At 42.2% G+C, this 144179-nt stretch overlaps 1 long non-coding RNA gene across 4 annotated transcripts; it reads right to left on the bottom strand.

The window, feature by feature from the left end:
• Window positions 1-42511: 42511 nt before the first annotated feature.
• Window positions 42512-142647, bottom strand: LOC139080792 (uncharacterized). Of its 4 annotated transcripts, XR_011535571.1 has the most exons (6): window positions 142418-142616; window positions 135958-136178; window positions 117217-117471; window positions 115514-115652; window positions 45714-45822; window positions 42512-44289 (listed from the first exon to the last, which is right to left on the bottom strand). It is a non-coding gene; the product is annotated as an uncharacterized lncRNA (long non-coding RNA). The 4 variants fall into 4 exon arrangements; XR_011535575.1 differs by lacking the exon at window positions 115514-115652; XR_011535574.1 differs by lacking the exons at window positions 42512-44289; window positions 45714-45822 and adding an exon at window positions 134469-134546 and having other exon boundaries at window positions 113890-115652; window positions 134648-136178.
• Window positions 142648-144179: the final 1532 nt, after the last annotated feature.

Below are 144179 nucleotides of genomic sequence, written 5' to 3'. Positions count from 1 at the left end.
GGAAGGAAGGACAGACCAGTGGAAGCACACATCATCAATATAATAAAGACTGTGTATCTCACACCACCAGTTAACATTTAATTGCAAAACACTAGAAGAACACAGACAAGAATGTCTGCTGCTATCATCATACCTACTTAACATTCTGCTGCAAATTCTAATTAATCAATAAGAAATGAAACAAAAAAATTCATAATATAATAGATAATATTTTTTATAATGTCATACATAATGTGTTATAGATTATGTTTTTATATTACATATATGAATGGATTAAATAAACTACAGTGACTTGCAAATAATATGATTACACATCTAAAAATACCAAGAGATGTTTTCGTAAAGTCTGACATTTAATAACAGCCTTCAAGAGGTGTTAATATAAGACAAGTATACAAAATCAATAGCTTGTGCGAATACCAGCAATAAACAGAGCTTCTAAAGAAAAGGGGAAATCATTCACAGAAAAATCTTGGAAATAACCTTAACAATAAATGTGTAGTACTTGTGTGAAGGAAATTCAAAACTTTGCTGATAGACACAAAAGAAGAATTGAATGGGTTGAGTGATAGAGCATGTCACTATAACAGAAAGAGAGAGACAAGAAAAGGAAGGAGGAGGATGGAAGAAAAACTAAGGGAAAAGGAGGGAAGAAAAGAGAAAATATAAGTTATAAATGTAGGTAAACTCAAGACAGGGACGCACTTTCCAAGCATACAGCAAAGGAAGAAACTTTTTTATTTTTGAGGAAGATTAGCCCAGAGCTAACATCTGCTGCCAATCCTCCTGTTTTTGCTGAGTAAGACTGGCCCTGAGCTAACATCTGTGCCCAATGAAGAAACATTTTTATGAACAGACAAATAGATCTGACCATGATAAAATTTTCACAAAATATTTTCAACATATTTTTTTAAATGGAAAAAATTGTCAACCAACAAACTAGGAAAGTATTGGCCCCTATTTTGTCTAATAGATAAAAGTCACCAACATCTTATAAATCAATAGGAAAAGTACTAATAACTCACTTTTTAAAATTCAAAGTAAATGAACAACAATTCATAGAACGAAAATTCAAGTTTCAGTAAGGTTGCAGGATATAAAATCAATATACAAAAATCTGTTGTGTTCCCATACACCAATAATGAACTATCAGAAAGAGAAATTAAGAAAACAATCCCATGTACAATTGCATCAAAAAGAATAAAATACCTAGGAATAAATTTAACCCAGGAGGTGAAGGACCTGTACACTGAAAACTATGAGACATTTATGAAAGAAATTAAAGACGATGCAAATAAATGGAAAGATATTCCATGTTCATGGATTGGAAGATTTAATATTGCTAAAATGTCTACACTAGCCAAAGCAATCTATAGATTCAATGTAAACTCTATCAAAATTCCAATGGCATTTTTCACAGAAATAGAACAAACAATCCTAAAGTTTGTACGGAACCACAAAAGATCCCAAATAGCAAAAGCAATCTTGAGAAAGAAGAACAAAGCTGGAGGCATCATACTTCCTGATTTCAAACTATATTACAAAGTTATAGCAATCAAAACTGTATGGTACTGGCATAAAAACAGACACATAGATCAATGGAACACAATAGAGAGCCCAGAAATAAATCCAAAGAAGCCAAGAATATACAAGGGGGAAAGAGTCTCTTCAGTAAATGGTGATGGGAAAACTGGACAGCCACAGGCAAAAGAATGTAATTCAACTACCATCTTACACCAGACACAAGCATTAACTCAAAATGGATTAAAGACTTGAACATAAGACCTGAAACCATAAAACTCCTGGAAGAAAACATAGGCAGTAAGCTCCTTGCCATTGGTCTTGGCAATGATTTTTTTAATCTGACACTGAAAGCAGAAGCAACAAAGCAAAAATAGAGCCAGCCCTGATGGCCTAGTGGTTAAGGTTTGGCATTTTCACCACTTCATCGACCCGGGTTCATTTCCCAGTTGAGGGACCACACCACCCGTCTGTCAGTTGCCACACTGTGGCAGTGGCTCACACAGAAGAATTAGAAGGGCTTACAACCAGAATACTCAACCATGCACTGGGGCATTGGGGAGAAGAAAAAAAAAAAAGGGAGTTTGGCAACAGATGTTAGCTCAGGGCAGATCGTTCCCAGCAAAGAAAGTAGTTATTTTAAAAAGTAGCAAAAATAAACAAGTGGGGCTGCATTAAACTAAAAAGCTTCTGTACAGAAAAGGATCAACAAAATGAAAAGGCAACATACTGAATGGTAGAAAATACTTGCAAATTATGCATATGATAAGGGGTTAATTAATATCCAAAATATATAAAAAACTCATACAAGTCAAAGCAAAAAAACAAACAATCTGATTTAAAAAGGGGCAGAAGATCTGGATAGATGTTTTTCCAAAGAAGACATGCAGATGGCCAACAGGTACCAAAAAAAGATGCTCAACATCATTAATCATCAGGGAAATTTGAATCAAAACCACAATGAGATACCTATCACCTCACACATATTACAATGGCTATTATCAAAAAGGCAAGAAATAGCACATGGTGGAGGGGATATGGAGAAAAGGGAAGCCTGGTGCAATGTTGGTGGGAGTATAAACTGGTAGAGCCATTATGGAAAACAGTATGGAAGCTCCTCAAAAAATTAAAAAGAGAACTACAATATGATCCAGCAATTCCACTTTTGGGTATTCATCTGAAGAAAAAGAAAACCCTAGCTTGAAAAGATATGCGCACCCCCATGTTCACTGCAGCATTATTATTTTTTTTAAGTGGCCTAGTGGTTAAGTTTGTGCGCTCCACTTTGGTGGCCTGGGGTTCACAGGTTCAGATCCATCACGGACCTACACACCACTCATCAAGCCATGCTGTGGTGGCATCCCACATACAAAATAGAGGAAGATTGGCACAGATGTTAGCTCAGGGACAATATTCCTCAGCAAAAAGAGGAAGACTGGCAGTGGATGTTAGCTCAGGGCCAATCTTCCTCAACAAAAATAAATAAATAAAAATTAAAAAATAAATTTTAAAAAATAGAGGAAATTTAGCAGATACCACATTCACCAAGTGATCAGAGTTAATGTTACCACTAATGGGACAAATAGAAACCATGTGAAAAAAAAAAATAGTAATTTGTAAAAACTATACTCGTTAGCAATCAATGAGTATGTGAAAATTTTTTTAATTGGGTGTCACTTCACTCTATCAGACTGGCAAAAATTAATTAATTTTAAAATAAAACAGTAATTTTAAATGCTGGCAAATGTGCAAGCCATAAAATGGACATTCTTATACAGTGTTGAGAAGAACGTAATGGATATAAACTTTCCAAAAAGCAACTCAGAAATATCCACAAAGAGCTTTTGCCCGATAATTATACCTTTGCAAATTTATCCTAAGAAAATAATCACAGATATGGACAGAGATTTATGTACAGGAGTGTTAATTATGCATTATTTATAATGGTGAAAAATTGGACCCAGTCTAAAAGGAGAAAGGTTAAATTTATTATGGCATATATTGACTATATAATGGAATATAAGTAACAGAGCCATCAAAAATCATGTTTTATAAGACTATATAACAGATTGCTGAGAATATGTTACACAATGTATAGGGCACACAATTTCATATAAGATCAAACACACAGACAAACCAACACAGAAATTGGAATGAAATACACCAAAAGGTAAGCAATGGCTATTTCTGAGTGGTTAGGTCATGGTTGACTTTCATTTCTTCCCAATAGTTTTCCACATTTTCTAAATTTTCTAAAATAAATATACGTTACATTTAAAACACCGTCATGAGTTAACAACTAGTCAGTGCTTGCTCTGTGCCAAACCCCGTTCAGAGTATCTAGTATGTATTATCTCATTTAATTCCCTCAACAGTTTTGTGAGTTAGATAAGGAATGTTATTATTCTTGTTTTACCAATTAAAAAACTAGGGCCCAGGAAGGGTTAGTAACTTCCTCAAGGTCACACAGTAGTAAGTGGTGCAGACGGTAAGTTGTAAGTGATAAAGTGGGTAGACTCAGGCCCTATGATTGCAAAGCCTACACACTTAACCATCAGTCTACATCAGCGATTGTCAAACATTCTGGCCTCCGACCCCTGTACACTTTAAAAAATTATTAGGCCCCCAAAGTGATTTTGTTTAAGTTATCTCTGTTGATACATGTATTAATATTTACCATATTCAAAATGTTTAAAACTAACAAAATGTTTGATTCACTGAAAAATAGCAATGACAAACCCATTAGATGTTAACACAACTAATATATTGTAATAAAAATAAGTCTATTTCCAAAACAAAAAAAATTGTAGTGAGAATAATGGTATTATTTTATCTTTTTGCAAATCTCTTAATATCTGGCTTAACAGAAGAGAACTAAATATCCGTATCTGCTTCTGCCCTTAATTTATTACAATATTACATGTCATGCCATCTCCAGAATACTCCACTGTAAATTTATGAGAGAATGAGGTTGAAGATGGCAAATCACATCGTAGTTTTATTCCGATAATTGTTTGGACCTTGTGGATCCCTTGAAAAGTTCTTAGAAATCTCCAGGGATCCTGGAACCACACTTTGAGAATCACGAGTCTACACTGAGGTTTTCTGTTATTTTTTTAAAAAGGAATAAATTGACTAACAAGTGTTCAAAGCATTAAACGCTCATCAGCTCTTCAGATTCTCAAATGGCACCAGCACAACAGTAGATGGAGGAGGGAAGAGGGGCTTTGCTCTGACCTGATTCATTTGCTCTGACCAGAGCAAAATTGTCTTCTAAGATGCCAGTCATCTCCAGTCCACTGGTTGAGCTGCAACCAAAATTTGGATGAGACTAGAGTTCTGGAACTCTGTCAGCCTTGGATATATGAGATCAAAAGAGGCAGAGACGGGAGATTGGGCATGCCCTGCAGAGAGAACTAGCTCCAAGGAGCCCGCTCTGCTGTAGACAATGAGAAGAAATCCGTGTAAGAAGCCAGATGACCCCATCACAAGTAAGTTCTAACAGGTCATCGGTTCATTCATTCTCTCATTCATTCAACCAACATTTATTGACCAACCACTAGTTGGGGCATCGTGATAGATGCTGAGGCTACGAAGAGGAGAGGAAAATAACCTCTTCCTCATCACTTGTGTCCTAGTGTCAAACACAGTACCTCCCGCATGATAGGTGCTCAAGAAAAGTTGATGAGAGATGGATGGGTGGACATATAGCTGGATGGGCAGAGAAATGGCTCAGTAACTACCCTCAAGTAGCTCAGTCTACTGAAGGAGAAAGACACAGAAACAAAAAAATCACACTGCCTTGCAGCCAGTGCTTGAACTGAGGTGTGCAAACAGGTATTCAACAAAATGGGATTTTCAGGAATTGCCTGTGAACACCATCACCTTGAAGACTCTAAGAGAAGGTGAGTAGAAAAAGTCAAGGTGGGCTCACTTCCAGGGGAAGAAGGAGGGCTGGTACTATCAAGATATACAGGTACCTGGGTCATGGCAAGGGTCCGGTCCCAAGAACAGGGCCTGGCATCATGGCTTGGTTACAGGACTAGGGCAGAGACCTAGTTATGAGAACTAGGGTAGAAGATTGGAGAATAGTGAGTAGTAAATTTGACCTTATCTGATGGTGAGTTATCTGAATGCCTGAACAAGGGCTCCTAACAGCCCCTCGGGATGGTTTCCCAGCTGGAGACAGAGATCAGCTTACAGGGCAAGGCCACACAGCCATGACGGAAGGGGGAAGAAGGCTGGAGGAGCAGAGACCAGACTGAGGTTCTCTCCTCCCACTCAGCCTCCTGCCTCCCTCCAGGCAGTTCTCAATAGTTAACCACTGTTAGCATTAATGTCCAACCATGGTTAATATTCAGTAATATTAAAGTAAATGAAACAACAGTTGCACACACAGCCCAGAGCCCGGCACATAACTGGCACTCTACCACATTTTAATCTCATCATTCATTTCTTTGATAGCACTTTCCAGACACTTTAGACATGCACTAAAAAATCTGCTGTACTTCAAATTCCAAAAGCAACCAAGGCTGTAAATGTTCTTAGAGTTGAGGTATAAATAGGATGAGAAAATTTTCGGTGCTGTGTGGGAAGAAGCCACATAACATTCTTAGCCTAAAAATAGTTGCATTTGTTGTGGCCATGTTTTTGTTTTGTTACAAGGAGTAAAATCATTTCTCTTGTATTTCTAGGTATGCGAAAGGATTTGCCAATTGTAAATAAAATCGAATGAGCTCAAACGCTCACCTGTGTAGCACGTTCCACACCAACCCTCCCAAGGTACCTCACCCAGAAACTAGAGCAACTCAAGGATTCATGAACATGACACATTAAATAAACTTATCTTGAGCCACAACCGAAAGCAGAAACTCCCCAGCCCACAGAGGTGAAGGAGGAAAAAGAATTTAGAACCATCTGAACTCCATAAATAACCTATGAAGTTTTGCTCCCAGGTGTATCTATCAACGGTGGCATCGTGCTGCTACATTCCAGAACCTTCTGTGGCCTGCCCTGCCAGAAGAAGCGCACAAAATATTTAGGTAATGGATTCACGATCCAGGTTATAGGAGTTGTGTTGTGTTTTCAGTGCCTTGTAAGACGGAAGATCAATCAAAACTATGACAAATAAATAAAAGAGTGTTCATGATTAGCTGGGGCAAGGAAAAACAATTGCCCTGGCGGCTCTAGCTTCCAGATTTGAAAGCTTTATTAAACTCTGTCAGGACACCCACCAAACACAGAATACAGGATGTTAATTTTTTTTAAAGTGAGAGATGGGTGGAAGCCCCATTGATGGAGAGCAAGGCAATGGAGATCAAAATATACCCCCAAGTGATACAGTCATGGGCAAAGCACTTGAACTTCATACGCAAACTCTGTTTTTGTTATAAAAAAGGCCAGTTCCCAGGCTATGTCTCAGGGAGAATGGCCACAAACTAGAAGGCCCTTCTGCTTCCACCGCACCCTTCAGGCGTGACCAAAGGCCCCAGATCTCCTCCTTTAAGAGTTTAAGAGGGAAATTGGGGTCTCTGATGACAGGAAGGGAAGGAAGAAGAAAGAGAAGGAAAGGAGGAATTCTTTTCTATGCAAAATTTGAAAATCAAAGAGATTTTTTCCCCTTTTGGGTGACCTTTGTCAGTTCTCTTTCCCAAGGTAAATTTCATCTCTGCTAATCTCATAGGCTAATATTAAAATTAAATATGGCATACTGCTTCATATAACATTTCTCTCTATGTGGCAATTCTCAAGACTGTATGTTTACCCAAGGAACTCCCATCAGACTTTCACATTGGACCCCATCTAACAGCCCAAGGAAAGGGGATTACTGCTATTTACATAGGACTTAATCATACTTACAGACTGGGTGTCCTTTAAGAATAACTCGCTATAGGCAGATGGGCGTAGAATAAGCCATCAACTCCAGGATCTAAGCAAGATGCTTTCAATTAACTAAAGCTGCAACACAGTAAATCATACCTCACGAACCTCAAAGAGAAAATGCATCTTGCGAAGGGCCCCATTTATGGGAAGTGGGAGCATAATTTAGCACTAGAAACACTTGGCTTGAAATAATTAAAGGAGAAAATGGGCTTGCAAAATGGCTCTGCTTCAGATATGCCTCCCAACTTTGACGTGCTTTATTAGACCTAATTGAACTTGTGGGTAGAAACTCGAGGAAAAATTTTCCTGAAAGACACAGGAAACCACATTAGATTAGAAAGGATTTAAGTATTTTCCTTTATCTAGAAGTCTCTGGCTTCTACACAAAACTTGTAATAGTGAAATCAATGCTGGGGGCACTGAATTTTGGAATGCAGGTGGGGACGTAAGACAAATCAGGCTATCCAATTAGCAAGAATAAGCTAGCAAAAATCAAAAAATAGAATTAAGCAAGGGAGGAAGGAAGCAACTTCAGAGACAGTGAAAAGATCAGTGGTTGCCAGGAATTTCAAGGAACGAAGGGAGAGATAAACAGGCGGAGCCGGGGGGAAACTGTTCTAGGTGATCTGTCATGGAGGATGCATGACATTATACTTTTGTCGAAACCCATAGAACCGCACAACACAAAGATGGAACCCTAATTAAACTATATGGACTTCAGTTAATAAAACATAACAATATTGGCTCATCAATTGTACCAAAGGCACTACACCAGTGCAAGATGTTAATGATAGGGAAAACTGGGGTGGAGAGGTATTTGGGAACTCAATACTTTGTACTCAATTTTTTTGTAAGCCCAAAACTGCTCTAAAAAATAAACTCTATTAATTTTTCTTAAAAGGAGTGGATGGGAGGAAGGGAAGATGGAAGTCAACTTAAGTTAGGAAACCAATACAGAACCCAGATAGGAAAGAAAAAACACCGCACTCTGTTGTTGTTGAGTATTCAATGTCAAGGCGAGGCATACAGAGCAGTTTGGCGCCCTCTGCTTTATAGTTAACTTTCTCCAGGCCTATGCACTGCCTCGGGGACACACATGCTCAGAATCAGGAGCAGGGCTTTTTTGCTGTATTCCTTTAATAGGGCAATAATAATTATCAATGAGTACACCTCAGAATAAAGAAAAAAGTCTACGCCTCCCTAGCAGATTTGGAAGAGATGCAAACTTATTATCTACCTTCCTTTGCCTTAAATTTTGATACTTACGTTACAAAACAAAAACAAAATAAAGAAAATGCCTGCTTGCTGGTTAAGTGGAAGACCTAATTTTGACACGTGCCGTGAATCTAAAGACCAGCAATTTAGATAGCTGGCACTTTCTTACCGAAAATTTTCTTAAATTCTTTTAGGGTCCTCATTGTCATTGATACAGACTTGGGCCTAAATTACCTAATTTTGTTAGGTGTTTTTAGAAATCTAGATTAAATATATAGCTCAAGCCAATGTTTCCTTTATTTTGACCTAATTTTTCTCAACTTCAGAGTGAAATTTATTGTAGGCAGTTTCTTCTATTTATTAACAATAACATTTATTAACAATTATAGTTAACATTGCTCTAAACAAGAGAAACAGGTAGCCAGAAAATGTTTTAAATGAGTAATTTTTATTTTATTCTCATTGCAGGAGGAATGTCGAAAGAATGAGAGGTATTGTTTTTCCTATCTCTTCTGTTCCGCCTGACACGGGGTTGGGGGGGGTACAGTAGAGGGAGTTTAACATCCCTCCTATTTGAGGGACAAAGAAGTCCTCCAGGCACCTGGAAATGAGCCCTCCACCCTCAAGGCTTTCATTTGCAAACCTAGGCCTGAAAGGAGAGATTTCTCCAGGTTGATGCTGCTGGAGGCAGGTGGTTCTACCCAAGGGAGGGAGGGAAGCTCCAGATAAGGGGAAAATGGAGGTGATTGAGAAGGGTGGGGCTCCATAAGGGGCCAGGGTCTGTGCACAACTCTGATAAGGCTGGATGTAGGCCCAGGAGAGACAGGACACCAAGAACTGAGGCCTGAAGAGCTAGGGTGAGATCTCTACACAACTCTGACCGTAAAGAGAACAGAACCACCAACCTGGACCAGGACATCTCATTGGCACTATCGGGTGGAAGACATTCAGGGCTCCTCTTCTGCTCTCTGGCAACTCGTATAGATGGAACTCAAGATCCTACCATGGGGGAAGGCAACTGGGGCTCTGCTGTGGCTGGCCTTAGGGCTCACAACGGTCAACCGTTAAATTTTCAGGAATTTTGTGAGCCAGTTGTTAAACACAGTCATTATTAAAAATTAAATCATATAAACTTAGAATTAGATTATATTAAGTACAAGAAGCAATAAATACTCAAAACTCATCACTTCCTAAGTCTTCGACTGCATTTTACTGTAATCTATGCTCTTGGTATCCTTTACCTTCGCTACACCTGAGTGGTGGGAATTCCGCCATTATCTTGCCCACTCTGAGTGCAGTGATGTCACATTGGTAGCTTGGTATCAGCCTTAGTGGGAGCATTTACACCACAGAAATCAGCAAACCTACAGATCAGGGCTTGTATGGATTTATTGTTCTAGACCAGAGGTCAACAAACTATGGTCCACGGGCCAGATGTAGCCCCCTACCTGTTTTTGTAAATAAAGTTTTATTTGAACACAACCATGTCCATTCATTTATACCTTCTCTACGGCTGCTTGTGCTGCTTTTACTGCTTTCTCTCTACAACAGTGGAGGTGAGTAGTTGAAACAGGGACTGCGTGGCCCGCAAAACCTAAAATATTTGCTATCGAGTCCTTTACAGAAAGATTTTGCTGACCCCTGGTCTACACTTAAGAGAGTGATGGAGAATTGTGGTGATCATTTTGCAATGTATCCAAATATCGAATCATTATGTTGTATACCTGAAACTAATATGTTATATGTCAATTATATCTCAATTAAAAAAAGTGATGGGGAAAATGTTAATAATGCAGATTCCGGGGGCTGGCCCCGTGGCCGAGTGGTTAAGTTCGCGCGCTCCGCTGCAGGCAGACCAGTGTTTCGTTGGTTCGAATCCTGGGCGCAGACATGGCACTGCTCATCAAACCACGCTGAGGCAGCGTCCCACATGCCACAACTAGAAGGACCCACAAAGAAGAATATACAACTATGTACCGGGGGGCTTTGGGGAGAAAAAGGAAAAAAAAAAATCTTTAAAAAAAAAAATAATGCAGATTCCGCTTAAAAATGCGTTGTGTCTGTGACCTATAATTGTGTTTGAATAGCACAAAAAATTAAAGAAATATTCTTCCAGCATTCAAAACTATTATCCAACTCACTATAGAAGATGCACTTAATGACGGTGCAAACTAGTGAAGTCCCAAAACATGCCTTCATTATTTCACTTTCATATAACGCACTAATAGAAATCCACCAACATTGCTGTCAGAACCATAGTTGGAGACGAGTTGTTAAACATTTAGTAAAAGCACATCACTGAATCTCGCCATTGAACGGCACACCATTTTGGTGAGCGGCATGCCTCTCTGCAAATCTGGTTTTGACAAAAAGAAAGGAACCTCACCCATTCCTTGCATTCAAGTGCTGTGGAGCATATTTACAGACCGCAATGCATAATAGGTCATTTAAATTTCACAAGAGGATGATTCTGGTATTACAAACTCCCTTCAATAGGTGAAGTAATAGAGATGAAAGGTACTTTCTCAGGTGTTTCCTGCCCCACTTTTGGTAATTATTAACGAGCTTTTTCAGAATCTTAAAGGAATATAAGCTGGTGAAGCCAGGATTCGAACCCAGATTTATTGAAAATCCAAGTACATGCACTTGAAAATAATAATTTTAGTAGGCGTTGTTTGAGAAAATATACCATAATTTTTTTTTTAAAAAAAAGCAGTTTTGGGGGCTGGCTTGGTGGCATACTGGTTAAGTTCACACGCCCCACTTCAGTGGCCCAGAGTTCGTGGGTTCAGATCCCAGGCAGGGACCTACACACCACTGGTCAAGTCATGCTGTGGCGGTGTCCCACATACAAAATGGAGGACGACTGGCATGGATGTTAGCTCGGTGACAATCTTCCTCAAGCAAAAAGAGGAAAACTGGCAACAGAAGTTAGCTCAGGGCCAATCTTCCTCACTAAAAAAACAAAAAACAAAAAAAAGCAGCTGTGGACTCAGTTATACTTTAAATTTATATTTTATTAATTACAATATCAATATACAGGGAAAAGTTATGTGTGGAACATCCCCTCCTTCTATAGGCAGTGTTTGGTATAGATTCACAAACCCTTTGTAATAATTCAACAGTGGCCTCCCAGTTCTTCAGGCAAAGGCTGGAAACTTTGGAAACGATTCTTGTAGTTTATCTCTAAGATCCCTCTTACAGAAAGACCGGTCCGCAACATACACTTCATCCTTCGCTCCCCTCCCCGTGAACTATGTTCCTGGTGTTTCTGAACCACCAGTCGGCTTCATCAGATTTCCTACCCAGCCTGGATCACATGGTCCAGCTCCCATGTGCTGTCTTTGCACTACGCTGGTCTTCCATGCTCTGGGGACCTTCCAGGGTGGCAATGGGGGTGAGTGGTTGCTTGCAAAGCTTCAGTGATGAGACAGAGCAGACAGATAGACAGACTCAGGGAGTGGAAAGCAAGTGAGAGTGAGTAGAGTGAAGGATTTCAGAGGGGAGAAGTAAGAGGTCCCTGGGAACAATTTCAAGCTGGTAAGTCATCCAGTCTGACCCATGTTACCTTTTGGTTTTTTTAAATGATGTCACATCTGTAAAACGTTAGGATGCCACATCCTAACCTTCACCTTCCGCCCAGAATAAAGGAGGCAGGTCCCAGCCCAGAAAGGGGGTTTCTCTGTGCTATGACCAGGCGTGGAGAGCTCTGAGGGAGGCCAACACCAGAGCGTGGGAGAGCAGAGTGACCAGAAGCTTCCACTCAAGAAGTCAAGGAGGAATCTGAGTGGTCACAGGCCACGAGAGGCCCCAGCAAATGTGCAGCTGTGCTAAGGGAGGTGCGGTGGGGGACAGTTCACGCTGGTGCGCCACCCAGAGCCTGGCTGGAGGAGCTGAGTATGTAGAAATAATCTAGACGGCCAGGAAAGTTACGTTATACAGGAAACCGAATTTTTAGTTTTTCTCTTTCGCTTTCTTGGGTCATTAATAGTTGTGGTTTTGATAACAATGGACTAAAAGAATCCATAATGAACTCAGTAATGCTTTAAAATTCATCAATTATTTCATTCAAAAAGGTGAATAATCTGGACAAAACAGCGTGGAGAGGGGAAATTCTTTATATCTGGACCGTGTGAAATGCCGAGCCCTCATTGGCATGTAGCCCGACACACAGCCCCGATTTCTCCACGCAATAGTGAAGTTCAGGTGTGAGCTTGTTGCTGCAGACAGATTCGGAGGGAAGGAGAGGGTACTCCCCACCCACCCACCAACACTGTCCAGAGAATACAGACGGACTAGAGGGGAAAGTCTGTGTGATGCTGGGCTGCCATCTTTGATGAGAAGAATCTTCCGGTATTTTTGCCCTTGAAATGCACGAGCATCCTGTCAGAAATAAATCTGGGGGAGGCGCTATACCCTTCTCAACCACATTTTGCTTACCAAGTCCCTCCTTAGCCATTTATGGTCTCACATACACTCTTATCGTTATACCAAAAACAATTTCAAAAGAGTTGCCAATGATCACCTTATTGCCAAATCCATTGGCTCCTCTTAAGTTCTTATTGTCCTTAGTTTCCACAACACTAGACCGCCTAGTCAGTAACCGGGCCTCTCTCAAAAGAAAAAACCAAGATGATTTGACGTCTACAATATGCAGATCGAAGGAGAGGCAGGGGGCCAAGACAACATCAGTATTTCAAGACTGTGTGTCTGAAATGCGTTGCCAAAACAGAAACTGGGACATTGGGAGAAAAACATGGTTTGGGGAGCGTTCTAGATATGTTCAGCTGGCTCCCGGAGACTCAGAAGTCCAAATCAGGGTACAGGGCCGTCTATATAAAGAGAGTTGCTCATGTCCTAAAAAACAACGCAGCCACGTAGAGAAAAAAGACAGGCCACTCTGGATTCCCCTTCCCACCCCGCAGCCCAGTCCTCGCCACCGACACACTTTTCTAAGACGCTGCTTATTTTCTCCAGGTCAAAACTGGATCCTTGTTGAGTCAATTCGAAAGCCCCTGATTAATCAGCTTTACCCAGGCTGCCTGCCGTTCACAAACTCCTCCTTCTCCAGCTCACGTTCATTCGCTGCCTCTTCTCAGGGACCATCGGGAACGCACAACCGATTCCTTAAAGATCATCTTCTATTTTCTCCTCCCTTCATCTGACTGCACCCTTTTCCCAACTAAATTGGCAAAAGGGCTGTAATTCACCACTTTTAGGATTCTCTGGAACATCCTAGGACAGAGTAAGAATGGAGTACATTCTCAGTTGATTGACTATCTTCTATGTGAATGCATGCCTCAGTAAAACTAAAGATCTGATTATTTGCAGTATCAAAGGAGTTTCTGTTTGCAGAAATAGAATTTTTTTATCACGTATTTTTTTTTTATTGTGGCAAAATACACATAACATAAAATTTACCTTTTCAAGCATTTTTAAGTGTACAGTTAATGACATTAAGTACATTCACGTTGTTGTGCGACTGTTACCACCAGCTATCTCCAGAACTTTCTTCATCTTCCCAAATTGAAACTCTGTACCCACTGAACACAGTCTCTATTCCCCTCCCCCACACCACTGGCAGCTGCCCTTCTGCTTTCTGTCTCTGAATTTGACTACACTCGGGACCTCATATAAGCGGAATCATACAGTGTTTGTCCTTTTGTGACTGGTCTATTTCACTCAGCATAATGTTTTCAAGGTGATTACACAGTCTTTTAACTACTTCCCAGCTAGACTTAAATTCATTCATTTTTAAATGTCTGACAACTGGTAGGGCAAGAACATCCATCACAGGGAAAGAAATTAGAACCAATCAGAACAGGTGCCAGCCGCAAATGACCCGTATCCCAGCCGTGCCTTCCCCAAACTGGAGCTCTTCCACAGCTCCTCAAAAACACGCCTGCTTTGGAATGTAAAGAACACTGCACCTAAAATAATGTGGTGGGAGAAACAGCCCTGCACCCAGCATGGTGTAAATTCTCTGTCATCTCATTTAATCCTCACCACCACTCAGCGAGTTAGATCTGAATTAGCTCCAATTTACAGATGAAACCAAAGCTTAAAACAGCTGAGTAATTTGCCCCAAATCGCAGCCAGGAAATACTGGAGCTGAAACTCGCTCAAGTTGATATCTATTTCACATGAGATGCCACGCCCTTAAATACTCATCGCCCACCCCGCCACCCGAGGCCCTCCCATGCAGAGTAGGAGAAAGCAAGGAAATCAACTAGGTACTCCAAAAGTAGGACCTGAGAAAAATCGTTTGTAGGATTTCAGTTCAGAAAAACATGCTGAGAAGGTGACTTTAAAAACAGCCTGGGTATATGAATTGTGATCAGACTATTAAAGTCTCCTTTAAAGAGAGAAGAACAAACGGACTTCAAGGGGAACGGGAGGAATCTCATTATTAGATGGGTTATCAGAAAGATTGAGAGTTCTCTTCCTCTGGAGACTGCAGGAGGAGGAAAGTCTCGAACCTGCGGAGATCAGGCCAGCCTGGAGGCAAAGAGGTGACCCAGGCGGCCTTGGGGGGCTTCCTTCGACATCAGAAATCCCTGAGGTAATACTTGTGAAGCTTTTGAGTTCCTGGAAGAAAAGCTCTCTGGAAACATTGGGTAAGTGTCATAAATATGCATGTGTATTTTATCCTCTGTCATCAGTATAGTCCTATGGGGTGGGGTGCATGTCTGACACTCTCAAAATTTGAGGGGCAATGTCCCCTTTGATTACAGGGCATTCTGAAGTGAAATAACTTTCAAACTCCAACTTGCTTTCAAACGGCATCTTTTAAATTCAGGCTGAGCTGTGAGTTTGCCTTGAAGTGAATATTTCACTGAGAGGGAAGATGCTGGCTTTTCATTTTAATGTCCTTACAGCTGGTTCTATACGCATTGCCTCAGAGGCTGAATTTGTCGAGATATGTAAACAGCAATATCCAATGTGCTTTTCTCGGGATGACCCGGTTTACTGAGGCAGATTAAGTCTGGTGGAAGGTGACTCCCAAGATATCTTACGTTCCGAATTTCTTTAAGAGGAAAAATGAAGCCAAGATGCCCATTCTGGGTGACAAGAGGCATCTAAACATTGAAGATATTCTTAGGGATAAATCTATAGTCGGAGCTAAGATTTTTCTAGAGCAGACGCATCATTTTGTCTTATACTCATTCTACCAAATTCTTTAAGCCTCTATAGGCCATGTTCAATTTCCACTCTTCTTGTCATTGTAAAGGAACTCCAAGCCAGGTCCGTGTCCTTCTAGCAAGCGTGTAGTTTGTGAAGGGCGCTTGTCGGCCACCACCACCACATCTGCCTTCTCCTCCAGCTTCTCTACCTCCCCATCTGTCATTGTGAAATCCTCAGTGCAAATGGTGTTTCAAAGCTGCATGCCATGGCTTCTGAGATAATTTCATGTTTGGGATTATGCAGATTTTCCTTGTCTAAAAATGTTATTTCCTATGTGGTAATTATATACATGTCTGCATGGATTCAGACTGTATTTGCTAATCTTTGTGCAAAATGGAGTTGGCTGCAAAGCATTGGTGTGTGGTGGTGTCGGGGGAGATGAAAAATAGTGGAGTAATTCTGTGAATGTTGAAAGGTAGAAATTCTGTCTTCTATAAATGTGGTTATAACTAGTTCCCAAGATTAATGCCTTCCTAGCATTTACAGAGCAACTGATGTCAATGATGATCTCTCGTTCTAGAATATATTCTTTTGTAGTAAACATTCAGTGTATTAACAAAAGCTATAGAGGCTTTAGATCTATTGATTTTTTTTTTTTTTAGGAAGATTAGCCCTGAGCTAACTACTGCCAATCCTCCTCTTTTTGCTGAGGAAGCCTGCCCCTGAGCTAACATCGTGCCCATCTTCCTCAGCTTTATATGTGGGACACCTACCGCAGCATGGCTTGCCAAGCGGTGCCATGTCCACACCCGGGATCCGAACCCGCGAACCCCGGGCTGCCGAGAAGCGGAACGTGTGAACGTAACCGCTGCGCCACCGGGTCGGCCCCTATTGATATTTTTTATTAAGAGGAGTCAGAACGTATGTATCTACAACCACCAAAATCAACCTTGGCACAGTCAATCCAGTTATTTCAGCTACGTTTTCAATCGCTGAGGTACAAGATAGCACCATGAGAAAGCCCTGATGATGCAGCAATACACAGTGACCATTAAGATGGATGAAGGATCAGGCTGGCCAACCGTGACCCAGTCATTTCTGCTCCAGAGACACGTCCTGTGTCTTCCCCCAAGAGGACATTGATGCATTTACGTTCTTGTACCAACAACCCATTCAATGGCTGTCATTAAAGTAGCTGAGTTAAACAAGTGAAGATAATCTCCCAGAAATTCACCCCCAAAGCCAAACTTAAAATCCACAGTTATTATTCGAGTGGGTAAAGCATTGGTCTCTTGCTGCTGGTGGACTTCTGGACTTCCCAACTTCATGTTGCCTACTCTATAACTGTACCATTGGTGAGTTGTGCCCCTTACTGTGAGGGAGCGGGTAATGGGGACGAGGCCACGAATTTGGAGACAGCGTTGCCTCTTGCAGTTGAATTATAACATTAATCTCTACAGACCAAAGAGAGATGTGAAGCCTCCAAAAATCAGAGAAAGAAAGACCCACAGGCTTGTAAGATGGGACAGACACCTGGAGCATCAGGTTAAATATCTAAAGAAAGAAGATAGCAGTCAGGAGAGATGGTCAATCATGGAAGCTGGGAAAGAAGAGCTCCAGGCTTGACTGCAAGGGGAGGGCTGCCTGGCCCAGCGATACAACAGCCAGTCCCAGGGGCAGGTGCTCTTCTCTGAGAAAGATAACTGGAGCCAGTTCTCAGAACCTGATGGTGGTAAGCATCTAAATGCTTTCCCCAGCCCTCTTGTTAGAAGTCCATGCTCACCTGCAATCTCCCAATCATAATGCACCTTCACAGGTCACAGGCACATTTCAAAACAATGAATCAGCATTCGGGTCTACACATCAGCTTTTTTGAGTTTGGTTAATATTGGTCTATCCCCATGAAACAGATCCAATGAAGACTGTCTTCCTCCATTTTGTCTTGCCCCCATTTTTCAAAATAATGAATATGTACTATTTTCAAAAGTGGATATACACATAATATATTGTCAATTATTATATATAAATTACTGTGAAAGCACCACAAGGACAACAATAAGAATAAAATTATTCCATCTGAGGGAGAAATGTTAATTAAGTAAATTTCCCATTTTGTTGACTTATAGGAGTTTGAGGTCAGAGGCTGGTTTTTATGTTTAATGTATTTATATATTTTATGTTTATTTTGCCCTGCACAATGCCTGGCCCAGTTCTCCATATGTGAGTCCGCAAATAGGTGTTCATTTATCAAGACAGTCAACAGTAGCAGCTGAATGATACATTGTAGCCAACAGCAAGCGTATGACTCAAACTAGCCAAAGACCTCTGACGTTGGAAGCCCAAGGGCACCAGCAGCTTCAGAGGGGTGGTCCTGACTTCTAAACAGAACCCAGGCCATCCCTGTCCCCAGAGGGCAGACAACCAGGTCACCTGCTGGATTTCTTTCAGGAGCATTCTCTTCGGCCCCCAGTGGAACATGTGAAGGAGGAGGGAATCCTTGGGATGCAAGGGTCTGACCATGAGCTTTCCACGTGCTCATCCTTCTGAGGTCACCGCTGGTGTGTGGCCATCCCTGTTTTTGGATGTGATGGCAAGCAGCCGCAGTGAGAAAGCATTGTCAGTTCTCTCTCCCTGCTCACCGGGTGAGAAAAGATTTTTCATTTCATACATCATTTACAACTTGGTGCTGTGATTCTAAAAAACCAGTGGGCTTTGTCGAGTTAATGAGCAAGAAAAACATATTTGGTGAGCGTGTTAATTTTTTGAATGTTCTGCAGAGCCCAGGACATTAGGCAACATGCACGGGGCAGCTGGGCACACCGGGGAGCCCTCCTCCCCCCCAAATTCATTCCACCCAGCTACGGGGCACCTGGCTATTTACTAATAAGTCAGCAAATGCATCTTAATAGAAATCGAACAGTAAATACATCATTCACTTTGCATTCTTGGCATTGTCTCTCTACTTGGGAACATGTGGGACCTTGGGCAAAAGTCACCATTGGCCTGATTGAGTTTTTCTTCCGCATCCTGGTCTCCACAGCAAGAGAGGAACAAGTAGGAGCAGCTATAAGGACAAATCAGGTCAAAGTGGGGAAGAAGGCATCCTGAATCTCAGCGTTGGGGATTCTCAAGATGATATAAGACAATCTCTCTAAAGAATAATGTAGTATTGAAGGCAAAAGCCTGGACACTTGGATGAAATGACTCTGTCAGAGGATCAAAGTAAGATCCTGAAATAAGTCTTAATTTATTAAAGGATCCTTTTAGAGCTCTTATTCCTATCTATCAAAAACCAAGGTGGTTAAATACATCTCAGAATTAATCTGCCCATGAAACCATTGAACAGGGAGCATCACATTACATGTCACAGTTCCTGACTTTGAGTTTCGTCTTAAGCTACACATTTGAGATTGATCCCCAAGTTCAAGGTGCTGGCAGCACTCACACCCAGAAGGGAGAGAGCATATATGTATTTTTCTCGACTCTTTTCCACACACGGGAAGTGTTTAGATTTGTGTCTTATTAAAGATGGGGAATTGTTTGAGAATTATGAAGTTGAAACACGAAATGATAGTTACGACTTCAGGGCTTAGAATATCCCCCATTCTACACAAAATCGACAATGGCTCAATGGGACAAAATTGACGATGGGACAACATTTTAAGGCATGATGCAAGTCATTAAAAAAGGGCCAATTTGGGGCTGGCCCCATGGCCGAGTGGTTGGGTTCCCACGCTCCGCTGCAGGCGGCCCAGTGTTTCGTTGGTTCGAATCCTGGGCATGGACATGTCACTGCTCGCCGGGCCACGCTGAGGCGGCATCCCACATGCCACAACTAGAAGGACCCACAACGAAGAATGTATAGCTATGTACTGGGGGGCTTTGGGAAGAAAAAGGAAAAAAATAAAATCTTTTTAAAAAAAGGGCCAATTTCTGGATCCCCACCTATCACAAACATTACCACCTATACACACATACATGCACACACATACTACACATGCACACACTCACACAACTCAAAACTCCCAGAGAGCCTAAATACAGTAGATCGTTCACATTAGACAAACAGCCCAGGAGACAGAAACTGGTTGTTTTCTAGATAAGACAGAATGCAACACAGTCTGCTTCAGAAAATAAGTATCACTATTTTGGGGAGGAACATAATTGTGTTTTGTTGGGGAATATAAATCCAGGAAACACATTAGTATTCTGATATTTAATGGTATTTGGAATTCTTTCTTGCTCTGTTTGTGATAAACCTCAGCTTAACAAAGACCAGTTTTCAGTAACTGAGACGGAAGCTGAGCTGTTATCTCAGGAAGGCTGGGGCTCGTTCACACCCTGAGAGGGGATAGATCTCTGGTGCCTGGCAAATAGTTAGGAATGTCAGTAAGAATATCTTAACTCGCAAATGATTTTTGGAGAAATGCAACCAAAGAAAATGAGGTCAAGGAGAGTGAACGGTCGGCACCGTTCTCCTGTGTGCCTGCCTCAGGTGTCCCCCATGTAGGAAGGACCACACGGCTAAATAACTCCCTGCCTACATCTTAGGCTCACTCTTCTCAGCCCGAAGTAATAGATTCTGCAGGTGGACACTGTAAAAGTAAGATCTGGTGACACCACTTCATGGATGGGAAACCTCAAAATTCCCAGTGGAACCCACACACAGGTGGGTAGAAATAATACTCAATGAGAGATGGAGAGCCAGGCAAGAGAAAGCTGCCTGGGCTGACCTGGGGTGGGGAAAGAATATTCTGGAGAGGCTGGAAGAAAGCCTCCCTCCCTCCCTCCCTCCCTGTGGCATTGGTCTTAAAGGCCACCTGGCCCAACAACTGTGAGGCCACTAGTGACTGCCTCCCACCCAGCTTCCAGCCAACAGTCTGTGGTGGACACACCCTATGTGACCCCTGTGAGTCGCACACTTGTGTAACTTCCTCCCCCTGAGGGCAAGCGGGACCTGTGACTTGCTTCCAGCCCATGGAAAATGGCAGAGGTGATTGGATAGTCTTTCCTGGGATTACATCACATCGTATCTCCATTCTAGGAGACTGGAAAGAGATGCTTTTGCCCACCATAGTAGGCAAAATAATGCCCCTCCCCACCCCCAGCAAAGATGGCCACATCCTAATTCCAGGAACCTGTTACATGACCAAAGAGCCTCTGCAGATGTGATGAAGGTTACAGACCTCCAATCAGGGAGATTAGCCTGGCTTATCCAGCTGGGCCAAATCTAATCACATAAACCCTTAAAAACAGAGAGCCCTCTCTAGCTGGAGTCAGAGAGAGGTGGCAGAAGAGAAGCAGGTGAGATGCAGCCAAGGGGAAGTCGGAGAAATTCCCAGCATGAAGGATTCAATGCACTGTTGCTGGTTCTGAAATGTAGGGGCCAAGTGCAAGGAGCAGGGAAAGGCCCCTAGGAGCCAAGGGCAGCCCCCAGCTGACAGCCAGCATGGGAACAGGGACTTCAGTCCTACAACCATGAGGAACTGAATCCTGCTAACAACCAGAGTGAGCCTGGAAGCATCTACTCCCCTAGAACCTCCAGGAAGGGTCACGGCCCTGCCAACATCTGTGGGACCCAGAGCCAAGAAACCAGTTGAGCTATGTTGTGTGGGCCCAGACTTCTGAAGAATGAAAAGTATAAAATAACACATTGGTGTTGTTTTAAGCCATGAAATTTGCTGTAATTTCTGACAGCAGCAATAAGAACCTACGCTGACCTTGAAGAAGTTGGCTGCCATGTTGTCAGAGCTCCCGTGAAAAGCCACTTGGTAAGGAGCCAAGAGCACCCCCAAATGACAGCTACTTCGAAAATGGGACTTCAGTCCCACAACCAGCAGCAGCTGAATTCTGATAACTACCATATGAGCTTGAAGGAGGACCCCAAGCTCCAGGTAGGAGCTCAGCCAGGCCTGTACCATGATTGTAGCCTTGTAAGACCCTGAGCAGACCCAGTTAAGCTGAGTCCACCTTCTGGACCCATGGAAACTGTAAGATGGTGATGTTTGTTTGCTTGTTTTGGTCCTGAGCTAACATCTGTTGCCAATCTTTATTTTTTTCTTCTTCCCCCCCATAGCCCCCACTACATAGTTGTATATTCTAGTTGTAGGTCCCTCTGATTGTGCTATGTGGGATGCCACCTCAGCATGGCTTGATGAGTGGTGCCGTGTCCCAGCCCAGGATCCAAACCAGCGAAACCCTGAGCCGCCAAAGCAGAGCGTGCAAACTTTAACCACTCTGCCACAGGGCAGCCCCTGCATGTTGTTTTAAGCCACCAAGGTTCTGGCTACTTGTTACACAGCAATTGGTAACTAACACACGTCCCTCTAGACCTGTGGTTCACGCTTCTTCCAGACCACATCATCTCAACACCTAAACCAACACTTACAAGTTTGGGATTGGGAGTATAGAGGCTGGTGTGTCACATATTGGAACTTAGGATAAAGACCTAACATGAGTGGGCACCTACTCCGTGCAAATATAGATTCTCAGATTTCCACCAGCATTGAAAATCAGATCTCCCTGAGTCTGACAAGCATGCTCTGTCCTTTCCTGTAACCCACAGCACCGCCCTTCCTTACACTGCTGCCACAGGTTCTCTTATGAGGGCACAAACAATAGTTAACTCCGTTTTTAAAAAGTCATGCAGGAAAGTCAACCTATTGCTTTATTTCAAATATTGTTTCCTAAAGTATTTTATCCAGCTTGATGACAATGTCAGGCAGAACACTTTCATGTTTAAGTGACAAAAACCATAATCCAAACAAGCTTGAACCAAAAAAAGAAAAGAAAAAGGATTGGAAAGTCAAGCGCAGGCAGGGCTGGCAGCCTTGGTCTTGGTCCAGCTCTTGGTTCCTCTCTCCTCTATGTTCGCTTTATTCTCCAACTGGCTCTTGTGTGGCAAGATGGAGGCCAGCCATCCACCCCCAGAAGTTACAGCGTAAGTCCTGGGCCTGACTTTCACCTGCTCAGTCAGGGCATGTCTCTCCTGAACAGTCATTATGGAGAAGAGGAGAGAATTTGCTGATTCTCTAAAGCTGGGGGCATATGCCCATCTCTAGAGCATAAGGTACATGGGCCCATCCCATCCTGATGGACTGAGAATCTGGGAGGGGTCCTTGCTCTAAAGAAAATTAGGGAGAAGCATCAAAAGAAAGAAAACAAAATTTAGATGGGCAAAACCAACAGCTCACTGCTTGTGTAAGCCACCTTATTTATCAACTTTGACTCTAACTGGCCTTGGGCAATTTTCAAACACCAAATCAGTTTTCCAAGAAAAAAGCTATCATACCATGAAGACATCCATATATTGTGTCCAGGCTAGCTTGTGACCTGGAAGCTCCCTTCCATCTTTAGAGTCTATGATTCTGAATCTATTTGGAGCTAATTGGAAGACATATCTTAGTCTTCCAACATGAATTGACTCAGGAATTATTTTTGAAAGGAAGACCATTCACCTGACTGTTCGAAAAACCAGCCACACTCAGACACGGGACCTCTGGACGTCCCTATAAAGGTGACAGAGAGAGATGCTCAACGGTGCTTGGCAGGGCGCTGAGCGAGCACTTTCTCAACTCCCCAAACTTTGTTTTTCAAAAGCAAATTTCTTCAAACAAAGCAGTTACAAGTCCTTAGTCAGTTGAAGTTTAAAAACAAAGATACTTTTGAGTTTTCTAAACACATACTAAAAGAAAAGGTTATTTTTTAACTTTCAAAAAAGACAGATGAATTCTTTTGGTGTTCAAATAGCGCCAAGCAGAATTTAGCTACAACTTTTCCCAGGAGTACTATTTTGCGACTGAGGCCAGCCAACACATTTTTTTTTTTATCTGAAAGGATCTTTTACTTTCAAAAAAGAAAAAGACTTAGTTGGAAGAAAATGAATAAAGGAGCTAAAGAGGAAAGCCTGCCAACCATATAAGTACCTGATATTAAGATATCGTCGAATGAATTGTTCATACCTTCTTGTCGGATGTCATTTTTGGATCCAGATAATAATTTTAGCAGAAATCACTCAAACTTCCTTGAGATAGAACAGTCACTAAATCTTTAGCCCATTTCAGAGATATATGGGACTCTTCTCCTATTTTTAGTGCATCTTCTTTAGCATCATCTGAGGGGGAAAGGATTAATCTCACTGCGTGTGCCCCATACGTGTTATTTTCTATACCTACGTATAATGATGGGTGTTATTTTAATAATCAATTTCAGCGGAACGGCAGGATTTGCTTCAGTTGCATTTAAATCCTAATAAAGCTCAATAAAAAGGAAATGAGAAAGAAAGAGAAAATATTGTGCAGAGGATTAGCAAAACACTCTAACAAAAGGAACCTTTTTAATTTTCATGACGTGATAAAGTGATAGCCTTTTGAATAGACAATTAGGCTCATAAACCTGATACACCAAGGGCTTAATTCACAAACACACATCACCACTAATACTTTTGCGGACGAGCGGTATGCTTAACAGGATTAGAATACAGCAAATCATTCATTATTAATGGGAATCTACATTGCCTGGGTCTTCATCCCCAGATAGACCAGTATTTAAATCAAATAATTTAGCACAATTTCGGGAGCTTAATTCTGTACGTAGATTGCTCACGGGTAAGTCTGTATTTCCTTGCATAGAACTGGGAGTCCTTCCTAGGGGTATTGTTAACCTGCCCCAGCTCCCGTTACCCAGAGGATTTAGATTCTAGAAGCTCTGTGCCTTGCCCTGTTCACCCATGAATTGAGAAGTAACCACCTGGCTAGCCCACCTGATAAGGTCATTTGCTTCCCCCAAAAGCCATAAGCTGCAGCGGGTTCCACGTACATTGTTGCTCTTCAGCTCTGATCAGTGATTTTGCAAATGCGGGGTGCACGTCACAAGGGTGTTCAGATAAAACCTGGTCTAGATCAGAGGTGGAATTTACAGAGTTGCCATTTCAACAGTGTTTTGCAGGCACTGTCATCCCGCAGAAAGACACAGAAAACTTCCCTGGCTTTGCTTCATGGAGAAGCTGGCTTCACGGGTAGGTGTGCCAATGTGATGTGATTTGAGAGAAGGTGACAAGGGAAGTTATTCACCTTTTTCTTGAACATCTAATTTGTGCCAAGCATAGAATGACCACCTGTCCCAGTAGGGCTGCCACTGAAGGGTTTTCCCAAGGCAAGAGATTTTAGGTTTAAACTAGAAAATTCCCAGGCATGCTGGACGAGTTGCTCATCCTAGCAAGGCAATATGCTCTCCATTATTCCGCAATGGAAGTTCATTTTTCGTAATGGTTGAGGTTATCCTCAACCTTAGGAGAGAGAGATCCCCATTTTTAGATATGGAAAATGAGCCCCAAAGATGTTAAATAATTTGCACAAGGTTGCGGCCAATAGAGCTGGAATTCAACCGCAGATGTCTCTGACTTCTCTGCCCATTACTCCTCCAGTTCTGCTCAGGCAACCAAACCTCCAGCTAAACTGAAGCCCCTTGCTACTCACCCAGGGTCACACGCTGCCCTGACATGGGAAATAGAAGCTTTCTAGGTCTTAAAGCTTCAGAAGATCGAAGAACTCACCAGATCCTTCAGCAAGGCCAGAGTAGGGCCAATTCAATTAGCATGTCACCTCCAGCACGAGGGACCAGCAGAGACCACCCTCATTTGGAAGAAGAGTGTATGTCAAAATCACCCAAATAAAAATCTCTCCCACTGCCAGCAGGGAGAGTGACTCAGCAGGTTTAGCGGTGTGCCTGGCATGTGTTTTCAGATAAAGATCGCAAAGTCCCCCAGATAATTCACAAGGTCTTAACAGTCACCGCATTCTGCTACCCTGTGCTAAGAACTGCATTATTCTATAGCCCAGTTAGCCACTATACCTCATAAATGTGACTGGGGTGGGCCCTGGCAAGCTTCCTTCAGTGGTCAGATAGACCATATGGAAGGCATACTTTGGAGAAGAAAAAAGAAAACCCAAGCTCTACTGTGCGACCTTGGATAATGACTTAATCTCATATGTTTCCATGTTCTGGTTCGCAGCGTGGGGATAATACCAACACCTCTCCCAGGAGAACATGCGTGGAGTTCTGAACACATTGACTCACATGTTGGTTCCATACCCCTTCCTCCTTGGCATCCCACTCAACCTCAACCAAGATCCCAACAATCACTTCATTTCATTTCAAAGGAGGTTCCACCCAGGGGGCAGACATCATGGAAATTTGCCCCTTAGTTCTGGTCTGTGTACAACTGTCCATTTTCATTTCACTGTGCTTCTTGATTATCTACTGCTTTGGAATAATAGTCTCCTTCATTTCCTTCCAGGAGCCAGTCCAGTGAGAGAGGCTTCCGTGAGCACAACTGATAGATGGAATTCTAAACTTAAAAAATAATGCATGAAGTGGTTGGCTCCTCTGATTAGAAAGAGTGTCTACTTTACAAAAGGTCAAAGTTTTTTAAATACAAGAGCCTGAATTGCATTAATCATTAATTATGAGTAACAGTAAGTTGTAACATATATAGGCATCCTCTAAAATCCTGAGGTATTTAGACCTGGCATGGTGCAGGCAGGAAACTTTTTTGTAGAAGAAGACACGGTTCAATGTACGTAATTCCCTTTTCAGTCTCCTTTGCAGGTTCTTGAACTCTCCAGGCCCTCAGTTCTGGGTTCAGGGCCTTCTCCCTTCTCACTCAACATTCTCTCCCTAAAGGATTTCATCCATTTTCATTTTTTATCTAAACCCAGGGATCATTTCTGAACTTCAATTGCCAATCTTGACTTAGAGATCTACAAGTATGTCAAAGGCAGCATGCCTGTCATGGGTCAAATTGTGTCCCTCAAAAAAGACATGTTGAAGTCCCAACCCCTAGGACGTCCAAGGTGGCCGGATTTGGAAATAGGGTCATTGCAGACGTAATTAGTTAAGATGTCATACTGGAGTAGGGTGGGCTCCTGATCAACATGACTGGTGTCCATGTAAGAATATGGTCATGTGAAGACACAGAGACTCAGGAAGACTGTCATGTGAAGACAGAGGCAGAGATAGGAGAGATGCTGCCACCAGTCACAGAATGTCTAGGGCCACTGGAAGCTGGAAGAGGCAGAGAAGCTCCTCTCCCAGAGACTTCGAGGAGAGCACAGCCCAGCCAACACCTTGATTCCAGACTTCCAGGCTCCGGAAGATAAACTCGATAAATAGCTGTCTGTTGTTTCAGCCACCTGGCTCGTGGCACTTTGCTACAGCAGCCGTAGGAAACTAACGCAATGCCTGACCCTGACCTCATAGCCCTCAGTAAGTGGGACCTTCTGCATCCAGCTGCACCTACCAGAAACCTGAATGACGTCCCCACCTCACTGCCTCCCTCTCCCTCACCCTGTGCATCGAGCCCAGCCCGGGTCTTTCTTATCCCATCTCTCCTCTCATAGCCACCCCACCACCTCCACCTGGGGACAACAGTGGCCTCCTAACTGGTTCCCTTGTCCACTTTGTCCACTCTTGTCTAAACTCCACGCAGCGTCCAGATGGACCCTTCTAAACATCAGTCACGTCACCACCCAGCTTAAGAATCCTCTGTGGTTTCCACTGCAGGTCAGATGAATTCACACCTTTGACGTGGCCTGTGGAGTCCTGCACAATGTGGCTTTTGCTGTCCTTTCCAGCTCCATCATCAGCCGCTCTCCCCCTTGATGGTCAACTGGGCCACACCAACCTTCAGGCCCTCCTTCATGGGCCGGAAGTCTCCCCCTGCGGATTCCCATTCACCCACAGGTCTCAGCCAAGAAGCAGCTTGCTCAGAGAGGCCTCCCCTCCTGTTAGAATCTCTCTTCACACCCTTCATTTCTCCCTCACGGCACTTGTCACAGTTCTTAGTCACATATTTATCAGTGTGGGGGTTATTTGCTGTTGCTGTTGGGTTTTTTATGTCTTTCTCTCCCTCACTACAGGCCCCACATGAGAAGGGATAACGTCTATTTGTTCTCCTGGTGTCCGCAGAAAATAGAGCAATGCCTGGCTCCTAGGAGGGGCTCTGTAAAGATCATGGAATTGTCCAACCTAAATGCCTCTCTTTGTGGCATGATGCAGTATAAGGATGTATGGACTCTCAAATAAACACAATTAGCACTGGCACTCATTTTACTCACACCTGGAGGGCTGTGAGAACCCAGAGCTGCTAGGAAGCACGACGTCACCGACTGCCACCTATGGAGACATGGCTGGTCATCTGATTTCTTGAGTTTCCACAGCTTACAGCCTGCCCCAAGCCACAGATTCCTAACTTAGGATACTGCCTAATTGGTTCCTGATGCTTTGTAAAGCTCTTCTTCTAGAGTGATCCTAGGGAGACTGACAACAGGGCAGCATGGGAGGTCGTGTGGGTATCACCATTTCATTTCACAGATAAGGACAGAGGGCGTAATTCACACGACTGATAATGCTGGGTCTGGTCTCCCCCCTGCTAGCGGACGGCCCCTTCATACAGCAGAAAATAGCACGGCTTTCAAAGAACGACTTCTGGATAAAGCAACACATGACTCAAACCGGGAATTGATGCTATTATAAGGGATTATCACCCAAGTTCTATCAGAGCCACTTCTGGGGTCACATGATGATTTTTAAACAATGGCATCAGTAGTAACCGGCGGTTGTACGTAACTCTTGGCACAAGAAGAGAAGTATCAGCCTGAGTGTTTCCTATCAGCCAGTAAGGCAATTTCAGTGATCCACTGAGAATTAGACAAAACAATGGATTCTTTTTTTACCATCGAATTTATAACAATAAAAGGAATTTTAATTCTACCAATCTAGTGAACGAGAGTATTCTAACAGAGTCAGGATCCCCATCCGCAAATTGAAGTCACTGCTCTGCTATCAACAATACTCGACTTGTCTCTCCTCTGCTTTTCCAGGCAGAAGATCCAAAGTAAAGTAAATGCAAAAATAGGTTGATTTGCTAGACTTCTTTACCCGTGAAGTACCTTGAAATGACAGAAGGATTTAAGCTGCATCCAAGAACTACTCAAAGACTGTGATAGAGGTCGCCCCAGTGATGGCCTCAGCCGGGTGGTGGATTGCGCCACTGCTGTTTAGAGACCAAAGTGGGCCACCACACAATGCTTCCCTGTGGACTCCAGGCCTTGGAAACTGTGGAAAAAGTCTCCCTACTAACGAAAACTAACTTCACCAACAGTCATTTCACTCACCCAACAGCTCTCAAATCCAGCCCCTCCCCACCTCGAATATCACTGCCTCAGCTCTGGCCACCATCATCTCTTGCCTGGGTTGCCACCAAGGGGCCCAGCTGGGTCCACACCCTCCTCACACCCCTCCAAGTCAGACGGTCTTTTCAAGGATAAAGCTTACGGCTGGGATTTCCAGACCAAACTGTGGCTGAGGCGCTGCCTTGAGGTCACACAGCTGTCACAGATTTCAAATTTTTGAAGGAAAAAGGCAGAACTCAACATCTGTCAGGTAGCTCGGTAACCAGCTCAACGTAGTTCCCACTTTCATAATTAGATCATGTTATATTCCTTTCAATGACATCATGTTTTGTGAGGCTAGGTTTCCCAGATTTCTGTGATAAAAGGAAGCACCTTGTTATATACACAAAAGAAACGAAAGCAAGGACTCAGCAGATGCTTCTGCACAAGTTTCATAGCCGCACTATTGACAGTAGCCAACAGGTGGCAACAACCCAAATGTCCATCAACAGAGGAACGGATACACAAAATGTGGTCTATCCATACAATGGAACATTATTTAGCCTTAAAAAGGAAGGAATTGCTAATCCATGCTACAATATAGATGAACCTTGAAAGCATCTCATTAAGTAAAAAGAAGCCAAACACAAAAGGACGAATATTGCATGATTCCACTTTTATTAGGTACCTGGAGTAATCAGTTTCCTAGAGTCAGAAAATGGAATGGTGGTTGCCAGGGGCTGTGGGGGGGGGGGGGGGGGCGGGGCAGAATGGGGAGCTACTGTTCAATGGGTATGGAGATTCAGTTTGAGACGATGAAAAATTCTAGAAATGAATGATGGTGGTATCTGCATAATATTGTGAATGTCCTTAATGCCACTAAATTGTACACTTAAAAATGGTTACAATGGTAAATTTTATGTTATGTATCTTCTACCTCAAAAAACTAAAACCCGGCAAAAACCAATATGAAAGAGGAAATGAGGGTGGCGATGTCCAATATGATTCCAAGGTGTGGGATGCTATTCTGTGCCCAACAAGTAAAGATTGTGGTTAAGAAGGCACTGAAAATATCTTTTCATTTAGTTTATGCATATTAGTTTTCCAAACTTATTAAGCAGTTTAGATATGATTACTTAATCAACTGAACCGTTAAGTATTTCTCAGCCAAGGGGCACTATGGAAAATATTACTGAGATACTCGAATGCCAGAAACCAAGACACCACAATGAGGTTCACTCACCCAAGAACCAAGCCTGAATTTCATCCACCCTGCAATTTTCAGGAGTTACAGGGGACAGAGGAACATGCTAAACGACACCATCAGGAAGCAATCAGTATATCTAAGCTGTGGGGATCACTATAAGACCAAAAAAAAACCTATTCTACAACAAATATACTGCAGAGAAATATAATGAGAGAAAGAGATATGGAGGGGATACAGATTATAAGAGACTTAAGAGATACCAACCAATTGTGCTACGTGGACCTTATTGGATCCTGATTCATATATGTATGTAAATGCATATATACTATATATGTATGCTATACTATATACACATACTATTACATACTATAGTATGTACCATATATGTATATTTTTTAAAGTTTGTTCATATATATACGAAAATCAGTTTGTTTATAAATGTATATAAACATATACATATAAGTAAAGCATATAAATGTAGATACATACATATGAAAACCATGGGAAATTTAAGAACTGACTAGACGTTTGGTGTTATTTAGGAATTGTTAATTTTTGGTAGGATAAAGATATTGTGGTTATGTTTTGCGTGTGTGTGAGGAAGATTGTCGCTGAGCTGACATCTGTGCCCATCTTCCTCTATTTTACGTGGGATGCTGCCACAGTGTGGCTTGACGAGTGGTGCTAGGTCCGTGCCTGGGATCCGAACTGACAAACCCCGGGCCATCAAAGCTTAACCACTGTGCCACGGGGTGGCCCCTGTGGTTGTGTTTTTTTAAGGAGTTCTTATGTTTCAGAGAAACATATTAAAATGATTACAGAAGAAATGATAAGCGGTCAGGGACTTGCTTCAGAATAATCCAAGTAGGGGAAGGGAGAGCAAGGGGGAGGAGAGGAAAGGACACGGGCCACCAACGCTCAGTATGGAAGATGGCAGATGGATGCACATAGGTTCAGCCCATTATTCTCTCTGCTTCTGCATTTGCTTGCAGTTTCCTGTCTCCAGGGTTAAACGCATATCCTCTTGTAAAACCTTGTTTGTGCAGCTCCCCACTCTAACTCCTCCTGTAGCTCCCTGTGCTCCTGGATGAACTCCCTGCTTGTGGGTGCAAGACCTTCCCTCTGCTCACCCCTCCATCCACATTTCCCACCAGCACATTCCCTGGTCCGGTGACCCTGACCTGCGGCACATCCCCGGCTTTGTGCTCCCTGTCATCTCCCAGCCTCCCGCGGCACCATTGCCTGTGCTGGCAAACTCGCCCTCCTCCTCGTGCGGAAATCTCCCCCACGTTATGCAGCATACTCCCCACTTCTCCTGGGGCACCTTAACAGACGTCCCACCCCAACACTCTTCCTCCTTGCTTCCAGAGAGGCAAATTTTCCCTAGAGTAGAACTTTCTAAACGGCAGCACTTCAATTTCCCATTAACTCATTGAACTGAATCTCTGGTACACAGTAGCTACTCAATAAATGTTGAGTCAACAAATGAATGGCTAAATATACAAACCAATGAATATTATTATCACCAATAGCGCCCTCCTGTGACAGTTTGCCGTCTACATAGGCCTCGTTAATAAAGCTTTTGTTACAGGAAGCAATGGCTCTACCCTCCTCCCTGGGAGGAAGGACCTGACAAGGCACCTGTAAAATGAAGGGGCTAGGACGTGTGAGGCCACTTCCCTGTGTGGAAAGGTGGAGACGTGGGGAATGGAGCCAACATTGCCATGCCAGAAAAGCGAGCCTGTAATCAAGAGGTGACAGAGTTAGAAAAGGGCCCAGTCTGATTACAGGACTCACGACTCCAGAGAAATATAATCCTCGCCCAGCAGACACTTGACTCCATGAGTCACTTCTGGGGCCTCAGTTTCCTTACTTGTCTCTTGAAAGCCTCTTCCAGGCCTAACATCTCACGATTCTATCTGGTTTCGGACCAACATCCACCATCCTTCATTGGATCCTTATATAATAACCAGTTATGGATCACTGGCGGTGACCAAGCCTCACCAGACTGTGTGTAGGCAGGGGGACAAAGTCCAACGTGAGCCTGGGTCTCAAAATCTTACGGAGAAAGGTAAGCCAGGCAGAGAAATAATTACAGCACAAAACAAAATGGGTTGAGTAGCAGAAGACGGGAACAGGGCAGAGGTCCGAGAGACCTTGGCTGAGCGAGAGTTCTTGCCATCAGGGAAGCCTCGATACAGGAGGCAGGATTTGCACGGCAGTCTTGAAAGGTGGGTGGGATTTAGATAGGCGGCGTGTTGGTTAGGATGCCTTTGGCTGCTAGTAACAGGCGCTTGAGTTGGGTTTCTAAGCCAGCCAGGGAATGTCTTCTCACAGGGCTGAACCTGGAGGCAGCAGCCTCAGTGCTGTCATGCTTATGGGGATGCGTTCTTCCTTCTTGACTCCCTTCCCTGCCCAGGTGGGTTCATCATGGAGCAAGAAAGTACAGCGTGTCCAGCCATCCCTCCAGGCACAATGGGGCTCTGAGGAAGACAAGTGAGTGTTCGTCTGCTGTCTCTTCCTATAGCTCACTCTTAGAGGAAGATGGAATCTCTCCAGAAGACCCACAGCCAACCTCTGGTCAAGCTGAAATTGGATGGCAGGCCCATTCCTGAGCCAATCCTGGGCCTGCCTCGTCGCCTAGATTTGGGGGCGTACACAGTGGCAGGTCCACACGGGATTTGCTCGCTGGACCACTGGCCATTTCGGTCTTCTAGACATTGTCAGGTGGGTGTGGTCCACATTCTCTCCATCACCGAAGCAGGCTGTGAACTAGAGAAACAGCCAGTCAGGGGGAAACAAGCAGAGGTCTGAAGGCAAGGCAAGACAAGACAGACCCAAATTTAGTGCCCACCACGCCTTCTGCCCCAGTGGTTCTGAATCCCAGCTGTACAGTAGAATTACACAGGCCCCACCCCAGACCAGTTAAATTTAAGTCTCCTGGGCTTGGGATCCAGGTACCTGTGTTTTTGTTTTTTGAGCTTCCCAGAGGATTCCGATGCCCGGGGAGGGTTGAGAACCAGCCCTCTCGTTCAGTGGTTCTCAAACGTTAGCAGCAACAGAATCACCAGAGGACTCATTAAAACACAGATTGCCTCGCTCCATAACCAACTTTGGGATTCAGAGGGTCTGGGGTGTGGCCAAGAATTGGCATTTCTAACAGGCTCCCAGGTGACGCTGGTGCTGCTGGTGGAGAACAAGCTTTGATCAAGTCATTTTCCCTCTCAGAGTGGCAGTCTCCTTTCTCACCTATAAAACAGATAATAATAGCTGCCACACCACTAGTATTGAGAGGATTAAAGATGACGTCCACAAGGCACCCAGCACAGAGCATGGAGAGCAGGTGCTCATAGATCGAAGGTGCCATCATTAGTTATATTGTTGTGGGCGTGTCAGTGGGCTGTCTAGGGGTGACCCTGTGCTGGATCAGCTGTCCCTCCCAGCTAGTATTTCCTTGCCTTCTAAAAATGTTTTAGCACCAAAAAAAAAAAAAATGCATCATGCTTTCTGCACTGTTTCTAACTCTCTGGTGTTTTCTTATAGAATGATGCTTATCAGAGGAAAAACATGTGTTCCACTTTCTTTAATCTCTAATTTATCTAATCTTCCTTTGTAACAAGGTATATTGCTAATGAGAGAATTTCTGCCAAGGGAAAAAAATGCTTGTTTCAATTACTTATCTTCTCATTGACTTTACCCTCTGTGATATAATATCACACAACAAAAATATAATGAATGGGCCACTTTTTTCTGGCGTCTTCATCACTGGCCACCGATACAGAGCCTTCCAGAATAGGAAGATGTCCTTCTCCATGTCTCCACCCAAAGCACCAGACACATTTTGTTGGAGAAAATTTTGTCCCCAGACGAGTGTCCTTACCCACCGCCAGGCACAACAGAAAGGGAGAACGGGCGGTGACCATGACGGAGAGCGGCCGCCAGAGGGCGCCGCAGAGCAGCGCAGCCTGCCCCCTCCAGGGCCAGCGACTCCGGCCGCCTGGCCTGGGGTGTGAATTTCTTCGTTGGAAAGAGCGTTTTTCAGAATTTTTAGATGTCTAGGTGGTGTTGTTTCTCATTCTTTTTTTCATTTTTAAAAATTTAATTTAGTAAGCAAATAATATGATTTGCTCCCATGTGTTTATAAAAGTAACGGAAGATGCAATGGTTTAAAAGAATGAAATTGGATCAAAAGAAAGTGAATGAGATTTTAGAATTGTGCTATAGGGGCCCGGGTGGGGGCGTTGAAGGCCATCTGGAATGAACCCCCATTTTACAGATGAGGATAATTGAGGATCAGAGCGTTCACATCGTCACAACTAACAAACGGGAGGCCAGACCAGCCCCCAAGCCCATACTTTTGACTGAGTCTGTTTCTCAGTCACAAACCCCTATCAGAGCCAGAAGGTGCAAAGGGCCACCAGAGATATGGTCAGCCCCATTTCGTCTCTTAGTCTGTCCTCTAGTCTCTCTCACCATGCAAAAAGAAAAGACAACTGATATTTCTTATTACAACCTGAGTTTGTACCATATCTTGCAATGTTTACAATACTTTTTTTGGCAATTTTTTGGATTGTGGTAAAATACGCATAACATAAAATTTACCATTTTAAACATTTTTAAGGGTGCATTTCAGTGGCATTAAATACATTCACAATATCGTGCAACCATCACCACCATCCATCTCTAGAAATTTTTCATCTTCCCAAACTCAAACTCTGTCTCTATTGGACACTAACTCATCATTTCCCCCTGCCCCAGACCCTAGCAACCACCATCCTGTTTTCTGTGTCTATGAATTTGCCTACTCTAGCTCCAGCATATAGGGGAAATCATACAGTATTTGTCCTTCTGTGTCTGGCTTATTTCACTTAGCATGATGTCCCCAAGCCTCAGTCATGCTGTAGCGTGTGTCGGAATTTCCTTCCTTTTCATGGCTGAATAATGTTCTGGCACTTTCATTCATGGAGTTGATACCCAGAAGAATACTGACAGGCAAGACGGAGGGCAGACCCAACCCTCATCTTTCAGAGGAGGAATCTGAGCCTCTGGTTAATTTGCTGGCGTCCGCACCCCTGTGCAGATCCTGGACTCACACCAGGCCTCACTCACATCCGGTGCGCTCGCTTCCCTCTGCTTGGCCTGTGTTTCTCCCAAGTGCAGGAAGCAAGGTTTCACCACCACTCCTCTGACTTGGGGAGATGCTCCCTTCCGCGGAGAGGCATGCCAATACCTGAGGAACGCAGGGAGGTAGAGAAACACTGAACCAAACCAGGAAGAAACTCCACACACTAACATTTGCACAGATTACACAACCCTTCACAAGCTCTTCTCCAGACCTGGCTACAAAGGACTGAAAACTTTGGGCGGGGGAGGGGAGGAGTCGGAATAGTCCAGCTCACGCCAACTGAGGCTAACACAACAAGCCGCCAAATATGTGAAGACCCATTAGGCTTTGAAACCCTGCTTCAGCCAGAGGTCTGACTGAGCAACAGGACTCGTGACAGAGCACCCAAGGCGCACAGTCGCTGGATGTCCTTCTCCAGGTACAGTGTCCTGATACGAAAATTCACAAAGTCCGCTGCTAGTAAAAAGCTACATCCTGAGGCAACTGAGGATTTGTTTTACAGGCAAACTGTTCTTCACATCTACCTATGTTTATAAAGAAAACCCACTAAGGGTTTTATTATGTCCCCATTTTTGAGATTACTATTATTTGTTATCTATGCACTTTTGCATATTGCATCACTTAACTTCCATACATACTCTATGAAGAAATTAAGGTGTAAAGATTACATAAATCGCTCAGGATTACACAGCTGGTGACCATAGTCAGGGTTCCAGGTGGGTTTTATGACATCAGAGCTCAGTCTTGCCTCCACCGAGCTCAGTGAGCTCAGGTTGAACTCTTCTCCCCCACCCACTAGGTGGAAGCTGTCCTGGGTCGGGTAGAAACTCTCTCCCCAAACCAAAGCTTACGCCACTCAGTCAATTCGACCAGCTCTATTTGGGCACCTTCTCTCGTGCCAGTCCCTTTGACAGGTGCTTTTAGAAACACCAAGACGTGGGTGGTCCCAGCTCTCCTGGAACTCACATCTTCTAGACAGATACTTCTTGAGTCCTGTTGGCGACTCGTTGGGCTTACATTCAGGGGTAATATGGAATGTCAAGCGTAGTCATTTTCTGGTGTGTGTTAAAAGAAATTGAGGAATAGTTTATGGATGGCATTTGGGTGGGAAGAAAGGATACCTCAATTTTTACCAAAACACTCTGCGTAAGCCTTTCCAAACTTTAGTTAAGGTTGCAGAGACGTCTGACATCCCACAAGATTTGTCGTCTTGGTCCAATAACTTCAATCATGTATTGAAGGCTGTTAGCTGGAGAATAAGGAGTATGGCCAAAATTCCAGCCAAAGTGTGTCTTAAAAATCAACTGGCATGTTTTCTGACACCATATTTACTCTAGGAACACTGAGAGGAACAAAAAAGAAAGCTCCCATCATCCTGTTTTGTATGATAAATACTGGATTTTCTTGAACTCTAGTAATTTGCATAAGATGAAGCCACACTCAGAAAAGGTTGGCGGATCCTAAAAGGATTCAAATCTGTCTCAATGGTCCAAGAGCCCTTTGTAATTTCAGCTGCTCGTCGTTCTTAACGAGATTTGCCAGTTTTCTGGTGTGAAAATGTTGGAGGGATTCAGCACCGTGCCTCAGTTTGGGAGGTCTGTGGACGCAGCGGTGGAAAAGGATGCTGTCTGATTTTTGCACGTTGATTCCCTCGGCTCCCACCCCTACGCGTTACCAAGGAAAAGGAAGCGTATTCTCTAGTTCAGGGTGAAGCAGGAGCACTTATACCAGCAAGTGAGAAACATAAAGGGAGATTGCTTTTCCTTCCACTAAATAACCTGAGACAAAATAGGAAAAATTCATTAGCCACGAACAGGGCTTTCTTTTATTATCTATGGACTCGAAGAGTGAATAACAATGCTAACACAAAGGTTATTTCTGCTAAGAAACTTATTCTCAGGCTAACTTTTAGGTAATATTCCAAAGGAAATTGGAAAAGACTTTCATTACAAATAATAGAGGAATGTTGTACTCAGTACTAACTTGATATGATATAATTGCATGGATGCTTCCAAGGTGTCTCAAGCTGAATATCTTCAAAACCAAACTCGTGGTCTTTTCCTCTAAAACTTGGTCGTTTCCAGTGTTCAGTTCACCAGCAATCCACATTTGCCCAGTTGCGTAAGGCAGAAATCGAGGGATTGTCATTAAAACTCAGTCTCCCTCATCCCCCACGTTGGTCACCAAGGTTATTAATTTTACCTTTGCAATTTCCCTTTGTCTTTCTCCACTCACCTCTTCAGTCCAGGCTAATATCATCTCCCCGCTGGAGGTTTACGAGAGCCATGTACTTCTACGCTTATTCACCCTTGTGTCTGCTTCCATCCAGTCACCACACTTTTCAAAACAGATCTGATGAGGTTACCACCAGCCCCATCCACACGCAAAACTCTTCAAGGGCCAATAGAAAGGGGCCCTAATCCTAATTATTGCCGCCGCTCTCACAATGCACATGATAGATGCGTGTGACTTGCTTTGACCAGTGGAAGGTGATCAGAGGTGACATGTGCCAGGGCTAAAGAGAAGCCCCAGGGGCATTCCAAGGAGTTGTCCTCCTGCATGAGAAAGGCATGACCCAAATTCAAGTTGCTTCTTCAACCTGGGTCCCCCAGTCAAGAGGACCCCAGAGCAGAGCCACAGCCGGCCCAGAGTCAAGATGCAACATGAGTGAGAAATAAACCTTTGTTCCTGGAAGTTACTGAGACATTCAAATCTGTTTGTTACGCAGCATCGTCTAGTGAATGCTAACTAATCCATGGGGCTTCTCATTACACTTAGATTAAAACACAAAATCTGTAACTTGGCTTCAAAGCCCTGCTTTCATTCCCTTAGATTAGCCTTGATTCCCCACACCAGGCCTGTGTTCAGTGTTGTTAATGGCCACTTCAGACTTCAGCTTAAAAGTCACTTCTTTAAGGAAAGGGTCCCTGATCCCTCAGTCCACCCACACACACCTCTCCTGCGTGGAACGTCTCAGATTTGTAATTTTATATTTATTTGATTGTTATCCCTACTTCTCCTGAAAGCATTAATTACGATTGTAATTTCTTTGATTACTTATTTAATGCCTACCCCTCCTCCGACCACCACACACTCAAACACACACTCTTGAAGCCTCAGAACAATACTTTCTGGTTTTGCTAACCATTGAACCTTGGCACCTGGGAAGTTTTCAACAAATTTTTATGAATGAATGGACTGACTCACAGATGACCAAATACCACAGCTTGAAAGTCTATTATACAATGTAAATGTAACAATTATTGAAAGCATTTGCTGAATTGAGCAGCATGATGAAATGTTGGTCCTTCATCTTAGAGCAGTAACCACATGATAGTAGTCATCTGGAGGTCTCTCTGCTCCCGTATCAACACCATCCCTGCCTCTGAAGAGCAGATAATCAATAACACCTTAGTCGTGTAACATGTGGCCTCACAGCAGTGGTTCTCAAACCCTCACCTGCATCAGAATCACCTGAAGGGCTTGTTAAAAGCCCAGACTACAGGGTCCCACCCCATAATTGCCGGTTCAGTGGTGTGAGGTGGGACTCAAGAACCTGCAGCCCCGCATGTCCTGAGCAGAGTGATGCTGCTGGCCCGGGGGCCACGCCGAGAGCCACCGCCTTAGAATTCACAAAGCTCTTTCACTTAGGGAGTTAGGAAGAGAACATAACTTCTGTGCCCCAGGGCCTTCGTACTGGTTATGTCGTGGACTCCTGAAGCCACCATGGCCCCAACTCGGACGCTCTCACTCCACACCCACCCCTGCTCCACACCCCAACACACCAGCTGCTTCTACTCAAGCAGCCAAACCTCTACCCCAAAATGTCCATTCTTAAACCTGCCGCATCATTGTGAATGAGGCACAGACACGCAGAACTCAGTGTTCCCATTTATTTCTTTACGTTATAAAATGTATGGTTTGCTCAGTAGAATTGGGAGAATGGAATGGGACCCAACTTCCAATTGAGTAGAAAGTTAAATTCATCTGTGCTTCAAGAATGAGCTGTGAGCGTGAAGAAAGCCAGTGGGGTAGCTGCCCCCCCCCCCCAGCACCTCCACCTCGCCCGGCCCGTTTCTCCCTGAGTGGGGCCCTCTTTCCTTCCCTTCAGTATCCGAGGGCTGTTCAGTTTTCTTCCACTCGCACTGCCCCCACACCCCCACCTCTGTCAAACCAGCTTTCAGATCCATGCTCACACCAGAAACCACTGTAACCAAGTAAAGGGGGGAGAGATTTTTTTACAGGGGTCTAAACCTTGAGCTAAGAGGATTAAAATTTGAACTGGAATTTCAGGGTAACTAAGACCACTTTTCTGGGAGTCCGAAGTAGAAGAGAGTTGAAGTACAAGGGGTCAGGGTTGGCAACGAGACAAAGGTGAAAAAGCAAGAGGTCAGAGGACTTGTGAAGATGCAACATGAGAGGTCAGGGGTCCCAGGCAGGGGAAGGCATGGAGGAGAAGTGGTGTAGGCCGATCTGCATGGTGGCCCCAGCATCACAAGGTTATGCCATCCACTGATAATAGGAACTGTCTTCTCTGTTCTCCCAAAGTCCCGCTAGGGCTGTCCAAATGTCACGTTCGCTGGCAGTTGGCCATTTTTCTTTGGCTGGTGTTATGGGCTGAGTTGTGTCCCCCTAATATTCATATGTTGAGTCCTAGTCCCCAGAACCTCAGAACGTGACTGTACTTGGAGATGGGTCTTCAAGGGAAAGCCTAAGTTAAAATGAGGTCACATGGGTGGCCCCAACCCAGGATAACTGGTGTCCTCATAAGAAGAGATTAGGACACAGACACGCACAGAAGGAAGACCATGTGAAGACACAGTGAGAAGGCAGCTGTCTGCAAGCTAAGGAGAGAGGCCTCAGAAGAAACCAACCCTGCTGACATCTTGATCTCGGACTTCTAGACTCCAGAACTGTGAGAAATTAAATTTCTGTTGTCGAGGCCCCCCAGTGTGTGGCCCTTTGTTACGGCAGCCCTCACAGACGAATCCAGTCAGTATTGAAGTTTTGCAGATCCATATAAAGGAGAGTCATTAGACGGGAGAGGGGAGCCGGGGCCAGGCTGGGGTGGTGGGGAGCTACAGCGGAGAAAGCCCTGTCCCCTCTTGTAGCTGAAGGAAGGGGGCTTCTGCAGAGCTTGCAACCCAACGGGTAAACGAGAACCACGTTTTCTGCAAAACTCTATGGATAAAGGAAGAGTGATGACATTGGCACCCAAGCTCTGCTGACCTCACTCTCATGGGTGATGCCCAGCCTGTCACTGAGCACTGATGACAGATGACCAGGAAGGGGAATCTTGATGCTACCAGGGCAATCAGTCACACATCAGGCATGGATGGACATCCATAGAGTTAGTGGGATTTATGTGTCAGGCACATACAACATAAAGGAAACCTCTTATACAGAGATCTTGATTGAAAAGAATGATTTTTTCATGAAGGGATCCTACCAGTATTTGTTATAGAATGATAACAGCAAAAACAAAAGATCTCAATAGTCCCTTAGTTAAATACACAAACACTTCAAGAAGGGAAGAACTGAAAATAAGCAGCTCCCTTCCAGCCTAGGCAGAACCCTGCGCATCCTCTTGCAAGTTGGGCCTCACCTTTCACCGGCGTTGGGCTCCCTAGCCAACCATGTCGTGTGTCCTCCCCTCCTCACGACATCAGGCCTCCCACCCCACCTCTGGCTCGCCTGTGCATCCAGAGCCCCGCCTTTCTCTGAAACTTCCACAGCCCAGCTCACAGCCAGGAAATGGAAGGACTAAGGGGATGGTGGGAAAGTTCTTCCCGGTCCTGCTCAGGATTCTGTTTTGCATGAGGACCACCCCAGCGTGGTGAAGCACAGATGAAATACACCCCCATTTGTATAAAACGAACAGCCGACCCCAGAATAAAAGCAAGGAGTGTGGGTACGGCAGAGTTCTTCACACCACTGCTTGCAAAGACCACATAAGACAGCTGCAGAGCTGGCTGCTCCGTAAACGCAAGCATCTAAGGAAAACTGCCGGGCTGTATAATTCTTAGTCACTTTAAAAATGTTCGAGTTAGGGGGCTGGCCCCGTGGCCGAGTGGTTAAGTTCGCGCGCTCCGCTGCAGGCGGCCCAGTGTTTCGTCGGTTCGAATCCTGGGCGCGGACATGGCACTGCTCGTCAGACCACGCTGAGGCAGCGTCCCACATGCCACAACTAGAGGAACCCACAACGAAGAATACACAACTACGTACCGGGGGGCTTTGGGGAGAAAAAGGAAAAAAATAAAATCTTTAAAAAAAAAAAAAAATGTCGAGTTAGTCTCATAGATACTACATTTCTCCATCTGTCGCTATTCCTGGCCCCACTCTCCTTTTTCTGTTAATTTTTTATGCGTAATCAGAAAGGTATCTTTTCTTGACCCCAAACCCTGCTTTATTTTGCTGAGTCTGGAGTGCTTGTGTGGCTAGTAGCACTCTGTCCACCTGCTCCCTGCCCCCACCAGCCCACAGCATCACCTCTTGCTGTTTGATGCATCCATGGATGCTCAGCAGGTGGGACAGAATGTCCAGACCCCCCAAGAAAAGGTGGGACAGAGCAGATCAGTGGTAGGATTTCACTCCCATCAGAACCCATTTCCATCGCTGAAATGTGCGTTTCTCACTGAATCCCAAGTCTTCACACTTGTTTTAGGATAGGATTTAACATGAAATGTGAAATATTTGCTTAGTGACACTCGAGTTCGGTCTGTACACTGATTCCACGGTGCTAATCCCCTTGGAGGGGAGCAGCTTAAGACTGGAGCTGGCAAGAAGCGCCTCCCCTCGGAGATCTGCTCCCCATCTCAGTGAAACCTACTGGAGGGAGAGAGCAAGGGGAGAGCAGGGAAGCAGCTGTATGTAAACTGGCCCCCAGCCCCGGGCTCCCCCACCCCACAGCCCCAGCCATAGCACTGAGGACCACATAGGAGGCCAATTTTATCACTTGTCCTCTCTAAGAGGTGAAAAGTTATAGCACTGTGCACTCCTTTCCAATTTTCTCTCTTTCTCTAAGAGCCAACAGTGGTTCAGAATGCAGTTTTAGAGTCCTAGATTAGGTTCAAATTCTGACTCTGCCATTTCCTGTGACACCTTGGACAAATCATTTTAAATTTTTAGTAGATTTCATTTCCTCCTCTGAAAATCAGCATGGTAGTAGCATCTACCCCATAAGGGTTTTATAAAAATCAAACGGGGTAATTTGTGTAAAACACCCAAGATAATGGTGGCAGATAAGAAGGGATCAATCGACAGTAGTTGTTGAAATCATTTTATTGTTATTAGCATATAGGCTTCTTACAAAGATTACATAACATAATGAGTCCTGTTGTGGTTTTTATAAAAGAAAAGTCAACTGACATTGTACTCATTTTACAGGTAAAAAAACAAAATAGCAAAAGCTTAAGTCACTGGCACATGGCACAACAATGTGGAAAGTGACACCCTAGCTTCATAATTCACTGTGTACTAATCCCAGCTGTGGGCCTGTTATTGATGCTTTGGGGGAGCCCCCAGAGAGAACCCCATGGTGGTGGCAGCAGCAGTAGCTCTTCTCATTAGCTCTGTTGATGGCGTGCCTGGGAACACTGAGGCTAATACACAGCTCCGGTGAAATATCTACTTTGTGGCCCTTGCTTTGGTCTGTACCCCAATTCCATGGTGCTGCAAAACCAAGGCAGACCTAGAAAACATGTTACTGTTGGGATCGGGGATACAGAGTCAACACCACTGCCTCGCCAGGGGACTCCATTCACATGTTGTGGAATATACAATATACTGTGAATGATGTTCCCTGTAGTCATGCAAACTGTGGGTTGCAGGAAAAAACAGAAGAAGAATGACTGCATTCCTACTCTTTCCCAACCATCCATGTGAGAGTCTGGAGCCTGAAGAGAAGAGAAACAAGTTAATGATCCATGGAAGCAGGAATAGTCAAGGGAGTTTATGAACAAGAAGAGCTAATATTCCCTTAATTTGTTTGCAATACTCAAGTGTGTGATGAAACTCCACTACGGTGGCACCAAACCTACATCCATCTTTGAGTTGATAGTACTTTGCTGTATGGAAGGATTAAGACATGAGTGTTCTGGTAAATGTTTAACAATTGCTCTCTTGAGAATAAAAGTCTAGACAGATAGTGTTTCCCAATTCCCATGGTGTAAATACGTCCATTACAGTCATTTCCAAGCTACCAACATGACCCCACTGAAGCAGAGCTGGGAAGGGATTCACATAATTAGGGCCAGGGCTCACAAGAGCATGGAGACAATGAGGGAAAGACAACAAATACAGCAGCTAACTAGACAAGGATTCAGCACAATTAAAATCCCGAGGCAGGGTGACTAGGGAAAATGGAAGTCACTCAGAAGAATCTCTACACATATTTGAAAGGATGTTAATTTTCCTGCTGTGTATAGGTTTACAAAAGATGAACCAAGCAAGCTAAAGATGTGGAGATATCCAAGAGTCACCTAAACAATGTAAAGAGATGGAAGCCAACGGCCAAAACATCAGCAAAATCTCAGCCAAAATCATGCAAGGAGATAGGTCTAAGACGTTTCTCTGATTTACAAATATAAGCAAAAACACTATGAGAAAGTCAAATGGTGTAAGATTTTTCTCAGCTTAAGATTAGAGCATATAAAGCCAAACTCTATTCATGTCTTCAGTTGGCTCGTGAACCTGAGTAACTTGCTCCTCAGGCTTCCAATTGCTCTTGCCTCAGTTTCCCCCTCTATGAAATGAGTGTGTTGAACGTGAATTTCCCATGCCGTAGCACTGTGCAACTACCTGTTAAAATAAAGAAGACAACAGAAACTTCACCGAGGGCATTTTTCCACTTGCACCTAAGATTGCTACAGCTCAGAATTCAGAAATAGCTTTCCTTTCAGAAGGACCAATTCCTAAATCCCTAAAAGTAAATATCAACAACAACAACAAAGAAACCAATTTTAAAGGATACCACTTGAAGGTAAGATCTTCTTCTTACAATGAATGAATAGTTTTTTTCAGACGACATCTTCCACCAATACCTGGAAAATATGGAGAAAATTTGAGAAACATCTGTTCAAAGTTATCAGAGGACCACCAAGGCAGTAAGGACTTGAAAGACCAAGATCTTCAAGAGAAAGGAAGTCACTTTTTCCCTGCATGTCTGTTACTCAAAAGTAACGCACAGGCTGAGAGGCAGAGCAAAGATTTCAGGAATCTCACAGAGCTGGGGAGACAAAGCTTGGAATACAGGAACCACCAAGGAGGAGGGTTCTTCTAAACACCTGAGGCTTTCAGTTGGTACTCCTAAACGGTTATTCCCTGGAGAGTAGATGCCTTTCCATGTAGGAGTATGTGGAAATATATAAGCCCTTACAAAGACTGAAACTGAGCTTGAATCAGCTCAATCTCTGATTAGACTGAAATGATCAGTTCCTACACTTACTGCCTGCAAAAAGGAAAAGTGAATTCTTTTGGGAGGAAGATAAAAATCATTCAAGTCTCAAATAATCTCCAAAATTTTTATACACAGTGTTTATAATTCAACCAAAAATAATGAGGCAAATTCAAACAGTAAAAAGACAATGATGGACAAAACCCAAAAGAAACAAAAAGAAAATAGAAACAAGCCCACAAAAGATTGAAATATTAGAATTATATGACATAAATGTGAAAATAACTATGACTAACATGTTCAAGAAAGTAAATAAGAACAGAGACAATTTCAGCTGAGAACTAGAAATTATAAAAAAGGAAAGGAAATGGAAATTTTAAACAGGAAAATAATCAAAATTAAGAACTCAATAGATGGGTTTCACAGCAGTTTCAAAATGGTAGTAGACAGATTTAGTCAAATAAAAGATAGTTAATAAGGAAATATCCAGGGGCTGGCCCCGTGGCCGAGTGGTTAAGTCCGCGCGCTCCACTGCAGGCGGCCCAGTGTTTCGTTGGTTCGAATCCTGGGTGCGGACATGGCACTGCTCATCAAACCACGCTGAGGCAGCGTCCCACATGGCACAACTAGAAGGACCCACAACGAAGAATGTATAACTATGTACTGGGGGGCTTTGGGGAGAAAAAGGAAAAAAAATAAAATCTTTAATAAGGAAATATCCAGACTGAAGGACAGAGATCCAAAAAAAGTAGAAAGCACAAAACACAGCATAACAGATATGGGACAACAAGAAAGTATCTTATTTTTGCAATGGAAGTCTCAGAAAGAGAAGAATGATATAATCGGGAGTGAGATGCATTTGTATCATGCCAACTTAGCCAAGCTACAAGTACTTCTGCTAGAATTTTCTTCCCTACATAATATGGATTATGGCCAGTTACAAGAGACATTTTGTGCAAGATTCAGAAGACAAAAGTAAATTATCAGTTCTATTACTTTGACATTCAGAAATTCATAAGGGCACAGGTGCTGTTGCAGCTTGCATACATTGTCATTTACCTGCTGACTTACTTTGTAGGCTTGAGGCATCAGCCAGCTCCTGTCAGATTTCCTTCTTCAGTCTCTTCAACTCCTGGGCCAGGCACATTTTTACCTCCATGTCAGAGAATGACAGCTTCTTCTGCAGGACACCCCATCATCAAAGTGGGAGACTTAGAGTTAGTGCGAGACTGATATGGGTTCCAGTCCATTCTTATTGGTTCCCCATCTTCTCTTCCTGTTTATCTATCCTACTGACTTCAGGTTACAGTGCCAGAAACAAGAGAACCATCTTCCTCTAGGCCATTGAACCATCTTGGGAATTTCATAAGGTCAAATCCCCATAATAAATCTGTGTGTGTGTGTACATATATCTCCTAGCAGTTCTGTTTCTCTGATTGAAACTTAATGCAGGATAGAAGCAATATTTGAAGATATCATGGCTGATACTTTTCCAAAACTGATGAACTACATCAAAACATAGATTCAAGAAGCATGATAGAGTCAATTGCTGAGCATGATAATTATAAAGATGTATTCATTATAGGAAAAACTGCTGGAAACCAAAAGCAAATAGTAAATCTTAAAAAGTAGCAGACCACCACCAGATGCTGGGAAGGGTGTGAAGCAAGAGGAACCCTCATTCATTTCCAGTGGGAACACAAAATTTATGCCAGTTTTTCAGTTTCTTACAAAACTAAACATACTCCTACCATACAATCTAGCAATCATGCTCCTTGGTATTTACCTACATGAAGTGAAGCCTTATGTCTATACAAAAACCTGCACATAGATGTTTATGGCAGCTTTATTCATAATTGGCAAAACTTGGAAGTAACCAAGATGTCCTTCAGTAGGTGAACAGATAAACAAACCGTGGTAATCCAGAAAATGGAATCACTCACTACTAAAAGGAAATGAATTATCAAGCCGTGAAAAGACGTGGAGGAAACCTAAATGCATATTACTAAGTGACTAAGTGATATTAGAAGCCAATCTGAAAAGGCTACACACTATATGATTGATTCCAGTCAATCACATGACATCAGAAAATGTATACAACATTCTGCAAAATGTAAAACTATGGAGAAAGTTAAAAAGAAAAAAAAATAGGGGTTGCCAGGGGCTGAGGAAAGGGAGAGATGAATAGGAGGAGTACAGAGGATTTGTAGGGCAGTGACACAATTCTGTATGGTATTACAATGGCAGATACACATTATTATACATTTGTCAAAACCCACACAACCCATAGAATGAACACCAAGAGTGGACCCTAATGTAAACTATAATGATGTGTCAATGTAGGTTCACTGATTGTAAAAAATGTACCACTCAGGTACAGGATGCTGACGGTAGGGGAGGTTATGGAGGAAGAGTGTGGACAGCAGGTATATGGGAATTCTGTGCTTTCTGCTCAGTTTTGCTGTGAACCTAAAACTGTTCTAAAAATAAAAGCTTTTTAAAAAAAAATAAATAAAGCAGAATGAAAGGCTTATTACCATTAAAGGAGCAACAGTAAGACTGATGACAGACTTTTCAATAGAAACAATAGAATCCAGCAGACAGTAAAATAGTATTTTCAAAAGACTGAAAACACATAACCACCAACCTCTAGAATTAGATGTTGTTATACCCAGCAAAACTGTCCTTCAAAAAATGAAAACAAGTTGCTTGGGGATGTAGACGGTTGGAAAGAGCACTGTTCTCACACTAAAATGAAAAAAGCTGGACAATGTGGAAGTTCATCACTTTCTAGAAACCACTGGAGAACTCAGATTGCAGTGCAACCAAATGACCCAAAATCTAAGGAGATATAGACACCTTCCATGAAAGATTGCTGGTGTGCCTGGGGTAGATACAAGTGGATACTCATAGAAGAGTTCAGCTAGGGTAGTTGGTGACTTGCTAGAAACTGAGTGGGCACTGGCCAGTGTGTAAAGCCCCTGGGAGTCAAAGAAATTGAGGGAATCAGCACCCTCTTCAGACTTTTTGTCCATGCACCCCACCAGGAGCTCACAGATGTCAGAAAGAGCCCTACAAAAGTGTGCCTCGAGGTGTAGACCTGGAAGAGAGGAAGAGCGGGTGCAATGGGAGAGGTACAAACTCCACCCACACTTTCCTGTATCCCTTCTAGGAAACAAAAGCTGTAATCTGTAGTGGGAAGGGCAACATACACTGTTGCCTTTAGGACACTAATTAAAACACATTGCAGGTCAAAGAAGGAAACTAGGGAGAAAAACACCCTACCCAGTGGGGATGGAGGGGGCAAGAATATGTGCTGGGCTTGGAGCTATAGATGGTTCCAATACAGGAACAGCTCTCTCTATTTTTTGGGGGGGGGGGGGGTACTTAACATTCATTTGATTAACTCATTCCAATTATTTTTCCAGTTTTATTGACATATGATTGACAAATAAAAATTATACACCTTAAGGATATATATGTGACATTTTGATCTACCCATACATTACAAAATGACAATTTGATATATCTATACATTATGAAATGGCAATTTCATATACATACACATTACCAAATGATTACCACACTCAATCTAATTAACAGAGTAGCAGAGACACTGAAAAAGCAACACTTCTGAGACACAGGGACACAGCACCTGACTAAGACTAGGTTTAACCAGAAGAACAGAGAACCCCCAGCCTATTATCCCACAATCACAAGGCTAACCAGCAGTAAATAACGAGCAACGGTGTAAAACTCCCTAGGGAGGGAGAGAAGAGGGGCAGGGGCATAGAAAGAGACCTTCTCAGAGGTGCAGCACAAAAGGAAGACCTGAAAGTGAGGAGGGAACATACATTGAAGAAAAGCCCTCTGGCAAATCTGCGCCCACCCTAAACACTAGATGTCACTAAAGAAATTTGAAGCCTAGGTGTGCTGAAGGTAACACAGCAATGACAAACCTCAACCCAAGCCCCATTCCTATTTAGCTTAATTCAGATCCCCCCATAAAAGAAATAGTAGAAGAAAAGGTGTGCTCATTCCAGGCGAAAATTATTGACTCCACTCTCTACTGCCTATGCAAGATATATGGCTTTCATCAAAAAATGACGAGGCATGTGAAAAGGCAAGAAAAAAATCACGCACTCAAAAAGGCAAAGCAATGATCAGAACCAGACTCAGCTATGACACAGATGCTGGAACTATCTATCAGGAATTTTTAAATAACTATGATTAACATGTTAAAGTTCTAGTGGAGACAGTGGACAACAGGCGAGATCAGATGGGAAAGTTCACCAGAGAGATTGAAACCTTAAGAAAGTATCAGAAGCAAATGCTAGAAATTTAAAAAAAAAGAAACATAACAGAAAAGAAGATCTTCAATGGACTCATCAGTAGATTTTGACCCAGCTCAGGAATGAATCAGTGATGCCAGGCCAATAGAAATTACCTAAACTGAAACACAAAGAGAAAAATTATTTCAGACACACAGACACACACACACACACACACACACATACCCTTCATATATCCTATTTAAACTGCTGAAAACAAAAGACAATGAAAAAATATTAAAGTCAGCCAGGCAAATAAAACACGATACACACAGAGGAGAAAATAAGAATTAATCAGGCTTCTCATCAGAATTCAGGCAAGCTAGAAGATAAGGGAATGACATCTTTCAAGTGGTGAAAGAAAAAAAAAGCTGTCAGCCAGAATTCTCCACACAACAAAATCAAAAGTGAAAGAAAAATAAAGACTTTCTCAGATGAATAAATACTGAGGGAATAATGGCCAGCAGATATGGTCTGTAAGAAATATTAAAAGAAGTTATCAGGCAAATGGAATATGATATCAGATAAAAACATGGATCTGCACACAGAAATGAAGACGACTAGAAATGGAATAAATGAAGGTATGAGGAAGTGTTTGCTTTTAATTGCTTTAAAAAATAACTGACTATCTAAAGGATAGTATCCATGTATATTGTTTTATATCACATATAAAACAGAAAATATATGACAAGATTAGCATGAAGAGTTGAGGGATGAATTGAGGATATACTCATTCTTACACTACGTATTAACGGATGCTGTATCTTGTCAAAAGCCTTCTCTGCATCTATTGATAAGATCGTGTGATTTTTATTCTTCATTCTGTTAATGTTGTGTATCACATTGATTAATTTGTGGATGTTGAACCAACCCTGCATCCCTGGAGTAAATCCCACTTGATCATGGTGTATGATCTTTTTAATGTATTGTTGTATTCAATTTGCTAGTATTTTGTTGAGGATTTTTGCATTGATGTTCATCAGTGATATTGGCCTGTAATTTTTTTTCTTTGTGTTGTCTTTGTCTGGTTTTGGTATCAGGGTAATGTTGACTTCATAGAATGAGTTTAGGAAGCCTCCCCTCCTCTTCAATTTTTTTGAAAAGTTAGAGAAGGATAGGTATTAAGTCTTCTTTGAATGGTAGAATTGACCAGGGAAGCCATCTGGTCCTGGACTTATTTTTTGGGAGGTTTTTGATTACTGTTTCAATCTCCTTACTTGTGATTGGTCTATTCAAGTTCTCTATTTCTTCTTGATTAGGTTTTGGTAGGTTGTATGATTCTAAGAATTTACCCATTTCTTCTAGATTATCCAATTTGTTTGCATATAGCTTTTCATAGTATCCTCTTGTAATCTTTTTTATTTCTCAGGTGTCTGTTGTAATTTCTCCTCTTTCATTTCTGATTTGCTTATTTATTTATTTATTTTAAAAGATTGGCACCTCAGTTAACATCTGTTGCAATCTTTTGGGTTTTTTTCTTTTTCCTCCTTCTTCTTCTCTTCAAAGCCCCCAGTCCCGCCCAGTACATAGTTGTATATGCTAGTTGTAGGTCCTTCTAGTTGTGCTATGTGGGGGGCCACCTCAGCATGACCTGATGAGTGGTGCTAGGTCCATGCCCAGGATGCAAACCAGTGAAACCTTGGGCAGCCAAAGTGGAGTACACAAACTTCACCACTCAGCCATAGGGCCAGCCCCCTGACTTTATTTATTTGAGCCTTCTCTCTTTTTATCTTGGTGAGTCTAGCTAAAGTTTTGTCAATTTTGTTTATCTTTTCAAAGAACCAGCTCTTAGTTTTGTTGATTTTTTTCTATTTCTTTTTCTTTTTAGTCTCCATTTCATGTATTTCTGCTCTGATTTTTATTATTTCCTTCCTTCTACTGATTTGGGGCTTTGTTTATCCTTTTTCCAGTTCCTTAAGGTACACTTTAGATTTTATTTGAGATTTTTCTTGTTTGTTGTGGTAAGCCTGTATTGCTATAAACTTTCCTCTTAGAACTGCTTTGCTGTATCCCATAGATTTTGGCATGTCATATTTTCATTTTCATTTCTGTCCAGGTATTTTTTTATTTCTCCTTTGATTTCTTCATTGTCCCAATCATTGTTAAGTAGCATTTTCTTTAATCTCCACATATTTGTGGCTTTGACTTTCTTCCTGTAGTTGATTTCTAGTTTCATACCATTGTGGTCAGAAAAGATGCTTGGTATTCTTTCAATCTTTTTAAATTCATTGAGACTAGTTTTGTGGCCTAATACGTGATCTATCCTGCAGAATATTCCATGTGCACTTGAAAAGAATGTGCAGTCTGTGTTTTTTGCTAATAAATCCATCTGATCTAATGTGTCATTTAAGGTCAATGTTTCCTTATTGATCTTCTGTTTGGGTGATCTATCCATTGGTGTAAGTAGAGTGTCGACATTCCTTACTATTATTGTGTTGCTGTCTATTTCTCCTTTTATATTTGTTAATAATTGCTTTATATATTTAGGTGCTCCTATGTTGGGTGCATAGATATTTACAAGCGTATATACTCTTGTTGGATTGTTCCTTTTATCATTATGTAACGCCCTTCTTCGTCTCTTGTTACAGTTTTTGTTTTAAAATCTATTTTGTCTGATATAAGTATTGCTACCCTTGCTTTCTTTTCATTGCCATTTGCATGGAGTATCTTTTTCTATCCCTTCACTTTCAGCCTGTGAGTGTCTTTAGATCTGAAGTGTGTCTCTTGTATGCAGCATATATATGGGTCTTGTTTTTTTATCCAATCAGCCACCCTATGCTTCTTGATTGGAGCATTTAGTCCATTGACATTTAAAGTAGCTATTGATAAGTATGTACTTATTGCCATTTTGTTACTTTTTTTCTGAGTGTTTTAGTAGTTCTTCTGTGTTCCTTTCTTGTTCTCTTACTTTCTTCCCTCGTGGTTTGATAGCTTTCTTTAGTATTATGTTTGGCTTCCTTTCTCCTAATTTTTTGTATATTTATCATAGGTTTCTGGTTTATGATTACCATGAGGTTCATATGTAATAACCTACATATACAGCAATCTATAGTAAGTTGATGGTCCTTTTAGTTCAACTTCTTGCTAAAAGTTCTACTCTTTTCCTCCCTCCCTCCCACATCTTACGTTTTTGATATCATATCTGATCTCTTTTTTTATGCATGTGTATCCATTACCCTCTTATCATGGAAATAGACAATTTTAGTACTTTTGTCTTTTGACCTTCATATTATCTTCATAGGTGGTTGATCTTCTACCTTTACTGTATATTTGCCTTTACCAGTGATCTTATTGCTTTTTTTTTTTTTTTTTTGATAATTTTCTTACTCAAGTGGAAAAGAGAATACCACAAATAGGAGTAAGTCCCTTTAGCATTTCTTGTAAGTCTGGTTTCTTGGTGATAAACTCCTTTGGTTTTTGCTTGTCTGGAAACTCTTTTTCTCTCCTTCCATTCTGAGTAATAACCTTGCCAGGTAGACTATTCTTGGCTATAGGTGTTTTCCTTTCAGTGCATTAAATATATTGTGCCACTCCCTTCTAGCTTATAAGGTTTCTGCTGAGAAGTCAACTGATAGCCTTATGGGGTTTCCTTTGTGTGTAACTTGTTGCCTTTTTCTTGTGGCTTTTAGGATAATCTCTTTATCTTTAATTGTTGATATTTTGATTATGTCTTGGTGTGGGCCTCTTTGGGTTTATCTTGTTTGGTGCTCTCTGTGCTTCCTATACCTGGATGTCTGTTTCCTTCCTTATGGAGGAAAGTTTTCAACTATTATCTCTTCAGATGGATTCTCTATCCTTTTGTCTCTCTCATCTCTTTCTGGGACACCTATAATACAGGTGTTAGTGCACTTGATGTTGTCCCATAGGTCCCTTAGACTGTCCTCATTCTTTTTAATTCTTTTTTCTTTTATCTGTTCAGCTTGGGTGATTCCCTCTAGTCTTTCATCCAGCTCACTGATCCATTCTTCTGTATCATCTATTCTGCTATTGAGCCCTCTGGTGAATTTTTTTTTTTTTAAGATTTTTTTATTTTTTCCTTTTTCTCCCCAAAGCCCCCTGATACATAGTTGTGTATTCTTCGTTGTGGGTTCCTCTAGTTGTGGCATGTGGGACGCTGCCTCAGCGTGGTCTGACGAGCAGTGCCATGTCCACGCCCAGGATTCGAACCGACGAAACACTGGGCCGCCTGCAGCGGAGCGCGCGAACTTAACCACTCGGCCACGGGGCCAGCCCCAGCCCTCTGGTGAATTTTTCATTTCCAATACTCTATTCTTCATTTCTGATTGGTTCTTTTTTATATTTTCTAATTCTTTGTTGAAGTTCTCACTGAGTTCATTCATTCTTCTCCCAAGATCAGTGAGCATCCTTATGATTTTTAGTTTGAAGTCTTTGTCAGGAAGATTGCTTATTTCTGTATCATTTAGTTCTTTTTCTGGGGTTTTGTCCTGCTCCTTTACTTGGAACATATTCCTTTGTCTCCTCATTTTGCCTCTTTCTCTGTGCTTATATCTATATATTAGGTAGGTCAGCTACTTCTCACGATCTTAGAGAGGTGGCCTTATGTAAGAGACACCTTATGAGGCCCAGCAATGTGCTTCCCTCTTTTCACCAGTTCCAAATGTTCCAGCAGTGTCCCCTGTGTGGGCTATGTGTGTTCTTCTGTTGTGGCAGGGTTGCTCTTGCTGCAGGTGCCCAGGGAGTCTAGGCTGTCCCCCTGGCAAGATGGTTGTAAAGTTCAGCTGCGTGTGGCTACTATGGACCTTTCAGTCACTTTATTGGGCATGGGGAGCCCCAGCACAGTTGGCTACAAAGCCTAATAGCACATTCCTGTTGCAGTTTTTCTGTTAAGTGAGTAGGCCCCCAGCATGGCTGGTTGCTATGCTCAGGGGCTTACAATTGCTGTAGGCCTCCAGCCTGACAGGCTGTTGTCAGCCCTCTTAGGATTGCAGCTGAGCAGGAATGGGAGCACCCAGTTGTTTCAGGTTGTGGAAGGTGGGGCCGATCTGCTATGTGGTTGTTTGAGAAGCACAAGTCTGCTGCTAACAAGCCCCACTGCCTACAGGGCTACACACTCTGTCAACACAGTCTTGCCCTGTGCACATGCCCTGACCCACTGAAGCTGACCCAGTCACCCCACTGCACACATTCCACCCATGTCCCACATACTCCACCCCCTCCTCATGCATGCCCTGCCCCACAGAGGTGGACCCACTGGACTGGCTGCAGAGGTTCCAGGCAGCCCACCTATGAAGGCCCACAAGTTACCCAAGGGCTTGTTGTTGGGAGGAGCCAGTCCCTAGGGTGAGCTGCCCGTCCTGGCTGAGCTGGATTAAATCAGTGCTCTAGTGGGTGGGGCAGGCCCCTATGCTAAAAGGCCAGGGGAAGAACTCCAGTGACATCTGCCAGTGTCTGTGTCAGCACACCTGTACTAGGTCACAATAATGGCTGCCACCAATGTCTCAGTCCCTAGAGAGGTCTCACCTCTCACTGAGATGCACCCAGAGCCTATCAGGTGAGTCTCTTTTCACCAAAGGACTGTTCATCTTTCTTCCTGGTGATTTTAAGTTGCTTTCCAAAATGGGTGAATTTGTGCACGGGCTCTTTAAGAGCAGACATTTTTTCCTTTATGTGCCATAGTTTTTCTGGAGATATTCGCCGTTGTTGTTAGTATCCAGTAAAGCCAGATATTCTGACATTCATCTTGGTTGTGCTGAGTCCAAAAGCTGCTTATTGTGGTAATGCCCCCCTGCTCAGATCCCCCATTCCTCCAAGGAAGGCTTCATACCTTAGGATTGCTCCCGGCTGTCTGTGAAGTGCCACGGCTCACAGAGGTGGCTTTTTTTCTCTCCAGAAAGCAATTTCTGCCTCTTCCACCTCAGTCAGCACTGTCCTTTGTTTCAGGGGTTCTTTTTATCCAGTTTTCAGTTCTCACTCAGGGGTAATTGTTCCAAGAGTAGTTGTAACTTGGTTGCGTCTATGGGAGGAGGTGAGTTCAGAGTCTGCCTACACCTCCTTCTTAGCACCATCCCCAAGATGATAGATTTTAATCCAACCATATTGGTGATGGCATTAAATGGGAGCAGTCTAACCACACCAGTTAAAAGACAAAAATTAACAAATTAGATTAAAAATCAAGATCTAACTATATGCTGTCTACAAGAATCCTCCTTTAAATATAAAGACAAAGATAGGTAAAAAGAAAAAGTATGAAAAAGGATGTACCATGCAAACACTAACCAGGAGAGAGTTGAGGTAGCCCTATCAATATCAGACAAAGTAGACTTCAGAACAAGAATGTTATTAGAGATAAAGAGGAATATTGTATAATCATAAAGAGGTCAATTCTTCAAGAAGACAAAACAACCCTAAACGTGTGTGCACCTAACAACAGAGCTTCAAATCACATAAAGCAAAAACTGATAGAACTGAAAGAAGACTCAGACAGATCCACAATGATAGCTGGAGACCTCAATACTCCTCTCTCAGTAATCACCAAAAAAAGCAAACAGAAAGTCAATAAGAATATAGAAGACCTAAACAACACTATCAACCAAATTGACCTGATTGACATTTATAGAAACTCTGCCCAGAAGCAGAATACACATTGTTTTCAAGTGCACATGCAACATTCATCAAGAGAGACCATGTTTAGGACACGAAACAAACCTAAGCAAGCTTAAAAGGATAAAAATCATATAACGTATGCTCTCAGACCATAATGGAATTAAACTAGAAATCAATAACAGAACCATATCTGGAAATCCCTAAATATTGGAAAATAAATAGTATACTTCTAAATTACCTATGAGCCAAAGAGAACATCTTAAGGAAAAGTAGAAAATATTTTGCACAGAATGAAAATGAAAACACAGTATATGAAAATTTGTTAGATGCAACTAAAGCAGTGTGCAGAGAGAAATTTATAGCATCACATGCTTATATTAGGAAAGAAGAAAGGTCTGAAACCAGTAATCTAAGTTTAAACCTTATAAAACCAGAAAACATGAACAAATTAAACCCAACACAAGCAGAAGGAAGGAAATAATTAAGAGCAGAAATCAGTGAAATTGAAAACAGAAAGATGAAGGCATAATGAAGACATTTTCAGTAAAACAGAATCTGACAAAATTCATCATCACCAGATCCACCCTAAAAGATATTACTAAAGTAAGTTTTTCATGTAAAAGCAAAGTGATCCCAAATAAAAGCACAGAGAAACAGTGTACTAGTTTCCTATTGCCGCAGTAACAAATTACCACAAATGCAGTGGCTTAAAACAAATAAAGATATTACTGTATAGTTCTGGAGATTAGAGGTGCACAATGGGTCCCAGGGGGTTAATATCAAGGTGTCAGCAGAGCTGCCTTCCTTCAGGAGGCTCTACAGGAGAACCCATTTACCTGCCTTCTCCAGCTTCTACGTCACACGTATTCTGTGGTTCACGGCTCCCTTCCTCTATCATCAAAGCCAGCAATGTCCGGATGAGTCTTTATGACACTGCCATTCCTTTGGTGCTCCCTCCTTTGCCTTCCTCTTCCACATTTAAGGACCCTTGTGGTTACATTGGGTTCATCCAGATAATCCAGGACAAGCTCCCTATTTTAAAGTCAACTGATTAGCGAACTTAATTCCATCCGGAACCTTAAATCCCCTTTGTCATATAACCTGACATATTCACAGTTTCCAGAGATGAGGATGCAGACATCTTCAGGAGTAGAGAGCATTATTCTGGCTACCACATACAAAAGAAAATGAAGAACAAGAAAAAGTGTGATTATATGGGAAAATCTAAAAGAATATTAACTGTTAAAACAATAATTAGTATGATATTTTGTGAAGTTTTAAATATTTGTAGAGTTAAAGTACATGAAAAGAATGGAATAAAAGGTGGAAGTGGAGGTAAATGCAGTTACTCTTTGTAAGGTGTGTGCACTGTCCAGGAAGAGATGAACAGATGACTCTGCTGGATTTTAATAAGGCGGTGCTGTTGTAATCTCTAGGCCCGTGGGTAACCAGTAAAAGAATGTATACCCTAACTGACAGACAGCGGATGTGGGATCATTTTGAAATATTTAAGTAATCCAAAAATGGGCAAGGAAGGAGATGAAAAAACATGGAACAAATGAGACAAATACAAAACAAACTGTAAGATGATAGGTATAGATTCGAAGAATGCCGTTTGAGAAAGCTATGGTCCAGAAAGTTTATATGAATTACCTACAGTCACAGGGCATATTACTGGCAGAGAGCAGAGAGCAGTCCTCAGTCCTCATGTCTCTCAACCAAACCCCATGGTGCTCAGGCCCAGCCACCTCTAGGGTGTGCCTTCTGCACCCCACAATCACCTGGGCCTTCCCTGACCACTCCAGTGATGTGAACCCCTTTGCCTCTAAGGCAGCCCATATCTCCCTGGGACTGTTTCAGCTTGCTAGAAAGTTCTTTGTTCCTGTAACTGCACATTGTGGTCATGTACAGCAATATCAAATAAGATTTACTTACATTTTAAATGACCATAAGCAGATGTCTGTACCTGAGTCCTATTGTTGTGGCAGCTGAGCGTGGCTGCTCCTGGAACAGCAGTAGCATGCCCAAAACGCATTTCACAGCACAGCGAATTACACACCTGAAGCCAAGTAACCGTTCCTAGACACAGACAGAATCCATTTTGCACTCAGAAACATCCCACGCACAGCCGTGAATACCTGCATTAGTGCCAATTAATCTAAGCAGATACCAACTCAGAGAGGCCCTGAATTTGCTCTCAGGGATAAAAGTGGAGGTGGGGGAAGTGAGGAAAGAGAAAGAGAAAATACAGTTTTGCCTGCTAAACAGAAATAGCTATAGGAGATTCCATGACTTACTGCCTTTATTGAGAATGCATGACCCCTCCCCACCCCACTCTATTCAATTGAACATCTTACTTTCACCATTTAAAGCACAACAACAGCTAGAAAAGAGAGGGGACAGGGAACGGTTTAAAGACAAGGTCACTGGCATTGCAGGAACGAGCACCGTGAACAGGATTTACCAACACGCAGGCATCCGCGGGGCTGAGTTGATTTCGGCCAAAGCAAAAATCAGGTAGCCTCTAAAGATCCCAGCACTCTACTTTCCCCTCCCAAATACATCCAGGGAGGGAAATGTATAGGGGGAAGCACACAGGCGGGGACGCAATTAAGGTATGTCGTAGCGAATAAATCTCTGGTGCCTCTTAATTTTTTGGATCACAATATGCTTGATTTGTATGGTTTCCAATGGCTTTCACACTCTCCCTTTAATAGGTTCTTCCCACCACCTTTATATCCCTCATTGTTCTTCAACTTCGTTCCACATCTAGTGGAGGTTCACATGAAATTCATGACCGTTGGTGCTCCTCCACCACAGAAAAGGACAAGTAATGGAGTAAGCACCCACAACTTAGCTTTTCCCTCCTTAACTCCATCCTTAATACCATCCTGGCCACTAGAGATATTTGTGTTCAACACCAGTGCATCCTGAGACCTACTGTGGGCCAGACATGCTGGGAGCTGAGCCAACAAAGATGAATAAGACTTGGCCCCGATCCTCAGGCAGCTCTCGTCGAAGAGGAGAGGCAGACATGCAAACAGACTTTGTGGTGGCCATGAAGGTATGACTATCTGGGGCCACTTCCTTCAGACACTGTATGAGAAGACATGAGCGCCAGCAAGACCACCGCTAATGGCTCCAAAAGTAACTCACACCGAGCCCACTATTCCTGTGAAAACCAGCTCATCCATCCTTCCTGTGCTTCCATCGGAAATCATTTCAAACAGCACCTGGGATTCTCACACACTGCTGGTAGAATACAGAATGGTATGGCCAATTTGGAAAACTGTTTTGCAATCTCTTTAGAAGTTAAATGTACGCTTACCAGATGACACAGTAATACTACTCCTAGATTTTTACCCAATGGAGATGAAAACTTATGGCCACACAAACACCTATACTTAAACGTTTATAGCAGCTGTATTCATTGTAGCCAAAATGCCCATCAATTGTTGATCAGATAAATTGTGGTACATTCATAAAGAGAATAAAAAGAAAGGGACTGCTGATACACACAACAGCATGGATGAAAGAAGACACACACACAATTTCAAGAAAAAATTATTAAGGTGTATAAACCATTTCAGATTTGAAATTTTGGGGAGTTCAAAAACTATATGAATAATTTAGAGTTTGTTCCTAAATGTCAAAACCAAGAACTTTCTTCTCTGAGAACCAGAACAGCCCCAGAATAATAACCAATAATACAGGTAAATGCACGTGGATCACGGGCCAGCCCAGGTTTACTTGATGATTGATGTCAATGGTGTTTTCCTGAAAACAGTAATACTGATGGGGTAATTTTAAGGAGGCCAGACCAGTGCCAACCAAATTACGCTAATGAAATTAATTCATGCTACAATACTAATATGATACTGACCCTGAGTATCTTAGGAACAGCCTAAATTAGGGTTGACTTCCAAGCCTTTGCCTCCATAAATAATATCAATGACAGCAGAGTATCAAGGCTTTAGGAGACCTGGACCAACGACTTTCGCTTCCCTTTTTCTCCAAACAATACAATTCAGCCCACACTGCTGAAAGATGGAGTTTTATTTACTTTTCTTAAATGTCTGAATAGTCCCAGACACTTCAGCTGGCATGACTTACGCAGTCTTGGGAGAAAGATACAGAGGGATTTTCCATGGTCTTGCCCTGGCAAGTATCCAGGTCGGGGTGGGGTGGAAGGTTCTAGTCTCTTTTATTGCCTCCTATGGGGAGGAGACAGGAGTTTAGGAGGAGGTGATTCCTTGTTCTTCAACTGAATCACAAAACAGCAAGCAAGTCCATTTTCTAAATGAAGAGGAACTTTTAAGAAGGAAATGTACAACTGTTTCTGTTCTCCCGTGTTGCAAGACATATTGTAAGCATCTTTGGAAAAGGGATTGATAGATCTTGGTGTAACTTGAATAAGAATGGTGACTATTTCCCTTCTTCCAAAAAAAGACCCCAAAAAGAATCATTACACAGTAACAGCAGAGGATCTCAAGATTTTTTTCAATGATCTCCAATAACATCAAATATTTGTATATTTTTAGGGTACTCAGGTAACAAGAAAGGATTAACCTCTTATAATAGGTATTTTAGGCACACTTACAGCCTATGGGGCTTGGGGGTTATTTGAGAATAAGCCATTTTAAATCCCACTGTATAAATTGAAAAATAAACATGTCAGGTTTTTCGCCATAACCTCACCTCCAGTGACTGCCCAGCTATGAATTGGTTAGTTCTCAACCCTTAAAAAGTCACCAATTTCTCTGGTTATAGTTACCTCCACGATAGAATGAAATTTAGACCAGATCAACGTTTTTCAAATGTTCATATGGATCAGAATCTCCTGGGAGATTTAGAAAATGCAGTTTTGCGGGCTTCCACCTTAATAACCTGATGTTTTAGTTCAGGGATGGACCCCAGGAACCGAATTTTATGCAGTTTCTTTAGGTGATTCCATGCAGGTGGTCCATGGGTCTGACTCCCTCACGTAGTTGGTGGTTGTTTATTCCAGCTCTAACACTTTGTGGTAATGCCTTTTACAAGCGAGGCATAGTTGGAATTGGTGTTACTGAAGCCAATATTGCTATCAACACTTGAGTCAGAACAAAACATCTTTAAAGGAATAAAATTTTTAGGGAAAGGACTTTGGGTCTACAGCCAAAAAGTAGATTAACTTTTCAGCACTTTACATTTCAACAACTAGACAACTTAAAAACACATTATTTTAAGTGTCATCATAGTCAATCTTTACAAGTGAAAGATTTACTTTTAAGTAGAAAATCTTCATTTAACCATAGGGATGAAAAATAACATCCTTTGCACAGTTATTTTCCTGAGAAATGAGTGTTTTTTCATATTAGGTATTTAACATAGAATAAAGTCCAGGATCAACGTTTAAAGTATGTGAGGAGACAGTGTGGCTTAAGAGCACCAGAATTCTTACTGATGGTCTCCAAAGCCCAGCTACCACTCCCCGCAAAATTGACCTTCCTGCAGCCTGGATGAAACCTGAAATTCCACAAGGGCGATTTTATTCCTTTGTTTTAATCCATGCCCATGACTCCAGCTGGTTTGTAAATGTACATGAGAGAGGTAACACACTAAACCTGGGGTGATAATAAGGAGCTCCCGAGTTGCCACTGCAGACATTGGTCATTGATCCTGGCGCTCTTCCCTCTGAGGCAAGATGAGGCTGCAAAAGCGTCTTTAGCTCAGAGCTCAGGGCAGCTACTTCCATTTGAGTGGCCCTCAATCTTAGCTGTCACAATACAGTCATGTGCCGCTTAACAACGGGGATATATTCTGAGGAATGTGTCTTTAGGCAATTTCATCATTGTGCCTGAGCTATATGGTACTAATCTTACGGACCATCGTCATATATGCGGTCGGTCGCTAACCGAAATATTGTTATACGGTACATGACTATTCATTCAATAAACATTTATTGCACTTTACTATGTGCCAGGCAGGATGCTCAGGTGATTAGAAGAGGATAGAGAAGAGGCCAAAGAAGAATAGAAAAGCATACTAAAGACATCAAAGACAAACTCTATCCTACTTCATAATTTGGCCGAGAGCTGATCATGGTAAAGATACAGATTGTGCCCATTGATAGGAAAACAGATATATAAATTGTACATATCCACAGAGTAGAATAATATCCTGCAGTAAAAATTAACTACAGCTACATGCTGCAACATGGATGAATCTTGGAATGTGAGTGATTAAAAGGAAAAAAAAGAAAAGTTCAAAAAGGCTAATCGCAGAAGACTGTGAGGAAGGTGGGGGAGGATGGATGAAAAGCTCATAAGCAGATATAAGACATCAATGTTCTCTTTGTTGGGTTGAGTGGTGGATTTTTAGGTATCCATCTTATTCTAACAAATAATAATATCCATGCATGGATTAATAATGATACTGTGGCATGAAACAAGGATTATGATTAATCCAACTCTGTGCCCTGAGGTCCATTCAGTAAGAGAAAGGACACATTGTGGCAACTTTATCAAGAAAGCCAGACTAAGGTTCATGAAAGCTACTGTCTACAGGCTCCTTGGACCAAGGTCAAGAATCCGTCTCACCACAGGAATCCTGTAAGGACAGAAAGCAATGTAGACAAGAGGCATTATAGAAAGGGCAGTATATGACGTTCAACTGACTGGTTTGAAAAACAATTCTAGGAGCCAAAAAGTCTTCAGCCATTTTGACAAATCCATTCATGTTACTCATATTTTCTTTACTTTTGAAAGGAGTTTGGAATACTCCTTTCGAAACTTCGGTTCTGAAATTGCTGGAGTAAATAAAAGAAATGTTACATAACTCTTTGCTAAAAGAACAAGAGAACTCTATTAACAGGTTGACAGTATTCATAGGTTAATTAGGAAATCTGTTGGTGCTGTGAAGTAACTTGGCATATTTTAATTTAGATTGACACTCTTCAAGATATAGGTATGCGTGATGTTCATTCAGTAATGTGAGATGTCAGAGACTGTGAGAGAGTGATGTCTGGAGAACACTTACTGTCAACCAGTACATAAAACGCGCTCTGGATCACCATGCATGTTTTCTAATCAAACCTATGTCTTCGAAGGTTTTCGGGATGTGAAACTGATGCACACTTGAGAAGAGATGAAAGAAAGGAGCTACAAGAATAGAGCTATTAAGCTGATTTGAAACTGGTTAAAAAACAAATCATCTCAACCAGTTTGTCCTGTGGCTAATGTTTTAAATTTGGTCATCACAGCCCTCTTAAATATTTATTATATTGTCTACTGGACTGAATTTTGAAGAATCAGATAAAAGAACCGATTCTTGGCAGGAGCACTGAAAACTTTCTATACAGTCACCCAAAAACCAAGAGATGACTTTCAGAAACAGTTGTGTCTTTCTTTTTTTTTTTTTTTTTTTGAGGAAGATTAGCCCTGAGCTAACTACTGCCAGTCCTCCTCTTTTTTGCTGAGGAAGCCTGGCCTTGAGCTAACATCCGTGCCCATCTTCCTCTACTTTATACGTGGGACGCCTACCACAGCATGGTGTGCCAGGCTGTGCCATGTCCACACCCGGGATCCGAAGCGGCAAACCCCGGGCCACTGAGAAGCAGAACATGCGAACTTAACTGCTGCGCCACCGGGCCGGCCCCCCAGTTGTGTCTATTCTGAGTTTTCACCTCATCACCTCACTTAGTCCTCACAACAAGCCTACGAGATGAAAACTCTTCTTACCCACGAATTCAGATGAGTGTTAGAGAGATTAAGTAAAAAAGTCAGAGCCGGGGAGCCTCACAGCTAGGAGGGAGCTGGTCTACCTCAACTCGAAGCCAGGGTCCTCCATTATCAAGCCAACAGGCGCCAGCTGAAAAGCAGACCCCAGAGATGGACTCCTGATTGGATGGCACTGCTGCCACAGGGGAGAGGAGCCCTGGATGGACGGTCAGTGTGCAGACTTCTACCAAATTCATTGTTGTACTGTGGCCCCTGCCTTCAGCTGAGCCAGGTGTCCCCATGTCAAAGATCTTGGCTTTGCCCCTTCAGATCATAGAACTCTCACCTCCTGCTCAGGAGTGACAGGTGGACTCACTTCCCTGTTGGAAAAGGAAAGGGACCATGGTGGGAGGGTTCTGTTTCAGAGAAAGACTTGCGACCAATCCTGGTCTTGCTCCCACCTTCACCTCCAGGAAGCTGCTGGTAACTCCAATTGCTGAAGCTTCTTCCTGTCTGTGCATCAGCTCAGCCTGCATCTGGGTTTCTTCCTTGCCCAGCTTAGGTTTCAGCTTTCTCGCGTCTGCAGAATCAGTGACCACTACCCATCTGACTTAGAGCCTCCAAAATGTGGTTGCTTGTCATGAGCATCCTCCTCTGCTCTCTTTGTCCCTGTGGGTGTGGGTCTTTTCTATGCCTTTGTTATCATTTAATGCAATTTTCAGAGGGAGTGGCTATAAACGCATTTGTTCCATCCAACATGCTTAACTGGCTCTTCTGAGACAAAAAAGTGTTCATAGACAAGAAAAATGTGTGCCTAAGCCCTTATGTGATCTCAGGGTTTTACACAGAGTCTACTTGCAACACGCAAAACATCAGGGCCCACAAGCTCTAATTGTAAACAGATGAGCTGTGTCTTTACTGAAGACATTTGTTTCAAATATGACCACCTACAATTATACAGTCTCTTTTCAAGCTTCAAGAAAGAAAAGTGAGAAAAGCCAACGCCAGCCACCCTCAATTGTTCGTGTCTCCAGTAACAAGGCCATCATTTGCAGCGTGAGTTAGACCATTTGTCACAAAGCTTAGCCACTGTTATTTTAGGGCGAGACTATGAAATGGTGCAGCCTACTAAATTGTACCATTGCCAGAGTTCTGGACACATTGTAACTTCTAAATTTTGAAACTGTAAAATAGAGGCAGACTATTTCACTTGTAAAGGGAATGGGTGTAATTTCTTGCCATAGTCCTTTAACACCGTAACTAAGTTAACAAATCCAGTTGAATGGCTTGTGTTTCTGTGGTCGGGGTTGAGGGGGAGAGAGCTGAGCTGAGCTGACACGAACTGAACGAGCAGTTGCCTTGTTTGACCCTGTTCCCTGGCATGAGCACTAAGATGATGGGCAAGAAGAGACAAGAGGAGATGATAGACAGTTCCCTCACACCCACTATAGCAAAAGCAATTCTACAAGACGCCACCTCTGTTGCTCACCCCTGTGATGGGAGACCCTCAGAGACCCTGGTCCTAAGAGCCAATCCTTTCTTCATTTGGAACTGTAAAGCCTACACCATTTCATTTCCCAAAGAAAATTTATATAAATTACAATAAAGAATAGGAATAAAATGTGAAGATGTTACACAAAGTTTTACCATCTTACTTTCTTGCGATAGATCTGCATCCTTGTTACTTTGTGATATTTCAGAGAAGAGAGAAAGCCCACTTCTCAGAGCCCCATAGGAGAAAGGAAAAGTCACAAATGGATTTCATCCCCGGTGATCATCTCAGATATAAAAAAGAAGTGAGTAAAGATATTCAATGTAATATGTCATTAGATAAATGCAAATTAAAACAATCATGAGATACCACCACACACCTATTAGAATGGCCAAAATGCAAACCAATGACAACGCCAAATGCTGGTGAGCATGTGGAACAACGAGAACTCTCACTCGCTGCTGGTGGGAATGCAAAATGGTACAGCCACTTTGAAAGAGAGTTTGGCAGTTTCTTACAAAACTAGACATATTCTTACCATATTATACAGCAATCATGCTCTTTGCTATTTACCTAAATGAAGTGAAAGCTTATGTCCACACAAAAAGCTGCACATAGACGTTTAGGGCAGCTTTATCACAATTGCCAAAACTTGGAAGCAACCAAGATGTCCTTCAGTAGGTGAATGGATAAATAAACTGTGGGACAGCAGATAATGGAATATCATTCACCACTAAAAATAAATTATCAAGCCATGACAAGACATGGAGGAAACTAAAATGCTTAGTACTAAGTGAAAGAAGCCAATCTGAAAAGGCTACATACTGCGTGATTCAACTATACGACATTCTGGAAAAGAGAAAACTATGGAGACAGCAAAAAGAAAAAAAGAAAATCAGTAGTTGCCAGGGATTGGGGTGAGGTGGGGATGAATAAGAGGCACACAGAAGGTTTTCAGGGCAGTGACACAATTCTGTATGATACTGTAATGGAGGATACATGTTGTTACACATTTGTCACAACCCACACAACCCATAGCTTGAACAACACCGAGAGTGAACTCTAATGTAAACTATGGACTCTGGGTGATAATGATGTGTCAATGTTCATTCTTCTATTGTAACAAATGTACCACTCTGGCTGGAGATGTTGACAGAGGGGGTGCTATGCATATGTGGGGCAAGGGGTACGTGGGAACTCTGCACTTTCTGCTCAATTTTGCTGTGAACCTAAAATTACTCTAAAAAATAGTCTATTTTTTTAAGTGAATTCATCTCTCCTCAATGAGCAAGTTCCATCCACATGACTTGACAAGCTTGGTCTCCTCTTCCCCTATCTGAGGGAGGGAGATCATCGCTGTTCAGACTTTGTAAAAGAAAGGAAAGAGAGAAAGGATGAAAGGAAGGAAAGGAGTGAGGGAGGAGAAACCTCATCAACAGAGGGCTGGGAAACCAGGATGAGTGGTAACTAATTATTACTATTAGTTTTCTACTGCTACCTAACAAATTAAACTTAGTGGCTTCCTGCAACATACATTTATTATATCACAGTTTCTATATTCAGGAGTATGCCAAGGCTTAGCTGGTTCCTCTGCTCAAGGTCTCACAAGGTTGCAGTCAAGGTGTCTACCAGGCTGCATATCATCAGAGGCTCGACTGGGGAAAGATTGACTTCCTAGCACCCTCAAGACCCTGGCAGAATTAGTTTCCTTGCAGCTGTAAAGCTCGTAGCCACTTGCTTTCTCAAAATCCAAAGGAGAGAAATTCTCTGATCTCAGGGAAGGTCCTGGTCCCTCTTTTAAGGGTTTTCACCTGATTACATCAGGCCCAGCCAGAATAATCTTTTTTATTAACTCAAAGTCAACTGATTTGGGACCTTAATTGCAAAAACTGTTCATCTTTGCCATATAACATAACCACAGGAGTGACACCCATCACCTTTGCCATATTTTATTGGCCAGAAGCAAATCATAGTTTTCACAAACACTCAAGGAGAGGGGCTTATGCTAAGATGTGACTCACTGGGAGTCACCTTATGGAATGTCCACCACAATTACTCCATTTTCTTAGGTAGAAAATAAAAGGGATCTGTTATGAAGGATTTTTGACTAACGTCAGTCTCTTGGGTTTCTGAATCATTTCCTCACTAAACTATAAAAAGAACAGATTAATTGATTTAGGGCCTGGCTGGGAGAGGGGGAGTGTCTCCTAATCTTTGGCTGAGAATTGCCTTCAAATACATCCATTTGCAAAAGAGATGCAAAATGTCATAACAGTGTGGCTGCTTTTTGACTATCAGTCACACAGCCCAGTGAAAAATGACTGGACAACATGCCCTGAGACGAACAGGAGTCAGTCATATTTTGAAAATGAGTCATGTACTTTTCACCTTTCCGAGCAAATATCCCATAGCCTGCTCCTGTTGAGCCATCGCTCTGCCTGGAGGATGGTTGGGATTTGTTACCAAAAGAAAGCCAAGAGAAACATATTGGCTTTTGACATGCACAAATGGGGTTTTTCAGCCAGAAAATAACCTTAAAGAATAGGCTACTGCTTAGGGGAGGATTGTCTGTCTTCCTTCGCTTCCCCGGGCAGGCACCAGGGCAGTTTGGAGTTGTAGTAGAGAGGCCCTCAGCTGATAGAATGTGCTGTCCTTGGAGCCAGGCAGCAGAAGGAGGTGGTCCACAGAAGGCTGGATGGAGGATGCAGCTGAGAGCATCCTGAGTCAGGGAGTCCAGCCAGCCAGGTGAAGCTGCCCCCGCCACAAACTTCACTGTGAATACCAAGGGCAAGCTGCTGCCAGCTGGGGCACGGCCATTGCCCTCGTGCCAGAGGAACCAATGACATTGGTCCCAAAGACCTTGACTTTCCCAGCTCTCTGAGAGAGGCTAAGCCAGGTGCCCACCCGCACCCCTGGACATTATCTTATAAAGAGAAACAGGAAAAGGAGAGGTTGAGAAACTGACCACATGGAAAGAATGTTCCCCTTTCTACAAAACAATAAGCCCACAAATAATGCTACACATTTTCTATCGGTATAACTCTAGATATGCAAGGTCACAGAAATAGATCTGGATATACAGACACCAGACTCAGGGGGAAAGGGGCTCGGCCTGAGAACAAGACGGAAGTGCAACTTTACCAAACTAGATTTCAGAAGTATGTATGTAATCAAAACTCAATTTACAAAAAGAATCATTTGGAACTTTTACAAAAAAAAAAAAAAATACACATTCTCTGGCCTTACCCTAGACCTTCTGATTCAGCTCTGCCAGGTGGTAGATAAAGATTCTGCTTTTTTTTCTTGGTGAGGAAGATTGGCCCTGAGCTAACATCCATTGCCAATTTTCCTCTTTTTGCCTTAGGAAGATTGTCCCTGAGTTAACGTCTGTGCCAATCATCCTTTATTTTATGTGGGATGCCACCACAATGTGCCGTGACAGTGCTAGGTCTGCACCCAGGATCCAAACCTGCGATCCCCAGGCCACTGAAGTGGAGTGCATGAACCTAACCACTATGTCACCTGGCCGGCCCCAGGATCCTGCATTTTTAATAGGCATCTTAGGTGGCTTTGATGAGGAGTGACCAACACCCATTTGCAGACCTGCGTTTCAGAACTGCTGCTCAAGATTTGGTTTGTTCCAACACCGACTAATTAAACTTTGTCAACTATAGGCATGAGGTTTGAGTCATATTTGAGTGATCTCAAGATCTGCCAAAGCAGGAAAACACCTGCCTCCAACCCCAACAGTGACAACATTCTCTCCTAGAATACAAAAGCCACAAGACAGGGGTTTCATCTCTTTTAACTCACTCTGCGCTAGGACAGGACCTGTCACCTAAAGGCCCTCAATAAATATATGATGAATGAATGAATGAATGAGTGAAGGACGAGCCTACAAGCCTGTTCATGTCCCTAACAACAAACACAATAGCCAAACAACAGGAGAGCCACACATCAGGAAATCTGTCATGTCATCGAAAGTTTAAGGGGTTTAGTTTACGCCCTTTTTTCTCTGCTCAAATACAAATAAAACTGCTTCTCCTTCAAGGAGCTGGGCCACCGGAGCAGCCTCCCTTCTCTCCAGGCCTAAGCTGGCGCTCTGCCACATGCACCACAAAGAAACATAAACCAGACTCCGAAAATCCCTGCAAAGCCACACTTTTACTCATGACTCTAAGACAGTCTCCAAAGGGAGCCCTCACAGCACATCTAAGGAGCAAAACATCCCCTCGATATCGTTTCCTTGTTTCTTCTCCAGAAGTCTTCACACTGCACAGCAGCTCCCACCAATCTCGCATCTCTCTCCTGGCCCCCCAGCCCGCACTGGCCGCCAGCCTCCCCCTCCTCTCCCTTCATGCCTGCCTCCTCTGGCCTTCTTGGTTTTTCCACTCTTCAGAGATTATTAATTTCATAGTCTTATTACAGTATGAAATTCACACTCTTCATACGATTGATGCCCTCGGTGCCCTGGAGTGCTCCCTCCACCCAATTCTCAGATCAGCTGAAGAGAGGTCCAGAAGTGGGGTGTTACGAGAACAAGACTTTACGAAGGTAAGAGAGGTACAAGGGCTACCAATTATCTGAAAATAATAGTTTGTCCCTGTGATAGGTCAATATAAGACCTGGCCCTTCCAGAGACGGTCCTTTCCCGTTATCACCCCTGTTCGGCAGCCCGGCAGGATTCTATTTCAACATCAGCATCCTTATTCTGCACTTATTATTCTGTTGTCTGCAATGGCTCCAAGTCTGTTTCATTTGTGTGTGTGTTTCTTCCTCCAGGGAGATTATAAGATTCTTGAGGGCAGACACTTCACCTTTTGGTGTCCTCTGGATTCCTTCCACAGCTCATCTCCATGTTTTTGCAGATTAGGTGCTGGATAAATATTTGCTAGTTTCCTAAAGGACTCAGGTAACACTTTCGCCTTTCTTTTCTGGAAAGAATATGCCTGGGGAGTAAAAACGCAACGAAGTCATCTCTGAACACAAAGGACAACTGTGTATGTAAATATATGATAGGAATAGTCATTCAAACATGAAATTGATCCTGGAGGACTCATAAAATAAACTGTAGGCGATCTGCATGTCCCCTGTGGATTACCAGCCAATTAATTCTACTGACACTGTACAAGGAATAGTTCATATGAAAGTAGGTTTTGAAAGTAGGTAATGATAAGCCATTCCCCATTATCTGCTTTCTCCTGATGTGAGAAGAGTGTCGGGCTAGTGGGTGAGATTTGCATCCATGGCTATGTCGTGTTGTGGGTGGACACACCCCAGCTGGAAGGGATTTTGCCTGAGGAGTCCAGAAGCAGGGAATATTTTTTCCCTCTAGCCCCCAAAAATACCTAAGAGAGAGTTGCCAGGGGAGGAAGAGGAGATCAGTATGGCATAAAGGAAGATCCTAGCAGGGGTTTTAGCCTCCTTAGTACCAAATGGTGCAAAATAGTCAAATGCAAGAAACCAGGTCAGCAGGAAAGAAAGGATAGACTGCCAGTAAAACTCATACGTGATTCTTCACTGTGATGCAAAGCTATTCTTAAGAGTCAAAGCGAATTTTGTTGTTGTTATTGCTGTTTCACCGTACATCCTGTCTGAAATGCAAATTGGCAGCAAATAGCTGCACAGGCCAGCAAAAGCATCGAGAACTCTCCAACCCTCCGCGCAGTGTCAAGTGCGGTTCACGCGGAGCAAAATTAATGCTGTAAACGGGAGACAGAGTTCACTTATGAGCAACTCTCTAATGGGCAATTACCTCTTCCCTTTTCTTTCATTCCTTTTTCCCTTTTTTTCCCCCTAGTGTTAAGGTAGAGTAGGCAATAGAGGATATGAAGGAGGCTGTAGTTTTATTTAGTCTGGCAAAGAAGGCAGCTTTTATGCATTTTCCAAGATGTGTATAATTACAGGTGCAGTTAATGTGCTTAAGAGCTTAGGGGAAGCAATTGTATATGAAAGATAACTTCCTAACAGACAGCTTTATTACAGCCGAGCCCGGCCACCTCTCGGCTCCGGAATTATACGCACCTCTCCCTGCTTCCATCTCTCCTGTCCTGGAGGTGCTCAGCTCTGTAAAGATGTGGAACCTGCGGAAATATTTGGCTGAGGGTGCAGCTGGGCCCTGAGACTTACACATATGCTTACCACATTTCCTCAAATCTCACAGAACTCACGGAAGAAGAGAAGAATTTGGGGGCAGGGTTATGACAGATCTTGATAACTAATATCTCACCGAAAATTGACAAGCAGCAACCACACCTAACACTTTTAAGAACACCGATGAGAAGCTCCATTCGAGCCATTTTCCAATGAAGATGAGATTTTCATAGCAGTAGTCACAGTAGATTTTAGTAACAGCATCAACCAGATAAGCCTGTAGGATTGGGTGCCAGCACACTACAAAAGTTCTTCTCATCAGGGCAAGTGTGGACAAACTGTTGTTTCCCTCTTGACAATGTCCCTTCTCCATAGGGCTAGACTACCAAGTGAGGAACATTTTCTCTACCCGGGGTTACTGGCCCAGAATCAGGAAAAGGAGTGATGGATGTCATTGAAGACAACACAACAGAGCTCAGTTCTTTCATGGGGCAGATGTGGAGATCAAGGCAAGCAGAAGAAACAGCAAGAAGGAAACGAAGAGCCAGAAAGAGAGAGGGGGAGACAAGAGGGAGTGGAAAATCAACGGACGGACACAGAGTCTCCTCTCTCTCTGTCTCTGTCTGTCTCTGTCTCTCTGTCTCTCTGTCTCTGTCTCTCTCTTTCTCCCTATCTCTCTCTGTGTGTATGTCTCTCTCTCCCTCTCTGTCACACACACTCACACTCACAGAGATGCACCAAAACAACTGAGACAAAAGACACATAGATACAGAGAACGATATACGGAGAGGCACGGACATAAAGACACAAAGAGAAAAGCTTCAACTTGAACTTCTGCCCTTTAAAGACTGAGTCAGATAGGGGCTGGCCCCGTGGCCGAGTGGTTAAGTTCGCGCGCTCTGCTGCAGGCGGCCCAGTGTTTCGTTGGTTCGAATCCTGGGCGCGGACATGGAGCTGCTCGTCAGACCACGCTGAGGCGGCGTCCCACATACCACAACTAGAAGAACCCACAACGAGAAATATACAACTGTGTACTGGGGGGCTTTGGGGAGAAAAAGGAAAAAAATAAAATCTTTAAAAAAAAAAAAAAAAAAAAAAAGACTGAGTCAGATGGACTATCATTTAAAAAAAAAAAAAAGGTTGAGTCCAGTTATATTTTTGTGAATGTAAGCACAATTGGTGATATCATCTCTTGGTACTCACTACATGTTCTGACTGAAATGGAACTAAGAACACGGTGTCCTTTCCACACACATCATTAATGGCCTGGGAGAAGCGATGGACCAGGGCCTAGCCTACATGTGGCAGTTTATAGCGTATATTTTCCAGGGTCTTTCTTACAGTTATTCTTTTTAACTTTCTGGAGAAGCAGACAGAGCATCTAATCCATTACTTATTTCCTTAGTCTTTTACCTCATTCTTCACTTAACTAAGGCCCATTGACATGGCTTTTTATTTGTATCCCTCCCCTCAAAAAATACTTGTCCTGTAGAGTCAACAACACTGCATTAAAACCTCAGAGTTGCTAAGAGTCTAGGTTTTAATTGTTCCCACCACAAAAAAGAAATGATAATTTTGTGACTTGATAGAGGTGTTAGCAAACGCTGCAGTGGTAATCATATTGCAATGTATAAATGTAACAAAATCAACATATTGTACACCTTAAACTTACTCAGGGTTATATGTCAATTATGTTTCAATTTAACAAAAATACTTGTCTTCACAAAGAATCCAACACTCCCTTCAATACCAGGATCCCCACACCACAGTTGTTCCACTCCCAGAATACTGTATTGGGTTCAGCATTGTGAACACAAAGGTCTGGGATGATACTGTTCATATTGCTTAACGCAGTGCTACAGAAGAACCGGTGAATACTGTCTTTCTGCTTTTCCACTCTAATTTGTAGCTTTCATCCTCAATGTCATCTCATGGTGCAAAATGGCTGTTGGACCTCCAGCCATCATTTCCACACAGAAATGCTAGAAGGGACCTCTCCCAGCTGAGTCATCTCTCCTTAAGTAGCTTTCCTGGAAGTTCCTTACAACTTTATATATGTTTCATATATATTCTTGTTTTTTGGTCAAAACTTGGCCACGTGATCATATCTTACCTCAAGCGAAACCAAACAATCTGGCCTTTTTACTGAGAACACTGCTACCACAAGTAAAATTAGGAGTCTGCTTTTCAGGAAAAAGGGAAAATTTGATATTGGGAAATAACTGATTAAATCATGTTTTACATAGAACTTAAATGAAATATTTTCACTCGTTCATCAAATGTTTGTTGAATGTCAACTCTGTGCCAGCTCTCTTCTGCAGGGTCCATGTCTGGCCCTCAGGGAACCCTCCTATCCTGACCCCGACAAACCAGGCCATGTAGGGTATTCCCAGCAGCCCTGTGTTGGTGACATGCCTCAGGCAGGGGCAGCCACATCTCACACCTCAGTCTTCTCTTGGTACACCTTCTGTTCCTATGTCCCCAAACTCTAGAGGACACATGTCAAGTCCTCCAAGTGATTCTCCTGAAGCACCCCCCAACAGAGCTCGAGGTGTGGGGAGGTACCCTCATGGCAGGTTGGGGATGAGAGAGGACACAATACACTGATATTCTCTCCAAAGAATTCTTCACTATCAGCCTTTGGGCTCTGGCGACTTTGAGCTATGCTTTCCAGAATTCTCTTCCCTGTATGGTTCTGGGCTAGGGTTGACCACAAGTCACAATTTGCACAAGATATAGAAGGTGGAAGTGAAGCAGCAGCCTTTGTTTCTATGTCCTGAAGGCACCCTGGCTGCTTGCATGCATCGCTTGCTGATCTGCTGTCACCCTCGTTGCCACGGGGCAACACCCACACACGCAGCTCCTCCAGTTCCCATGACATCCCCATGGGCTTCTCCAAATCCTGGGCCCAGTGGGCTTGCCACTCCATGCAGAGGGTGCCAACTTTTCCTGCAGGCCACCCACAGCACTGAGTTGCAGCTGGTGAGTCGGGCAAGTTCCAATCTGCCTTCACAGGTTTCAGTTGTCCTCGGGGGTCCCAGTTCAACCTCACGGTCTCATGTTCTCATGGTTCTTGTGCACATCCACACTCTTCTCGTTGCCGGTCCAGCTGATCTTCGGCAACTTCAGGCCCAGCTGCAGGTATGGAGCAAGAGAAAGCAGAGGCTGTCTACCAGCTCCCACTGCTGCATACATCAAGCCCTGTAGTCCACCCCTACTGTACATCAAGCTTCTGCCTCTCTGAATGAACCCTGAACAAGACACCTCCCAATGAATTTCCACTCCTCTCATGAAGCTTGAAGCACGTGGGCAATGGGCCAATGCTGCCAGAACCTGTGTCTTCACACTTGCCTTTGCAAGTCCTACCTAGGCCATCTAGCACCTGGCTCTAGAACGTGGTTGCTCATAGCAGCTAATGTTTGTTCTCAGCCTTTGGAGCTTCAACTGAAACTCAGAGAGAGGAAGAATGCTGTTTAACGTTCTATCATGTGATAATTGATAGATAATAGATTAGATTAGATTTAGATTGATAGATACATAGAAAGAACTTAAACACTCTGGGTCTTCTCTATCAGAGTGTCCTGAGAACTCAGGCCATGAGGCTATCTAAAAAAATCAAAGAGAATAATAATGAGATCCTTGGCATTACAAACTCCCTTGGTTCAGATTTTATTATTGGAAATATGAGACAAACCCACTTTATGCTAATCTCCCCATTACACTGAGTAATATAATATTCAGTATAAAAATGTTCCAAACACGATGAAAACTAGACAATTGATGGTGAACATGATGCAGTCTATACAGAAACTGACATATAATAACGTGCTCCTGAAATTTACACAATGTTATAAGCCAATATGACCTCAATAAAGTAATTTAAAAAAATAATGTTCTGAACATGATTCTATTAAACTTTAAATACCATTTTTAATTTTTAAAAAATGGAATTCATACTTGGAATGTTGTTTCTTACAAATATATTAGCATTTAGATATTTACCTTACTTAAAAAATCATTTGTCTAATAAACTTAAGTGCTTTTATAGAAAACAAAATGATTGCATTTTCTTTTTGGAGGATTTTGCTATTTAATTTTATATATCAATTTAATTTTATTTTAAATAAATAAGATGCTTTTAGTATAAGAGTATATGAAATAGTTCTTGTTTTGGAAACTAAGTAACATTTAAAGATTATCTTGACAAAAGCATATGCCCGATAAAACAGCATTTTCCAAGTTGTATTTTATAGAATAGAATACTAAAAAAGTGTTACTTAAAATAATAAAGAATATTTTTTGATCAAGTAGATTTGGAATATGCTGGGTTAAAAAAATTTTTCAGATTGATTCCTTTACCTCAAGATTTCTCAGTGAGTTTTGTATGCTGGAATGCTTAAACTCACCAAAAAGAGGTATAAGAAGGATTTTCCAAATTTATTTGCCAATGGAAACTTTTTGGTAAAATATTTTTAGGAACCAGCATATTAAGGAACACGCTTTGGCAAACACCACAGGAAAGTTATATGATACCTCAAAATAACTGACAACTTTTAAATATATTTGTATATATGTTACATATGCATGTTTCAAGTTGTATACTGGCTATATGTCTTGAGTACGTTTTACTAAAATCACTATTTTATCATGACATCTCCATATTATTACTCCAGTCATATGCAATGATAATAGTACCAAACCACATTCTAAGATCAAACATAAATAACTAATTTGGGGGGTTTCACTTCCCATAATACAGTAATTGTACAAAGTTGACTGACAATAATATGATTTTGCATGCACTTACCAAAGTATTTCTCTCTAGCCTAAATGACATTTTATAAGACAGGGATTCAATGCTGGCATGTAAGAAACAACAGTGAGAATTCTATTTCTAGCTATAAGATGGAATAAACAACCTAAAAACCCTCCTGCTAAAAAATGCTTTCAAATGCAGATAAAGTATAGCAAATATCTTGTAAAATGCACAGCTGAACTTATAATAAAGTAAAAGAAGTCCCCAAGGGTTAAAAATGAACTGAGAATTAGAAACCAGAAAGTTAAGGTCATCTATGTTGGAGCAGGAGTTGCTCCAACCAAACAAAGAATCTTAAGTTGTAATGCTTCACAGGCATAGACAAGGAGACCTTGGCCCCAACAAGCCTGGGAGTTAGAACTGAGATCCCTGAATGATTCCAACACTTTCAAATGACTACATTCTCAATAAAAGGATGAATTAGGGGGAAAAGATCCTGGCCCAGAGAAACACCAAGAGAAACACCAAGAAAGCTTTTAATTATTGACCTGAGCTTTGGCTGGAAAAAGACTATCCCGAGAATTTGCAAGAATGGACCTGCTCTGGCTCCAGCTTTTGATTTAAATTTACAACCTCATGTGGTCCAGAAAACTTCATGCCAAGCAAGATAAAAATGTTTCCAAAATGCTAATATCCTGAAGGTCTGGCAGAAGCAAACTCAAAACTACTCAGAAGAGGTGCATCCCAAACTCAGGCCGCAGAGAAACTCACAAAGATAACCCCAGTGAAACATGCATAACCTAGAGTTTAAAGACACGTGAGGAAATAATCCACCATGAGGGGAAGAGGTCAACAAGCACAGAAAACAGCATAATTAACCCCCAATAACTTTAGATGATAGAACAATTAGAGATTCTATGAATGAGTATATTTAAAATCATTACTCATAAAAGAGGAAAACAAAGACATAAGAACACGAAACTATAAAAAGTAACAGACATTTTGAAGAACCATCCAAATAGAGCTTTTAGAAATGAAAAATATAGTCATTTTGATTTAAAACTCAATGGATAGATGAGATAGAAAATTAGACATGGCTGAAGAAGAGAATTGATGAATTAGAAGATATTTCTGTGAAAACTACCAAGAATGAATCCAGAGAGAGAAAGAAATAGGAAATACTTTAATTTGAGAAACAGAGGACAAAGTGAGAAAATAAAAACTTCTAAAACAAGGTTCAGAGAGAGATAACACAAAGGTGAAGAGGCAATGGTTTCAGAATTGAAGAAAGACAGGAATTCTATAATTCAAGAAGAACTTCAAATATCAAACACAATAAATAACAGTAAACCCACATTTAAAAAATTGTAGAGAAAGACTGAAAAATACTAAAGACAAAGAAAAACTTACATGAAGCATGAAGAAAACACAGTTTGCCCACAAAGGAACAGCAATTAAGTTGACAACAGACTTCTCAACTACAATCACAGAACCCAGAAAATAATGGAAAAATTTTTCAAAGTGCTAAGACAAAAAAAGTCATCTTAGGATTCTAAAGCCAGCCAAACCAAAACTGAAGAAGGAGGAATGATAAAGACACTTTCAGACAAACTAAGAGAGACAGGCTTTACTAGCAAAACTTCACTTGAAAAAAATACAATTAAAGTATTACTTCGGTAAGGAAAAAAAGTGAACTTAGAAAAAAAGCTTGAGATACAAGAAAATTGAGCAAAAAAATTAGCATGTGGGTATTTATAAAGAAGCTTTGACTAGTATGAAGCAATGATAATGATATATAAGACTGAAATAAGGTAAAATTAAAACATTGGACATAAATATGAAAGATGAGAGGGGTAGTGAAAGTTTAACAGTCTAAGGTATTAGTCAGGTATTAAGTTATTTGTCAGGAAGTGTGGAAATATATGCTTAACTCAACATGAATATGAAGTATCATATTACAGTTTTAGAGTAATCAGTAAAAGCATAGGAATAGGATGCATAACTTCCAAATAAATGACATTTAAGGAGGAAGAAAATAAAGGAAATTAAATTAACAAATAAAGGGGAAGATAGGAAAGTTAAAGCAAAGAAAAGACAGAGTAAGTAAAACGTAAAAGAAAATCTGTCATCATCATGGATGTCTATCTACCAAATAAAAGAAAGATTTCTCAGATCGCTTTTTTAAAAATCAAAATCTGGCTATACGTTTTTATAGGAGATATACTTAAAATATAGTATTATTGATAGGTTAGAAATATTAGAGAAAAGATATACCAGAAAAACACAAACCAAATGAAAGCTGATATAGCTATATAAAATGAGACAAAACAAACTTTAAGTCAAAATGCATTAGCAGAGGAAAAGATGGTAACTCTACAGTAATAAAGGAAAAGTTTACCAGGAGATATAATTTTAAACTATATTGATTTAATAACACAGCTTCAAACTACATAGAATTATTAGAATTATAATGAGAAACAGACTAATTCACAAACATCGTGGGAGATTCTAGCATGTCTCTGAATGTTTGGGAGAATGAGCAGAATAAAAAATAGAAAGGATAGAGAAGATCTTTATAGAAAGATAAGAAGAAGGATAGAGAACAACACAATTACCAAGAAAAAAAATACATATATATATATATTTCTGAATCCTCAAATTAGGAATATACATTATTTTCAAATACATAAATAAACATTTTTTTTAAATCATGGTAATGGGCATTTATTACAGACTCCATGTTTGCAACCCCCCAAAATTCAGATGTTGAAACCCTAGCCCCCACTGTGATGGTACGAGGATATGAGGTCTTTGGGAGGTAAATCGGTCTAGATGAGGTCATGAGGGTAGTGCCTATGATGGGATTAGCGTCCCTATAAGAAGAGGAAGAGACCTCTTCTTTCTCTCCTTCTCTTTCCCGGCCGTGTGTGGACACAGCAAGAAGGCAGCCATTTGCAAACCAGGAAAAGAGTTCTCACCAGACACTGAACCTGCTGGCACCTTGATCTTGGACAGCCAGCCCCCACAACTGTGAGAATTAAATCTTGTTTAGGGACCCAGTCTATGGTATTTGTTACAGCAGCCAGGGCTGACTTACACAGTAATGTAATGAAGACATAAGTGCTTTGGGATTTTTCAGGTAATCTTACTCTAAACAGCATGGGCCAGACTTTTATTAGAAGCATCATGTTCTACCCAGGATATCCAATTAGAGACAAGGAATGAGAATTCTGGAGACGCTACAGTAAAGGAACAAAGGATACTTGAGAGTTTTAGAAAGTGACTACTCAAATTCAAACCTGTGGCCGTGAGCTCATACAGGTGTTTTTATTAAAGGGGCTAAGATGAGTGTTTAATTACACTTAGAGACAATCGGATATGGTAAGGGTTTTCTCAAGAGTGATTTTCACTGAAGTAAGCCCGAGTAAAAGGGAGAAGAATTTAAAGTAAGGATACAGACCCGTCTCTCAGAAGCCAAGAGACCATGTACAGTTGGATTCATGGTGTCCTTGGGAACCAGGCCACTCTCTCCACCTCTCAGAGGCCACATGGCTTTCATCCACTAATGGTCTGCGTGCCTGCTCCATTCTCCTCTCTCTGCAGACCAGCTTCCTACATGCGCCCACCAGCCTGCCAGGGCCCCAAGACAGCCACTCCAGACACTAAGTCTACGTGGCCTGCACACTGGCAGCAGTCTCTCTCATTTCCATAATTTCTAATTACAGGAAAGAGCCAAGCCATACAAGACCTAAGTCTGCAGACAGCGCGGAGCCAGGAGCCTACTCCCCTGCCCAATCCTCCAGTGCCAGAAGAAGTGGTGGATTCTAATGGGATGTGGCCACTTAGAGCAGAGAAGCCGTAATAGAACTACCTTATACCTTGAGTAACAGGGAATCCAATGCTCAGTTTCCCAGAAGAAAATAAGGATGCAATTTGCAAGAGGAGACATCGAGGTTGATAAACAAGCACTTCCCTAGTAGAGGAACTGTGATCTCTTTGATATTTATTCAACGTGTTCCTTAAACACTTATACCCTGTGATGGGAACTGAATCCGGCCCTGAGAGATACCAAGACACGGAGCTCTGCCTGTAAAGAACTCACAATGAAATGGAGTATGTTATCAAGACGAGCTGTGCCATCTGCTTCTCTGGAAAATTGAAAGAGTGATCTTTCTGAAGAACTTTGAATACATTGGAGTCCAAGGCGCTCCACACAAACTATTCTTGAATGTCCTCTGGAAATGACACCCAGCCCGTGCTTACACGATGCTCTACGCCTTCGCTTTAGGTTTCCTGTTACCTGTGGGACTATCCACTTCATCTTAGGAAATGTCTTGTAGAAAAGCAACTAGCACCTTTGCGAGGTGGAATCAAGCACCTGTGTGTTTTGCTGTGTTTCTCTTAATCAAGTTCAGGTACCAGCCAGGCAGTTTTCTCTTCCACTGGGACGGAGACCCAGGACTTACCAACACACATCATCAAAAGTGGAGCTGGCGTCTTCAGCATGAGGTTACGTTGTTCCACTGTCGCCATCTGTTCTGCAGACAGATGCTGCAGATGTCTGCTGCTGGGTTGACACAGTAGCCCCTTGCTCTGGGGTGCTCCGAGGACATCACCAACATATTAGTCCTAATGCGCTGCTACATTTCTACAAGGAAATAAAATACTATTCCCTGGTGGGAACGGTCAAGCTCAGTAAGAGGACTTAACCCACTGCACAGAATTAGTGGTGAGAGAATCCTAAACTCCTAATTCCCAGTCCCTTGTGAGAAACAGAAAAGCCACAGGCCAACGGTTGGAACTCCCCAGGCGCAATCCCAGAATCCCCTGTTTCTAATTATCCCTGTTTATGTGATGAGTTTCTGATCAAGGTCAGAGTCAGGAGAACGGAACCAGGAGAAAGCAGAAAAAATAAATTTCTTTTTCTTCAAAGGGGCTAGAGGGCAATCGGGGCCAGTCCTGCGGGGACCCCAGCAATGGCAGTCTCAGTTCATCGTGTGCCTTCTCTGCTGATAAGTGAGCCTATCTTGGAGGTGTCTCTGTACAGCATTAGCCAGAACAAGGCTCGCTTGGGCCTTGGGTTATTGGTCATGAAAACCCCTCTGAGTGGCTTTGTTGCCTGTCAGGTCTCTTTGCTTGGCTGAGAGTTAAGGGAGCTCAGTGGGGAAAGAGAGCCAGAGGCCTAAGATAAATTCACCGGGGTTTGGGGTCAGCAGCCCGCTAGAGTGGGAAACCCTGTCTAACACCAGCCCGTGTTGGTCCCCTTCCAGAGAGGGTTCATTACCAAACACAGTAGAAGAGCCACTTTCTAACACGGTTCCTCTATAATCCAGCCCTGCCTGGGGACCATGAGGTCAGGGAGGTGACGATCCCCAAGCAGGGGCTTGGCTGAAGTGCCACTTGCTTTTCCATGAGAGAAACCCTCCTCAGAGTCAGCAGTTTTGACTATGACTTTGTTTCTACTGCTCTAGTCCTAGAACTTACCGTTGTGAGGGTTTTCTTCCCCCAAAGTAAATGGATCAAACTTTACGCAGCATTACATCAAATGAAGTCCATTGACCTTTCCCATTTTTCTTGTTCTAAGAACAGCTAGCGTGTCTTGTCAATCACCTTTCTACCCAGGAGGGTCAGTAAAAGAGCGCCGAGGCTCTTCCGTATTGTGGCCGCACCATACGTTTTACACTTATTATCTGTGGGATCTTGGGAAAGCTATTTAATTTATGTAAGCTTGTTTTCCCATCCATTATACAAGGATGATAACATTGCCCATCTTGTGGTTGTAAAGATTAAATGAGAAAATGTAACCATTCGGCAACCACCACAGTAATCATTGTTTCAAGCAAAGAGTCACCAAACAGATGCTAAAATTAGTGGCTAAAAGTATGATAAGAAACAGGATATTTGCATAGTCTCAAAGAATCTACCAGGGAGATACTTATTAAATACAAAATGAAGAATAGTAGCTTTACGGAGAAGAAACAGGCAGACGCCATCCTTGTCAAGGGACCAAAGGCTATAGCATCACCGGTAGTGAGACAGATCTACAACACATACCTCCTGATAAATAAGATTGAGAGGAACACAACAGCACAATCGCCCTTCCAAAATTGCATAACCTGAGTCTAATCATGTGGAAACACCAGACTCTAATCAAGAGACGGACTACAAAATAACTTGCTTGTATTCTCCAAAAATACCAAAGTTATAGAAATAGGCAGACTAATGACCTCTTCGCAAATACCTGGAACATGTAAATAGGTTACGTTGCATGGAAAAAGGGTTTTTCTAGATATGGAGATTATCCTGGGTTATCTGGGTGGGCCCAATCTAACCACATGAGACCTTGAAGCAGAGACCTGCCTTTCCCAGTTGTGATCAGAAACGTGACAATGAAAGAAGCATCACAAAGATGTGACCATTTGAGAGGTGCTCAACCCAACTGGCCATTGCTGCCTTTAAAGATGGAGGAAGGGACCACATGTCAAGGAATGCAGGTGGCATCTCGAAGCTGGAAAAGGCAAGAAAAGAGATTATCCTGTACAGCCTCCAAAAACGAACGAAGCCCTGCTGACATGATGTTAGCCCAGCGAGACCATGTCAGACTTCTGACCCACACAAATGTGAGATAATACATTCGTGTTGCTAAAGCCACTAATTTTATGGTAAACTGTTACAGCAGCAATGGCAAACTAATACAGTCGTGAACGAAAAGAAACAATGAGGAAGTGTTGCAGCTTAAAGAAAACTAAAGAGACATGACAATTACATGCAATGTGCAATCTTGGATTGAATCCCAGACCAAAAATAAGACATTACTTGGCCAATTGAAAACCCTGAGTGAGATCTGTAGTGTAGATAGCATTATTCTATCAATGTTAACTTTCTGATTTGGGATACTGTGCTAGTCGTGGAAGAGAATGATCTTGTTTTAGGAAATCCACACTGCATTATTTAGAGTTAAAAGGGATATCATATCTGCAACTGATTATCAAGAGTTTTAGAAAAAAATACACGTGTGTGTATACAGAGAAAGAGAAAGAGAAGTGTGGTCAAATGCTAGCATTTGGTGATTCTGTGTTGTGAAGAGCATAGAAAAATTCTTTGCACCATTATAGCAACTTTTTTATATGTCTCAAATTTTTCAAAGTGAGAAGTTTAAAATACTGAAAAAGTGAAAAATGGATGTAATGGACTTAGCACCCTGCCTGGAACTCAGCATGTTTTCAGTGAATCTAGACTTTTGTTATCCTTTGTGGGTCTAACATCGGTGCCTTCCTTGTCCACAGGAGGAGAGAATCAATGGGGTGCAGTGGTTGGGAGCACAGACCTTAGAGCCAGACTGGGTACAAATCCTAGCTTTGCTACTTACTAGGTGTGTCACTTTGGACAAAGGACTTAAACACTCTGGCCTTTGGTTTTCCCATCTATAAAAAGGGGGTAATATCTAAACAAGGTTGTGAGGCTTAAAAGAATGATGTAGATAAAATACATACAATAGTCCTGGCACGGAATAAGCTCTGTATAAGTTGGGCTACTACAGTGTGGGGTCAGAGAAGGCAGCAGAAAGACCCTTGTCTAAATAATCATCTAAAGACTTCTCCAGCCTGCAATTGAGGTTCTGTCATTAGAGTCTATGGTTTCAGTTTAGGGTTTATTTATTGCCTAAATTTACTGAGTTTTATGCATCTTTTAGAGATTGGTATGTAAACAGATCTGCCAGAGCTTTTACTCAGAGCTGTTCCCTATGATAACAGAAAGAAAGCACAAAGGGATCAATCTTAAGGAGTATGTCTCACTCCAAGGAGGAGAATAATACTGAAAAGGTAAATACCAGGACAGAAGATAAACTAATTACTTCAATCAATTCAATTTTATTATCTGAGGGTATAACATTCAGAGAAGATTACATACAAAGGAACCAGAATCAGAACATCAGACTTAACAACAACATTGAATTCAAGAAGACAATGGAGTAACACTTTTAAAGTATTGAAAGAAAAGAATTTTGAGTCTACTATGTTATATTTATCTGGATTGTCACTCAATTGTAAAGTTATAATAAAAGTATTCTCAGAAATACACCGCCTCAAAGATTTGCCACAAAAAGATCCATATTGAAAACACTTTTGGACAAAGAACTTAAATATGAAAAAAAATAAGACCAAGAGAGTCTGAAAAAGTATGGAGAGAAAGGATAATCAAAGTTTATTGTTGTCTTAAATATTTTTAATTAAATAATGGCTGTGGCTAAATAAAAGAAAAAAGAAAGTATATCCACAACAAAAAATGAAAATCCCAGCTAATATTTTCATGAGCAGTCTTTTAAAATAAGAATATAGAAGTTGATTGGCTTAAGAAACCCATAGGGATAAACAGACAGGAATATATCTTAAAGAAAACACCAGAAGAACCAAAATAGAATGCAAAATCCTTACAGTGCAGAGGAAACTTCAGTCCATCCAACGGAAAACAGGAAGAGAAAAATATGAGAAAACATACGGAAAGTATAATCTAGCAGAAATAAACCTTATTATAATCATAATTACATTAAATCTAAATGAGTTAAATTACTGACTAAAGAAGATGGTGTTGCTGATTTAAAAATCTAAGGTCTAGGGGCCGGCCTGGTGGCATAGTGGTTAAGTTCACACGCTATACCTCGGTGGCCCAGGGTTCGCTGGTTCAGATCCTGGGTGCAGACCTACACACTGCTTATCAAGCCATGCTGTGGCAGGCCTCCCACATATAAAGTAGAGGAAGATGGGCACGGATGTTAGCTCAGGGCTAATCTTCCTCAAAAAAAAAAATCTAAGTTCCAACTATCTATTGCCTACATTGACATGCTTAAAACAAAAAGTCACAGAAAGGTTGACAGTAAAATGATCTTCCCTTGTTGCGTTAAGTAAACTGTAAATATCACGCCTATTTTAAACTTTTGGTCCCTGTGTTCTAATAATTCTACGTCAGATGATTGTATGTAGCCCAGTTTTCTTGAGGTGTTCTAGTCCTCAGGTGCCTAGTCATCTTGACTTGTAGGTCCATGTTTCCTGGAAACATCAGCTACTCCGTGGGGTGATTTATGGGGGAAGGCAGGCCAGGGAGTGGTAGCGGCCAAAAGCAGGTCAGTCTGAGTGGAAGTGGTCATTGTCCAGAAGAGACCCCCAGGCACCAAAGAATCACTTGCATCACCTGTTTTCTGCCACTGCCTGGGCAAGTCTTCAGCTTAAGACGTCACTTGCGAACATCAGGGAGAAGCAGGCTGGAAGAATATGTCTTCCCTGGGTCTATGTCTCCCACCCAGCCACACGATGGAATCACCTGGGGAGCTGTTAAAAATCCTAAAGCCTCGGTCACACACCTAGAGATTGTGATTGGTCCATGGATCAAGGGTGGTGTCTGACAGAGGGGTTTGTAAAGCTCCTTGGTGGTTCCAAAGGGCAGTCAAGGTTGAAAGGCATCTGCATGGGTGTAATCCACCAGTCCTGAGGGTTTAGAGAAGCAAGTAGCCCAAAGTGCATGCCTGAGGTCACTCCAGATAGGTGTCCATCAAATCCTCCTGTCCTTCTAACACCTGCACCTACTGTCTGGACTGGTTTTCAGTTAAGGGACTGACAATGATTGTCCCAGTCACATGTGTCCTAAAGTCACACTTGACCCTATCCTCTCCCTGATGTCCCCAGCCACACCCCAGCCCAGCCTACGACACACTCACACTGATAGTCTCCCTCAAGGTTTTATCTTTTTTGGGTTTTACTTTTATTCTCCAGCTTTTGTCATTGTTGTTGTTCCGTTCCCAGACTCCACATTCTCCTATAGTTTCTCCAGAATTGACTCTGGTGAAAGGAGCCAGCAGCCCATGTTAGTTTGCCATCTGGCAAAATCCCAAAGCCTGAAGGCCAAGAGGTTGTTTGCTTGTGTGCCCTTTTTTTTTTTTTTTTTTTTTTAAGACAAACCCCCAGGGAGGGAAAACGGCTGGAAAGCAGAACTATGAAAGAGAACTGCCCTAGCAGACCTGGAAAAGCCAGCCAAACCCTAAACTAAAAGTGGGGAAAGCTGAGAATCAGTGAAATTTATACTGCAGACACCTTAGAAGGCTCAGAATTTGGCAACACCGGCAAGTTCTAGAACTGGAGAGGGAAGGAGAAGCAACTGAAATCCACCAGACCGGCTGAGAGCTGTTTGAGAAGCAGTTAGAGCCCTGGATCCCCTCCCCCAGAATACACAGATGAGGAGCAGCCCTTCACCCCTTCTGGTAGCAGAGCAGATGCTCATTCTCTGGAGAGGAGAAAACAGAGTCTGGGATGGAGTTCCAGCAGCACGGTTGAGGACACGGGCACTGTTTCAAACCACAGGGATTAAGTGCACGCGCACAAACTCAACATTGCAAGCCGGGAGCACCAAAACTCTTCCTCGCTCAGCTCCCAGAAATCCAAAGCCAGACCTCTATTCTCCAGGCAAGAGACTAGCAGCTTTCTCTCTGAGGAGTCTGATCAGGCCAAGAGAAAAGATGAAGACTCTGATTCCAGTTTCCTAACAAACAGCCCACCGAGGTCATCCTACCGTGAAGCTCCAAATTGGCAAGCCCCACCCAGGCAGCTTTGTAGTCCTCGCTTTTAATCATGATCAGACAAGCCAGGACAACAAGACAGCCAAGGAAAATCTCTACCACAGGAAATGGAGCCCAAAATAAACAGGAGGCAGCAGCTTGAAGGCAACAAACAAACAAAAGGCAGGGAGAAGACACTTTTGAAAATATAATCATCATCCATACAACAGAGAAATAAGAAAAGATATGGCATCCAAAGCATAATAATAGGTTTCTATTTATGTTTTTAAAGGAAGGAAAGGACATTCAGACAAAAAAAAAAAATTAGAAATTAAAGTCATTACAGCAAATAGCTTCAAAAGGAATAAGATACTTAGGAATTTTATTTTATTTATCATAGAATTCTTTGGAGACAAAAGATTTGTACACTGAAATCTATAAAACACTAATGAAAGAAATTTAAAAAGACATAAGTAAATGGAAAGACATCCCATGTTCATGGATTGGAAGACTTAAGATTGTTAAGACGTACAGATGCTAAGATATACATCCACCCAAAATGATGTATAGATTCACTGCAATCTGTATCAAAACCCCAACAGTTTGTTTTCTTTTTTTTTTAGAAATAGAAACACCTATCCTGAAATTCATATGGAATCTCCAGGGACCCAGAAAAGCCAAAACAATCTTGAAAAACAAGAAAGAAGTTGGAGATTCACACTTCCTGATTTCAAAACTTACTGCAAATTTACAGTAATTTAAACAGTGTGGTACTGGCAGCAGGATAAACACATAGACCAATGCAAGAGAGGAGAGAGCCAAGAAATAAATCCTCACATACGTAGTCAATTGATTTTTACAAGGGTGCCAAGATCATTCAATGGGGAAAGGACAGTTTTTTCAGCAAATAGTGCTGGGAAAACTGGTTATTCACATGAAAAAGAATCAAGTTTGACCCTTGCCTAAAATCATACATAAGATTTATCCAAAAACAGATCAAAGACCTAAAGTCAAGAGCTTTATAAAAACTGTAAAACTCTTAGAAGAAACCACGGGGAAAATCTCCATGGTGTTGGATTTGGCAGTGATTTCTTGGATATAACACCAAAAACATAGGCAACAAACGAAAAAATAGAAAAATTGGACTTCATCAAAATTAAAAACTTTTGCCCATGAAAGAATACTATTAAAAGAGAAAAAAGCAACATACAGAATAGGAGAAAATATTTGTAAATCTTATATCTAATAAGGGGCTAATATCCAGAATACAGAAAGAATTCCTAAAACTCAACAGCTACAAAACAACCAATTCAAAAATAGGCAAAGGATTTAATAGACATTTCTCCAAAGAAGATATACAAATGGCCAAGAAGCACATGATAAGGTGCTGAACATCATTAGTCATTAGGGAAATGCAAATCAAACCCACAGTGAGATACCACTTCATACCCTTAGGATGGCTATTATTTTTTTTTAAATGGAAAATAACAAATATTGGTGAAGATGTGGAGAAATTAAAAACCTTGTGCATTGCTAGTGGGAATGTAAACTCATTCAGCCATTGTGGAAAATGGTTTGATGCTTCCTCAAATAAACATAGAATTACCATATGATTCAGCAATTCCACTCCTAGGTACATACTCAAAAGAACTGAAAGCAGGGACTCAAATAGAAAATTGTACACCACGTTCAAGGCAGCATTATTTACCATAGCCAACAGGTGGAAAAAAACCAATGTTTGTCAACAGATGAATACATAAAAGTGGTATATACATACATGGAATATTATTCAATCATAAAAAATGAAATTAGGATACATGATGCTAAATGGATGAACCTTGAAAACATTATGCTAAGTGAAATAAGCCAGGCAACAAAGGACAAATACTGTCTGATTCCACTTATATGAGGTGCCAGAATAGGCAAATTCATAGAGACAGAAAGTAGAACTGTGCTTACAGTGGGCTGTGGGGAGGACAAAATGAGGAGTTATGGTTTAACGGGTACAGAGTGTCTGTCTGGGATGACAAAAAACTTCTGGAAATAAACAGTGGTAATGGTTGTACAACATTGTAAGTGTACTTAATGCCACTGAGTTGTACACTTAAAAATGGTTGAAATGGTAAATTTTGTTATGTGTATTTTACCACGATACAAATAGATAAATAAAATCATGACGGAAACAAAAACACTCCATAGAAGACTGACAGATAAAATCAAAGAAATCACCAAGAAAATAGAGCAGAAGAACAAAGAGATAGAAAACAAGCAAGAAAAATGAGAATCAGTACAGCTCAATATCCAAACAAAGGAATTCCAGAAAAAAAGATAAGGGGAAAAATGGCGTGCAGAGAGGGTGGATTTCCAATGGAATCATTCAAGAATGTCCCTAAGTTGAAGGACATGAATTTCTATATTGAAAGAATCAACCAAACAACCAGCACACTGGCTATAAACAGACCACACCAAGGATTATTATTTTTATTATTATTATTTTATGAAAGTTCAGACCTGGGAGGTGAGAGGATCAAGGAACTGAGCAAGCCGTGTACCGAATCTTGTTGGACTCACCAGAACGATGACAAGAGTGATGGAGAGGAGGAGGGACCGTGGGATCCCACGTTCTGTTCCAGTGCCTAGTGAGTGCCTGGTACAGTGTAGGCAGCCACCAGATACCTCTCTGCCGAATGCATGAATGGACAAATGAATGATACATGCCATGAGGCACCTCACAGTTCATAAGCGTTCACAGAAGGAGAGATCACAAATGGCGGGGAGATGAGTCATCTCGATAAACATTTTGAGTGACATCTAAAATGGTTCCTGCATGATGGGTAGAATTTCAACTGGCATAGATTGGGCAGGAATATGAATAGAGGCATCGTGGGCTGAAACAGAAGCAATTCTGGGGGCCCTAATCAGTCCAGAATGGCTCAAGTGGAGGGAGGAGAGTAGTTGGAGACATAGCTAGACAGGTGTCTTGGAGGTGATGGAGAAGAAAGACTTCAGCCTAAGTACCTGGGCATGTGCCAGTGCCCTAGGCTGCTCCACTCAGGAGCAAGGCAAGGATCCCCAGATCCTATTCAACTTGCTCAAATTCCAGATTTCAGTATCCTGCCTGTCCTCATCATATGTGCGTGTGCATGAACATGTGTGTGTGTGTGTGTTTAATGGCTGTGAATTCAGTGCCACCTTGCGCAGACTGCTGAATCAAGCGCCACGCATGGATACCTGTGACTAATATATGATCCTTGCCCTCAAGGTACTCAGATTCTAGTGGAGAAGAGAGGCATCCTTTTCAGAAACTGAAGACAATAAACCAGAGCTGGGAGGAGGTGGAGAGCTGAAACGGAAGTCATCAGTCTCGCATTCTCAAAACAAAACATAACAGCTCAGCATCCTTGGCACAGAAGATGGTAGGGACACTGATTCTTAAAAGCAGAAAACAAACTGGCCGCACTAGAAAAGGGTCGCTTACTTGTAAATCCCTTATCAGTATTAGGACTGTACTATGTGTCATTCCTGGTTTCTGTTTTAAGATATTCCATAAACCGGAAAAAAAAAAAAAATGAGGAGGGGGGGGATCCCTCCTAACCTTCCAGGCAAGGGACTAAATATTTTACCTTTTGCACCCCCCCTTACAGAGCTCAGTACTCCAAAAGTGTTCATTCATTATGTGATAAATTCTGGGCGTTTCTGAAAATATGGACAGACCATAAACAATCTCAGGCTGTATATTGAGCTAAAGACACTGGAGCGTCTTCACTGTAAGAGATCAATTACAATCTATTAGTTCAGCAATTCTCATCCCATCAAAACTAAAAAATAAAAAGATTTGACATGACTAATGAGCTGCTGTGCTCCATCAGGTCATAATCTGCATTTGAAAGTGTCTATATTCACAAGTGTAGGGTAAACCGAACTTCATTGGTGTTATTGTTACTGAATTTCTGGTAATTAATGGGAATTTTTCAAATTGTCTGAGTCTCTATTTAGATGATTTATATAATGGACCTTCAGAGTTGCTGTTACAATCTATCACATTGTAATGAAGTGACTTAGGTGTGTTTATTACCAATTTATAGTGAATATGGCAGACTGGAGGTGATAAAACTTTTTTTCCTCCTGGTTTCCTTACAGTTCTAACATTCTGTGATTGAAATCAACAAGACACATCTTAACACATGACACATTTGTAGTTTGAAGTCACGGATATTTTATTTGGCGCACTGGCCAGTCCCTCGTGATTTATGACATTATTTCACCACAAATTGCTATAAGGACAACAATTGCTCACCCACAAGGTATTGTGCATTTACTCATAAATTTTCAGGAATGAGACAGCGTGTGTGCCAAGAATGATAGAATACTGTTTACCCTCCTCTGACTCCCTTAAAACAAAAAAATGTTTTAGGAAATGGGGTTTAGGAGTCCAGCCTGAGAAAAACGGAGTAGTCCAAGCCAGCATGTGTGAGTCTTAGGTGAAAGCCAATGCAGAGACGTCACCATCTCTGCTTAACTTTGAATAAAAGAGGAGGAACAATCTTCATCCCATTTCTCCAGCAATATGGCAGGAAATCGACTAATGGAGCAGAGTTCTTGCAGAAATATAAGCTCCTCTAAGGTTAAGACTGAGCCTTATTCAAATGTTTTATTGCCAAGTCTATTGAGTTCAATGTCTTGCAAATGGTAGTTGCTCCATAAACACAGACTTTGAGTTAATTGACATAAGAGTTTAAGTTGTGAAATATATATTTGAAAAATAAAATCAGTGTCCAAGAAACCTTTATTTGAAAGGTGCACGGAATAGGGAAGTCTTCTGCGATTACAAGATATTTGTAATATGAGCTGAGGTCTTGAACCTAATATCATTGTGCATTCTTGATCTTTTAATTATCTTTCATATTCCTTAAATATTGTAAATATGCAAAATGACTTTTTAGCTGAATCATTTTGAGGGAACATAGAGGAAATAACCTTTTTAAATCAAAGAATGTAATGATTAACAAATACAGATATTTCCTAATTTGGCAAGCTCAATGTATCAACGAATGGATTTTTCTAGATATATGGGAGTTCTTTATACCAATAATTCTATTTTTGTGCATTTGAACTTGTTATAATAAAAAATGTTTTAAGTTAGAACAATTGAATTTTACTAGTTGATCGTGGTACACAGAGATTCACCCAGGACTGTGAAATCCTCAAAGTATTTTTTTTTTCATTGAAGCACTAAATTCCTTACAATATAGTCTTCCTTTTTGGGTTCATTTGTTCTCTTTCATCGAAATTATTTTACAAGTTCTTTTATCAAGGCTTCAAATTTAAATTCTTTTTATCTTTGTATGTCTAAAAGCATCATTTTTTTTCCTTAGCACATTTATTTAGGAAAAATTTGCATACAATAAACTTCATCCATTTAGATGAGTTTCATTACATGTAAATACTCACAACACCTCCACTATAATCAAGATACAGACATTTTCATCATCCTCAAAAGACTATGGCCCTCTCCAGTCCATGCCTCCCTCTGCCCGAGCCCCAGGCAACCACAGATATGCTTCGTTAGCACTATAGATTATTTTACAGTTTATATAAATGGAAAAATACAGTACATACTCCTTTGTATCTGACTTCTTTCATCCAGCTTGATGTAAAGATGTATCCATGTTACTGTATGCTTCAGCGGTTTGTTCCTTCCTACTGCTGAGTGGATAATCCACAGATTGGATATACCACATATTGTCTATCTATTTACCAGTTGATGAACATTTTGGGTTATTTCTAGGTTTGGGCTATTGTGATTAAAGCAGCTATGAACATTTTTGTATAAACGTTAATATGGACTTGTGTTTTTACTTCTTTTGGGTAAATACCTAAGAGTGGAATGCCTGTATCATATGGTAGGTATATGTTTAAATTTGTTAAGAAATTGCCAAACAGATTCCAAAGTGGTTGTACCATTTTATATTCTCAACAGCAGTTTGTGAGAGTTCTACTTGCTCTACGTCCTGGCCAACACTTGGTATTGTCAGTTTTTCTAATTCTAGCTCTTTTGTGACTAAATAGTGTCTTCTCGTGGTTAGTTTGTTTGTTTTTTGTTTTTGCATTTCCCTGGTGACTGATCATAATAAGCATCTTTTCATGTGTTTATTGGTCATTCATTTATATTCCTTTGAAAAGTGCTTGCTCAAATATTTTTTCTATTTTGTATTAGGTTGCTTGTCTTTTTATTATTGAATTGTAAGAGCTCTTTATATATTCTGGATACAAACCCTTTGTCAGATACATGTGTAGCAAAGATTTTCTTCCATTCTCTAGCTTTTCTTTTTCTTAATGGTTTCTTTTGGAGAGCAAAAGTTTTTAATTTTGATGAAGTTCAATTTATCAATCTTTTTCTTTTATGTTCATGCTTATTTGTATCCTATCTGAGAAATTTTTGTCTTTCCTAAGGTCAAAAAGATGTTATCCTATATTTTCTTCTAGTTTTATAGTTTTAGCTTTTCTATTTTGTTTTGTTTATTTTTGTTTTTGTTTGTATGTATTTTACACCAATTCCAAAAAGATGATTTTAGCCAGGTGTAGAAATCTAGCCTGGCAGTTATTTTCCCTCAGCACTTTTAAGATATTATTCCATCATCTAGTATCTCATGTTGCTGATGAAAAATCTGCTATTAGTCTGATTGACTGCTGTTCCTTTGTAAGTAATCTGTGTTTCTCTCTGATACCTTTTCATTTATTTCTTTATTCTTACCACTTTGTAGTTTCACGAAGATGTATCTAGGTGTGAGATTTTTCTCTCCTTAACAATTAAGATGCCCTTTTCATCCCAGGATTCATGTCTACCTTTAATTCTAGAAAAGTCTTAGTCACTATCTTTTCAAATATTTTTCTCTCCATTCTTGCTATAAAGGCTATAGTCTTTTAAGAATATCTATTTAGACAACTTATAATTTCCCAACTTACCCTCCATGTACATCTTCAATTCCTTGCCTATTTCACTTTCCTTTATCTCTCAATGTTGTGTTCCAGGTAACTTGCAAAGTTCTGACTTCCATCTCACTTTCCTCAACTCTATCCAGTTCAATATTTCCCTTACAGGGGTTGCTTTTTTTATTTCAAGGACTGTATTTTTCATTTCCAAGATTTCTGACTCATTTTTATTTCATCCATCTATTTTTGACATAATTGCCTACTTAATTCATGTTTTGTAGTTGTTTTATTTTATTCAAGACTATAAATGTATTTATTTTAAAGTAATCTTCAGATTCCTCTATTATTTATGGCTTCCCAGGTATGTGTTCTTCTGATTTTGTTTGAGAATTCATACTGCATAAGAGTTGTCTTCCTAACAGCCATTCCCTCCCCACCTCTTTGCTAATAAAACTCAGTTTTATCTTGAGTAGCAGTGTGTCCAGCCAACAGATCTGACTGGTCTATGTCAGTTGTGACTATTTGTTTCCCTTTGCCAGACATTCAATCTCCTAGCCTCCCCTGGAGCCAAGGAAGGCCATGTGATCCAGTTCTGCCTAACAAGATATACTGGAGATTCTGCTTTGGAGCTTCTGAGAAGACAGGAATTGTGATATCTGGAGCAGCAGCAGCCATCTTACAACCATAAGGCAACAAACAACAAGCTCAGCAGAAAGGAGAAAGAGAGAGGTTGGATCCTTGATGGCATTGTTGAGCTGCCAGACCATCCTGAGAGTGCCTGCCTCCAATTCTTACTATTAAGAAAAATAGCAACTGTCTCTATGGTTTAGGGCACAATAACCTGCTGCTAACGTCATTCCAAACCAGCAGAGGAGGATTTCCCCTCCCCATGGTGGTGCGATGCCTCAGCCCAGCTCCTAGGGGATCTGCAGCTCAGAAGTACGGCCTCACTCTGCTGAGTCTTTGTTGTTCCCCACCCCAAGCCAGGACAGAACTCGGTCCACCCCCCAGCCACGCAGGTGCCTTGCTTCCACCACTTGCCACAGGTGAGCAGCTTGTCACCTCCTGAAACTCCAGATGAGTTGCTGGGAATTTTCTCAGCTTCCAGTCGCAGCCACGGAAGCACATGCTCAGCACTGGCTTCGTGACAGGAGCCTTAAGCAAGACTCTCCACTCCCCCACCCCTGATCCTCTCCCACTTTGAAATCCTTCATCCCAAATTCGGTTCCTTCAGCCCCACCTCCCACAGGCCTGCAGACTCAGCCAAGCTCACAGCTTTGGGACTCTGCTCCCCACTGGTCCTGGGAGGTTTGCTCCCTTCCTTTAGCACAGCGCTGCAGTTCTAACTTTTGTTTATAAGTCGTTCCTAATTCCTGTATGTGTGGAACAGAAGAGAAGTTTCCAAATCTACTCACTTTGACATCTTGCTTGAAGTCCATCCAGACGCACTTTTTAATTGTTGTACTGTTGTATTTGGGATTCTGACAAATAGGCTTTCTCTTGTAAAAACATGGAAACGCAAAAAACTATAAAAACAAAAATCAACATTAACCCACCACAACTGTTAATGTTTTGATACATTTCTTTCTAGTCTTTTTTCTAAGATTGTGGGACTAACGTAACACACAGGGTTATAACTTGCATTTTTTTCATTTAATATATTATATGAGCATTTTCGCACGTCTTTATATATATAATGTTTATAAAATATATAATGTTTATTAAACATATAAAATATATAAGTAATATTCCATTATGTATGTCTATATATCATGCATATTATAGAGAGCTATCATAATTCCCCTACTCCTCCATTATGGACATTTTGTTGTTTTTAATTTGTAGCTACTACACATGATGTTGCATCATAAATATTTCAATATTTCCTTAGGATAAAGTCCTAGAAACAGGATTACTGAGACAAAAGATATGAACATTTTTTAAACATATATACATATTGCCAAAGATCTCTCCCAACAAATGTTCATCCTCTCAAACTCTGAGTGTAATACTATTTACACTTGCCAATTGGATAGATAAAAAAGTCTCAGAGTTCTTTTAATTTACATTTCTTTGATACTCGTAAGTTTGAACATTTTTCATATGTTAATTAGCCATTTGTCTTTCCTTCCAGTGCATTTTAAATAAGATTGTATTTACTTACAACTTTGCGAAAACAGTTATTTCGCAAATCAAATCAAAATAGCTAATTATGCTCAGTAAGTGTATAAACCAGCTTCAGAAGAGTCCATGTTGATATCTGTTATACACTGGAGATCTCTCTTTTGCAGGTTGAAATGTCATCTTCATTGTGCTTCAGGTCCAAACGATAATAGGGCTCAGGCTTGAGGTAATTCAGTCAAGGGTGTAGGAGTGGAGAGAAGTCATGCACATAAAAAACAAATGGCCAAATTATGTATATATGGAGATATCTGTATAGATATAGATGTACTTATTATATAAGTGTATATTTATATACAAATAACTCATATATACAATTAACCACAAGTGTAGATGATTTTTGATCTGTAAACTTCAATATAATTATATATTTCCATGATCTCTGGTCATGTGCAAACTTGTTTTGAAATCCATTAAATCTTGCAATGGATATGCCCATTTGAAAATTTTACCAGCCACGATTTGGCTTATAAACCACAAACCAAACCTATGACGTATCACATAACGAGCTTTTAAAGATGAATGCTATGTGGTTGATTGGAAACAGTCACCACTTCATACTCCCAACGATAAAGCAATAGGCATTAAATTCTGTTCACAGAAACTGAAATGCTAAGTATTCAGGGAGGATAAGGGGCAAATGAGTCCGATTATAGGTAGAGTTTGAGCCGTGTCGTGGAGATGGCGCACTCTCCTGAGAAAAGGACCAAGAAAGACAGTATGTTTTCTTATGTGTGGAAAGGCAGTAGAGGGAGATGGTTACGTGTTATGGGTTGGGAGACCCCTGGACTCAAATCCTGGCTCCACCGCGCACTGGGCATGTCCTTGCACACAGTACTAGAACTTTCTGCAGTAACCACCTCACGGTTTTATTTCCAGGATTTAATAGCCCGGCATATGGTAGGCACTCAATAGTTGTAGCTCTCATTATTATTGCAACGGCAACGAATGATAGACAGTGAGACTGGTGGGGAATCATGGCGGGAATGGTGTGGAGCAGATGAGGGGGGTCCTGGGCCCCAGGAGGGCAGTGGTGAGGCGGGGCGAAGGCTCACGTTCACAAAAGAGCTTTAGAGTGACGTGGGCGGCAGTTGGGTCCTTTCAAGGTTTGTGGGCCATGACATGATAAAAACAAATCAAGAGACTCTCCCATCACTGTAATGAAAACAGCCTGCTGGGAAGTGTTTTACCGCATAATGAAAAATCACCTGGCACCGTGCAGGGGACAGTGACCTCACAGGGTAAAGAGGACCCAGCTCCAGCTGGGAAGCCAAACGCAGCCTGCAGCAAAGCGCTGCCGAACCAGGGTCACTTTGCTAAGAGGTGTCTTTTATGGTGACTTATCCAGTTTGAGGTAGGTTGCTGGGTAGAGACAGGAAATAATAATGTGCCCAGTGCTCAGGCTGGGGCTGTTAGACTTCTTGATTTGGTCCTAGTTTATTACAAATAATTAAGCATCATTGTCTCTGTATGTAATGCTGGCCCTGGCTTCTCAGGTGATGCATTTCTAGCTGATGGTGCCAGTCAATCTCTGCAGCATTTCCAAATTTCAAGACACTGTGTTTCTCTCAAATTTTGTTTAGTAGGTTTACGAGTACTACCCATGAGTCTACTTAATAAGTGCCTAGAGGAACTCTCAAAATTAAAGCACTTCCAACTCTAATGGTTTTAGAAGTCTATGACATGTCCCCAGGTAAGCAGAGAAACCTTGCTGTGGAAAGCCCCACCCAAGTCTGCTAAACAAAGATTTGCCAGGATCAGGTGAAGGTTTTTTTTATTAACTCGGAGTTAGGGAAAATGCTGTACCAGGTTCTGTTGGTTTATTATTTGAAATAATTTTTAATCCCCTTCTTTCCTCTTCTAATCTGCTCCTCTCTGCTTTTGCACACATCAAAATGCATAAACATTCACACCATTGGGCCCATTTCTTAACATACTTCTTCTAAAGCTGTCTTTACTCAAAGATGCCTACATGCCTTCAGCCAAGGATCCAAACCCAGACCAAACGCAAAGGTTGACCTTAGTCAGAGGAGAACAGGTGAAGCAGGGAGCTCCAGCACGCCCACAGGTGTCCAGGAAGGAGATGGCAGGGAGGGAGCTGGCCCAGAACCAGGCAGAGGAGGCTGAGTCCGCAGACGCTGCAGTCAAGACAGGAACCTCGGCCCTGAGGCACCGATTGGGTCTCTGTGACCAGGCATGAGGCCGTAATTTGACGACCAAGGACAACGCAAGGCCAGGTCCCCTCAGCAGATGAAAAGGACTGATTCAGAGCTGAATGCAAAGCTGAAGCTGCAACTCCCAGGTTTAGCGGGCTGGATGCTAGAATAGGCCCCAGGCAGCAGCTCTGTGGCCAAGTCAGGCCTGACATCTACAGGTTGCACGGCCTCACTAAAGAGCACCCTCTGACGGGGCCCAGTATCCAGCCTGTCGGATGAAGCAAGGTTGGGAGGAGCTGAGAACAGGAGGCCCCAAAGCCTAGAGGCACTGGGATTTCCCAAGGGCCCTTCCTCTGCCAGGGCAGGCGTCTTTCCAGAGGGAGAGAGTCTGGAGGCCTTGGGGGAAACCTGGGAGTCGTCCTAGGCCACTAGCTGTCAGGGCGGCGGGAGAGTAGGTCTGTCTGAGCCATAGGACTTCAGAGGTGGCCGACACGCCAGACTTCCCAGACCTCTCCTAGGGGTCCAGACTAGCAAGAAACACATCAGCAGCAAGGTAGGTCACAAAACATGATGCGAGGTGAAGAGGAGAATGAGCACCCCACAAGCACACCCAGGCTTGATGGTGGAGGCGGCCATAAAACTCACTGGAGGGACCTGTTCTTGTTTTCCTTCCTAAAGCTGTCTACACCTGGCAAGAATGGTGCTAAATCCCGTGTTTCCAGCGCCGGTTCCTGAGCTGGATCATAATTGCTGTTAGCCCACCTTGATCCCTGCCTCCTCTCCGCCCTCCACGGAGGGTAACGATACACCAACTCCAGCTCCATGCTGCTTTCTGGTTTGGCTCTTTGTTCTTACCCACTCTTGATTCAATGACCATTTGCAGCTAGGTTTTTTACTTAGATGGGTGAGGACCACTGTTTGTTCGGGTCCCCCATCTCTCTATACAAAACTTGCATCCAGGCTTTCATCTAAAGTTAGATTCAACTTGTGTGCTGGCTCTTAAGATTTTGACAAGTTGGCTGCCCTCACCTGAACTTCTCTCTCTGCAAATACAAGGTCTATTGGAAATCTAGAGTTGTCACTTTTCTCCCCTGGGCAATCAACTGTACAACCACAGTCAATGCTTGCTAATGCCATTACTGTGACTCTGGGGACACAGACACCAGATAACGCTGCCAAATAAAAAACAGAAGAAAAAGACTCCTCACTTAAGAAGCTGCCAGGGTTTCGAGTGTGGCCTTCAGGAGCCCAGGACTGCGGAGCCACTAACATCCGAAACACTTGGGTCTGAAAAGAGACCTAACGGATATTAGCGTTATCAGCAAAAGCACTTTAGCCAACTCTGTTTTCATATTCCTCAACCCAAATTCCTTTGAAAATGAAAGGAAAAATACAGCGATACTCCTCGTCATTTCCTCCAGACCTTGGAGTCTGGATTAAAGAAAATCTGCTGATTTGGCTGCCCTTCACAGAGGTGCCGTGGGGGCGAGGAGAAGGAGTTGTTGCATCTGGGGCTGGTGTGGATCCTAACAGCCGAGCTCTGCCCATGCTTTCGATATTTTCTTTCAAACTTGCCTTTTTGCTGTTGTTGCTGGGCCTGTCGGTTTTCAGTACTAATGGGTTGTGATGGGGTGTCAGGGGAAGTCAACAATCAATGCTCGGAAAAAAGAAGGGTTGGGGGGGCGCCCATCACCGCTGACATGGCCAGGAATGGAAGTACAATGGCCTTCTTTTGTAGAAAAATAGACAAGAAATTCTGTGCCGTGTTTTGCTTTTAAGATTAGTATAGATTTTTATCCTTTGATGACTGGGCTGTCTGCTCTTCCCCATTTTAAGCTTGCCTATCCAAAACATATATTCTGGTTTTTAAATACCCACTTTCCAATATAGTTAAAATTGTAATTCACAATGTGGGTTGTAGTTATTTCTTGCAGGCAGATAAAACAAGAGAGGCAAATGTCTGCTGAAACAGAGGCGTGAAAGAAACAGTGTGAAACGGCTGGGGCTACCTCGTGAAGAAGGCCTCTTTTAGGAAAAACTCATTTTGGCCCCAATGTTGTGTGACGTGAGAATGCCATTACAGTAACCCTCAGCGTGATGATGCAAATGTGAAAAACATCAGTGTCTCACTATAGCTTGCATCCAGGGCTAGCAATCTCATCGAAAATGTTTTTTACTAATAATTCAGGAGAACCCTACTATGACACTGGTGTCAGAATGCACGAATAATATTTGCTTCATAGGCTGTTTTATTCAAGTTGTATATCCAGGGTGTATCTGGGAAATGATTGGATCAACAATCCAATGTAACATAATCTACAACAGCAGAGCACTTTCTAAACAAGGGTTTACTGTCCTTATTGGTGTGAATTATATTTATCCCAAGAATCTCCAAGTCGTTATCAAGTGAAAATATTTCAAGTTGACTTTATACAACACATGAATTCCTGAGAAGTTTTGTGCAGTTCAGAGTAAAACTCAGTCACCTCCTGATAGATCCACTTTGTAAATCCAATTCTGCCGGGCTCGGGTTTTCTTAAAGCAAAGTCCATCTGTATTCATCTTTCTTTTGAAAATTGAAAAATTTAGTTACAGGGAAAAACATCGACAGAAAGTGTCTAAAGTTGTAGTGAAATGAAAAGAAGCTCTGCAAATCCTGTATCCTTGCCTGAACCATGTTCTCTTCTTTCGCCATAATTTGCAATCTTACTCAGCCCAATTATTGCTTTCAATTTCAGCTTTTCTATATTATCAGAATTTTAATAAATGTATAGTATTTTAATAATCAGAGGCAAATAACACAAGTTTAATCTTAAAAAAAAATCATCCAGGGGCCAGCCCGGTGGCGTAGTGGTTAAGTTCAGATGCTCTGCTTTGACGGCCCCAGGGTTCACGGGTTGGGATTCTAGGCATGGACCTACACACAGCTTATCAAGCCATGCTGTCGTGGCATGCCACATACAAATTAGAGGAAGATTGGCACAGATGTTAGCTCAGTGACAATCTTCCTCAAGCAAAAGAGGGAAGTTTGGCAATGGATGTTAGCTCAGGGCCAATCTTCCTCAGCAAAAAAAATCACCCACCTGGAAGATGGAGTAGAAGTAGCTTTCCTGTTCCTCCCACTAATTGAAACTAAACACCCTGGACAACAGTGTATGTGTGTACATATATATTTATGTACACTTACATTTATATATGAGTCAAACATTAGAAGACTCTGAGAAGTGGAGAGAAGGAGGCAGGCCAGCTAGGGACCTTGAGACTTGATCCACACAGGGGTGAGTTCCCTGGGCTTTCCTTTGGTCTCATATATCCCAGATTTGGAAGTGGAGAAGTTGGCAACCCTGAAATACCCATAGGGTACAGACAAAAAAAGTCCTAACAAAAACCTAGACTCTCTAACCAACAGACCAGGAAACGGGCAGCTGAGCAAGACAGAAAACACTTGGACCATAAGTGCTCTACTCCAGCCAAACCCCACAGAAAAAACTGGCCCCACCCACAGCGGCAAAGGTGAAGTAGGAGCCTAGACGACCACCCTTGTGAAGCTGTAACAAGGAACCCCAACCCTCCCAACAGGTAGTATCACAGAAGACCAAACAAGGAGTCAAGACATTCATCCCTCCCAGGTGACAATCGACGCCCCCACCCCTTCTCCCATCCTGTTGTGTCAGTGGAGACAATGTAGGGAGCTAAAACTCCCACCCCACTCAGCAGCATTGAGTCAACGGCCCCCCTTTCCCTGCCACAGCAGTGGCAAAGAAAGCCAGCAAAAACAGAAGGTTTACAAAAGATCCAGAGTCCCACAGCATCATATGAAAATGTCCAGTTTCAACTGAAAGTAACTCATCACCCCAAAAGCCAGGATGATCTCGAACTGGATGAAAACAGACAATCAATAAATGCCAACACCAAGATGACGGAGACGTTAGAATGATCTGACAACGATTTTAAAGCAGTCACAATAAAAGTGCTTCAACAAGCAAGTAAAATCATGCTTGAAACAAATGGAAAACAGACAGCCTCAATAAAGATAACAAAGGAATAAAGAAATTTAACAGCTTAGAGCAAATGGACCACTTCCTCAAAAAATACAAACTACCACAACTCACCCAACATTAGGTGATAATTTGCATAGCCCTATAAACTATTCATAATTTTTTAATTCCCCAAAAAGAAATCTCTAGGCCCAGATGGTTTCACTGGAGAATTGTACGAAGCATTTAAATAAGAATTAACACCAATTTTACATAATCTCTTCCAGAAAATTGAAGAGAACACTTCCCAATTTATTTTATGAAACTATTATTACCCTAAAACCAAAAAGAGAAAAAGACAATATTAAAAAAAAAAAAAACATAGATTAACATCCTTCATGAATATAGATGCAAAAATCCTTAACAAAATTCAACAACATATAAAAAATACTATATACCACAACTAAGTGGGGTTTATCTTAGGAATGCAAGACTGGTTCAATGTTCAAAAAATCAATCAATATAATCCAACATATTAACAAATGAAAGAAGAAAAGTCCCATAATCTTATCAATGAATTCAGAAAAAGCATTTGAAAAAAATCCATACTCATTCATGATAAAAGCTCTTAGAAAAAAAATCCTACTTATTCTTCTGTGACCAATTCCTCTCCTCCATTTACTGGTATGATCTTAGGTAAATCTCTTAATCTCTCTAAGCTTCAGTTTCTTTATCTGAGAAAAATGGGATAATGATGATACCAACTCACTGGGTTGCTGGGTGAATTATTATTATATATACTAATTATTAGTAATTAGACAGAAGCACGCTTGTTGAACAATGGTCTATGGAATCCTTTCTTTCCAGGTTTTGTGCACTCTGAGCATCAGAACTTAGCCTACTGGGGCCAGCCCAGTTCCACAGGTTAAGTTTGTATATTCTGCTTCAGCGGCCTGGTGTTCACTGGTTCAGATTCTGGGTACGGACCTACGCACGGCTCATCAAGCCATGCTTTGGCAGCAGTCCCACATATAAAGTAGAGGAAGATGGGTACAGATGTTAACTCAGGGCCAATCTTCCTCAGAAAAAGAGGAGGATTGGGGGGACTGCCCAATGGTGCAGCAGTTAAGTGCGCACGTCCTGCTTTGGTGGCCCAGGGTCCACCAGTTCAGATCCCGGGTGCGGACGTGGCACCGCTTGGCAGGCTATGCTGTGGTAGGTGTCCCACATATAAAGTGGAGGAAGCTGGGCACAGATGTTAGCTCAGGGCCAGTCTTCCTCAGCAAAAAGAGGAGGATTGGCAGCAGATGTTAGCTCAGGACTAATCTTCCTAAAAAAAAACAAAAAGAGGAGGATTGGTAGTGGGTGTTAGCTCAGGGCTAATCTTCCTCAAAAAAAATTAACTAATTAAATAAAATAAGAACTTAGCCTACTAAGTTGGGGAAGACTCTCTTAGTTTACATACCTACCTACCACAGTACCTAAAAGTGCTCTTTAATTGAGAACTTTATAAACTGCACAAAAACATAAATTGTGGATGAATAAAGTGAAAATAAAAAATGAGTATCATGTATATTTGACTCTTCAGTTAATTTAGGTGACATTATATACAGCAAACTAGAAACACTTCTAATGGTGCTCCATATAAACTTCTGATCACTCCTCAATAAGGGATTGTTGAAAACCTTTAACCAATATAGGTAATGTTAATAATAACAATAACAATGACAATAATAAGAAGGTCTCTCCTGGCCTGGTCCACATTTCCCTTTTCCTTGCATTTTCCAAATCCTGCTAATCCTCTAGTTCCTTTCCCATGTCGAGTTGTTCAGGGATAGGCTCTTCCTTGTCTCATTGTCCTTATTCCTATTTACAGAACATTCTTGGTCTTTGCAGATGTGCTGGCTAGAGGTATATTTAAATACTGACTAACAATGCCAGCTCTGCACAGCCTGGGCTATCCCTCAATACATATCATCAAAATGCCTGCCTGTTACTACTTATTGATGCAGGACGGCTTCCCTTCCATCCAGTTTGTGGTCCTCCAGGCCTGTTCTGGGCCCTCAGTGCTCAGACTTCTGGTCCAACATCTCTGGGCTCTGCCCCTGGCTTTTCCACAACAGTGCAGCCTGAGGAGGAGCTGATTCTGCAGGTTTGGCAGGAAGAGAACCTTTCCATTTGGGGTCCAACCTAAAAATGGATTCCACTGTCCTGAATGGACAGCAACATCTATATCTTGCCATTTTGTGTATTATGATTAAATGTCTTCCCTAGGTGCAGGAGTTCAGAAGATTTACTATTTAATCATTTTAGGCTTATCATTGTGCAAGCCATAAATGCTCAAAAAATATTGAATGAATAAGTATCTATTGGCAACACAGGCCAAGCAAACCTGAAAGGACACACACACGCACACTCCAAACACATGGAAATGCCAGATAAACTATTTTTTTATTGCATAGCCAAATGCAAAAGCAAGGAAAGGAAATCCCCAGATGTCAGAAGTGAAGAACAACTCAAAGAAAAAGGAGTGAGTGTGAGTGACGTCAAAGAGATGACAGGGGTATTGTAAACAGATACAGCCACTAGGCTGGGGACTTGAGTTTTTATGCCTGCACAGGGACGGGAGACAAAACCTTAGACCTGTGCAAGATAGGAGCCGAAACTAAGCTCCTGTATAAAACTGGGAGCCGTGAAGCTTCCCCTGGACTGTGACACTGAGTTTAGAAAGTCAGTGCATTGGTTTAGGGATTCACCAAGGAAGATTGCCATCAACTTAGAGCAATCAGTAGAAAAAGTTACCCAGAGGAAGTTGGAACCAGGGTGCCTTCTGTACAAATCTGCACTATCTTCGTGGTGAGAGAATCCCAACCAAGATATTAACACAAACACTGGTACAGCAATTCCATTGCTTGGTATTTACCCTAAAGCATTGACAAGAGGGTCTCAAAGAGGTATTTGTGCACGCAGGTTCATGGCAGCATTATTGAAAATAGCCAAAACGCGGAAGCAACCCAAATGTCCATCAATGGGTGAAGGGATAAACAAAATGTGGTATATATTCACACAAGGAATGTTATTCAGCCTGAAGAAGGAAGGAAACTCTGACACATGTTACAATAGGGGTGAACCTGGAGGACGTTATGCTAAGTGAAATAAGCCAATCACGAAAAGACAAATACTGCATGATTCCACTTATATGAGCTATCTAGAGTAGTGACGCCCACAGAAACAGAAAGCAGAATGGTGGTTGCCAGGGGCTGGGGGAGGGGAAAGGGGAGACACTGTTTAACAGGCATAGAGTTTCAGTTTTGCAAGATGAAAAAGTCCCAGAGATTGGCAGGACAACAGTATGAATATACTCAACACTACGGAGCTGTACACTTAAAAATGGTTAGATTGGTAAAATTTATGTTATGTGTATCTTACCACAATTAAAAATTGGAAAAAAAAAAAAACTGGTACAGAACCACTGAAACCCTTTAGGCCCCAGCAGCGCAGTGGAAAACACGACTATGGATGAGAGCACGATCAGGACCCTGTGTCACCCCAGAGAACAATCCCTGTCGAAGATGAGCTCACACTCAAAGGTGACAAACACAGGGAAACGTGTCACCATGGAATAGCGAGCAGAGGCAGCAAGTGGAAAAAATTGTTCTCCAAGAGACATAGACAATAGAATAATCTGAGAGAATGCAAAGCAAATATTCCTACCAACGATATAAAAGATTGTCTATAAACCATAACGAAGGAAGAGAAAAGTAAGGAGGTTGGGGGAGGGGAAAGGAAGAGGCAGCAATACAACAAAAACGGAATAGGAATTCTAGAAATAAACAAACACACTGCCAGTATGATTTTCTAAAAAATCATTGGATGGATTAAACTCTGCTCTAATGGACACTGCTACTGAATCCAGAGCAACATGTTTTATCAGGACCTGAACCTTTAACCAGCCAACTGCGTGATCTATGAGCCATGAGGCAACACTCATTCTATAGCCAGAAACAAAACAATATCGAGCATCTCTCCTGTCCATTCTCAAATAGTCAAACTTTGGGTCAGGCACTGTTCTAAACCCTGGAGACAAAATTAAGAAATAAGACAGACAAGGTCCTTTCTCTTCCGGTTCTTGCATTCTCACAGTTTGTTGTCTAGAAGACAATAAATAAGCATAAATATCACTTCAGATGTTTGATAAGTATAATGAAAAAATTAGCTCAGAACAATAACAGAGTAATGGGGGATGTCAGTAGGGCCACCTTCGATTGGGTGTTCAGAAAAGGCCTCTCTAAAGAGGTGGCTTTTAAGCTGAGCTTGGATCAGAAGGCACCAACCAAGCCAAGACCTGGGAGAAGAGAGATCTAAGGACTAGAAGAATCAAGGACTAAGGCACTAAGACAAGAAAGGAGCAGAAGCCTTTGGATTATCATTTGAGATACATATGGGTAGAAAGAAAGGCTAAATGCTTCCAATCAAACACAGCAGATAAGATGCCACGGCTCAGATACACCCAGTTACTTGCATTGCCAGACCGCTGTTGTTCCCTTAAAGATCAAGTTGTAACTGAGTTCTAGGATACAGTCTGTTTGGGTGAATCAAAGCCAGGCCCTGAGCCTCAGCCAGAATTACACTGCCAGGGGCAGACACAGAAATATATTCTCTCAGAAGTCCACGGGTGACTTTCATCCTTCATGTTGCCCCTGTCTGAGTGAGTAAATGAATTGAGAGCATCCTGTATCCTAGACACCTGGGACCCCTCAAGCTCTATCCATTTTCTAAAGCAGAGGTGGCAACCTTTTTCTGTAAGGGGCCAGATAGTAAATAGTTCAAGCTTTGAAATTCATACCGTCTCTGTTGCAACTGCTCAACACTGCCATTGTAGCACAAAAGCGGCCAAAGATAATATGTGAACAAATGAGTGTGGCCGTGTTCTAATAACACTGCATTTATAAAAAAACAGGCAGTACTTTGCCAATCTCCATTATAAAACAAGGGTCTCCAAAGTGGATTGAATCCAAGATGAGCCTTGCAGCATGGAAAAAAGTACCAGGACTTTTGTTTACATTTTTTATCACCAAAAAAAAGCCAGAAAGAAATGAATCTATTAATATTTAATATACAAGTTGACATTGGTGCCCTCATTTTATCCTACGTCACAGCATAAGAGGCCACATACGGTATGGAAGGAACTGTGAGGAAAGAATGAGGGTCCCAAAACACAGCAGTGTTGACAGCAGTATTGTGGGACATTACAGTTTCTATGCAACATTCACAATAGGGGCAAGAGGCTTAAACGATTCCTACAAAGAAACCTTGGATTGAAGACCATTCCCATAACACAAGCACAAATGAATAACACCAAAATGGCAGAACCAACAATCCTCCAACTCCTAGTATGAACATTTGTTAGTCACATATAAGACAAAAACAATGAAAAGTTAATCATATCTGAAGAACAATCCACAAAAACATTCAAATCTGTATTAGTTACCTATTGCTGTGTAACAAATCACTCCAAAACTTGGGAATGTAGAACAATGACAAACATTCATCAATTCACACAGTTTCTATTGGTCAGTTTATCTCGGTGACTCTGGCTTAGGGTGTCACACGAGGTTGTAGTCAAGATGTTGCTGGGGCTACAGTCATCTGAAGGTTTGGCCAGGGCTGGAGGAGCTGCTTCCTGGATGGCTCACACTTGGCTGGCAAGTTCGTGCTGGCTCTTGGAAAGAGGGCTCATTTCCTCACCATGTGGACCTCTCTATTAGGCTGTTTGAGTTTCCTCCCAACATGGCACTTGGCTGCCCCCAGAGTGAGTGATCCTAGAGAGCAAAGCAAAAGTGGCAGAATCCTTTATGGCCTAGCCTCAAAAGTCACACACCATCACCTCCATCATACTCTGTTGGTCACATAAACCAACGCTGATGTACTGTGGGAGGGGACTGAACAAGTTTGAATACCAGGAGGCCAGGGTCACTGGGTGCCACCATGGAGGCTGGCTACCATAGTCCACCCTCTGACCCCTAGTGATTTACATCCCTCCTACCTGCAAAATACGCTACTTGCTCCCTCTCAAGTGCCCCCAAAGGCTCATCTTATCACATCCTCAGCTCAAAATCTGCAATCTCCTCGTTTATATCAGGTCCAGGTGCAAAAGAGACTCCTCAAAGGCCAATGAACTTTACACCAACGATTTTTTTGTGTTTTGAGATATTTTAATGAGAGCAAAAACGACTTATACCATTCTATCAGTTTGGGTTCTCCAGAGAAACAGAAGCATTAAGGAATTTGCTCACATGATTATGGGGGCTGTGAAGTTCCCAGATCTGCCATCTACAAGCGGGAGACCCAGGAAAGCCAGTGATCTAAGCACCAGTTCAAGTCTAAAGGCCTGAGAGCTTGAAGAGTCAATGGATAAATTCCAGTCTGAGGGCAGGAGAAGACCAACGTCACAGCCCAATTGGTCAGGCAGGGACAGCAAACTCTCCCTTATTCCACCTTTGGTTCTAGTCAGGCTGCCGACTATTTTGATGAGGCCCACCCACACTGGGGAGGGCAATTCCCTTTACTCAGTCTACCAATTCAAATGTTTCTGGTTTTTGTTTTTTCAGCTTTGAACCATAATTGACAAATAAAATTGTAAGATATTTAAAGTGTACAACATGATTTGATTATTGTGAAAGGATTATACAATATATAATGTGAAAGGAAATGGATCCTCTCCACCGAGTTCATTAACACACACATCATCTCACATATTTACCTTTCTTTCTCCTTTTTTTTGGTGAAAACATTTAAATTCTACTCTCAGCAAGTTTTAATTACACAGTACAACATTATCAACGGTAGTCACCATGTTATAAATTATATTCTCAGACCTTGTTCATCTTATAACTGAAAGTTTGTGCCCTTTTACCAACGTCTCTCTTTTCCCCCACCCACTTCGAATGTTAATCTCATCCAGAAACAGACACACCTAAAATAACGTTTAACAAGATAACTGGGCACTCCATGTTTTTGTCAAGTTCACACATAAAATTAACCATCACAACCATTAAAATAAGATAAAATAAATTTATGCTTAAAATGTTGTTTATTTCATATTTCTCCTCCCTTTAGTTTGCATTTTTGTGTTTGTTTCACGACATGCACAAGATAATTATGTATAAGTGTGTGTGTACATATGTCTGAATATCACATATGTGAACATCGTGTGCTCACACATTCTTTCTAATAGAGGCACAGAATCAAAAAAACGTTTGGAGGCCACTGGTCTAAAGAGCCTGAGAGTGAAAGACAGTGACTTCCTATTCTTGGTTTCTATTTTCGGTAATCATTTGTCAGGGCATCTATCTGGTGGTTGGTAAATAGTATCAAAATATAATTACCAGCTTGACTGCCTTACGAGAAGTGGCAGAAAATGACGTGGTTTTGAGGGGAAGTCAATGTAAAAATCACATCAAGCAAGAAGAGGTGGTAACTGTGGCAAATGTTTAGCCCGTTCTTGAACATGAACGGAATATTTAGAATCAAGGGCAAATTTCCCTTTTAAAAATGCCAGGGAATACATGATCCATGTAAAGATTAAAGCAATGAATATCTAAGAAAAGCACCTCAGGAATATTTTAAAGGGGGAAGAGTTTATCCCTTTCTGTAAAAATTGTGTCTTATTTTTATTAGAGAGAGGGGATGTAGAGATTTGGTAAGAAGAAAGGGCGGAGAGGGAGGGAGGGACATTATCAACATCTACCACCCTTACCTGCCAGCTACTTACTCACAATATTTCACTCTCCTCTCCCTTTGAGGCTACCTATCATTGACACTTTCTGTTTACAGAACCAAACACCACAAGAACAAGCCCACTGCAATCCTTTGCCAAGTAGGGCCCCCCACTGTGGGGGCTCAACCCAACATCTAGATCTGGTCATCAGAGACACACCAAGAACCATATTTTCTGGCTATAATTAACAAGACAAGAAATAATAAGTGTTGGAAAGGATGTGGAGAAAAAGGGACCCTCATACATTGCTGCTGGGAATGTAAACTGGTGCGGCCACTATGGAAAACAATATGGGGATTTCTCAAAAAATTTAAAAGAGTAATGCCATTTGATCCAGCTATTCCACTTCTGGGTATTTATCCAAAGAATGTGAAGCAAGAACTCAAAAAGATATATGCACCCCTATGTTCATCACAGAATTATTCACAATAACCAAGATGCAGAAGCAACCCAAATGCCCATCAATGGATGAATGGATAAAGAAGATGTGGTGTATATATATATATACACATACACACAACGGAATACTACTCAGCCATTAAAAAAAAAATTATGCCATTTGCAACAACATAGAAGAACCCTGAGGGTATTATGTTGAGCGAAATAAGTCAGACAGAAAAAGACAAATACTGCATGATTTCACTCATATGTGGAAGATAAACAAACAAACAAACACAAAGATAAGGTGAACAGATTGGTGGTTACTAGAGGGGAAGGGGGTGGGGGAGGGCAAAACAGGTAAAGGGGCACATGTGTACAGTGACAGATAAAAACTAGACTGTTGGTGGTGAACACGATGCAGACTATACAGAAACTGACATACAATAATGTACAGCTGAAATTTACACAATGTTGTAAGCGAATATCACCTCAATAAAATAATTTTTAAAAAAGAACCCTATTCTCATGAACCCATTTGTACCTACTCAGCCACTATGGACCAATGCAGAACATCCCAATGGAATTGTTCCTCGAAGGTCCGTCTTACCGTAGCCTGGACCACTATATACGCAGCTAACAGTATACATATTTATAGTGTACATGGTGCGCTAAGTAGTGCAAGTTACATGTGAGCCCCAAAATGTTTGCGTAAGTGAAAGATGTCTTAGTCAAATCATTAAGAATGATAGTCTAGGCCATAAGTAACATCTACCATTTATTAAGCCCTTGTTTTGAGCCAAACACTCTGCGTACGTGATTTTCATACGTGATGTCAGTTCATCCCCACAGCAATCCTGGGAGGTAGATATGCCTACATTCTTGATTTTACAGAGTGGAAACCAAGGCTTGAGTAACCGGCCACAGGCCAAATCAGTGGCAGAGGCGGAGTTTGACCTCAGAGGCTGCCCTCTCAGACGCCATCCCAGTAGTTCTCCAAGGCCGATACGTGTACGAATTCCATGAAATGTTGCTTAAAATGCAGATTCTGGCCCTACCCCAAACATTCTGACTCAGCAGTCCTGAGGCATGCTCTAAGAATCTGCTTTTTTCATAAAACACCCCAGAAGTTGCTAATCTGGGTAGTTAGTAGCTTTTTGGGACACACACTGTACTGCATTATACGATGTCTCTTCAACTGGTATTCTACTGTGTAACTAATAAATTGAACTATACCCAGAGGTTGGGGGTTACTTTATAAGTAACTATCTCTCCAATGTTATGAATTAAGGGAGAAGCATCACACACACACACACACACACACACAAACACATGTTCAAACTTACAAAACTGAAAAAACCAGAGGTTATGATTTGCATTACAAAATTAATTTTCAGTCTACAAAAAGATTCTCGGCAGTGAGAAATTTCCAAAACAACGTGCCACACAGCACTGCCCATAAATTGAACAAAACTGTTTGGCCACTAAAACTGAAAAAACAAAAAATTAATGGCAGAATTCCCAATGCATAGAAAAACACTTAGACAGGTCAATATAATTTTAACCATTTTAATTCTGTCTCTCAGATATTTCTCTTAGATGTCGGGTGCTTGTACCAATAACCTGCTCTTGAGGGAGAGTTGACGACAAAGCAAATAACTACGTACTAAAAATTATTAAAGAAAATACTCAGAAAGAACCAATCGTGTCACATTTGACAGCCTGATCTTTTTCGAGGATTTTATGCTTATGATTTTATATTGTACTTATGCGGCATAGTCATACCTCCTGCTGGGAAAGTTGTCCCTGGCTCACATGCTATTGCAGGATATGTCTCCCTATCGCGAGTTTTTTTTTTTGGAAGAGCATCAAGACTTCCAGGTAGGCAGCCATCTGAACAACTGGCCTAGCTCCCTTTAAACACGATTTTATTTACACCATTGCAATTATATACTTTTCAGAAACACATTTATTATGTAAAATAGCATGTGAAAGAAAGCCCTTTTCTTATTGTTAGTTAAAATTGTTATTCTTGCGGTTATTTTCCTATTGCAGAGCGGGAGTGATATGACCCCAGGAAGGCCGCCTCCCTGAGAGACGTGAAGAGGAATCCTGCGGGAGAACTCGTGCACTGGGCTGCTGTGTGCCATCACCTCTGCTCTGCAGAACAAGGACATCTCTCAGCACAGAAAGGGCAGTTAGTGGGAGGAGCCCAGGGGGGCATGCTGGAAACAACGCCAGACCTCTGCTCCCGGCTGTTGGCAGAGCCAATGGAATGTAAAGAGGCTCCAGGGATGACTAAATGCAGCTTCTAGTTGGAAGTTAAGAAACTGAGCTTCACTTCTGGATAGAGTCCGTTTTAACCACCAATTGTGCGTCAGGCTAAATAGTCAGTTCGGAGAAATGGCTCAGGAGCTAGGAGTGGACCTTAAGTGAAAGGATGCAGCTCTACGAGGGCCAAGGAGGCACATGGCAGATGAGTGCAGGGCTGAGAAACACCCAAGATGATCTCCTCCAGGAGCGCAGAGATGGGTGGTACCCAAGAACAGCCTACCATGGTACCTACTCAGTGGAGGTGCAGCCCCGCCAAGGCCCTGTCCACCAACTCACCCTCCGTGCCACCAACCACCTCGTTCCGAGGATAGTCTCCAAACGTTGATGGAGATGGCTGGTTCCATGGAGCCATGGCGCCCACTCGACTTCCACTGCCGTGGAGCCCCTTGTGTGTGTTAGACTCTGCCTTTCCCTCCCATATAGGTAATTTGCAGAACTGTCCTCTTCTTTCCCATCATATGCATCCCAGACCAGTATGTCCAGAAAGATGCTGGGTGGTTTGGATGGGCTTTTAGATGCCTTGACTCGATTAAGCCTATAGATCTGAGCCCACGTTCGCCTCCAAGAACACCTGACAAAGCAACCTATTTACAAATGGAATGGCCACAGAACAAACTGAGTGCATGGGACTGAGGGGACGCTAATGCAGATTGGGTCAAATGCAAGTCGGGTCAAATAAAGGAAGGAGGATTTCCTGAGGAGCACCAGCTTGAAGTGACAAAAGACAACGGACAAGGGTTTGAGGCAAGGTTCTGGAGGGAAAAGAGGCTGTCTTACTCCCATGCTTCCATGGATTTATACCTTACCCTGATCAGCCAGGATGGCACTACCAGGAAATGAGTAAACTTCATTAAACTGTGTCGGAGTGAGTATTTCTAAAAGTCTTCAAAGTCTTCAATGCACCCGTGCCAATTTCATCTTCATTGCAGTATTGTGCTGGCGGCTATGACTACAGTAATTCCTCACTTAAAGTAAGAATGGCTAACATTTCTTGAACACATTCCATGTGCCACGCACCGCGCTAAGATCCACATACATTATTTCACTTAATTCTCACATCAGCCCAACAAGGTAGACACAGTTATCTCTCTTTTGCAGATAAGGAAGCTATGTCGAGAAAAGTAAAGTAATTGCACTAATTCAGAATGAGCAGCAGTCCAGAGGCATCCAGCATAGCCAAGTAGTCCTAGGGAGCATGGTGGCCTCAGAGGGAGCCCTATTTTATAGCACAGTGTAACCAGTATACATAAAAATGCCCCCAAATCACTAGGACAAGCTTAGATCATGTTCATGGAAGCTATTCGAGAAAACAGGTGATGAAAACATTTTAGAAAGACTGCTATTCAAACTGATGAAAACAGACTAAATTTGGGTGCTCAGAGAAGCGGAGTTTAGTCAGCTGGAAAATGTAGTTATGTGGAACAGCCCATCCCTGATGATGCTGGATAAATGAAGTGTTACCATATTAGTAAGAGGAGTCGTAAGAGCAGCATGAAGGCGATTAATAATATTAGTCAGGCTACAGCGGTTGGGGAGAGTGGTGCAGAAGACAAGGGAGAATTAGAGAAATATTTGGGAAGTCATCTGTCTATGAAATAGCTTCGGAGAGACTTGGGCATCACAACCCCTCCCCATCCCTCCACACCAACACACCAGACTACTCAGAGTGTAATGATGTTTCCAGGTAACATATTTATTTCTTACAACAAACACTCAGCTATTCTCCCCTCATTTTGAAGTCCCTGCCTCTGGGTTCCTCTGTGCTTTGGTGCTGGCAGCATCGGAGAATATATATTTTGCTGCAGCCCTTGTGCGCGGTACAAGGCTATGGTGAAAGCAAACGGATTCTCCTTGTCTGGGATATTGATGCCGTGCAGCAGAAAGCCAATAAGTGCATGACCTTGTTCCACACACAAATACGTTCTTTTAACGGGCTTTTCCTCTAAGGCAGCAAGTCCGCACTGGTAGGGAGAACAGAATGAATTTTCCTTTTAAGAAACGTGTAAGACAGTACTCGTTTTTCCCAGCCTTTTTTTTTTTTTTTTTTTGCCTTTTATTTTCAGCTTCGTAAAATACACTTGTAAAAGCGTATCCCTTTTTGCACATAATGATATTAGCAAAGCCATCTTGCTGAAGGGTCTTCCTCCTGGGGCTGCTGGTTTGGTTCTATCTGCTGCTGGGAATGGACCCCAGTCACAGAGATTCACGCCAGTTCAGATTCTTATCAGTTACATTAGAAAGACCATATTTCTGCCTCTGTTCTTATCTGACCTCTTGACTTCATCAGACACGTGGATATATGGATAGACAGAAAGACAAATAACGAGATGTTACAGGTCAATAATTGCTTTCCAACCAATGCTATAATTAAGAAAGCACAGGTTTGATTTTCCTGCTCCTACATAACTCTTGTTTAGGGTTGTGCAAAGTTAAGACTGATTTACGCCACAGCACACCACGAACAAAGCTTTTGCGGTAGAGAAGTGTAGTCACAAATGTTGTGTTTCATCTATGTATATATTAATAAGTACTTAGCTTACAAGGGATTGCCCCTATGGCCTACAATGGGACCTAGCATCTCAACATTCTACACTCACCAGACACCCACTATGTGCCAGGAACTGTGCTAGATGCTGGGCATTCAAAGATGGATAAAAAAGAAAAAGGAAAAAACTCAAAAAGCCTGCAATTCAAGGGGGAGTGCCACACAATGAGGATTAATGAAGGCCATTTTTTAAAACTGTTTGAACATCATTCTATGTTTCAAGCTGAAACCCACTCCTTTCTCCCTCCACCCATGAATCAGTCAAGAACAAAAGGAAATGATTCTGAGTTTTTTCCTTTCTTTCCAAGCACCTTGGGAAGAGCCAGGCATAGAGCCAAAAAGGAGGGGGATTTTGCTAAGGAAAAACACCACCCTGTTTGGCTTTGTTGAAAAAAAAGGAAAGAAAGAAGCAACTGTACCATGTATTGAGGCTCGAATGATATATATAGGAAAAGAGTGTTTTTATGGATAACTGCCATGGGCAAAAAGCAGATCTAATCAAAAGCACTACAGATGTGGATGTCCCTGGCCTCTGGGAGAAGGGAACTCATACAAGGCTGGGTTTCTAAGTTTTTCTTCTTCAATTCAGCAGAGGGTAGACAGCCTTACAATGCATAACATATTCCTCACAGCCTCCCTGTCCCCCAGAAAAAAAAGGAAAAAGAAGACTCATCACGAAGACAAATCATTAATTCCAAATTAATTCCAAACTAATAAAATTCCGTTATCTCCATCACACAGGTGAGTTGTGGTGTGAATATCCATGCGGTTCCATATACATGAGCTGCCAGGAATTGTCACGCTAACCCCTCTCCCTTCTAGGAGCCCAGGAACAGAGTCTTGGCTTTGGGAGACAAGGAGGCTAAGATAAATTATCCCCTCATCTTCTTTCTACCCATCTGGCCAGGTCCCCCTTTTGTTTCCCATCACAGAGAATGATGACACGTTGATAAGCGCCATAGGAATGAACAGTTAACTGGGAGGCCGCCGCAGCCTTCGTCCTCTAGAGGGCGCTGTATACTCCAGACGCAGGACGCCCAACCAAGGTCACTTGCGTTTGCCTGTTCTCCCAGATCCATTTTTTGAAAACTCTAAACATGGAACAGACCTGAACAGGCAGGAGTGGGAGAGGGAGCTGTGCGAGGAGGCAGGGCCTGGCTCACAGGGGCCGAGGGAAGAGAGGCGCTCTCCTAGGTCGTGCTTCCGGTGGCAGGAGATGCTTATGCTAACTGGCTCCAAGTTCTGCCCTGTGTGATGGGAAACAATAGAACATATACCGAGGCAAAACCAGACAGCAGGAGAGGGAGCACCTATATGATTAAAGACAGTCCTGCCCAAGGAGAATTCTGGGTATTGGAAGGGAAACTACAAGATTCCAGATCTACCAGGAAACTTCCTTACTAGACCCCAAATGGATGTGTTTTAAAACCAGATCCAGACTCAGCTGTTTCACAAATTTCCCTTGACCATCCATCAAATAATCTGGCAGCAATGGCTAATAATCGTTGCACACCTGCTGCATGCCAGGCACTGTGCTATGAGTTTACGCCTCCTTCCCTTCTCGGAGCGCCCCTCTGGCTTAAGTGCTATTCCACCCCACTTACAGATGAGGAAACAGAGGCTTGGAGTGAAAGCTTACCCGAGGTAACCCAGCCAGCAATATCAGAGCTGGGATTTGCACCCAGCTGATCGGACCCCAGGGTCCACATCCCTAACTACCATGCTCACTGGCCACTAAATGCCATGCCTCTAGAAACAGCCAGAGAAGCTTAATAGCCTTCTAAACCCAAATACTAAAATCCAGCTTGGTTGAACTCCACCAGCCCTACCAAGATGGTAGAGTGAGGATGTCCTCAATTGTCTATTCTTTCTTGTTTAGCACATGCCAAAAGGTGTGGAATATGAAAAGAAATTAGACTTGTGTGAGAAGTTAGTGAAATCTCTATTAGAAAAATAAAATATGTGCTAAGGCTAGGAAATGTCTCCTAAAATTGTACTAAGACCCAACATCCAGGATAGTCCATAGACTTGTGAACCAATTGGAGCCCACTGCAGACAGTGAGAACTGACCCAGGCTGGGTCCATGAAGGCAAACTCAGTCCCACTCTTCCATCTTTGTCAATCGCTCGGCGACTCCAGTCTCATCCCTCTGGTCTGAATCCGGTCCACCACCCTCCCACATGGACCTCCGTCACTCCTTCCCTCTTCACCTCAACAGTTCAACACATCTCCCTCCTTTTGGTTTTTCCTTCCACTTTATCAAAAGAGATGTTTTTCCTCTTTTTCAAAGCTAAACTCTCCTACCTCCTCAAATACCTGGATTCGACAATTTTTCCCTCTTGCACCTTCATCTGTCCTGCTTTCACCCTCTTCCATTCTGCTCACAAACCCGTGCTACCTTCTCACCTTACTAAATACAATAAATTAGTGGATGAAAAATTTACAACCTTCCTTTCACCCATGCTCCTCTTTGTAACAAGGTTTACGAAATTTGCTCAGCCATAAAAGTCACCTGGCCCTTGTTAATTATATAGCTTCCCAGGCACTTTCCCCTAGGTATTCACCCAGCAGGTCTGAGACAAGGCACAGGAATCTGTGTGACTGGGCAAATTTGGGAAACACCCACTCCAGCTCTCCCTTCTGTGTCTGCACACTGTGAACACAAGGACTACAGTCACTGTCTAATTCCTCACCTCCCACTCACTCTTAAGCATATTGCAAAGTTCCCACCCTAATAAACTTCTCTCCTGTGGGTATTTTGTAATGTGACAACATCGCCACATTGAGCTACAAGTCCCAGAGTTTCCTAACCTGTGTGGTTCCAGGAGAGGGCCGGCCACTCAGAGAAATCTGCATGAGATTTGTAGAGTGGGCATGAAGCAGTAGGCTTACTCTCTGATGGAGTTTGGTGGAGGGCTCAGGACCTGCTGGCTCAGTGTGTTGACATGGGGTACACTTGGGCCCACAGCTCCTCCTCCTGCAGGATCTTCTCCTTTAGCTTCTCTGAGTCCTGTACCAACCGCATGTGCAGCTCCATGGCAAGAGATCACAGCTTCTGCAGGTCACCTGTGTCAACAAAGTTGGAGGTGGTGAGAGATAGATGTAGGGTCCAGTTTGTCCTTGATTCCTCCTGCTCGCATACAGTTTTTCTTCCCAACTTCTGGCCCCCACCAGACACAGAGGCAACGGGCTTCCATAGACGTCTCCATACGGTCCAACCACTGTAAGAAATCCCATATGCGTGCCACTCACAGCGCTTCTGCTTCTCTGATCGAACCCTATTTGGTGTAGATAACGATACTGGAAGTGGTTCCAGGGGCATAGAACCTTAAAGATGGGCTCTTTGACTTGGAACTGGTTTATGTAGAACTGGTTCTCTGATCTGATTAGACCTAAAGGCATCAATGGCTTTGTCACCAGTGGCAAAGGGGACACTGGTAGCCTGTAGCATGCAATGGCAAAATATTCACAAAATATTCACCTGTAACACCTGTTATCAAGTGTCTTGAAGACAAGGCTTTGCATGATCAAGTAATTGCTCCCATAATAGATTTTGGTGCCAATAGAGAGTACAATGGAGTTGGTTGCTTTTAAGAGTACTAGAGAACTTAGCAAAAGAAAATGATAAATCCGGGGCCTCTAATTCCCTGTTTGAAGTCTGGGGAAAGGACCACAAAACTTCCAGGACTGCCATAAAGGAGCTCTGGTCTCCTCTAGCCAAGATTTTTGAAAACAACAACAAACAAACAAAACCCAAGCCCAGTCTTAAGGAGTGCTGAATCACAAAGCAAATCGAATTCACAACCTCACAGGATCTTATGTTAAAATCATAAAATCTCTTACGTTTAATTATACTAAAATTGTTACGTGTATTTTACCAAAACAAAAAATTTTTTAAAACAAAATCAAAAAACTGCTCCATCAAATGAGTCCCTCTTCGAACTATGATTCTCAAACTTTTTGAATTGGAGGAACCTTTTTTTACATCATGAATCTCACCCCTCACTTTCCTGCCGACACACACATAGAAACACACAATGGTAGTGTACTTGTAGTGTCTTTAGAAGGAGAAAATAAATAAGGAAAAGTAACATAAAAAAGAAAAGAAAAGAAGATGAGGGCATTGATTAGGGTCCTGAAAACTTGAGATAGTTTCTGCCAAACCTTATTTGTCAGCGGAAGCAGCCCATCCTTCTTGTCTGAGTTTTCTCTTTCTGGGCTCTTCCTGTGCCTGAGGAGCTACATAGTCTCCACTGAGCCCATCGTGAATTGCTGACTCTCCCAGGACCTACCCATACACCTCTCACTGCTTCTAGACCTAGGAGCAGACTCAAGTCCTGACAGGCCTCAGGAGCTAACGGACAAAGTGTGACCCGTGAAAAGGTGCCTTATACACCAAAAGAACTGACAGAGTTTGTGAACTTTTATTAACAGTATCCTGGGGAAAGCATTGAAGAAGGAATCCTACAGGTATTGGATCAGGATGGAAGGACATTACTGGATCAGATCAAATTCGTTGATAGGGTGCCCTAAGCAGAGATTCTGGATTCACTGTGCTAACTTGAGCACCTGGGAGTAGCTCTGACGGTTTGTGTCATTCGTTTCCTGAAATGTAGAAACAAAAGTGGCCTATATGGAATGAAGCTGAAGTGCCAGAACTTCCTTAGTAAACTTTAAAAGATATCCAGAGGCTATGAAGGTTCAAGGCTGTGGAGTGGACTCATTCTATAAGACCTGGTCTACCCCTCTCCAACTGTGGCTACCAGGAGGGTTTGAGCTCTCCTTTCAGCAAGGCTGTGAGAAATGATCTAATTAGGAAAGGCCCGGCCTCCTTGAAGAGCTCTGTCATGGCTCTTCTCTGCAGGCCAGGAATGACGACGGGAACTGCTGCCATCAAACTACTGAATTCACTGGGGATAAGGGTCCTGGAGTGGTGGGGGCCTAAACGCAGAGGCCAGGTTACCATATTGGGCAGGAGAGCCAAAGCAGTAATCAGAATGGTTTGAACCATCAAATATTTGGCCTTGACTAGTTGACCTTGGTACCTGTAGAACTGAAATAGACATACAACCTACCAGATCTGATGGTGAGAAGTCTGACTTGAATCATGACAATGAGAGTTGCGGCCCCTCAACCATTTCCTAGATTTGAACTAGCTCAACAACCCAGAGCCCCTTGAATGAGGGTAGGCTGGTTCCCCTTGAGTAAGGTCCCAGCTACACAGCTAATAATCCACTGATACATCTCCCGAAAGTCTGCTGCAACTCCTAATTGCCAAAATGCATGACTGTAGGCTACAGCACCTGACACCATGGACCACCTCCCCTTTGAAACTCCAAATCCTTGGCATCGCTGGCAGTGGACACTTCTGCTCTTTCTGCTGCAACTCTGACTCTCTCCCAGGTTCTCCTTCTTTCTAATCCCTAACTGTGAGCATCCCTACATTTCTATCCTGGTCTCTTTTCTCTTCTCAGTTCCTAAAACGCTTACTTCATCAGCTCCAAATACCCATATTTCCTCCATGTAGAGACTCCAAACTTCCCTTTGCAGTCCCAATTTTTTCTCTGGGCATCCTCCCTGCCTAGCAATTAGCTAAACATCAAAGATCTGGATGTACTGTTGCCACCTCAAAATCATTCCTATCTGCTGTGGACTGACCATTGTCTCCCTAAAATTCATATGTTGAAGCCCTAACCCCTAATGTGATGGTATTAGGAGGCGGGGCCTTGGCAGGTAATTAGGTCACGAGGGTGGAGCCTTCATGATTGGGATTAGTGCCCGTATACAAAGGACCCTAAAGGGGCTGGCCCAGTGGCCTAGTGATTAAGTTCACGTGCTCCACTTTGGCGGCCTGGGGTTCACAGGTTCGGATCCCGGGTGCAGACCTACACACCACTCCTCAAGCCATGTTGGGGTGACATCCCACACACAAAACAGAGGAAGATTGGCACAGATGTTAGCTCAGTGACAATCTTCCTCAAGCAAAAAGAGGAGGACTGGCAATAGATGTTAGCTCAGGGCCCATCTTCCTCACCAAAAAAAATAATTAATAAATAAATAAAAAGGGCCCCAAAGATCTCCCTGCTCTTGTTCCTGCCCTCTTTCCACCATGTGAGGATACAATGAGAAGCTGGTAGTCTGCAACCTGGCAGAGGGTTATCACCACATCCTGACCATGCTGGCATCTTGATCTTGGACTTCCAGCCTCCAGAAATGTGAGAAATAAATTTCTGTTGTTTATAAGCCAACCAATTTGTGGTATCTTTTTATAGCAACCCAAACTGACTAAACCAATATCATTTCTCCTTCTATTTCCCTATCAATAATACCACAATCTTCCCATCAATCAGACTTGAGACATCGAGTATCCTTGACTCCACCTCTCTCTTCCCTTCCCACATCTAATCACTCACAAAATCCTAGCAATTTGATTTGTGCAGTTTCACCTTTGTAGTACCAGAAACACAATGCAAGCTCAAATCCGTGTTGTCACTGGAGGAAATATAACAGCTTTCCACTTCCATTCTCTCTCCCAATCATCCAGCCCGCTCTTCTTAATGCATGCTGTGTTGGGGCGTGTGCACGTCCACTATTCAAAAACCCTCCATGATTCCTACTTGCCTACAAAATAAAGTCCAAGCTTCAGAATTTAGTGCATTTGCTTTTAACAGGCCCTCAACTACCATTTTTCATGGTGTGACATTATCAGGCCTTTTTCACAACCAGCATTCCAACCAAACTCTACCATTCCCTGAATATGACCCACACATTCCCATTTCTACGTCTTTATTCACAACATTCCCTCTGGCTGCCATGCCTTCCTCGTCTCCACCTGTTCAGTTATCCCATAAATACTCTTGAACATCTCTCTCGTGTAAGGCCCTGCACATATCAGGCCCTATTCTTCCCTTGGGTTGCTTAGAATCTAGCCTGTGGAAATCCTGTGAATCCTACAAGGCTAGTCTACATGCCACCACCTCCACGGACTCCTCCTTGGTCTCCTGGCCAAGGTGACCGCCTGACCATTGCACTGTTTACCTCACTCATGGTATTTACCGAGCTAGGTGCTAGTCATTCATCCCTCAGGGCCTTCGTAATTCCTGTTGCCTCTGCCCAGACTCCACATGGCCAAACCCCTCACTTCCTTCACTCTCTCAAATATCACATCCTCAGAGAGTCTCCTCTAGCCACCTTACCTAAAATATCCTCCAACCTTTACCCTACTTCATTTTTCTCCCTTGAAATGATCAGTACTTTAAGTGTGTGTGTGTGTGTCTGTAGTTTGTTGTTCGCGTACTGTGCATGTGCATCTCCACCAGTGAGCTACAAGCTCTATAAAAACAGGGGTGCTGTATCCTAGAACAGCCCTCTAGAAACAGCAAACACCTTTCCCTAATCTTCCCTCTCAACTTCACAAAGAATACACAACTATGAAATTGTAGTTCACCTGTTCTTTGAGCCAGATCAAATTCTTAGACAGGGCTTCCTTTCCCCAATAATTATAACCACAAGCAGAAAGGGAGAGAGAGATGCATTTATGCTCTCCTGTCCAGCTCATTGTTTTTGAATTTTTTCTTTCTGAGTATATCTAAAACCACCACTGCCCTCTCCCCAAGCTTAGCAGAGGTTAAAATAAGAATTTGATAAATGTCTCTTGAATGAATCTCCCTCCCCAAGAAGCAACCTCTTGTAAATCTTGTCCACTGCCCAGTATCCTCCAGGTGGTCTGGAATATTGATGGGGCTAACCACTGACCACAGTTCTCTTTTAGGGCAGCTGCCTTCAATAGGGACCACCACAGTCCCTTCCCACAGAACAGCCAAGGGACCTGGGAGCCACAAAAGCAGAGAATGATAGAAGCAGGAACAAAGATGCTCAGCCCCACGTCTGCCTGGCTTCAAGGCAGAGCCACCCCTTGGTGTCTCATTAGCTCTAGAAGAAAAGAACACTGAGAGGGGGCCTCCCCCACCTCCTGGGTTCTCCAGAGCCTTTATCCTTTCGTTTTGTTTGTCGCTTGGAGTCAGTATTTTTTAACCATCACTAACCGGATAAGAGGGCTCTGTTGGAGCTTCAGTTGTCCTAGGTGGCAGTGACAGCGTGTTCTTCCATGATGTGTCTGTCTGAGAACAGCAGATTGATCGCAAAGGTGTATTGTCCCTTCCTCTTCCCCAGCATGATTGCAAACACCCAACAGAAAAGGGAAGCCTTGATTTCTCTAACGCAGTGGTACAGCACTACTGTCAGACCAAACTCAGAAAGGCCTCTCATGAAGGCTTCCCAGGGAAGCCCAGCCTGGCACTCCTGGGACGCCAGAGCAGAGCATGTCAAGACGAGGCTCTGCAATTAAGGCTTTCCACGAAACAACAAAGTCAGGACAATTCCCTTTCGTGACCCTGCAGCATCAACCATCTTCAACCCCTTTATTCACAGCTCCTCGGAAGGCTCCTTGTTAGGTGTCTGTGGTCTCCATGACACATGGGTCCCTCTGGTACACACCTCTGTAGCTTCATCACCAGGCTTCCCATCAGCCAGTAGGTCCCTTCCACTTCTCTAATATTTGATCTGAATCTATGACTTAATTATCTAGCCTCGATTGACTTCATTCTCCACAGAATCAGGCCAACTGAAGATTGCCAACCCAAAGAAGCCTTGCAGCTCCTCAGCTGTGTCTCTGAAGGGAATAACAGCCTGTCCCTTTCAGACCAGTCACTGGAGTTCTCGGGCCTGGGTTCCCTCATGAACAAAAGGAGGGAAGTAGATGAGTTGGTGGCCCGAACCCTGGCTGCATATTAGAATCATCTGGGGAGGTTGTAAACCAACTCTGGGGCTTGGGACCCTCCTTCCCAGACCAATTAAGTTAGAATCTGGGGGTAGGGGCAGAGGCCACAGCCCTATATTCTTTAACAGCTCTCCAGGGGTTCCTAACACGCAATCAATGTTGGGGAGCAACTGCCAGATTGGACGATCCCTCAAATCATTTTAGCACCAACCTCATTTTCCTCTGCAAGGCCCCCACAATGCACCGTGAACAGCGGCTATTTGAGTGACTGGGTGTTGAGAAGCATCTTGAACAATGGCCTGCTCTGGAGTGAAAGGAAGCCACAAGCCAGTGATGTCTTATGTCCAAAATAAAAAGTTCAGGTACAATCAGAATGGCCTCCTCAGAGGACTAATGTGTCCATGGGGAAGGCAGGATGGGAGGTCTCTAGGATTCTCCCTGGACCCATCTCACCAAGCAATGCCCAGAAGAGATAGTCATCAACCTATCGTTAAGGCAGCCCTGCCTTTTACAGGCCACCTCAAGCCCTCACTGCAAAGGCCACCTTAGGAGCCAGCCCCGTGGCCGAGTGGTTGAGTTTGCGTGCTCCGCTTCGGCGGCCCAGGGTTTCGCTGGTTCGGATCCTGGGCACGGACATGGCACCGCTCATCAGGCCATGCTGAGGCGGCGTCCCACATAGCACAAGCAGAGGCACTCAACTAGAATATACAACTATGTACTGGGGGCTTTCAGGAGAAGAAGAAAAAAAAAGAAGAAGAAGATTGTCAACAGATGTTAGAAAAAAAAAACAAGGCCACCTTAGTCCCACCTCTCCTTAGTGCTCTCTTCCTGGTCTCTCTCATTCAGTCATTCAACAAATACCTATTAAGTGCCTACTAATTTGCGGAGGCACTGTGCTAGGCCCTGAGGATACATACGTAAACAGAAGCAGACAAAAAAGAAAGGAGACAAGAGCAAGGGAGATGACTCAAGGTGCAGGGGTTAAGGTGAAACAGTAAAAAGGAGGTCAGGCCAGGCCTCGTTGATGTGATGAAATTTGCACAAAAACGTGAACAAGGTTACCTCTTCCTTTCAACGCTGCCCCACAGCTCTGTTCCACATGGAATTACACATGGCCTCATATTGATATTATTTCATGTATTAGTCATTTCCTCCATCAAATCTTCTGAATCTACTCAGCACAGAGCAAGCAGGACGCTGAGTAAAAAAACTCTTCAAGATGGAGGAAAAAAAGGCAGAAATAAGGCTAAAAGGAGCATCTTATCTTACTATCTGTAATATAATCCATTCTTCTCATGCACACACCCTCAAGGTTTGGGGTTCCACTTTTAGACGGAATGGGCTTAATTTCAAGGACTCGTAGCATTTCAGAATAGAAGGAGACCCTACAGATCATCTCACCCAAATCCCTCATTTCATAGGCGGGGAGCATGTGGCCTGAAAGTCTGGGATTCTCCCAAGTGGGCGAGTGGCAGGCATTCCCCCCAAAGGTCACACTGTGGCTGAATGAGTGGTCACTGTCACTTAGGAGCACCACGGGCTGCAGCACCAGCCAGGGTCACCCCTCACCCGATCGATGACTGCTTAAAAAAATGCCGATCCACAGCGACACGGCGGACACAAGGCCAGCACAAGACGTCCCAACATCCACACGCCTGATTCCTCTGTGCTCGCCACAGCGCCAGAGCTTCTTCCAATTCCCTTCAAATCCAGAAATTTGGCCAAATCAATTTATAGAGCCGAGTTTCTCAATGTGCTGTTTTTCTGTGATGAGCCTGCCTGTACCTTGGCTTCTCTTTCAAAGGAAACACAGACAGAATTATTGCTTCCAATGAGCAGTGACTTTATAATAAAACTGAAATCTACCACAGTCTTTTCAACCTTTGGTAACCCATGGTCCCTCTGATAAGCACAAAATCTCTCCTTGAGCGTCATTAAAGTTGCAAAAGAAACAATAAACCTTGGCTAAATGCAAAACAGTAATTTTTTAAATGCGTTTTTATCTTGAAAGACGCTTCAACTTAAAAATCATGGCATATTAATATAAACGCTAAGTCTGCTTGCTTACTTGCTCCCTAGCTTGTTTAGGAGGAAATAGTCAGATTTGGTTTTTTCATTTTCCAAATAAAAAGTACCATAATATTGACAGGGCTTTTCCAAAGTGACACAGGGTCTTATTATTAGGTGTTAACAGGAGAAGGCAGTGCTGTATTTTAAGCTATGATGACCTAAGAGTTAAATGATGCCAGAAAACATAGCAGTTTTTGGAATGAGCGCCCAGCTTGGAAACGGGCATCATATTTTTAATTCAGATAATAGGGGCACTTGGCAGGGACAGTTCGCCAAGTCTGCATGACTTGATTCAACAATCACGAGCTCAGAATCCTCAACCTAATTCTCAAGATTAGTGAGATCTTAGGGTCTGTCTTCAGCATCATCCGTGAGCAAAGCGGAAGAAAGATGAATGGAAACCGGGTATCATGTGTATAGGCTTAAAAGAGAAAAGGTTTATGTGTCTGCAGTCTGCCAGAGGCTTATAATAGAACCTCAAATAATAGCTAAGCAGAGAAATAGGCAGAGGACTGGAGTTTCATCCCCTGGAGGAAGAAATCATGATATTGTCAAGTAGTGAGAAAAATAAAAAATTGAAAACATTACCAACAAGAATGTTGGACTCAATGGCAGACTGTGTTACACTTTGTTGTCCTTTGTATTCAAAGATAATGCGCCTGACAGTGATTGTTCTCTGAGACTTAGAATGTGGCTTAAATACCAATGGGAAACCGAAGAGTCTTTTCCATGCTTCATAAGTTGTTCCATGGTTTGCTGCTGCCTTGTCACTGTTTGTTGCTCTGCTGCTTAGATTCATGGCTAACCTGAAGCCTGTGGTCCAAGGAGAGAGCTCCTTGTGTGCTTCCTGCCCACAGTGGGGGGATCAGCTCATGGCTGTGTTTTAACAGAAGTTGATGCTTCAGGATGCCACTCTTACTGTAGGAGGAACATACCCTTTTCCCTCCAAATAATCCAGGAACCAGTGGAACATAAGGATGATGATAAAATGGCCTTGAGTAGACAGCATGGGCCAAGCATCCAGTCCCACAGCTCTGCCCAAATGAAGAGCTGAGCTTCAGAGAAGAGAGTCCCTGACCACAGCTGCCATTTCTCAAGCACCTATAACAGATTTACATACACGATCTGACTTAATTCTCACAATTGTGCCACATAAGGATTATAATCTTCATTCAGAGATGAGGACCCTGAGGTCCAGAACACTTAGTTGTCAAGGATCAAAAAGCTCATAAGGAAGACTTCCGGTCTCCAGTCTGGTTTACAAGGAGCTTAATGTCCCCACTCTGTCCTAACAATCAAGAACTGAACAAACTGAAAAATCCACAATTTTGCTTAGATCCATCAAAGAAGCGAGGTCACATGGCAAACCACTGCCCCCAAAGTTGGAGACACACAAGCAAATACAGAGAATCACAACGTACCACAGGAGACACCATGAGCAGAAAAAGCCACAGAAACCAGAGCCAAGGTGGGAACCCCAGGACTGTAACTGACAAATGGCTGGAGGCTCAACGTGGACGAGTTCCAAAGTCGAAAACTCCAAGGAGACCTAGTCATAAGAGGAAACCCACACTTCTGTGAGTTTTGTCAACCAGGTCTTCATAGTATCAGAGAAAAATCCCCTTGTGCTTCCATCAGGAAGAGGGGGAAAGAAACCATTTTGAAACATGCCAGAGCATTCTGTTCTTCTTAACAAGTCTAGCCCTCAGGAAAAACTATTTCACCAGAGCCTAACCAACCCGGGGGAAGGGAAATACCAACTCTACCTCACTCAAGCCCTCCAAGTGGGAGAAGGGAAATACCCAATCCAGCCCTCTCTAGACGCCCTGTCCCACTTAAGGAGGGAGAAAACTGAGACTCACTCTTGAAGTTCACAGTCCAGGGGCTCAGGCTCACCAAAAACAATGAGACCTACAGAACTGCCCCTCCCCCTACATCTTATGACCACATTCCTAAGTTCCTATTCACTGCATTCCTTGTACCCTATGTATCATGTCCAGCTCTAAAGAAAAAATTACAAGGCATACTAAAGGGCAAAAAACACAGTTGGAAGAGATTGAACGAGCATCAGAATCCAAGTCAGATATCACAGGAATGTTGGAATTATCAGACCAGCAGACTTTTTAAACTATGATTAATATGCTAAGGGATTTAATGGAAAATGCAGACAACATGGAAGAACAGATGGATAATGTAAGCAGAGAAATGGAAATTCTAAGAAAGAATCAGAAAGAAATGCTAGAGATCAAAAACACTGTAACGAAGCTGAAGAACGCCTTTCATGGGCTCATTAATAGACCACACATGACTGAGGAAAGAATGTCTGAGCTTGAGGATGTGACAATAGAAACTTAAAAGTAAACAGACAAAAGACTGAATAAAAACAGAATAGAATATCCAAAAACTATGAGACAACTACAGAAGGTATAAGATGTGCATAATGGGAATATCAAAAGGAGAAGAAAGGGGCCAGTCCGGTGGTGCAGCAGTTAAGTGTTCACGTTCTGCTTCAGCAGCCCCGGGTTCGCCGGTTCAGATCCCAGGTGCAGACATGGCACCGCTTGTCAAGCCCTGCTGTGGTAGGCGTCCCACACATAAAGTAGAGGAAGATGGGCACAGATGTTAGCTCAGGGCTAACCTTCCTCAAAAAAAAGAAAAAAGGAGAAGAAAGAGAGAAACAGAAGCAATATTTGAAGTAACAATGACTAAAAGTTTCCCCAAATCAATGTTAGATGCCGAACCACAGATCCAGGAATCTCAAAAACACTGACACCAAGCAAGATAAATGCCAAAAAAGAAAATCTCACCACTAGGCATATCATATTCAAAGTTCATAAAATCAAAGATAAAGAAAAACCTTGAATGAAATTGAAGGAAGTAAAAATCATACCTACAGAGGAGCAAAGGTAAGAATTACATCCAACCTCTCCTCAGAAACCATGAAAGCCAGAAAGGAAGTGGAGTGAAATATTTAAAATGTTAAGAAAAAAAATCCTACCAATCTAGAATTCTATACTCTGTGAAATTATCCATCAGAAATGAAGAAGAAATAAAGACTTTCTTAGACAAACAAAACTGAAGAAATTTGTTGCCAGTAGACCTGCCTTGCAAGAAATGTTAAAAGTAGTTCTTCAGGGGCTCGCCCTGTGGCGCAGCAGTTAAGTGCACACATTCTGCTTTGGCAGCCTGGGGTTTGCTGGTTTGAATCCTGGGTGCAGACATGGCACTGCTTGGCAAGCCATGCTGTGGTAGGCATCCCACATATAAACTGGAGGAAGGTGGGTATGAATGTTAGCTCAGGGCCAGTCTTCCTCAGCAAAAAGAGGAGAATTGGCAACAGATGTTAGCTCAGGGCTAATCTTCCTCAAAAAAAAAAAGTAGTTCTTCAAAGAGAAGGAAAATGATATAGGAGAGAAACTCGACTCTATATTAAAAAAGGAAGAGCAGTGGAGAATGAATGAGTGAAGGTAAAACAGAAACTTTTATTTTTCTAATTTTTAATTGATCTGACACATAACAGTTTGTTCAAAATAATGGCAACAATGTACTAGATTATGTATGCTTATGAATAAGTGAAATGAATGACAGCAATGATACGAGAGATGAGAGGGAGGAATTAGGAATATTTTGTTACTATAAAGTACTTGCACTACCCATGAAGTGGTATAGTGTTATTTGAAAGTGGACTTGGACTAATAGTAAATGTATATAGCAAACTCTAGGGAAACCACTAAAAAAAGTTTAAATAAGAAGTATAATTGCTATACTTAGAAAGAAGAGAAACTGGAATCATAAAAAATACTAAATTAAAACCACACAAGATATAAAACATGTGAAAATCAAAAATAGAAACAAAGAGCAAGGGCAACAAATAGAAAACAGTAACAAAGTAAAATTAAAGTAATTAAGTAAAATTAAGTAAAATTAATCCAACTATATCAATAACCACTTCAAATGTCAATGGTCTACATACCAATTAAAAGACAGAGATTGTGGGCAGGGCTGGTGGCATAGTGGTTAAGATCACATGCTCTGCTTCAGTGGCCCATGGTTCATGAGTTCAGATCCCAGGCACAGACCTACACACTGCTCACCAAGCCAGGCTGTGGTGACATCCCACATGCAAAGAGGAATATTGGCATAGATGTTAGCTCAGCAACAATCGTCCTCAAGCAAAAAGAGGAAGATTGGCAACAGATGTTAGCTCAGGGCCAATCTTCCTCACCAAAAAAAAAAAAAAGACAGAGGTTGTCAGAATGGATCAAAACCCAAGATAACTATATATTATCTACAAAAAAAACACTTTAAATATAAAGACACAGACAGTTCAAAAGTAAACAGATGGAGGAAGATATACCAGGCCAACACTAATCAAAAGAAAGCAGAAGTGTCTATATTAATTTTAGACAGAGCAGACTTCAGAGCAAGGAAAGTTATCAGGAATAAAGAAGGGCATTACTTAATGATAAAGGGGTCAATTCTCCAGCAAGACATAAAAATCCTTAATGTGTATGTATCTAACAACAAAGCATCAAAATACATGGGGCAAAAACTGAAAGAACTGTGAGGAAAAATAGATTAATCCACTGTTACAGTTGTTGACATTAGCACCTCCTTATCAGAGATATATAAATTTAGCCAGCAGAAAAATCAGTAAGGACATAATTGATCGCCACAACACCTTCAATCAACTGGATATAATTGACAACTATAGGCGACTTTATCAAACAACAGCAGTTTGCACATTCTTCCCAAGCTCACACAGAACATTCACTGAGATAGACCACATACTGGGCCATGAACACACTCTAACAAATTTAAAAGAATAAAAATCATACAGTGTATGCTCTCAGATCTCATGCAATTAAACTGGAAGTCAATACAAGAAAGATGGATAGAAAATCCCAAAATACATGGAATTAGACAAAACACTTCTAAATAACACATGGGTCAAAAAAGAAACATCAAGAGAAATTTTAAAATATTTTGACCTAAGCAAAAATGGAAATGCTACTTATCAAAATTTATGCGATGCAGAGAAGGCAGTACTTAGAGGGAAATTTATAGCACTGAATGATATATTAGGAAAGAACAAAGATCTAAAATCAAACATCGAAGCTTCCACCTAAGGAAACTAGAAAAAGAGGAGCAAATTAAATCCAAAGTAAGCAGAAGAAAAGAAATAATAAGAATTAGAGCAGAGATCAATGATGAAATTGAAAACAGGGAATCAATAGAAAAAATCAACAAGCAAAAACAGCGGTTCTTTGAAAAGATCAATAAAAGTGATAAGCCTCTAACCAAGCTAACTAAAGGAAGAAAACAAGAGAAGACACAAATTACTAAAGCAGAAATAAAAGAGGGGACATCACTACAGATTCCATGAACATTAAAATGATGATAGAGAAATAGTATGAACACTCTATGCCCACAAATTTGATAACCTAGATGAAATGAGCAATTCCTTGAAAGACACAATCTGCCAAAACTCACACAAGAAAAAATAGACAATCTGAAGAGGACTATCTCTACTAGAGAAATTGAATCCATAATTAACCTTCCAAAATGGAAAGCACCAGGGCAAAAGGGTTCACCAGTGAATGCCACCAAACATTGAAGGAAGAAATTATACCAATTCTCTACAATCTCTTCCAAAAGATAGAAGCAGAAGTAATACTTCCTACTTATTCTATGAGTCCAGCATCACTCTAATACCAAAAGCAAAGACATTACAAGAAAAGAAAACTACAGACCAATATCTCTCAGGAACATAGATGTAAAACTTTTCAACAAAGTATTCACAAATCAAATCCAAGAATGTATATCAAGAATCCTACACCACAACCAAGTGGGATTTATCCCAAGTATGTAAGACCAGTTCAACATTTGAAAAATCAATCAATGTAATTCATCACATCAACTAGCTAAAAAAGAAAAGTCACAGGATCATATTAATAGATGCAAAAAAATCATTTGACAAAATCTAACACCCATTCGTTAAAAAAACTCTCAGTAAGCTAGGAATAGAGGGGAACTTCCTTAACTTGATAGAGAATATTTACAAAAAACATTCAGCTAACATCATACTTAATGGTGAAAAACTGAAAGCTTTCTCACAAAGATAAAGACAAGATAAGGATGTCCCCTCTCATCATTGCTTTTCAACATCACTCTGGAAGTCCTACTTAAGGCAGTAAGACAAGAAAAGGAAGTAAAAGGTATACATATTGGGAAGGAAGAAATAAAACTATCTTTGCTCACAGAGGACATGATCATCTATATAGAAAATCCTAAAGAATCAACAAAAAACTCCTGGAACCAGTAAGTGATTATAGCAAGGTTGCAGAATATAAGGTAAATATACAAAAGCCAATCACTTTCCCATATACCAACAACGAACAAGTGAAATTTAAAATTAAAAACACAATACTATGTACATTAGCAACCAAAAAAATGAAATACTTAGGCATAAATCACACAAAATATGTATGAGATGTATATGAGGAAAACTACAAAAACTCTGATGAATGAAATCAAAGAATAAATAAATGGAGAGATATTCCATGTTTATGGATAGGAAGATTCAATATTGTCAAGACGTCAGTTCTTTCCAAATTGATCCATAGATTTAGTGCAATCTCAATCAAAATCCCAGCAATTTAATTTGTAGATATTGACAATCTGATTCTAAAATTTATATGGAGAGGCAAAAGACCCAAAATAGCCAACACAATATTGAAAAAGAAGAAAAAAGTTGGAGGACTGACACTAGCTGACGTCAAGACTTACTATAAAGTGACAGTAATCAAGACAGTGTGATACCAGTGAAAGGAGACAAATAGATTGATGGAACAGAATACAGAGTCCGGAAATGAACCCACATAAATATAGTCAACTGATCTTTGACAAAGGAGCAAAGGCAATACAATGGAGCAAAGACAGTCTCTTTAACAAATGATGCTGGAACAACTGGACATCAACGTGCAAAAAAAAATAAAAGAATCTAGACACAGACTTTACACCTTTCACAAAAGTTAACTTGAAATGGATCATAGGCCTAAATGTAAAATGCAAGACTATAAAACTATTAGAAGATAATATAGGAGAAGACTTAGATGACTTTGGGTATGGCAATGACTTTTTAGATACAACACCAAAGACAGGATCCATGAAAGAAATGATAGATAAGCTGGACTTCATTAAATCAAAAACTTCTGTTCTATAAAAGACAATGCCAGGAGAATGAAAAGACAAGCCACATTTGCAAAAGACACATCTGATAAAAGGCTGATCCATAATATACAAAGAACTCTTAAAACTCAACAATATGAAAATGAACAACCCAATTAAATAATGAGCAGAAGACCTGAGCAGACACCTCACCAAAGAAGATATACAGGATGCCAAGTAAGTATATGAAAAGAGCTCCATCTCATATGTCATCAGGGAAAGGCACATTAAAACAACAATGAGGTAGCACTACACACCTATTAGAATGGCCAAAATCCAAGAGACTGACAGCACCAAATGCTGGCAAGAATGTGGAGCTCATGCTGGTGTGAATGCAAAATAGTATGGCCACTTTGGAAGACAGTTGGGCAGTTTCTAACAAAACTAAACATACTCTTACCATACCCTCTAGCAAATATGTTGCCTGCTATTTACCCAAATGAAGTAACAAATGTCCTCATAAAAACCTGCATGTGGATGTTTATGGCAGCTTTATTCATCATTGCCAAAACTTGAAAGCAACCAACATGTCTTTCAGTAGTTGAATGGGATAAATAAACTGCGGTACATCCAGACAATGGAATATTATCCAGCGCTAAAAAGAAAGGAGCCAAGAAAAGAAATTCATCTTACTAAGTGAAAGAAGCCAATCTGAAAAGCCTACTTACTGTCTGATTCCAACCATATGACATTCTGGTAACAGCTAAACTATGGAGAGAGTAAAAAGATGAGTGGTTGCCAGAGGAGAGGTAAGGAGGAGGGGAGTCCGAACAGGGAGAGCACAGAGGATTTTTAGGGCAGTGAAACTACTCTGTACGATACTATACTGGTGGAAACATCATTGTACATTTTTCAAAACCCATAGAATGTACAACACCAAGAGTGAACTCCAATATAAACTATGGACTTTGGGTGATAATGGTGTATAAATGTAGCTTCATCAATTGTAACAAATGTACCACTGTGACGCGAGGTGTGGGCAGTGGGGGAGGGACGTGTGCATGTGCGTGTGCATGTGAGGGTCCAGGGAGTATATGGGAAATCTGTGTACTTTTCGCTCAGTTTTGCTGTGAACCCAAAACTGTTCTTAAAAATAAAGTTCATTAATTTTTTTAAAAAACTTAAGAAATGCTGGAGCTAGAATTTTATTTCAGGTAAATTTAAGTGTAAAACCTTTGCTTAGTGTGGCAATGCCGCTCCCAAGCCACTGAACTGGGCCTGGAGCACTCCAAGTTCCTTTCGCCCTTTCTTCTTAAAGTTTCCCAGTTTTAACAACTTTCGACAGCCAAGGGAATCACACTGCCACCCAAGCCACTCGGTGAGGAGCTGTACTACTACAAGCAGGCAAAATCATTAAAGAAATCCTTTAGTCACACCAATCAGTACCAAATGCTAACTTATCAGTTATCTAACGTTGTCCAACCAACCACCCTAAAACCTAGTGGCTCAAAACAACAATTTATTATTTCTCATGATTCTGTGGGTTGGCCAGGCAGGACTTCTGCTGCTCTCACTTGGGCCGACTCACACAACCATATTAATTGGTGGACCAGCTGGGGTCTGTGCTCAGATAGCTGAGCCTCTCTCATTCTCTCATGGTCATTTATGCTGGGCTTTTCCACAGGAAGATGAGCTCAGATGTCCAAGACAACAAAAGCAGAGGGTCCCAAGCCTCTTAAGCCTAGCCTCAGAAGTTGTACCATGTCACTTCTGCTATATTCCATTGGTCAGAGCAAGTTATAAGGCCAGCCCACGTTCACGGAGTGAGGAAATAACCTCTTGAGGGGAGGAACAGAAAACTCACGTCACAAAAAATGCATGAGAACCATCAACGTGCATATTATTGTACCACAGTCTCCCCTTGGGTCCCAGTGACTCATGTCTGCTTCCCATGCAAAATCCCCAAAGTCTCACCCAATCCCAGCGTCAGGCTCAGAGCCCATGATCTCATGTGGTTCAAATCCAAATGCAGGATGCTACCTACATGCAGCTCTTTGCTGTGGCTCCTCTTCATGCAGAGATGTGGGAACTAAAAAGACCATTATCTGCCCACATACCTCATCTACAATGGAAAGAGAGGAACAAAATCACTGCAATAGACACTCCCATTTAAAGAAAAGGGAGACAGGGGCCAGCCCAGTGGCACAGTAGTTAAGTTCTCACCTTTCCACTTTGGCGGTCCAGGGTTCGCTAGTTCAGATCCTGGGCGTGGACCTACGCACTGCTTGTCAAGCCATGCTGTGGTAGGCATCTCACAGAGGCACAGAACCGTCTGTGGTCCATAACAGTTCCGAAATCCAGCTGGGCACGTGTTTTAGGTCTCCTCTTCCAGGAACAAGGAGTATTCCTTTATGGGGGACCAGTGGTGCTCCCTAAGAGAGGTTCCCTCAATTATTGTTCTCCCCAGCTCTTGGCTCTGCCCCAAGTCTCATGGCTTTATCTTCTGAGACACCTTTCCTTTATCATAAGAAATGGTCCATGTTTGCAGCTAAGAAGCTTTCTTCCACCTTCTTTCTGCCCATAGAAAGTTGGGAGCTCAGAAGCCTCTTTTTCATTCTGAACTCTCTCTCCCCCATTTCAGTCCAAGCTGACAGTGCTCTTGTAAATACAATACTCTCAAAAAACTTTGTGGGTTTCCTATGAATTTTATAGTGTCTCTCCCCAGGCGCAAAAGGCACATCCATAATTCCTTTAAGACATGCCTCTCTCTGCTTTACACGTGTTCAAGTGGCTATGGGATAATGCCCTTAGGATTCTTAGAAACTATTTTGTCTGGCTGAGAAAGTTAGTTAGGTACATCCTTAAATTTTTCTGAAGTCTTAACAAAGATCTTATGACCACACATTTGATTCAATGTTTACCTTCAGGCCATTTCTCATTTTGAGAATCTTTTGCTGACTGGAAACACGAGAAATGTGAAATAGTTTCATTTTCTAACCAAAAAAAAAGTCCTGGCTGTTTTATATTCCCTGCAAGTTCTAATTATAAACTAAACATTTCATTCTTTGGTTCATTTCTCTCTTCCTAGGTTAAAAAAAAAAATCAATTCACACTTTCAAAATTTTGCCGTGGCCAAGTCTACAAGTTCATTAGGCACATTTTCTATCTTCCAAGTTACTGTGGCATCAGTTTCCCCATATACACAACATGGGTCTCTCGTTTCCAGCTCCAGTAGCAATTTTCTCATTGTTCTTGCAATTCTGCTGACAAACTCCTTGCTACCCTTTCAGCCTCCACCTGCCACCCAGTCCCAAAGCCAGTGCCACATGCTTCAGAGTTCTGCTACAATTGTGCCCACTGCCAGATACCAGTTTCTTCACCAGTTCTTGATGACTGCACAACAAAACACTCCAAAACCTAGTGGTTTCAAACAGCTGCCTCTTATTATTTCTCATGACTCTGTGGATTGGCTGCAGAGCTCTGCTGCTGGCCTTTCCTGGGCTGCAATCAGCTGGCAGGTTGGGTGGACTCACCTGGGCCTTTCTCTCCAGAAGGTCTTCTATCCTGAGCTTATTCACACCATGGTAGTCTTGGGGTTATGAAACAGCAAAAGGAGAGGCTCCAAAGCTTCTAGAAGCCTAGCCTCAGAAGACACCCAACGTCACTTCCGCCATATTCTATTGGTCAAATCAAGTCACAAGGCCAGCCCATAGTCAAAGGTGGAAAAACGTACTCCCCATCTTGATAGAAGGAGCTGCAAAGGGACATGAATACGGCAAAGTGTAATTTATTAGGGGCTATTATTATAACAATCTACCACATAATACATATTTTTATGTATGGAAATACATGCATATACGCACATCATGTGCATGTGCATTTTTTTACATCAGACTTTGCAATCAAGATATTTGCTTTACTAGTTTATTTAGATAACTGTAGTTGAGTCATAATACTTTATGATAGTCAGCTTGTGAATGGCCTGCAGTATATTTGGCAAAAGTAATGAATTCTTCGTGATTTGAGATTTGCCTAGAGCTCCTGGCAATAAAATGTTTCCTGTGAAGTAAAACGATATTGCTAAGGAATTTTTGTGGAAATTATAGGGTTTATGGATTAGCAAAGTGAGAATTAATGAGGTTCCTCTGTCTTAACTGCAACCGAAGAACTGGAATTTCTATAAAGAAATTAGTTCTAACAGCGAAAACCTTTTTCAAATCATTCTGGCAAAGATGACATCATACTGAAAGCAGAAAGCTGTAAAAGCCTAAATTTTGCCATTATGGAGATTATTTTTATTGCAATGGATAATTTTTATTAATTAAATTTTCACATGGATAACTTGGCAATAAAATTGTTTATAATCTAAGTGTATGTCTGTAATCTTACTGTGTGATATAGTTTTTACAAAGGTTTGGGACACCGTAAGCTACAGTCTCCTATCTTTATTTCTCAGAGTCACTTTTACTATTTAAATTAAGAAATTTTTATACATTAGGGTATAAAGTCTTATTTCTCACATATTTGTGGGTGAGATAAAATGTTATTTTTACTATCTTCAGAAATGTGTAAAATGAGTGGTTATAAAAATACATCATAATATTAATCATCTTCTTTCATACATTAAGGGAGCTGATAACCAAGTTGTGCTAAGGAATACTGAATATGATTATTTTAGCTGGAGGACACTTCATTTTACATATAGAAGGAAAATCCAATCAAATTAGATGAGATAGAATCTCATGACTTAATTTATAGTACTATTACGCAATCCTAATTGTTCAATAGTCTTTATCAGGCTAAAAGTTTTGACCCCATGGATGATGACTTGAGACACACTGATACAGCCAGCTTTGGAATAAATTACACATTCATGGAAAATTAAAAATCTGTGTGCAGAACACTTAAACATATTAAAAATTTCAGTAATTCATCTTGTAAAATCTTTCTCTAGCACCATTTCAAGTCTGACAGCGATTCTGCCAAAAAGCTCAAAGTGTAAAATGATTATATGAGGTACCTCGAGTCGTCAAATTCATAGAGACCAAGTAGAATGGGACTTGCCAGGGGACAGAAGAAGGAGAGAATGGGGAGTTATCGGAGACAGATGGTGGTGACGGTTGCACAACAATGTGAATGTACTTAATGCCACAGAACTGTACACTAAAAATGGTTAAAATGGCAAACTTTATGTTATATATATATTGTCCCAAAATAAAAAAAAGTAAAATGAAATTAAAATAATGTAACTACAAAATAAGTACAAACACTTCGGAAAATTCGTAGGTACAAAAGAAAGCCACTAATGTTACAGAACATAATCGACATCAACAAGGACATTAAGGTACAACAATCATAAAAGTAGAAGAAAATAATCACTTCTCGAAAATGGCAGCCACTATCGTTAATTCAGATGAAACTCAAGAGAAGTCACTGCTGAGAGACATAAGTGAAAGTGGGCACATTGAGTCTAAAAAAGCAGCTCATAGCTTAAAAGGTGACTGAGTGATGATGTCTTACATTAGCCACTGTTTAAAATTTGCCTTTTAAATGTCAGGACTAGCTTAAGCATCCCCATGTCTAGGTGCCTTTACAGATCCCAGGGCAGAATTAGTAACCTCCACACAACATCTCAAATAATTGCAATTCCAATCTTCCTTCTAAATACATTTTCCCATGCCCCTGCCTTCACCTGGCTGATTCCCAGCCATTTTTCTAGGTCAGACTCTCTGAGGCTTTCCCCTTGTCTAATCCCTGTTGCTGTCCTTGTGTTTTCAAAATCACTCCAGTTTCTCCATCAGTGTTTATCTGATTACTGCGGGTCTTTCCAACAAGCCTGGAAGCTGTTGGAAGGCTACGATTGTGTCTTGTTCATCCCTGTATCCCCAGGCCCTAATACAGTGTTTGACCCAGAGTATACAGATAATAGATGTTGTTGAATAAATGAATGAATGAATGAAGAATTAAATGAATGGTACACCCTTTTCAAGCTTATGAAATGGGCTGCATTTCAAGAGCCAGGCTCAACCCCAGAGATGCTGATCTCGAGACCTGACCATCTGACGGGAAGGCAGCATGATAAGCCACCGTGGAGATGATGCCAACCAAGCCAGAGATAGCAGCAAGGGGTGGGATGTAAATTTGGCCAGAATCTTATGAGAACACATTACACTCCCCAACCGGTGCATTGCAGAAAGCAACTTCCGTTCCAGCAGGTTGTTGTAACTATCGCATTCTGAATACAACTTTTGAAGGATGTATGAAGAGCTGTGAAGAGTCGTAGCTGACCCCTTTGCTCCTAAAAATGTTTTTTTACCAGGCTCATTATGTATATGGATACACACATCTATCAATCAGATTGAAAAAGCTTTGGGGGGGGAGGTTAAATCTTTTTAAACATTTTATAGTAAATGCAAGAGAAAACACAAAAATTAAGCTGTACTTTACATATTGGTGAGCCTCAATGGATTTCCTGCCCACGCCTCCCCTTCTCTCATACCCTTTCTGGGTAGAATAACTCTTGATGGGAGAGAAGCCTCTGGGGATCGCTGTAGCCTTGGGAAATGAAGCGCCCAGTAGATGCAGGAGGTTTCAGAGAAACGGGGCCGTGCCCAAACTCTATTCTTTCCCCAAAAAAACGGTTTACTCTCCACCCATGGCCAAGGGGCACTGACTGTGCTACACAAGCGAGGATGTATATTCCCAAGTGATCACTCAGTATTATACATCCTAAAACAAATAAAATAAGACAGTAGATCTGCTCATTTTGGGGGCTCCTAAACTGGCAGAAGTTTGTGCTCCTGCACACTGACATTTTGAAAATCCCACGAAAGGTACAACTACACCAGAATGAAGCTGAAGAAAAAAAATCCCTATGAACAAAGGCCAGCTCAAACCCCAGATAGCTTTTCCCCCTCCTAAGCACATGTTATAGAAAATAAACAATATTTTCATTTAACAACAGATGGTTCAACACTCATTGCTATGCCAGGACCTAGCAGTGCATAAATGGCTTCTCCTTCTTGGAAAAAGCGTCTTCTCTTCCCAGTTGGACTCTGAGCCCCTGGAGCAAAGGGCTTACAAAATTCTGTGTCTTTGTGTTGCCAACACTCAGCTTGATAGCCATCAGGAATAAGGACTAAGGCAAGATTGTGGGCTGAAGAATAACCCAGGGGCAGGAGGAAAGGGGTAAGAAAGAGGTTGGCAAGCAGCTAGCTTATTTCACTTATGTTTATTCAACAAACAGGTTTAGTATCTACTATGAAATTAAGATAGTGATAAAAGCTAGCATTTGCTCATTTTATATATTTATTATTTATTATCTCGCATGGTTCTGTGGGTTGACTGAGCTCAGCTGGGCGCTTCTTGCTTGGGGTCTTTCATACAATTACAGATAGCAGCTGGGGCTGAAGTTCAGAAGGTTCAACAGAACTGGACATTCAAGTTGGCTCATTCACTTAGCTACCAGTTGATGTTACCTGCTGACTGGGAGCTCATTGCAGGGAGCAACTGTATGCTATCAGGCTGCATGCTACAGGTATCCTGGCCTACACATGCTTCTGGAAGAATGCAGCTGGGTCCTGAGAGGGAGTGTCTCAGAGGGAACATTCCAAGAGACCCAGGTATAGAATGTGAAAGATGACATGAGTGGAGCCATATTAAAATAGAGCTGGAGCAACCATTTCAGAGGAATTGCCTTGCACTCTTATTTTCTTTATCTTCTCAACTGGACCAAACCACCAACATTCCAAGATGTCAGTAAGGACAAGAATATCCTGTTTGTAAGGACTGATGAAACTGGACTTTGCTGATGATGGAATCGCTAGCCAATCAATGAAGGACACGTCTAGCCTTTGGCCTGATGACTGAATCTCAAGCCAATCTATGTATGAAGTGCAAACCTAGCCTTACCTCTTCTAGCACCAATGAACCCTTCTTTCATACAACTTACCTCATCTTCCCCCCCATTTAACCATAAAAACCCAGAGCCCCTTTTCTGTAATTGGGACACTATTTGGGTTTCTACCTGAATCTGTGCTTCCCAAATTGCAATTCTTTCACCCCAGATAAATGCTTTGCCTCTTAAACTGGTTTCTGTTTTTGTAGGTTGACAAGAAGCAGCAAGATTCTTATGATCTAGCCTTGAAAGTCACAAAGGATCACTTCAGCTGCAGCCCAGATTCCAGGCAGGGACTACACAAGAGTATGAATAACGGAGGCATGGCCCCCAGGTAGGGGCACCTTTGGAGAAGGAACAAATTTCTCTCTCTCTCTCCAGACATGTCACAGTGTGCTTCACATACATTATTCCACTCACAAAAGCCATGCTGGGTAGGTATAAGCATCCCTCCTCTTACAGATGAGGAAGCTGAAGCTCAGAGGTGCTAGGTCACTTGTCTGAAGTTACCCAGCAAAGATTTTCCTCTCTGAATGGATTTCAGAGTGTGATCAATGTGTGATTTACTACTACTGTATTAATCAGAGCACCCTCTACTACTCCTGAGGTGCAAGGTTTCGTTTTCAGGAGCACTGTCAGAACACGAATGAGAAAAGAGATAAATCCCCTTCCTCCAAGGATTTTATAATCTGGTAGAGCCAGAAAATATCGCGGTAAGAGGAGTTGTTGCTGAACAAGGAAATCTCAATTTTGAAGGATCCCGCTCTATCCAAACTACTGAAATCAAATATTGGGAAGATCCAAGGGAAACTGCCCTGAAATACCTCTTTGCTCCTTTTCATGGTCTTCAGAGAGATTAAAAGAAAACTTGAGAATAAGGAAAATAGGGGTAATGGGTGAATCCTAGAATGCAGGAGCCCATTGAGAGCCTCTAAAACACTGTTGAGAGCCAGCCCTGTGGCACAGCGGTTAAGTTTGGCACCCTGGGATCCCAGGCATGGACCTACACCACTCATCAGCCATGCTGTGGCAGCGATCTACATATAAAATAGAGGAAAACTGGCACAGATGTTAGCTCAGAGCTAATCTTCCTCAGCAATAAATAAATAAAGGACTCTTGAAAGGAAGGTTCCATCACCAATGGTATCTGAATTCCCTCATCATAATGAAGGAACTTTGTTTGTTAAATGTGTAAACATTGAAATGCTATTAATTCCTCTCCAAGAGGCCATGCAGACAGGGTGTACACATGTGTTTTTGTGTTAAAGCGGGTTTAAAAGACCCTTTTGCCTTTCCCACTGTAGTAGGTAAACAGCCATATAACCCTCACCCGTTTTTATCACGTTGTTGATCACTTTCTCTACCTACAGGGCAATAATTTTCCACTCTAATCCAATCAATATGCTATTTACCACTAACTCCCTTCCCAGCCCCAACCCTCCTCTTCACACTCAAAGATACCAGATTTCAGATATATACATACAACAACTCTTTAAAACTTTCAGACCATTTAAGTCTGCGGTGTCTTTCAAAGCTATTAGTTTCATTTTTTATTTAAAAAAAAAAAAGCAAGTCTACGTTCTTAACTCAACTGTTAAAAGCCCGAGAGTTTAGTTTTAAGAACTTGAGTCACGGTGCACCTTATTTGTCCCCCTGTGTCTCGCTTCTGCAGCCCTAGGTGTTTTGTATTATGCATGAGTGAACCCCGCTTAGAAACAGAAATGCATTTTCAGTAAGTATTTATTATGTTGTTCTGAGCATACAGCTTTAAATTTGCCCGCTGTAGCTTGAAGCATTACACAAACTGTTGGTCTGCTGACTGCCTCTCTGGCAGCAACACACACAGAAAATAGATTGCTAAGGGTTTTTTCCCCTCCTCCCCCTCGCCTTCTCTCCCTCTCTCTCCTTTTTCTCCTGGTTGTTTTTTTTTTTTTTTAAACTAGTCGTGAACATTTTTTAATCTTGTGGCATTTTTAATCAACACGTATTTCCTTCCAGGACCTAGGATCCTCTATTGATTCCCATTAAAATGCTTTTCTTTTCTTGGCCCCCTCTGCTGATCGAATTTCAGATCAGCCACAGGATATGCAACTAACCTTCCGGCACTGCTGAACCCAGCCGAGCGAGGGTGATCAAAAGGCTCGATGCATTCATTAAACATTCCAGCGCCCGGGCAGGAGCTCTAATGGAAGCTCTCTCTTGGCATGGCCATTTTTTTTTTTTTCCTTTTTGTCTTTCCCCCCACCTCCAAAAAATGTTTTTTGCCTTTGATCGCCGGGGAGCCGGGGGGAGAACGGGAGAACAAAAGAGACCTATCTTTTTCCCCGGGGCTGACGTCAGTTTGATTTTACTGACAACTATTCGAGCGTGTGGAGCAGTTGGAAGCGGCCCCCGGCCCGCCCCCGCTCCTACACCGTCCACTTTGGGGCGAAAACAAGACTTTTTGCGGCTCCGGAGACGCGCCCTGAAAATGGCCCGCTTGCTGCCCTCCCGCGCGCTCGGCAAAGGGCATCCGAGGCTTATTTGTGGGGCACGATCGTTACTGGGGCGGAAAACACGCGGCGGGGGAGGAGCGGGAGCAGGCGCAGGCCGGGCGGGCGGGGAGGCCGGGAATGTTCCTCCCGGGCCGCGGGCAGCGCACACGGGCGGGGGAAGGATGAGCGGGGCGCGCGGGGTCCGGGGTCCGGGGTCCGGGCGGCTCCCGGCTGGGCGGCCGCGCGAGGGTTCCGGGCGCGCGGGGACCCCTCCACCCCCGCGAGCGCGCGTGCGCGCGTGCGCAGCGCGGCCCCCACACCCCGGCAGCCGCGGCCTCGGCGGCGCCAGCTCCCTGCTCGGCGAGCGCGGCGCCGGGCGGGCCGCAAAACCCGGGCTGGAGCAACGCGCGGACGGGGGCGCCCGCGAAGAGCTGGAGAGGCCCCGGGGCGCGCGCCGCGCGGGGAGGGCCTGCGCCGGGACCCCGCACCCGGCCTGCGGGCCGAGGGGGACAGCCCGGGCGAATTCCCGATCGGGCCTCGGAAGAGATGCGTGCGACTAGGGCCCAGCCCGTCCTCCAGGTGCCAGGAGCCTGAGGATCTTTAACCGACCCAAACCATTTCTGGAAAAGTCATATTTTCCAGGCTTTCGTGAAAGAGTCATTACTTCTATTCTAAATCTGGAGGGGAATGTGCATCCATTTCAGGGGAGAAAGAAAGATGTGAAAAGTAGACTGATTCCGGGAAATGTGGATAATGGGGTTGGACCTGTGCCTGGTGTCCACTCACTGGTCCCTCGCTCGAGCACACCTGAGACATTTGTTCACTCAGGTGAGGATGCACGGCATCGACGGAGTTCCACGGCGGATGCGGCCGGGATCCAAAGGCGAATTTAAAAACTGGATCCCTTACTTAACTTTACTAAAGGAAAATATGCATCAAAGAAAAGTCAACCAGGACTGGAAGAACATATACTCACATTTCTCGCTTGTAATTTGGTTAGTTGGCACTACCGTAGGAACATTTCTCCCCTTCCAGGAGGCAGATGAGAGCAGTTGGGAGCGCTGCGTCCCCAAGGCACAGCTCCACGTTATTCCCGTGGCGCCCCGCCCTTACCTCCACTTCAGCTTTTACCATACTGGGTTGAAATGATGTGTTTGCCTATCTCCCGAGGGGCTGAAGATTCCCAGAGAGTGGATACCAAGGCGTGTTCCTTGTATCTGCCCAGCTCGTCAGAGCACACCGTAGGCACTGAATAAGTGTTTTCCTTAATGAGTGCACACTGAAGGTGGAGGGCTGCAAAGCACAGAGGAAAGAACAATTGATTTTGGCTAAGAATGGGGTCCGAGAAGGCTTCCTGAAAGAGCAGGCTTTTGAGCTGGACTCT

The sequence above is a fragment of the Equus przewalskii genome, chromosome 32 (assembly GCF_037783145.1).
Source record: "Equus przewalskii isolate Varuska chromosome 32, EquPr2, whole genome shotgun sequence".
NCBI lineage: Eukaryota > Metazoa > Chordata > Mammalia > Perissodactyla > Equidae > Equus > Equus przewalskii.
Note: the sequence above shows the minus strand (reverse complement) of the source record. Positions and strands in the feature narration are given on the sequence as shown.